The sequence below is a fragment of the Gossypium arboreum genome, chromosome 11 (genome assembly GCF_025698485.1).
Source record: "Gossypium arboreum isolate Shixiya-1 chromosome 11, ASM2569848v2, whole genome shotgun sequence".
In the NCBI taxonomy this organism is placed as follows: Eukaryota; Viridiplantae; Streptophyta; class Magnoliopsida; order Malvales; family Malvaceae; genus Gossypium; species Gossypium arboreum.
Window position 1 is genome coordinate 134,249,116 of NC_069080.1, and position 126,422 is coordinate 134,375,537.

General features: G+C 30.6%; 12 protein-coding genes and 1 long non-coding RNA gene across 17 annotated transcripts; 6 read left to right on the forward strand and 7 right to left on the reverse strand.

Annotated features, from left to right (window-relative positions):
• Window positions 1-1,439: 1,439 nt before the first annotated feature.
• Window positions 1,440-6,165, reverse strand: LOC108474127 (histone-lysine N-methyltransferase, H3 lysine-9 specific SUVH1-like). The gene is made up of 2 exons (XM_017776045.2): window positions 3,489-6,165; window positions 1,440-1,739 (listed from the first exon to the last, which is right to left on the reverse strand). The coding sequence occupies exon 1, from the start codon at window positions 5,625-5,627 to the stop codon at window positions 3,534-3,536; it is 2,094 nt and encodes a 697-aa protein (XP_017631534.1). The 5' UTR covers window positions 5,628-6,165; the 3' UTR covers window positions 1,440-1,739; window positions 3,489-3,533.
• On the forward strand, window positions 1,669-100,070 carry LOC108473734 (tubulin beta-5 chain). Of its 2 annotated transcripts, none has more exons than XM_053021592.1 (5): window positions 1,669-1,672; window positions 96,884-96,956; window positions 97,961-98,361; window positions 98,481-98,750; window positions 99,109-100,070. In XM_053021592.1, the coding sequence occupies exons 3-5, from the start codon at window positions 97,968-97,970 to the stop codon at window positions 99,786-99,788; spliced, it is 1,344 nt and encodes a 447-aa protein (XP_052877552.1). In that variant the 5' UTR covers window positions 1,669-1,672; window positions 96,884-96,956; window positions 97,961-97,967; the 3' UTR covers window positions 99,789-100,070. The 2 variants fall into 2 exon arrangements, with proteins under 2 accessions (XP_052877552.1, XP_017630951.1); XM_017775462.2 differs by lacking the exon at window positions 1,669-1,672 and adding an exon at window positions 13,830-13,833.
• On the forward strand, window positions 9,479-15,475 carry LOC108470726 (aladin). 2 transcript variants are annotated; one of them, XM_017772164.2, is made up of 15 exons: window positions 9,479-9,682; window positions 9,782-9,837; window positions 9,927-10,022; window positions 10,114-10,158; window positions 10,877-10,991; window positions 11,138-11,237; window positions 11,334-11,513; window positions 11,655-11,713; window positions 12,893-12,980; window positions 13,058-13,133; window positions 13,633-13,732; window positions 14,451-14,502; window positions 14,629-14,766; window positions 15,013-15,100; window positions 15,219-15,475. In XM_017772164.2, the coding sequence occupies exons 1-15, from the start codon at window positions 9,625-9,627 to the stop codon at window positions 15,267-15,269; spliced, it is 1,302 nt and encodes a 433-aa protein (XP_017627653.1). In that variant the 5' UTR covers window positions 9,479-9,624; the 3' UTR covers window positions 15,270-15,475. The 2 variants fall into 2 exon arrangements, with proteins under 2 accessions (XP_017627653.1, XP_017627654.1); XM_017772165.2 differs by having other exon boundaries at window positions 11,141-11,237.
• LOC108472586 (calmodulin-binding protein 25-like) lies at window positions 23,481-24,455 on the forward strand. The gene has a single exon (XM_017774129.2). The coding sequence runs from the start codon at window positions 23,815-23,817 to the stop codon at window positions 24,346-24,348; it is 534 nt and encodes a 177-aa protein (XP_017629618.1). The 5' UTR covers window positions 23,481-23,814; the 3' UTR covers window positions 24,349-24,455.
• On the forward strand, window positions 25,452-26,343 carry LOC108472500 (calmodulin-binding protein 25-like). The gene has a single exon (XM_017774039.2). It carries the CDS (start codon window positions 25,664-25,666, stop codon window positions 26,192-26,194), a length of 531 nt encoding a protein of 176 aa, XP_017629528.1. The 5' UTR covers window positions 25,452-25,663; the 3' UTR covers window positions 26,195-26,343.
• Window positions 30,941-35,444, forward strand: LOC108474104 (uncharacterized). The gene is made up of 5 exons (XM_017776010.2): window positions 30,941-31,561; window positions 32,900-33,012; window positions 33,098-33,469; window positions 33,613-34,357; window positions 35,106-35,444. Exons 1-5 carry the CDS (start codon window positions 31,315-31,317, stop codon window positions 35,165-35,167), a joined length of 1,539 nt encoding a protein of 512 aa, XP_017631499.1. The 5' UTR covers window positions 30,941-31,314; the 3' UTR covers window positions 35,168-35,444.
• LOC108470771 (uncharacterized) lies at window positions 38,529-44,946 on the forward strand. 2 transcript variants are annotated; one of them, XM_017772219.2, is made up of 13 exons: window positions 38,529-38,768; window positions 38,871-38,911; window positions 38,986-39,061; window positions 39,171-39,249; window positions 39,578-39,664; window positions 39,785-39,933; window positions 40,195-40,251; window positions 41,226-41,385; window positions 41,857-42,076; window positions 43,176-43,265; window positions 43,578-43,709; window positions 43,830-43,881; window positions 44,290-44,946. In XM_017772219.2, the coding sequence occupies exons 1-13, from the start codon at window positions 38,712-38,714 to the stop codon at window positions 44,440-44,442; spliced, it is 1,353 nt and encodes a 450-aa protein (XP_017627708.1). In that variant the 5' UTR covers window positions 38,529-38,711; the 3' UTR covers window positions 44,443-44,946. The 2 variants fall into 2 exon arrangements, with proteins under 2 accessions (XP_017627708.1, XP_017627709.1); XM_017772220.2 differs by lacking the exon at window positions 40,195-40,251.
• Window positions 45,904-47,954, reverse strand: LOC108471079 (transcription factor MYBC1). Its single transcript, XM_017772657.2, has 2 exons — window positions 47,847-47,954; window positions 45,904-47,744 (listed from the first exon to the last, which is right to left on the reverse strand). The coding sequence occupies exon 2, from the start codon at window positions 47,626-47,628 to the stop codon at window positions 46,753-46,755; it is 876 nt and encodes a 291-aa protein (XP_017628146.1). The 5' UTR covers window positions 47,629-47,744; window positions 47,847-47,954; the 3' UTR covers window positions 45,904-46,752.
• On the reverse strand, window positions 50,865-54,880 carry LOC108473409 (uncharacterized). Its single transcript, XM_017774948.2, has 4 exons — window positions 54,373-54,880; window positions 52,892-53,510; window positions 51,938-52,223; window positions 50,865-51,146 (listed from the first exon to the last, which is right to left on the reverse strand). Exons 1-4 carry the CDS (start codon window positions 54,497-54,499, stop codon window positions 51,093-51,095), a joined length of 1,086 nt encoding a protein of 361 aa, XP_017630437.1. The 5' UTR covers window positions 54,500-54,880; the 3' UTR covers window positions 50,865-51,092.
• Window positions 55,816-58,024, reverse strand: LOC108473408 (G2/mitotic-specific cyclin S13-7-like). Its single transcript, XM_017774947.2, has 5 exons — window positions 57,878-58,024; window positions 57,444-57,658; window positions 57,046-57,351; window positions 56,832-56,960; window positions 55,816-56,735 (listed from the first exon to the last, which is right to left on the reverse strand). Exons 1-5 carry the CDS (start codon window positions 57,912-57,914, stop codon window positions 55,995-55,997), a joined length of 1,428 nt encoding a protein of 475 aa, XP_017630436.1. The 5' UTR covers window positions 57,915-58,024; the 3' UTR covers window positions 55,816-55,994.
• On the reverse strand, window positions 61,357-69,169 carry LOC108473939 (stomatal closure-related actin-binding protein 3-like). 2 transcript variants are annotated; one of them, XM_017775770.2, is made up of 13 exons: window positions 68,713-69,169; window positions 67,570-67,871; window positions 67,337-67,465; window positions 66,930-67,022; window positions 66,639-66,782; window positions 66,278-66,346; window positions 65,720-65,803; window positions 64,703-64,883; window positions 63,750-63,866; window positions 63,535-63,593; window positions 62,832-62,966; window positions 62,386-62,535; window positions 61,357-61,702 (listed from the first exon to the last, which is right to left on the reverse strand). In XM_017775770.2, exons 2-13 carry the CDS (start codon window positions 67,852-67,854, stop codon window positions 61,670-61,672), a joined length of 1,479 nt encoding a protein of 492 aa, XP_017631259.1. In that variant the 5' UTR covers window positions 67,855-67,871; window positions 68,713-69,169; the 3' UTR covers window positions 61,357-61,669. The 2 variants fall into 2 exon arrangements, with proteins under 2 accessions (XP_017631259.1, XP_017631260.1); XM_017775771.2 differs by lacking the exon at window positions 68,713-69,169 and adding an exon at window positions 68,177-68,649.
• Window positions 100,071-104,750: 4,680 nt separating the features above from the next.
• Window positions 104,751-106,877, reverse strand: LOC128284069 (uncharacterized). Its single transcript, XR_008274385.1, has 2 exons — window positions 106,427-106,877; window positions 104,751-105,032 (listed from the first exon to the last, which is right to left on the reverse strand). It is a non-coding gene; the product is annotated as an uncharacterized LOC128284069 (long non-coding RNA).
• Window positions 106,878-112,166: 5,289 nt separating this feature from the next.
• LOC108474140 (probable mediator of RNA polymerase II transcription subunit 26b) lies at window positions 112,167-117,235 on the reverse strand. Its single transcript, XM_017776061.2, has 9 exons — window positions 115,750-117,235; window positions 114,414-114,482; window positions 114,240-114,322; window positions 113,818-113,870; window positions 113,596-113,723; window positions 113,457-113,484; window positions 113,063-113,370; window positions 112,894-112,984; window positions 112,167-112,802 (listed from the first exon to the last, which is right to left on the reverse strand). The coding sequence occupies exons 1-9, from the start codon at window positions 116,227-116,229 to the stop codon at window positions 112,678-112,680; spliced, it is 1,365 nt and encodes a 454-aa protein (XP_017631550.1). The 5' UTR covers window positions 116,230-117,235; the 3' UTR covers window positions 112,167-112,677.
• Window positions 117,236-126,422: the final 9,187 nt, after the last annotated feature.

The following is a 126,422-nucleotide window of genomic DNA, read 5'->3' on the forward strand; positions in this document are numbered from 1 at the left end:
GTTATTGTTTTAACTTAATGAATTATTTATTTTATTGTTTTCACATATAATTATTTTATTGGGTTATCTAAGTAATAAATTATATCTCATTAAAAGTATTTCACGTTATGAAATGTCACATCATCCCGTTAAATTTTTTAACGTACTTTTATCAAATCTGTTAAAAAAAGTAATTTGAAAAAAAAAATTGATAGCCAAAATAAATTTAAAAATATAATTAGACTCATTTTAACAAAACATGTAAACGTTAGTCGCCAAATTTATCATTAAACCCTAAAATTTCAACCAATTTTTGGTCAATGGCTTTCCAACAAATATGGATAACTTTGTTTTTGCATATAGGAAATCAGATAACATTACCAAACATGTATTTAGTTGTCATATTAAAAAAAATTTTGATGCCAAATAAAATAAACCATTAATAATTGGATCATCATAATAGAGTTGGTCAAACTAAACTGGTCAAACTCACAAGTAGGTGAGTTATGTTTGGTTGGGAATTTTGAAAATTTTCAAACAGGATATAATAATTTAGTTCGATTTAGTTTGATTTTCGTTTTTAAATATAAACTTTGGGATTTATATTTTAAATTTTTTGATAAAATGAATTTTGTTTTAAAATTTCGGACATTATTTTAAAATCTTTTTCATATTTCAAAAAATAAAATTTTAAATAAATAAAATATATCAATAAATCTTATATAATATTTTTTGATAAATTATTATACGAGGGTTTTAAGTCATATTCACTATTTTAGATATAATTTCTTTTACATTATAAAAAATATATTATAAATCAAATTTAAAAAATTAGTTTAAATCAAATAACTTTAAAATAACCATAATTTTTCTAACTTATATTTTAAAACGGTTCAAATACCATAATTCGATTCTACTTACAATTTCTCGATTATTTTCCACAAGCATTTTTCTAATTCGATTTATGAATTTAGATTATTTTAAATATAAGTTTAAAAGATAGATTTGGACAAAAAAATAAAACATGTTTTTCAAGCATTGAGTAAAATATTTTCAACTCAAGCCCGACCTAAACCAAATTTGCAAAAAGATATTTGATATTTTCTCACTATTTTGTTGTCATTTTACCATTTTATTGTTATTATTTGGTTATTAGATAACTCTTGTCTTATTATTAATTTTATTGTTGTTTTAAAGACATTTGTTTATTAAATTAAACCTATTTTAGTGTTATTTAAGTATAAATAATTTTTAAATTTATTTTCAATTTGTTGGAAACATTTATTTTAATGTTTTTAATGTTTTTAAGCTATTATATTTTTTACTTTTTATATAAAAAATAAGATAATTTTTTAATACGGGCTAGGCTGAACTTAGGAAAAAATTTAAGCCTAAGCCTATCAAACCACCCTGACCCAGCTTAACCCATAGACTGATCTAATCATAACATCAAATATACATTTTTTTTTCTACTGTAATAATTACTTTTACTTTCATGCAATGTCACAAAAACCCCCCTAAACGTAGAGAGAAACAAGCAGACATATAGAATGTTTACAGAAAAACTTAGCCTATACATACGTGATTTAATCAGCATTTCTGCTAATGTTTCCATGTTAGAAGTTCTAGAAAACTTCATTACAAAGTAATAGTATTTGGGGGGACCTGTAATGTTAAAAGCAGAAGAGGGGGGCAGAAAGGACCATTTTGTGCAAAGTTCAGCAGAGCCACAAACAGAAACATTCATATGCCTTCATATCCTGTAAAAATCATTTGCCCGAATCATACAGCAGAAATACATTCATGAATTACATCATGTAATATGAAAGTGAAGATTATAAAGGCAACTCATACTTTGACTAGTTGGAATAGTAAAGTTATTCATGGCCATCTAACCGAGGCAAGAAAGGGAAAGAAACGGATGCAAACACTTGAAAATGATGGGGAAAAAAGAGAGGAAAAGATAGAGGTGCTTCTACATGATAGCACACAAGGTGCAGTCGAGGCACTAGAATCCTTACATTGCCTTGGGCGTAGACAAGGAGGGGACAGACAGGGGTCTTCGCCCCCCAAAATGATAAATCTCCTATTTAGTCCCTTCGAATTTTGTTAAATTACATATTAGTATAATGGTAAAATTGCACTTTGCCCCCTTTAAAATTTATAATTCATCCCTGCCTCCCAAAGCAAATTTCTGGCTTGACCCCTCTAAGCGCCATGTATTTGTGTGAGTGACCTAGTTTATCTATAAAACATGCAAATTCTTATATTGCTTGATTGGCATGATTTCTTAATGGTCCATGTCTATTGTTGAATACTAAAATATTGGAAAGAGATTGATACTTCCCTCTCTTATTAGTAAAGGTCTAATGAGAAAAGCAAATAAAAGAAATCGAAGAGAATTTAAATCGGGCAGGCTTTTTTTCCTTTAATTTAAATATTTTTATGCCTATCTTGTTAGTAGAAAACCACACCAAGGAAATTAAAGAGAACTTTGGCACATCCGCATCATTGAGCACTTCTAATACTCCTAAATGGTTCAAGTGATCTTTCCTTAATCCCTGATCAGTTTAAACACACAAAAGCCTTTGAATCACAATGATAGCAATCTTCATCTAAATCTTAAGAAATAATATTTGATACATTGACTTTAGAGTTTTAATTCCGCAAAGGGATTTAAGAAACCGTCATGTGTCTTATTTATTTTTTAAATATCAATTAAGAACACTTGGCTGTTTTTTAACCCCACTTATGAAATTACACGGGTTATGTGACAACAAAAGCATTAGGTGCCAAGGGAATAGAGATTCTTAGTCAGCATTTGAACTGATTCAATATTCACAACGATAAAGTTCCAAGGAAATAAAGAAATTCTTCGGACAAAAAAAACAGGAGAGAAATAAAGAAATTCCAGTGCTGTTGGAACCAGACCAGGAACTGGCCGATATACTGGTCTGGACAAAGCGATTGAACTGCTCAAAACTGGTAAAAAGGAAATCGAGACAACAAACCGACGGTTGAACCGTCCGGTTCATAATTTTTTTAAATAAATTTTATGAACTTTTAATTGCTTATTTAATTATTGTTGGACCGGCAGTCAAACCAATCAAACCGGGAACCAGTGGTTTGACCAATTTGACCACCGGTCCGGTTTTTAAAACATTCAGGCCACAATTTGATATTGGAAGGAGTCAGGACTTTAGATGGGCTAAAATGGTTACGTAAAATCTTTATTTCATGTCTCATCAAGTTAGAAAGTTAGATTTAACCTTGGTTTGTCTACAATAAAAGCTTCGTTTAAGTTAGGTTTAAGATCGGTCTGTCACAAGTCTAATGCTAGCCAGCTTAACTATCAAATAATTTTCATGGAAGAAATACTACTCGAAAGCAAAAAGTTTAAAGGAAAAAGGGAAGCTAGCACTTTGTCCAACTGAAGATAATGACCCACTACTCTAATCTACAATACTTTGTCAAATCTAGGAAGATCAAGTGTATTTGAGATAACTAACCTTTTGAAAGACTACGCTGTTTTGAATTCACAAGTTGGTAGACCACTAGTAAAAGTAGCCTAAACACTTTGCTGATCCGCAAAGGCACTTTTTTCTCCTCTGGTCTGCTCTATCTGGTGGAACAATGCCGTAGCTATATGTCAACTCAGTCATTGGAGGTATGTGTCTGTAGGCATAAAACACGATATGGAGATCACACTCCTTGCTATTCTCGCGCAAAACTGGCTGCCAGAATACATTCGGAGAGCAGCTGTGGTTCATAAACCGAGCTACATTACCGGCATGTTTTGCATTTATAATTAGAGGAAACGGGATCTTCAGAGTCTCATTAGATGCATTCAAGAAACCTTCCCCCGACTGATTAGTACGGGTTGCATCAAAAATATAATCATCATCGTTTACGCATCTGAGCTCCTCTGCACTAGTAATATCAGTTACCTCCCCTCCATATTCACAAATAAAAGCCCCGGAGCGGATAGGATCCCATGACCTTAGACCCCAACCTTTATCTTTAGTTTTAAACACTTCTAAACGAATTTTCAGACCACTCTGACATACCCTATTCTTGCAATTAGGAGGGCATATGCATGAAGAACCACACTCATGTATCAACGGTTTTTGGCTGACAAGAACCCCATTTGTAGTATATGGAAGATTACCACCATTTTTTTGAATGCAAGGGCAGCTGGAGTTTCCAGCTAGACATCCACCATGGCAACCACAACCAGTTGAAGATTCATTTGAATTTACAGGTTTCGAGTACTTTAGACCAGGATAATATGTGAAATTTGATGGCCACTTTTCATCATCAACATCATTTACAAGAGAAACAGGTATACTTTCTGCCCCAGAAGTAAGATCATGCGATATAATCCCAACTCTAGCAGTACTGCCATCCTTCCATTGCTGAACAGATTTCCACACTGTGTATGCTTCAGGCTGCCCGGATAACCTAACTAATTTGTACTTAAATACATTGCAACCAGACTTCCCTTTGTCCACCCATGATTCCTGGATTTTATAAAGACCATCATAAACATAAATCTTTCCAGTTGGATTTGCTATATCTTTTACACCACGAATCACTCGAACCTCATTACCTCGGTGCAAGCTCTTCTCTAAAGCAAGATTGCCCCGTTCAAGCTTCTGATCAGTTATTTCCATGCCTTTATTATTAATATTGCCACCTTGACCACTATAAACCAACACATCAGCATCCTCCGAATTGTCCTCATATCCTCCAGATGAGACAATACTAACTGCTACTGGCTCTTCATCTTGAGAGACCTTGAGGCCCATGTAATCAATACCAGCCATAATTGGAGCATGTAACCCAACCAAACACATCTCCATCCTGAAAAAGAAAATATCTCCAACTTCCACACCAGGCACAACACCAATTCTCTTCTTCACATTGGTTCGAATCCCTTTGTTCATTAGGATAGTCCCTGCTCTTAAGTCAGGCCGTCTAGTTACTCCTGGAGTAGATTCCTTTGAATCCTCAATCTGAGAAAGCTTTCTTCGGAGCAAATCATAGATCATGCGTATATATCCTACCGAATCCTTGTCACCATCGGCTCGCTTGAATGTATCAAAATCCATGAGATTAAACGACTCAACAATTTTATCAACCATAGCATCTACATCCACATCGGAGGAAGCAACATTGATATCCTGGCCACTGCCAGCTCGCGCCCTCTTCGGAATCCTTTTCTTTTTGGTGGCAGCCTTGCTAGAATCTTCGCCATCATTTACATGAACCCAATCACTATAACCCTCTTCTTCTTCATACTGCGATGGACCGGGATTTCTCGAACTCCGTCCAGAAGACCCAGCATCTCCATTTGCTCCACTCCTGAATGAATTGATAGGAACCGCCGGAATGGAACCATTGAACCCAAAAGGCATAGGAGTTTGCATGTTGTGAGAATCCGGGTAACCCGAAAACGGGTAGAATGACGCAAAACCAGGGGGGAAATGACCAGCAGGAGGTGGGCACATAAAAGGGGAAGAAGCTTGGGGATGGGAAAATGAAGGGAAACTAGGCGTTGAAGGGAAAATAGGAGCCAAACATCGCAACGGCGGCACATTCAAAACCCTAGATTTATCTACATAGTCTTGCCCATCGTCGTCTTCCATATCACACAAATCAAATTGATCGACACTTCGATTCTCAACAATTTAGAGAACCCTAAACTAATTAAAGTTCCTAAAATCTAAATAAAGGCAACGCTAATAAATTCAAATCAAAACCCTAGGTTTATGCACCGAGTCTTCCCCACCGCCGTTTTTCATTTCATACAAATCAAATTGATTCGTGACTTCGTTTTCTCAACGATTTGGAGAAATCTAAGCTAATTAAGTTACTGGAAACTAAATAAAGGCACTGCCAATAGATTAAAAAAGGGGAAATTTTACCTCAAATTCAAAGCAAAAAGCATTGATCAGTGCGAATTCATCCCATTTTCATGAAAAAAAGTGAAAACCCATTACTGAGAAAAAAGTATATCTCCAAACCCACGACCAAATTTGACTGATTAGGTCCGAAGAGACTCGGTTTCGCGAAATGCAGTGAAAAATCCCTGAAAATATGCACAAAGAAAGTGAGCAGTGAGCAACGAGTGAGCTGGTGCAAAAGCTAAAGCACTCCCTCAATGCAAAATTTATTTTTTAAAAAAATGGGATAATATAATTTTTGCCCCCTAAACTTAGCAATTAGGTCTACTTTCATACTTATTTTTATCCAATTTAATATCTAAACTTAGTAACTATATTCATTTTGGTCCCTAAACTTTAAAAATACGAAAGTTTGATGATATTAAGATGATTACGTGATTTAATATTAGAGTGTCACATATAGTATTCTAATAATCAGACTATTGGTTTTCGATTCAATCAGTTTGATTGGTTTAACTACTAAATCAACAATAAATAAATAAATAATTAAAATTTTAAAGAATAAATTGATTCAACTTGTTCAACTACTGGTTTTTGTCCCAATATTTGAGTTTTACCAATTTTGAGCATTTTGTTTCAATTGGTTCAATCTTTTTGTTTGGACTAGTGTATTGGTCAACTTTCAATCCAGTTGGTCTAATTGATCAATCCAGATATGTTTTAAGAACATCGGTAACATCATCAAGTCTTGATGGAATTCAAGTTCAGGGACCAAAATGAATTTAATTGTCAAGTTCAAGTACAAAAATAAAAAAAAATACAAATACCATTGTGGACTTAGTTGTTAAGTTCAAAAGTCAAAAATTATATTATCTCTATTTTAAATAAATATATATATGTACGTGATATAAAGTATTTCGTTTTATCCTTTTACATTAAAAATTATTTAAAATAATATGAGATATTAAATTTATAAAGTAGAATGTAGATTTAGATAAATATAAATATCAAAGTAAAATAAAATTATTACATTACAAATAGATTAAAAATTTTGTAAGTCATGATGGATTTATTTTCCGGGTACGTGTATATAAATGTGACTTGTCTCTTTTTAGTTTTGGATCTATTTTGTAGGTACGTTTGCCATCTTCACAAATCATGATGGAAAGATAACGGTGTTTGTTGTCGCTGAAACTCCACCTGTCACTAGTAGTTTCTCTTGAAAAGTGGGTGGTTACTCGCCACTTTGGATTATTCGAGACTGATTTCCTTATCGTATTAAATATTTGTAATCGCTCCAGATACGTCATGCTTTAGTTGTGACATAGTCAATTGTTAATGTGCCATAATATTCTATTGATGCTGAAACTGAAGTATTTGTTGTGTTAATGGAACTTATACTTCATCACCTACGACAAATATTTGTTACTTTTTTCCTCTAGATTGTATGACCTCATTCACAGTTTGAATTAATGAATTTCCTTTAAAAAAAGTACAATAAAACTAAAATTTAAAAATTGAACTAAACAACCGCACATGACTAAACTCAAATACCAGTGCATAAAATTATGCATAGTGAATCTCAAGCCTGAGTATTTAGGAGAAGACTTCGTTGGCTTAGTACTTAATTTTAAAATTATCAAATATATATTCACCTTTTAACACAAATAAAATAAAATATAATTATTTAAAAAGTAAATTAAGTAAATAAAACAAATTTCTCTGTTGACACATTTCTATTAAATGTTTAAATTTTTTAAAAAACAATTTATTTGTTGGCATTATATGCTCATTTTAGTAAAAAAATAGATTTTTTTATTTAGGAAAATAGATCGCTTCATTATTTACGTGGTAAAAGTAAAAAAAACTCATAAATTTACAAATAAATATATATTTTACTAAAAATGACATACTTTCCTAAATAATAAAAATCGTTCTAAAATTTTTTTACTAAAATCAGCATATATATATATATATATATATATATATATATATGTAATTTTAACTTATTTGTTAGCGTAAAGTACAAATTCTTTAAAATTACCCAAAATCTTCTTTATTTTTATTCACATAGTTTTACCATACAACCCTCCAAAAATTGAACCATCTAATATTAATATATTATTGATATTTGAGTTTACTTTTAATATACAATTTGGTATTTAAGTTCGACTTTAATGTTCAAATTGACACTTAGAATAAATAATATCACGTGGCCCATTGAATATTTAACTCATGTGCTCTAATAAAAAGAACATAAAGTACTTAATTGGGACAAAAAATTAAGTATCAAATTAAATATTGAAGTCAAATATAAATATTAGGAAAAAGACTCAAGTATTAAATTGAATATTGAAGTTAAATACAAATATAAGATAATATATTAACTTTTTTATTAAAAATTATATATGTTTTAAATTTTATATTATTAAAATAATATTGATATATTTTTATAAATATGTTAATGCCCGTATTGCATGATTTTCATATATGTATGTTTTTTTAATATACTTAATTTTTAATATTTTATTTATCTTGTGAAATTTCAATAAAATTTTAATTATCCAAAAAATAATTAAAATATTAAAATTTTAAAATAATACATTTTAAAATATCTTGAAAGTTTTAAAATTGTTCATTCCCATTGAAATTTAATTAAATATCAACAACATTATAATAATATAAGAAATGAAAATTCCAATCTTTAAAAATAAAATTTGGAAACAAATTTCTAATACACACAAACTAAGTGTACTTCTAATCTTTTTATGAATTTTGAGATAGTTACAACTCTTTATGGGTCAGTTTGAAGTTCACTCGAAGAATGAGATGATTTGAATAAAAATATAGACCCAACAAATGGGTTTGAATAACAAAATAATGTTCATTTAGAAAATGGGCCAAGTTTCGAGTAAAGACTTTTTGGCTTGAGCTCAGCTCGTCTTGAATCTACAAAAATAAAAATAAAAATGTTGTTTTCTTGTTGTTTTTTATTGTTTTGCTGCTATATTATTGTTTTCTCACTATTTTGCTATCATTTTACTATTATGTTGTTACTATATTGTTGTTATTGTTTGGATATTATATAATTCTTATTTTATTGTTAATTTTGTTACTATTTTAAAGGTATTTGTTTGTAAAATTGCACTTATCTCAGTGTTATTTAAGCACATATATTTTTAAATTTATTTTCAAATTCTTTGGGAGACATTTATTTTAATGTTTTTAGTATTTTTGATGTATTATATTATTTTTATAAAATATTATATAAAAAATTGAATATGGTCCGGCCGAGCTCAAAATTTTAATATTTTTATTTACATCGGGCTTGACCAAAATATTAGATCAATTTTTAAGGTAAAGTCAAATCCAAACTTAACAAACATTCCTAAAATTTTAATTGAGCTAGAATTCAACCTAAACACCTCTACTTCTACTGCATGCTAATGAGATTTTGGCATTATTGTTAAACAACAAGGCATTAAGCTTTTCTTTTTGAAATAAAAATAAAAATTTTGAATAATTTAAATGATTATTTTAGAATTTTTTAAAGTTAAAGTAATCAAAATGTTAATTTACAGTAGTTTAATGACGTTAGGTGTAATTTACCCAAAGAAGAACCCTCTCTAAACTCTCCCTGGCTGAAGCTTTAAAAATGGTTCTTCTTACTTCACAAACTTCCTTTTTCTTTCATCTTTTTAGCCCAAAAATTAAAGGAAAAAAATAGAGGTAGAAGATTATGCCTTCATTTCCACAGCCTGGCTCTGTTACCATCTGCGAAATTAACAGAGATTTGGGTATCTCTTCTTTATGTTTCTTTTTACTTTGTTTTTATGGGTTTTTTCCCCTTTTGTTGCTTTGTTTCAATGGTTAACACCAGTAGTATTAATCTGCAGTTACAGCCGATGCCCTTTCCGATAGTGAAGCTAAGGATACTTATGGAAAGCTTCTTGTACGTCATTAATCGATTAACATTTTTTTTATTTAAAAATATATGAAAGAAAAAAAAGATTGGGGTATCAAACTTTGGGGATTTTACAGGGAATGGTGTTCAATCCAGTTCCGTTTCAATCCTTAGAGGATACCACGCAACCTCCACCAGCTTCAAATGCTGCCGTCTCTCAACCCAAAGGATTTGTATGATTTCATTTCACTTCCTTTTTTCTGTTAGTGTAATTTTTGGTTTTTTTTTAGTAGGTTTTCACTAAGCAAAGAGATCTTATTGCAGGGAATGATAACTTCCTCCCTCAAACACATTTTTCTACCCAATGATGTGAGTTTATCATTTCCTTGTTGATTTATATGTGTATGCATTTTCTCAGATATACATATAGTGTTGGTTTTAGCATTTTATTGGTTGTTAATTGGTGAGCCTGAATGACGGTTTAAGTTGCCCAGTATAATCTAATTTGTTATTTAAAGAAGAAAAAGAATCTTCCATAGTATGACTAATATGTCATTATGATATATATGCGCGCTCGTGTATTTGTCATATATTGCCACAGTATGTTACTCTTTATTGGACTGGCCTGTGTGTGTATCCATGGAAAATTCTGCTAGTGGCTTGTTTAGTCTCCATGAGCAAGGTTGAATAGGTAATACATACCCTTAAGGTGTAGTAAAATAATAATAAAAATAGGACATGTGGCAGTTTTTTTAACTCCTTTGTGGAATTAAAAGATTGTATTGCTGGTGTACCGAATTCGAACCCTATATATATGTGTGTGCGTGTATAGTGTGAAGCGATTTGGCAGTTTTTTTACTCCATTATGGAGTTAAAAAATTCCATTGGCAGTGTACCAAATTTGAACCCTATATGTGTCTGTGTGTGTATAGTATGAAGCAATTTGGTAACTATATTAGGGTACCTATTTATCTTAATCATAATATTTGTATTGGATACTCTAGAAAATGTATGCTTAAACATAGAATTAAAAGAGAAGATGGTTTTTAGTATTTAAGTCTGCAGTCTCATTTGATAAGTTGTATAGATTGATTTGTTACCAGAAGTTGCTCTCCAAGGTGTGAGCTGGCATCAGCACAAACATATACTGGCATTTATATCCGGTTCTAATCAGGTTACGGTTCGTGATTATGAAGATTCAGGTGAGCAACTTATTATATCATTCTATGCAGAGTTTTGTGTAACTTAGTTTTTTATTTTTTGTTTGTTTGTCTCCTAGTTCAGTTTGTTTTGTATTGCTTGAGTTTATCACTTTTTGATGCATACAAGTTTTGTATAATTTGAACAGCAGGGAAGGAGCCTTGCATTTTAACAAGTGAGTCACAAAGAGATGTTAAAGTTCTAGAGTGGAGGCCAAATGGTGGAAAGTCACTTTCTGTGGCATGCAAGCAAGTATCCTGATTTTACAAACTGTTAACCTTTTTTTTCTCCCCCATTTATGTCAAATATTTTTGATATTTTCTCAATTATTTATGGGACTTCAGGGGTGGAATTTGCATTTGGGCGGCATCTTATCCTGGGAATGCGGCATCAGTTAGATCTGGTTCTGCTTCATTCTTGGGGGCACTCTCTAGAGGTTCCGGGACTCGGTGGACTCTAGTGGATTTTTTTCGAAGTTCTCATGGTGAACAAATAAGTGCACTTTCTTGGAGTCCAGATGGAAGATATCCTTACTGATTACTCATGTGATATTAGTATTTTATTGCTTTAATTCATTGATGAGGTTGTGCTTGGGAGCCAGAACTAGGAGTGAGAAGCATTTATTAACTATTAAAAATGTATTGTATTCCATAACATTTTGATACATATTTGGCCTCTGCCTCGTATGAAAGCTCGTCATTCTCAATTTGGGATGTTGCTCAAGGTATATATATATATATATAACTTTGTTCTCCTGAGCTACTTTTAAGTTCAAGTTAATAAGATTAGTAACCTTTTGATGACCCTCCCTCTTATTTGGAGCATATTTGTTCATGAGAAAGAAACTTAGTTGGGAGTTTGGATAGGCTTGATTAGTTTTGCTTTTTAAGTCTTAAACTTATGATTGTAAGTTAAAAGCTATGGACTTTCTTTTTCCTCCAATATCTGCAAATATCAGGTGCTTTTTGGTTTATTTGGTTGAGATTGCAGGTTTGAAGTCTATTCTCTTATGCATGTTTTATATTTATGGTTTAGTTGTTTTTTTTAAAGTTTTGTGCTTATTTGGTTTCTTAAATAGCTTCATAATTGGAGAGACTAAATTTTCATTGAAGTTGTTGTATTTGGTGTGCTAGTTGTGATTGGATTACGAATGCTAGGATTTTGGTTTATATATACATATATAGTCTCTCGTGCATTTGCTTGTGATGTTAATGTACTGGATCTTACGCGTGGTAAAGGTGCAAGCAAGCTTAGACTGGCAGAGCTTATGGCAGTTTGTAGAAAAAGCAGAGAGTTATGGCTTCATGTACAGGCTAGTCATTGGATAAAAACAAAGGCTAAACCTTAGATGTGATTCCTAAGGAACCCCAGCATGAAGCATATGGGCATATGTATTCAATTTCCTCTCTTTCCTTTATAATTCAGAAAGCTGCCATAAATCCTAATGACCTATCTGTCGTAGATCATCCTTCCCTCAATTTGTTATTTGAACATACTCATTTTTAAATAGAGTTGTTGTTATTATTATAACAAGTGCAAACTTACCAATCCTCTAAGACTCCATGGTCAGTTCTCTTGAACTCAATCTTGTGTGCAAACTACTGTTCAAGGTGGTTGGAAAGTAACAATATATAGTAATATGGGGCATCTAGATACTTGCTTGTCAGATTTGAAAGATGATGTGCCATGCTGTAAAAGGATACCTTTTGCTTTTCTTCGTTGACATCCTTCAATGACCATCATCATATTCATACTGTAAAAATATATATGTAATATATTAATTCTTATCTCATACTGTAAGCAGGTTGCTTAAAATATAATTTATACTGTCATCTTAAATATACATTCATGTTGATGTTATTTCTTTAGAGATTTTAGTCACGATTTTGGATGGAATTTGCAGGTACTGGGACTCCCATTCGACGGGGATTAGGAGGAACATCAGTGATTAAATGGTCTCCAACTGGAGATTACTTCTTTTCTGGAAAATTGTATGTACCTGACAGGTCTCCGAAGTTTATGTCTAATTCTGATAAAAATGTCTGCTAATGCCTCTATCATGTTGCAGTGATGGAACCTTTTATCTTTGGGAGACAAACACATGGACTTCTGAACCGTGGTCTTCAGCTAGTGGTTTTGTCACTGTAAGTAATATTATTTTTTAAGTCATTGAACAATATTTATTAAGGTTAAAGTTTGCAAGGTGTAGAGATATTGTCAGATGGCTGCTTGCGTTATGACTACCCTTTTTTCATTTTATTTTATCTGTTCAAGTTTTCTTGGTTGTAAGTTTTAAGGTGATTTGCCAAAAGGATCGTATTTCCACTTTTTATTCTTCAAACTTAAGCTTTCTAGTATGGAATTGAAAACTGTAGGGTCAAATCATATGTTATGAGTTCATCTTTCCCTAGAATTTTTCCTCATCATTTGGAGTGTAAATGTTTGAACTTACCAACGGTTGACTTCTCTCTCGTTATTGTCCTGAAGGTTTTACGTCCTAACAGTTATTGATGCATCAATTTAATCAGCTTGTGTGGTTCTCATAATTTTATCATTTCAAAAAAAAATTCAGTGGATGATGCTGACATGACATTAGATTTTACCTATTTAAGGTTTAAGTGATCAATCACTTGTTGTTATCAGGTTGCAACCTGGGATCCTGATGGTCGTATGGTCCTGCTTGCTTTCTCCAAGTCTTCAAAATTGGGTTCTATACACTTTGCATCAAAACCTCCATCATTGGGTATGTTTGCTATCCATCAACTCGTTCTTTATAGTGGAATAAAAACTTGCTCTTGGTTATGTGGAATGAACAGAAATTGAAAAGGAAAAAGGAGGGGGGGGGGAGAAAATACAGTTTGTTACAATGGTTTTCTTTTTTCTCCTTTTAATTAAGGCCATTTCACTGCAAAGACAAGCTTACCTTATTCAATTTTAGATTTTAACTCGTGTGAAAATAAGATAATTGCATGACATGATAAATTGTCATTTCCTTCCCTTTCATTAGTTGAACAAGGCTGGTAATGTATGCCTCTTTTCTCTTTGCCTCTTGCCCATCTACCCCTTGAGGGACCGAAGGTATCCAAATAAGGTGAAATTCTTCCCACTTTTCGTCACCCTTCCCTCCTCTCCTTCCCTTCTCCTCAAGGTTCCCGAACATGGAGTTAACAAGCTTTTGAAACTTGGTCTTCTATGGGTGACATTGAGGATTTCCCATTCAATAGTTAACCTTTTTCTCTTGAAAACAGGAATAAGAAAATTCCTTTACTTACAACCTCTTTGTCCATGTCCCCTCTCACCTTGCAATGAGCATTCCCTTATGCATGATTTTATATTAAACCATGCTTTCATGTTTTAAATGAATTACCTGTTATCTTTTGGATGTTGTTTATTTAGTTGTTGACGGGTGCATTATTGTGAAAGTGGCGTAAATCTAATTTCTTGTCATTTATTCTCTTCAGATGCCCACTTATTACCAGTTGATTTGCCAGAGATAATATCATTGACAGGCAGGTATGTGAAGTCGGTTTTATGGTTGTGTTAATTTCATTGGGTCCTATGATCTCATGCATAATGTATTCTTCACCTTGCTTGAATTGTCATGCAAACTGTTCTGTTCTCAAATATTTTGTTATGCAGTCAGGGAATCGAGAAGATAGCCTGGGATGCTTCTGGAGAGCGATTAGCAGTGTCGTATAAAGGAGGGGATGATATTTACAAAGGTCTCATTGCAATATATGATACGAGGAGGAATCCCTTGATTTCTGCATCACTAATGTGAGTTTCTGCTTCTCTTATCATACACTTCTGTATACACAGCTTTCATGGAAGACAGAAAAAACCTAAACATACCATTCTCCTTTTCTGGTTTTAGTCATAGATATCACAAGACCATTCCTCGGGATCCATCAGGAGCCGAGTGAAATGATCTAAATCAGATCATTTTCTGTACCCTGCGCTCCCTTTTGATATTTATACTCTTAACAGCTAACCTATATATTTGTTACTGTAATGTGGATTCAGTGGTTTTATACGAGGTCCTGGTGACAATCCAAAGCCAATTGCATTTTCCTTTCATGACAAGTTTAAGCAAGGACCATTGCTTTCGGTGGTAAACTCTCATCATTTCCTCCGCTTTTCTGATTGTTAGATTGTCAATTTTTTGTGGTTATTTGAATCTGTATGATCGGTATGGAATTCAAATCGCGTTATGTATCTTTTTTGTGCAGTGCTGGAGCAGTGGATTTTGCTGTACTTACCCTCTACTATTTCGATCCTAAATTTCTTACGCGGTCAAGGTATTTTCAGGTCTGCCATGTTTATTGACTGCATGATAAATTTTAGGCATGATACATAAACAAACCCTTGAATTTCACCCAGATGAAAATCAAATCTCTTTTATTGCGTTATGAACCCTTAATTCTATTGTAATTATACCCATTAAATTTCAGAGTAAGTGACATTTTGGCTATTAAAAACAAGAGAATTTTGATATTTATTTGGAATGTCTGTCCTTGGATTTTTTGGTTGTTGCCCAGATTTAGTATATACTTATTTAGCTGTGAACATGTTGCTCAAACTTTTCGTTTTTCTTGAAGCACTTTTGTCTGATACACGGATACGAGGATTTGACGTCAAAGGACCCTCCATTTACATGGAAAAAACCTTGGAGAAGTCTCATATCCATATTGGATACATATCCATATCCAACACACTTAAACCCAAGTAACATAAGTTATGAAAGTATGTCACATTATTCGCATAAGATACGAGAATATGATCTCAAAGGACCCTTCATTTAATGAAAAGCCTTAGAAAAGTCTCGTATCTGTATCTGTATCGGATACATATCCATATCCAACACACTTAAGTTCGAGCAACATAAGTTATGAAGGCATGTTACATTATTCGCATATGATATGAGAATATTGTCTCAAAGGACCCATCATTTAATGAAAGGCTTTAGAATACTCTTGTATCGGATACATATTCATATTCAACATACACGTAAGTTTAAGTAACATAAGTTATGAAGGCACGTCACATTATTCACATTATTCGCATAAGATATGAGAATATGACTTCAAGTGACCCTTCTTTCACATGAAAAACCTTAAGAAAATCTCATATCCATATTCGGTACACACTCAATTTCGAGTAACATAAGTTATGCATAAAAAATGTTACTTTTACGAATGATTGCATGAACCAAAAGACAAATGTTTTCGACACATTAAATATTTTACTCTTGTTGCAGGCATTTAGAGGCCAACCTATGTATGGCATTTTTATGTGAAACTGTGTAGATGGGATTATTAGATCATTATACTTGAAAACACAATGGAATTATATTGAAGGGAATCCATATATTTTCCAAATTTTTGCATCACAATATTGATTTTTTTTTTAGTTATTATTTATTGCCTTATTATATTGTTGTTGAAAATTTAACTTTTTAGCTTCATTGTTGACCTTTTATTTTAATGATGGATGAACCTAGTCCGTGACTCCGTGAGTATCACATTTTATTTTATGCAAAAACAAAAGGATTCTAGAAACCTAATCTAAAACAGTTAGAGTGGATAATATCAAATTTATACATGATTTTTTATTTAATATGTAGCTTGATACATAATTTTTTTATATAATTATACATATGAAACTTGAATTGTGATTTATTTCTATACAATGACATTTGATTTTGATTTAATTATACACATTTAAACAAATTGTATCATTATACAAAATTTTAATAAATTGATATGAAAACAATGGTAAATTATTGTATTGTAATGTAATAAATTTAAAATGTTTGAATTCATTTTAAAATTGACCATAAACGTGTTCTTGCAATATTAATTTCAATTTGATTTTAAAACTCGTGATCAGTATTTACACCCTTGATGGGTTTATCGAATGCGAATGTTTAGTTATTGGATTCGCTTCACTAAATATTTTAGGAAACTAAAAAAAAAAAAAAATCATGTATAGAAATGATTCTTTCTTGATAGTATGTTGATTTGAGAAGGTACGTGAAATATTAAAAAGTTTTTAAATAGTGGGGATTAATGTTGTAAAAAAATAATACTTCATAATTAAAACTTGGTTTTTGATAATAATAAAAACTTTACGGAAGTTCTTTCTTGATAGTACTAATGGAAGTAGGGGTGTAAATGAGACATTAGTGCTCGCAAATAACTTAAGTTCGATTTGAAAAAATTTAAATTTAATTTGGTAATTCTGGAGTTGAGCTCGAGCTCGAGCTATCGATCGAGCCAAATTCAAGTTTAACAATGCTTGACTCAAACAGTTCACAAGCCTTGTCGAGCTTTCCATATTTTTATATTATTAAATTGGATTATTGCTTTTAATATATATTAACTCTAAAATTAATTATTGAGTAGAGCTTGAGTAAAAAAATTAATAAACAAATTTAATCGAGAGCTTGATTATGTTTTGAGCTAAGCTCGAGTTTAATAATATTTGGATTCAACTCAACTCGATTTCACCTTAAATGAGAGGAGGAATATGCATTCTAATTGTTTGGGTTTTTTCAAGAGGAATTGATTATACCATTTATGGTTTAAGAAAGATGTGGAAGAAAGTGGTTAGATTGATTTATAATTAATAAAAGTTAAAATGTTTTATCGGTAAATAAGAGGTCGGTGGTTAAAATTCGAAATAGAATCTGTAACATAATTTTAAAGTTATTTACCTAAATTTTTACCGGTGAATAAGAGGTCGGTGGTTAAAATTCAAAATAGAATCTGTAACATAATTTTAAAGTTATTTACCTAAATTTGTCTCTCTATAAAAAATTGAAACAATTTAATCTCAATCATTTTTTCGTACATGAGCGACGAAAAACTATTAATCACAACGTTAATATTTTTCTTTGTCAAATTTACATAAATTCGATTGGTATAGTAACAAATTTAGTCCGTACTATTTTTGTAAATATGTAAATATTGAGACTAAATTTATTCATTTTTTTAAAATTAAGACTGAATTAACAAAATATGTAAACATTGAGGACTAAATTTGTTATTAAACCAATCAAGATTACGCACAATTGACAAAAAAATATTAATGTCGTGATTAATTGTCATTAATTGTTCACTTTCAAAACCAACAGAGATAAAATTGCTTCGAAATTTTTTAAATGGAATAATTTTCTAAAATTTTAAATTGAGAAAAACCCAAAAAGTGTTTTTGCCTAGTTTGACTAATACCAATAATTTTGTTTGACCAAATATATATTACAATACAAATCATCATTCTAAACATTTTTCTAGTGTTATCCATAATTATCTCATTTACTTCAATTTTACGGTAATTACATTAAAATATAGTAGGGCCATGCATTATTGTATGAAATTTGGTCAAATTGCATTTAAATGCCTTTTTTTAATTATTTTCCATATTTGGTATTGGACTTTTTTGCATTAAAATCATTAGTTCAATCAAACAATTTCCATTTATATTTACAAGTCAATGATGTGATATATGCTTAGATGTCAATCAAATGTTGGTGAACTTGTTAAGTTTAGAACTCTTTAACTAAAAATGGGTAAAATACTATAAAGGCCCTCATATTAAAAATTATATTATATTTTACTCCTTTTACTCAAAAAAATAGTAAATTAGTCTCTGTACATAGATCAATGAGTAAATTAGTCATTTCTATTAACATTTTCATCCATTTCTACTATGAAAAACTAGTGTGGTTGACAGAATAACCAGACAGTTACATATAGTGTGCTATGTGTACCTCGTGTTTATATACAGAGATTAATTTTCAATAGTAAAAACGGATGGGATTTTTAACAGAAGGACTATTTTGCTCTTTGATCTTAGTACAATGATTAGTTTACTCATTTTTTTAACAGAGAAGACAAAATACAATTCAACTATTAATTCAATGACCTCCATATTACTTTTACCAAAAAAATGCTTAAGAACATACCTAAAGTATATATAGACACATTATCCATAAAAAATACAAATAATTAAAATTTAATAATTAATTAGAGAATTAATATCTTACCCAATATTGAGAATTAAGTTCTTTGATGATGTTATCAATTGAATTTAAAATTTTAAATCAAAAGAACAAAGTTATTAAATTATTGACATTAAAATAAAAGCAAATTCACAAAGAATACAAGGATAGAGAGAATAATTAAACCATAAATCTTTTGTTTCAATTTTAAAAGTTAATATATTCTTGATACCTAAGTTCTGCTTCAATATTCAAATTGGTACTTGAATTTTTTTCAATTTGATACTTAAGTTTTTTTTTTCAACTTTCATTGTTTAATTTAGTAGCTAAGTTTTTTTTTTTGCCTCAATTAAGTAATTATGCTTTTTGGCTTATATGTAAAAAAAAAACACTTAAGAAAATGTAAAAAAAAAAATCAATTAAGTCCCTCTATTAAATTCACACCTAATTAAGATCTGTCGTTAATGGTTTTCGTCATTGACCACGTTGTCATTTAAAATAAATTGGAGAACCAATAAAATGGTGACACTTGACAACTTATGATTTAATCTGTAACACCCCTAACCCTTATCCGTCACCAGAATAGGGTTACGGAGCATTACTGGAATTTACAGATCAAATACAAACATTTAATATGATTTAACATTCATATTAGAAACCAATCATAATCAATCATATTGTCCCTTATATGAGCCCTCAAGACCCAAAATACACATTAGAAACAGGTCGGGACTACATCGAGTATTCAGAAAATTTTTCAGAAAATATCAAAAATTTTAAAGGTACAGGGGACACATGCTCGTGTGGTCAGGCCGTGTGTCTCACACGGTCAAGAGACACGTCTGTGTCTTAGGCCGTGTGGACATTCGAAATAGGGATGCACAGCCGTGTCCCAGCCCGTGTCCAAAATTATGAGCTCATTGACTTGGGTCACACGGCCAAGCCACAAGGTCGTGTGTTAGGCCGTGTAAGCAGACTGACTTGCATAAATAAGGTGCAGGGGTCACACGGCCAAGCCACACACCCGTGTGTCAGGCTGTGTGAATAATTTGAGCATTCTGTTTTGTAATTTAAATGATGCAAAGGACACACGACCAAACCACATACCCATGTACTAGGTCGTACGTCACACACGGCTAAGACACATGCCCGTGTGGACAAAAATAGGCAGTTCCAAGCCACATTTTTCACCCAATTTGTCTTTCACCTACATTAACACTTAAACACTTCAACAAACTACAACAAATCATTCAAATCAAGCTAATATCAAGTTTGATATATGTCATAACACCCCATATGTCCAAGTATTCAATCTTACTTAATTGGCCATATAAACATATATGCTTATTTATAGCAAACTTACTATGTCAAACCAAGCATCAACATACCTATGTGATTTCCATCATTCAACCATTTCAAACATACATCAAACATGATATAGCCTCTTATATACACATCAAAACATGTCCATCACAAGTCATTCCAATGGCTAGTTATAACCAAAATATTTATATGCCAACATTAGCTAAATGACCAAAATTAATTTACTATTTATACCGAAATGAGCTGATGGATAATGTGAGATATCTCCGCCAAGCTTCCAACCCAACGAGCTTCCGAATTACTATAAAATAGAAAAAATAAATATAGTAACCTTTAAAGCTTAGTAAGTTCGTATAACATGGAATTTAACTTACCATTTAATCACATTAAAGGAAACATACAAAGCATACTTAAGCAAATTGACCAAAAGCCCTAGCACATATCCTCATTAATCGTGTTAGACATGTGTTTCATATAAATATCAAATAACATGTATGAACTCAACAATAATCATATTTCCATATACATATAATTTCCACATCAATTTTTCCATATAACATGTACAAATCATGTCCATATATTTTAAATATATTTCTGTAATAATTCATCTCAAACTTAGATTATCTCATATTAGAACTTTACTCGTTGAACCATTTAAAATATTGATGGATATACGGGTGGTACACACAAAGTGTACAATTCTGTAATCCGTCAATTCATATACAGGTATTTCAAGCGAGCATATATCCGGGAAGCTCTTTCGAGCCATATAACGGGAAGCTCAAGTGAGCCTTGTAACGGGAAGCTCATAAGAGCCATAATTGGGAAGCTCATGCGAGCCAATATTGGGTAGTTCCCGAGAATCATTAATCAGAAAGCTCATAAGAGCCATTTATTAGGAAGCTCCGGAGAGCTATTAATCGGGACGCTCATAAGAGCTGCGGTGTGTCCACAACACATGCAGGATCATAATCAATCAGGATGCTCATAAGAGCTATTAACGGGAAGCTTGTGAGAGCCATATATCAGGAAGATTAAGAGAGCCAATATCGGGATGCTCATGAGAACTAATAACAAGATGCTCTTGCGAGCTGTGGTGTGTTCGCAACACATGCAGGACCACAACCAATTCAGGAACCCTGTATCCATCAAATTTTCATTTATTCAAATGGGACTTAATACTTGTCGGTCATCGTCGGATATGTAATTAATTTCATATACATGGCAATGATACAATCACATACATACTATTCAATTTACACATATAAATTCTCAATTTAGTTACACGAACTTACCTCGACAATGTTCGTATACATGAAAGCTACTAATCCGTTACATTCTCTTTTTCACGATCTAACTGCATATTTGATCTTTCCGGATCTATACTAATGAATTTAACATCAATTTATATTAAATTCAATCCAATTCACATCTTTAGCAAAAATATCATTTTGCTCCTATACTTTTAATTAATTATAATTTTGTCCCTAGGTTCGGAAAATGAAATTCATGCAATTATCCTTATTCCAAGCCTAGCCGATTTTTTACATGTAACAATAACAGCCCATGCATTTCAAAAAATTCAAAATTTTTCCATGAATTTTTCATCTTTGCAATTAAATCCCTAAATCTCAATTTCATCAAAATTCACTTTACAAAAGTTGTTTATCTATTAACAACCTTTCATTTTCTACTATAAAACTTCATAATTCATACATACTCATCCATGGCAAAACTCTAGCACTTTAATAACTTTACAAATTAATCCTTGAGATAGCTAGATTAAGTTATTACGATCTCAGAAACATAAAAATCATTAAAAACGGGACTAAAATACTTACCTAATTAAGCCAAATAAGCTTGCTCAAAACTCAACACCAGAGATAGGGTTTCCATGCCTTTAATTTTAGGAAATATGATAAATATGATGATATTTTTATTATTTAATCATTTATCATCTTTTATTATTTCAACTTTCTAATTTAGTCCTTTTCTTTGATGAATTTTCCAACGATGACTAATCATACTTATCTACTAACTCCACTAATTGGTCTATTTGCAATATAAGGACCTCTAATTTTGAATTCCATAGCTATTTGATCCATTTAGCTACTAGAATTCAAATTTTACACTTTATGCAATTTGGTCCTTTACATCCAATTGGACATGTAACCGATAAATTTTATTTACGAAATTTTCATACGATATTTAAATCATAATGCAAACCATGAAATAATATTAAAATGATTTTTCTTTTAGACTCAAATTTGTAGTCCAAAACCATTGTTTCGATTTCATTTGAAACGAGTTGTTACATAATCTAATGTTTTCTCATGAGAAATTATTAAACATCAAAAAATTAACAAAATTAGAATAAAAAAAGAAAAATATTAAAATATTAAAATATTAAAAATATAAAACTTATAAATATTATAAAATATAAAAAATCTAATAATAAATTTTCATATATATCTTTTTTATATTTTTTATGATTTTAATATTTTATAGGAAAAATATCGATTAAACTAGAAGTTACCACATGTCATCATCTGGTTGGTCTATTAATTTATTTTAACAGTCAATGTGGTCAATGACGAAAACTGTTAATAGAGGGGATTAATTGATTATTTTAATTTAACAACGGGGGCTTAATTGTGTGTGAATTTAAAACACGAACTTAAATTTACTTATTTATTTATTTGTATTTTTTAAGAGTTTTTTTTACGTATAAGCCTTATGATTTTTATTAGAGTACATGTGTCAAACATTCTTCGAGACACATGATATCGTTTGATACGATTACCAATTTGAACATTGAAACTAAACTCAAGTATCAAATTGAGAAAAAAAATCAAAAAATAAATTGAACATTTAAACCAAACTAAGGTACAAAATGATATATTAACCACTAGATGGTTAAAATATGTCATTAGTCCTTATATTCTTCCTAAATTTGAAATTTAATCCCTATATTTTTATTTTCAAGAATTTACTCAATTTTTTATTTTCAAAATTCGAGTTCAATTGCTAAATTTTTCCCTACTTGAAAAAAAAAGATACTCGTTTAGTAACATGTAACTAAAAAATAACGTTGTGATGAACCTATATTGAACTAAATAGCTTAAACAATGTTAATAATTAGACCTAAATTTTAAATTTAGAAAGTAAAGATATTGAATTTCTAAAAATAAAAAAGTATAAGGATTAAATTTCGAATTTATTAAAAGTAAAGGACTTTAGTGCATATGTTAACTTTACTAGATTTCATGACGACAAGCTGACGCGTGTCCACTCGTCATCCCTACGCGGTTTCTTCGTCACCTTACCCCACACCACCACGTCTCATTTAAACGTCCCTTCACTTTCATCTGTTTGGTATTTGAGAAAATACCAGTAACTCAACAGTCCCATCAAAACAACTGTAAGATTCTTTTCTTACTACTATTTTCTTTCTTTCCTTTCATTTTCCCCAGAAAATATAATTATCTTTTCGAAACAAGATGTTGGCATCGTCAGAAAACCTAGCGACCATCGAAACGTCGACGTTTCGTTCCCTCTTCGACGATCCTTGGATCTCCGAATCCTTTTCTCGCGACACACAAACTCTGACGATAGCGTTACAAAAGTCAATATCCGATTCCTTCACCGGCTCCATCGCTTCGCCGGTGCCTGAAACGGCACCCAAACGGTACCAAACCGCCGGTCGACCGCCTACCGGGAAAGTTTCCAAACGCAAGCCTCGCGCCTCGAAGAAGTCTCGAACTACCTTTATAGCAGCAGATCCAGCCAATTTCAGGCAGATGGTACAACAGGTAACCGGAATTGGATTTGGTGACGGAAAGATGACGACGGTGAGTCCGATCCTTAAACCGGAGCCTCAAAGACCCGGCGACCGGTTACCTAACGGTACTGTGCCTGGATATTTACCTACGTTGGACACGTCGGCGTCGTTGTTGGATCATCACCAGCTGCATGAGCAGCCATCTTTTGACACTTTTCCGAATTTTCCCACATTAGAATCCTGGAAAGTTTAGGGTTTTCCTCCACCCCCCCCTTTTTTTTCTCGAGCTGTTTCAAATAACTTAGAATGTAAAAAAATGGTAATTTACTCTTTAGTTCATATAAGTTTTTCATAGTTAAATTCGCTCTCCTAATTATTAATTAACTAAGTCTAATTTTAACAAAGTACAATTACACTGCAATGAACCTTCTAATAATAATAATAATAGCCATAATTAAGTAGGTTGAAATTTTGAGATTTTAATGGTTAACTCGCTCGAAATTAAATATTAATTTGTTTATCCCAAATTCGACAGGAAAGAAAAATTAACAAAAATCAAAGTTATACCCATTTTCAACTTGATCCAATATGTCAATTTTAAATTAAGACAAGGATTTTCTTACACTGATATAAAATTAAAGTGCTTTTATAATTTTTTATAATTTTTATGATTAATATTTTAACTATTAAATTATCGGTATTGATATAATTATACTTTTATACACATAAATATTCAAATCGGTCTAATATTACTATTATATCAGTAAGCGCAAAGCCATAACAATTTTCTAGGAGGATAGAGTAAAATTTTAATATTTTAATATCTTTATAATTTTAAAGGATTAAATTTAATTTTTATAATTTTAGAGGACCAATGTGTAATTTTATATTTACTAATTTAAAATTTTAAATTTTTTTAAAGGGCCTAAGTAATAATTTTTTATTTTAAGGGGAGTCGAGCCCTTTTAAACCCCTAGATTCGCCTCCACATATCGATCTAAAAATGTATATATGACTATTTACTAAACGATTAGTATTTTTGTTACATAAAATAAATAGTTAAAATTTTTAATTTACGTTAAATTTAATATACATAATCTATATGAATAGAGTATAAAATATTAAGAATATAAAAATTATATTAATTTTATATTAATATAAGTGAATCATTCCTAAATATAATTACTATATTAATTTACATCTCGAATCTAATTTAACCGAATCAACTCTAATTATTACAATAACAATATCAATTGTCCTAAAAGATTTAATATAAATATATATATTTTTATTCATTATATTCGAGTTTATTAATTTTATTACAACTTTAAATATGGCTAGATTTAAGGATAAAAAGGTTGACGCGTGTCCCCCGTCATCACAACGCGGTTTCTTCGCCCCATTTAAGCTTTCCTTCAACTTTCTCTGTTTGATATCTGAGAAAATACAAGAAAAATTCCTTAACCTCCAACCCTTCAGAAACACCTACTTGATTCTCTTCTTCTGAACTTTTTTCTTTCATTTCCATTTTTTTTCCCGAGAAAATATAATTACGGTTTAAAAAAAAGATGGCAGCATCATCAGAAAACCTATCAACCTTTGAAACATCACCGTTTCATTGCCTCTTAACCGATCCCTGGATCGCCGAATCCTTTTCTCGCGACACACAAGTGTTAACGAGAGCGTTACAAAAATCAATCTCCGATTCCATCACCGATCCCATCGTTTTACCGGCGCCTGAACCGGCACCCAAACGATACCGTACCGCCGGTCCATCGCCCACTGGAAAAATCTCCAAACGGAAGCCCCGCGCCTCGAAGAGTTCTCGAACTACTTTTATAGCAGCAGATCCAGCTAATTTCAGGCAGATGGTACAACAAGTAACCGGAATCGGATTCGGCGAGGGAAAGACGACGACGACGACGACGGTGAGTCCGATCCTTAAACCGGAGCCTCAAAGACTCGGTAACCGGTTACATAACGGTGCCGGACCTGGATTTTTACCTACGTTAGACACGTCGGTGGCGTTATTGAATCATCAACAGCCATGTTTTGAAACTTTCCCGAGCTTTCCCACATTAGAATCATGGAAAGTTTAGGGTTTTTTTTTTTTTTTTGCATCCGACTGTACTTGTAGCAGAGAGTGCGGAGGAGCTGTTTCAAAAAACTTAGTATGTAAAAAAGGGGTAAATTACTGTTTTAGTCCATAAATTTTTAATTTCGTTAATTTGACTTTTATATTACTAAATTAAGTCGTAATTTAATAATTTAGAAAAAGAATCTATGTAGCATATCTAATCGGTTTACTTAAGCTTACTTAAATTCCAAATTCTAGAAAATTTGAACTTATCTATTAGAGTTTAATTAATTATTCCGTTAGTACTCCTTACTTTTAAATATTATAAATGAATTACATAAAAATATTATGCAAGTCCCTACCTTAGTAGCTAGACTATATTTTTCCTCTTTTAAGAATTGTAGTTATTTTTTATTAATGTCGTTTTTAATGTTCGAATTTGACTCTTTTTAAAATATAACGAGCTTCACTATTATACTTAGCACTTGTTGTAATGGAAGCTTTAATCGGTAATAAAATGGATGGTTAGATTAAAGGAAGGAAAAATGATTAATTTAAATAAAATTAATTAAAATTTTAATCGAATAAATTAATGGTAATTAAAATGGAGGAAAAGATTCAAGCAACTAAATAATGTTATATTATTATTTAACATAAAAATGAATAAAAATTATTATAACAGAATAATTTATTTATTTTATTATTTAATGTATATAAATTAATTTATTTATTTATTTAAATAAAAAGAGTAAAACGTAATTTAGCTTCTAACAAAATTCACTTAAAAAATACTACATATTTTGAAAAGTAAAAGATTAAAAATAATTAAATTATAAATATAAAGACATAAAGGACTAGTACATGAACCTTGACTAAAATTTTCCATTTGATTGTCACTATACTAATGATTGAACTCTCAATGGAGGGAAAAATAATTTGTACTGATTTAAAAATATGTATATCTAATATAAATTATTTAAAAATAATAAAAATTATTTTAGGTATGATGTTTAATTTACTGTAATAACCCCTATAACCCTCAAATTTATATTTTTTAGTCTGGAATTGGATCTGTTTCAACTATTATTTTAGTATATTTTACCTTAAAAATACCCACATTCAATAAGAATGTGCCACGGTCATGTTTTCCTTGCCATTTTTTTTTTAAATTGAGACAAAAACTAAAGTACAGTTACTAAAATCGGACAAAAAAGTTAGGTACCAAAATGAAAAGCAGGTATTGTTTAGGATAAAATATTAAATTAAGCCTTTTTTTCATTTTATCACCAAGATACTTTACTCTTGTTCGGTGCTCTTTTTTTGCGTCATTTTATTGTTTTCTGCCACGTGTTCAAAACCTATCCTTTGTTTCTAGAACAGCAAGAGTTAATTGAAGGGCACCGATAATTTTTATATTTTATTTTCATTTTTTATTAAAATAATTAATTTCATATTCACAATTTTTGAATAAGTTGATTGTGTCCTCTATAGTATTAAATCTATCAATTTAGTCCCTATATTATTAAAAGAATAAAAAAGTTCAATTTACAACCAAATTAACATTTACTGTATAAAATTGATATTTTTCAATTGCGTTTAATTTAAAACAAGAAAGATTTCATTTACGAACCATAAAAACTTTAAAAATATTAATTTTGTACCAATTTAGTCTTGTTTAATTATTTTAATAATACAATGTCTAAAATCATTTCATTTAATGGTATAGGGACTAATTTAATCAGCACCACTGTAATATATGGACCTCTTTAGTACATTCGCATATTTGAATATCATCTAAATGAAGCTTTGGTTTAGTAACGATGTTGTCAATTATATAACTTACGTATGAATTTTCAGTTAAAATTTTATTTTGATTTATATTTTATAATATATGAATTTTGTTTGGATATATTTTAATAATCAAATTAACAATATTTTATAATAATTATAATGATTATTATTCATATATATTATACTTCACACTTAAATAGGGCGTAACTATAAGGGTTGGCGGGCCTTAACCCTTAAAATGAAAAAAATTAATTTAGGTCTTTTTAAATTTTAAATTGATAAAGATACACTTTACTCCTTAATAATAATAATAATAATAATAATAATAATTGATTTAATCTTTTAAAATTATAAATATATAAACTATTAAATTTATGAAATTACATTTCTACGATACTATCGTAAAAATTACAATTTAATTTCACCATTAAAATAATTTTTTGAGTTCGAGTTTCGCTTAAAACAGTGAACAAACCAATTTCACTAAATAAAACCTTAGCATGAAAGGAAAAAGAATTCCATCTAACACATCAACCTAAGTTATATTTAACTTAATCGTTACATTAAATTACTGTTTTTTTTCCTTAACCATCAAGATAGAAACATTTTAATTTAGTGAAAATATTATTTATATTGTGTGATAGAAGTGTTTAGATTAAATTCTTAACAAATTCATCGGCAATCTCGATTATAAAAAATCGAGCTGCTAAATTGAAAATGGTATACAATAATAACCTTTTATCTTATAAAATTATAATGTGAAATTAAGCCAACACTCGTTGAGTTGTAAGCAGCTCAATGTCATTAAAATTTTGAATTTGAGCTTTATGGATGAACAAATAGTGTTAGGAGAATTTTATCCTTCATTTAGGAGTTTGGCATTGCTTAATTTCGTATTTAATTGCAGTTTAGCGTGGGACCGAGTCCAATTTAATTAGACCTGTTTGTGAATCAATTTGAATTAAGCCCGTAGAAGGTGTTTATATTCATTTCTTGACTCAGATTCAGTCTAGTGCAAAGGCAAATTTGAGGGGCGCAGGCAAGCTATAGAAATTAAAAAAAGTTTCAATTCAGTCCTCTTATAAATAGAGAAATAATAAGTTAATATATAGTAAAATTGTACTTTGGCCCCTCGAAATGAAAAGTTTTAAACTCAATCATCTTAAAAATAAAGAGATTATAAATTAATATATAAAAAATTGCACTTCAACCTCCTAAAAGCGATTTTTTATTTAATCCGTTGAAAATAATAAAATTATAAAATAATACATAACAAATTTATATTTTAATTCCTGAAAAATTATAATTATATTAACATAAAATTTAACATAATCTATTAAAATCAAACTTGAAATTCGTCCATATTTTTCCAATTTCACGTTAGATTTCATATAAATAATGATAAACCTGTTTAATTTCACAACTTAAGGTACTAATAAGTGTTCTTAATTGAAGACTAAAATATAAGGTAAACTACTCAATTGGTCATCTAATTTTTAGAGCTCTTTTTATTCTGGTCGTTAAAAAAAATTCATTGTAATTTCATCATTCAACTTTTAGGATATTTTTATTTTAGCCACCCAAGTGTTAAATCATCATTAGTAGCTGACTGTACATGTCAAATCATGTTTACATCATATTTATACTTTCATTTTAGTTATCGAAGAAATTTTATATTTTTAAGTTTTTATCCGAATAAAAAATTACACACTAAGACAATGCATTTAAAAAATTGTTATATTATTTAAAATATATAATAAATACAATTTTATTTAAAAAATTCTAGTAAATATATAAATTCGGGTTAGATTAGAGCTGCTGACTCGAATAAATTTTATTATATCAATTCAATCATACATTTGAGTAAATTTTTATTTTTAATATATTTTTATAATATTTTAAAATACATTCAAAATAATATCTCAATAAAAGCATGTATACATTTCATTTGAATCTAGACATCCTGTTAGTTTCTTGTTGATTCTAGTAGCTACGATAGTGTCTGTTAACGATCTGATTAATTAAAGACGGTTCCTATTAATAGAAGAGTCTAAAATTTTGTATCATTGAAGTTTATTTAGATATAATATATATATATATATATATATATATATATATATATATATCTTGAGGGCTTTTAAAACCTTTTTACCTAAAAAAATTCAAATATAAAAAGTATGATTTTGATTTTAGTGTATATTGTACTTAAGTTTGAGATTTAATATCTCTACTTTAATTCGGTATAATTTGATCATCTATTTCTATAACATTTTCAATATGTCCAAATCGATAATATTGTCAATTGCAGTTGTCAAAGTGATAGATGTTGATTTTTATATATATAAATCGACCACACAATTACAGTCACATAAAAATCCAAACAACAAAATTCAACCAATAAGAATATTGCATATTTGTTGAATAACAACTTTTTCTTATTCAGATTTACTAATAACATTATAAAAGCAAAGAATCTAAGTCAGACAAACTAAAAAAGTTTAAGTCCTTGGGAGATTCTTGTATTATAGGGATTTGATCAAATTAATCCCTCGATTATTAAATGAATCAATCGAGTCACTATACTATTAAAAATAATCAAACAAGTTCAAATTGTAAAGAGTTAATGTTTTCTATATAAAAATGACTTGAAAATTATTATTTTAATTACAATTTAATTCCTAACAAAAATTTCATTTATAGAACTATAAAAACTTTAAAAATATTAACCATGCTAAACATAAAATGATATGTTTTAAACATTTTTGATTCTTTTAATAGTATATGAGCCAAATTAAACCGTTTAATAGTAAAGGGATTAATTTTATCAGGTCCTTATAATAGAGGGATCTATGAAGAACATCCACCCAAATTAAAAGGGTTAAATTCAAAAGTTCAACATAGTAGAGGGACTAAAACTAAATTTACACCAAAAAATATTTATTTTATTTTTTAAAAAGAAACTCCACAAATTGATGTCCCATGCTTTAAAGTTTATCTTAAATAAAAAAAAAAAAAAAGCAGACATTTGAAGAGATAGAGATACTTGATTCCTTTTTTTTTTCCTTTCATCTTCAAAAACCCTACACATATTTTCTCATTGTCTTTAACTGTAAAAATTAAAAAATAAAATTAAAAAATAAAAAAATCCCAAAAAATATATAATTCTTAAAAACAATCACAAAGACGAGCTTTGTTTGTCCCCCTCCCCTAGAAATTAGAAAAAGAATGTGCAAAAATTCAGTGGTGAAGTGAAAAAGGGTTAAAAAAAAAATGAGAGCATCATCAATGGCTAAGGCAAAAGCAAATCGCCATGGAAATGGAGTATAAGAGCAAATGGTGAAGAAATGAACTATGGGTAAAACTGAAGAAGAGCAGAGATTAAGTTCAAACGTGAGTAGTGAAGTATCTGTGGTAGAATCTAGCTCAACAATTTCAACCAGATTCGTTGTTTGTGGATCTAAGAGCACTCTCTTTGGTCTTCGATGCTTCTTCGTTTTGTTGTTTTCTCTTGCAATCTTCCTTTCGGCTTTGTTTTGGTTACCCCCTTTTCTTCATTCTTCAGATCACTCGGATCTGGATCTTGATTCTAGGTTCAAAGGTAATTTTTCTAATTTTTCTTGATTTAATTGTATGTATATGCATGTATGTATGTATGGATCTGGGATTTTTGTTTTTAGTTATTGTTCCTTTTTTTTTTTAGCTGAGAATGTATGAATGAGAAAATTTTAGATTTTATTTATCGACTTGGGTTTTATTTAATTTTTGAATTTTTTAAAAATTCCATTAATGGAAACTGGGTTTAAGAGTGTTAAATGTTAGTTATATTCAGTGTTTGCTAAAGGAGTAAAAGGAAAGATTATGAACAATTTTAAATGATGATTCTTTTACCACAGATGTCATCAATCAATAAAATAAGATAAAATTTCCATAAAAAAAGATAAATAAATTTGGCAACTCCTTGTATATATATGTATGTATAAATTTTGGGCAGTTTATTATTATATATATTTCATTTGATGCATTAAGACTGTATAGAATATGATAATAAAGCTTCATTGGAAATGAAGTTATTTAAAATTACATTTAAAAAGTTTTGTCAATGTGTCATCATCTAGTTCATTGACCCTTTATAGAATTGCATACTTAGTGCATCAAAAATAGAAAATAAATCCATGTGACTTAGTAATTCATGTTTTACTTTTCCTATAATTTAGAGCAAAATTGGACCATGGAAATGAAAGGATATCCACCAAGGTATCTTCACGGTTGTTTTACGGTCCACGAAGACTAATCTTTTCCTGGTTAAGTTAGGCTTTAATGCTTCTTTTAGTTGGTTTCACCTTAATATTTTTGGTTCTTGACACATGAGTGATGAGCACAATCTTTATTTTCGAACACATTTGGTTAGATACTGCAGTTTTTTTTATTTCATAGTTCTGCTTATATGCTATATGCATATATACGTGCACATGTTTGTGTATACCATTGAATTTGTTAAACATTTCATAGATCATTAGCATTGGAAGTTATGTCACATAAGTTGTATATGAATACATGTTATCGGTGTTGGTTTCAGAATTATATTTGATGTATCAACTTGGTTATTGATCTCTACATTCATATAACCATTGTTGTTGTTTATACGGTTTTCTGACTGAATTGTTCAGCATTTCATAGATCAATTACTATTGGATGTTATGTCACGTATATTGCATATAAGTACTTGTCATCGGTATTGGTTTGAGAATTATTTTTGATGTATCAATTTGGTTATTAATCTCTGCATTCATATAATAATTGTTGTAGTTATTTATATACGGATTTCTGATCGAAGCTGGTCTGTAGGATTGGCAATTCGATATTTGCTGTGGGGTTGGACCAATATTGAATTTATAATTATGGAAGTGATCTAACATTTGGTTATTTTATTGTCCAGATCATGATATAGTAGCAAGTTTTAAAGTTGAGAAGCCGGTTTCTTTTCTAGGAGACAATATCTTGCAGCTTGAAAATGACATTTTTGATGAGATAGGCTTTCCTACGAGCAAAGTATAATATTTGATCCTTTTTTGTCATGATGTATGTACTTTGTATTACATTTTTGCCTAAATTGTGATTTACTTCTTTGAACCAGGTGGTTATCTTATCTCTCGAACCTTTAACTGAATCGAATGTAACAAACGTTGTGTTCGGGGTTGATCCTGATGCAAGGTATTCGAAGATATCTCCAACTTCTCTAAGTTTGATAAAGTCGTCGTTTGAGTATTTGGTTATACACCAATCATCTTTGAGCTTGACTAAATCCTTGTTCGGGGAATCATACTTCTTTGAGGTGTTAAAATTCCCGGGAGGGATTACTGTAATTCCCCCGCAAAGTGCTTTTCTTCTGCAGAAAGTGCAAATCCATTTCAACTTTACCTTGAACTTCTCTATTTATCAAATACAATTATATTTTGATGAATTAAGGAGCCAGCTCAAGTCCGGATTGCATTTAGCTCCATACGAGGTTAGGCAATCTGTCTTTTTTTTATTGATTATGCTTTGTTATTTTTCGTTTTTGCGTTTTTTGTACTTACCATTTGTAAGAGAGTTTATTGGCTTTAGCATCTCTTATGCCGAATCTGATGCGATTTACTTTGCGAGTTTCAGAACTTGTATATCATCTTATCGAATTCTAAAGGCTCCACTGTTGCTCCCCCCACTATCGTTCAGTCAAAAGTTCTGCTTGCTGTAGGGAATCCTCCATCAACGCCAAGATTAAAGCAACTAGCTCAAACCATCACGGGTTCTCATTCGAAAAACCTTGGCCTAAACCACACTGTATTTGGTAAAGTTAAGCAAGTTCGCCTTTCTTCCATTTTGCAACATTCTCTTCACGGAGGTGACGGCAGTTCAAACTCACCTGCTCCTTCACCTCATCCTGTCCACAGTAATCATCATCATCACCACCACCACCACCACCATCACCACCACCATCACCATCACCACCATAGTGCTGATCTAGCTCCTGCAGTTGCACCTGCACCTGCACCCGAAGCTCATTCACCTACCCCTGAAACAATTTCACCCGCATCTCAAAGGCATAACAAGGCAAACCCTCCTGGTTCCCAACATGGGAATAAAAGGATCAAGGGGAAGCCTCGAGAGGAACCTAATTTAGCCCCTGCTGCCACACCCAAAGTTTCCCCTCATCATTCGGCGGTCCCACCAAATGTACATCCATCAGCACTGGCACCCAAACCTAAACACAGACCAATTACCTATTTAGCTCCCACATCCAGTCCGCTGCCAAATGTAGCTTTTGCTCATGCCAAGCCTCCATCAAAGAGTGAACCAAATAAAGAGGATCCTGATAGGATACCTTCAGTTTCACCATCAGCATCGGCACCTTTCTGTGAGTAAATGACGTTTTCTGAATAATTAAACATATCATTGCATGCCAAACCGAATTTTATGATCATAAATTACCTGGACTATTCGTTTCATACAAATGGTGTCTAAAGTTGATTTTTTTGTGCAGTGATTTTAGTCATATTTAGAAATTTAAGAATCATTATAGCGATTGGTCGGTCTAATTCATTTATTTATCCATGCTCAGCTCTTCGGTAAAATTACCATGGAAGTCCTTATACTAGAAGCCAATTGCATTTTGTCCCTTCTACTAAAAAAATAGAAAATTAGTCCTTATAGGACCATAGGTTAGATTAAAGAGCAAACTGGTTCTTCTATTAAAAATTCTAGCCATTTTTACCGCTAAAAATTAGTCTCTGTATATTAGCATGAGGTACATGTAACTGTTTGCTTATTTTGTCAGGTACACAAGTTTTCAATAGTAGAAATAGATGAAATTTTTAATAGAAAAAACTAGTTTTCTCTTTAATCTAACTTTACATAGTAAAGAGGGTAAAATGCAAATTGACTCCTAGTATAGGGGCCTCCATGGTACTTATACCCAGCTTTTCTCATGTTGAACATTGAATGTACTTCTAGATGCTTAATAATCATTATATCGGTCATTGTAACAGATCCATGCTCTAAATTATCTTCTTGCATTAGTTTGTATCGCTAGGGATTATGCTTGGGATCCGATATAATGGACTCCTGCACGTATGCTAATACTATACTCTCTCTGCATTCTGCAGGTCTTCCAACTATGCGATGGCTGCTATCATTCCTATTAGCTATTATTATTTTACATTTATAACAACAGGGTATATCAACCTATTCTCTAGTTACAACCACTTCAAAACTGTATAATCCAAGAGTTTTGCGGACTAGAGCGAGAGCAATGCCGAAGGGTGTTGGTCTCGTGTTTCGAGTGGGGGGGATATATGCTGTTTTCTGTGCTGTAAATATGTTGATTAACATGGCAACCATTTTCAGGTCAAAAGTCACAATGGTGGCAGGGCCTATAGATTATGTGATTGCTGCTGTTTTGTTGTATTCTCTTTTGTTGAAATCAATGGAGGGAAAAAACCAAATCTATGTGCATTGCTCTCCTCTTCTTTCTAATATCATTTTTTTTTAATAATCTGCAATATTGGGTTAATTTTAGTATTATTCAAAGAGAGTTTGGCTAGGTGGATTAAATAAGGAGAGAGTTAAAATATCACTTTTAGCCCTAATAAATTTAATCTTTATACTTGAATTTCTACAATAAATTGGTCCAATGTTTTTTTAATATTTAGTTCAAATGGTTAATAAATTTTATACTTTTATTTTTTAAATAAAATATTATTCAAAAAAATTATTTGGGCATCATGAGTTGGAATAAGTCCCTTTTAAAAATTCACATCAATTATTAAAATTATTATTGGTGTTAATTATTTGAACTAACGACATGATTTTCTCCTTATTTAGTTATTTATTATAAAATAATTGTAAATTTATATAATTAATCTGCATATTTTATTTTGACATAATATGGTCCTTTGCTTTTACAATTGCATTAATTAGTCCAAATAATTTACATACTTATATGTGATAGTTATCTTATTATTTTACTATCATATCCTTTGTATGTTTGACAAGTGTTTAAGAATGAAAAATGTTATTTGTAGTTGAAAGGTTAAAGATGATTTTTTAACTATTTATAAACATATTGGTGAAAAAAATACTATGAACATGGCAAAGTAGCATGACATTGTATTTTTTTATAGATTATGTAATAATTGCCAAGTTTCAATTTTGGTCCCTATACTACCGCTTAAAATTAATATTTAATCTTTATACTTTAACTTCTTGACATTTTTTTGTACCTCAACTTTTTCAAATGTCAATGATTAGTCCAGATGCTTTATTTTGATTAAAACAATGATGTAATTTTTAAGAGTCCTTAACACCATTATAATTTTCTATTAAATTCACCTCCATTGCAATGTTTTTTTTGTTAAATGGTTATCATGTGAATATTTTAAAAAAAAAGAAGAATTAAAATGTCACTCTAGCGAATTTAATTGAAAATTTAATGGTGTTAACAATTGAGTTGAATTTTAATTTGAAAAATAGAGGAGCTAAATTCTTAAAAATAAAAGTATGAAGATTAAATTCTAATTGCACAAAGAGTATAATGACTTGAAGTATATTTTAATTTTCAAATTTTATTCTATAATTTAGTTAAAAAATAATTAATCTAACACGAAGCGTGATAAAAATTCATACTAATTATTTTATAAAATATAATTTAATTTAAATTAAATCATTCAATTCAATAATTATAATTATAATGATAATTTCATTCAAATTGTTAATACACCATTTTCTAATTAAATTTTATTTAAATATACTATTTTTTTTGGATAAAGTATAAAAATATCATTAAATTATTTTATTTTATTTTAGTTATTCAACTATATTTTTTATTAAAATAATCAAAATAAAATAAAATCAATAATTTAATGAATATTTTTGTATTTAATTTTTTCAAGCGGGTTCGTGTCAAAGGTTAGCTTCAAACTAAAAGCCTAATAAACATAATTTTCTCTTATATTTTCCTATTTATTTAAAAAATGTTTTTTAGGTGAAAGAAATATATAAATCCAAACCTGAGATGAAGTTTTTGGAATAGATAGCAACTTTTAGGCTTTTTTTTTTCTTTTAAGTAACCTAAATTTTTTAATTAATTGTGAAAATATTTAATTTGAAAATTATGTATGTAAATGATCTGATTTATGTAGTGTTTGTTGGTACTGCTTGACACACCGATGGCACCAACTTCCCATCATCGGCCAATGATTGCATTTAAAAAAACAGTATTTTAAAGGTGCCGCACGATAAATTGGCATGTGGCACCAGATTGAAACATGATAATATAAAATGTTCAAAGACCTGATGAAGCAATTACCCTTTTTAGATTGATTGAAAAAAAAGTATTGCGACACCAAATTAAATTAGAGGTGTTAATCTTTTAAAGGTATTATTTTAAAGGTATTTGTTAAATTTTTTTATTATTTTAGAGGCATTTGCTTGGTAAGTTGCATCTATCTTAGTGTTATTTAAGTTACATATTTTTAAAATTTATTTTTAATTTGTTGGAAAATATTTATTTTGATGTTTTTAGTATTTTTAATGTATTATATATATTTAAAAATAATATAAAAAATTAATATGGGTGGGTCGGGCCGGGACGGGCCCAGATTTTAGTATTTTTATCCGGGTCGGGTTTGGGCAAAAATTTTAAGCCTTTTTTTTGGGCCCGGCCTAGCCAGAGCCCAATAAATGAGCATGATTTTTAGTTGAGCCCAACCCAAACCCGCCCATGAACACCTCTAAATTAAATGCTTTTCAACTTTTAGTCTGTTTGCATATTAGGTCTGCCCCTTTTGAAATTAAATATAAATAGCCTTTAAAAATATAATAATAACAAAAATAAACTTTTCTCTCTTTTTGTTTTAAATAATAAACTTAAAAACTATATAAAATTATTATTTAAATCACCCAAATATATCCCTCAAAAAATTTCCTCAAGTTTGTATATTTAAAGATTAAATTTTGTTATTTGTCCCTTTACTTTGCAAAAATTATATATTTAGTTTTATAATTTAATTTGATAAATTTTAGTCATTAAACCTTTTGAATTATTCAAATTTAATATTTTTCAAAATTTTAAATTTTAGTCTTGACCCTAAACCATAGCAATTAAAACATGTTTGGTTAAATTCAATTAATAGTCATGTACTACGCGTACAGTTGTAGATTTTGTCTATATTTTCCAATCGGAACATTCTAAGTCTCTATATATTTTTGAATTTCGAAATTTTAGTCTTGACGTAAATGACAGTCATTAATCCATTAACTGGATTTTGAATATGTAAAAATAATAAGTTGACATGACATTACACGTATGATAATATTTTTGGTCCATCAGATTTTGGAAATAATAAAACTTAATGATTTTAACAAATATTGTTTGGGAAGGAGTAAAATTTTAAAATTTTAAAAGTAAAGGGACTAAAATGTTAAATTAATGTATAGAGATTAAATCCAGAACTGTTTCAAAGTACAGGGACTAGTAGAGGTATTTAACCTATATTCAATAGTGATATATACAGATGGGCACCGACCCGGTCTTTTCCACTTATAAAAACCCGACTCGCACCCGCCCACCTGATCTTATTATTTCTGAGAATTAAAAACTCGGAAAGAGTCGGGTTTTTAATCGCCGTCTCTAAAACAGGCACACGCAGGCAACGGCTGCAGCAACTATTATCTCTGTCAGACATAACAGAAAACACCTGGGGTGCAAAAATATGGAAGACCATTTTCGCAATGAAAATCCAGTACCTCATGTCCTTCTCCACGAACAAGTACCTGTCTCTCCTCCCCCTTTCTCTTTCTATCTTTTAATACTCCTTTTTTTCAAGTATTATGCTAATCTCTATATCATTTGCTAATGTTGGTGTTGCTAGGAAATCGCCACCCAGAAAATTATCCAGGCTCAGAGCCAGAGGTATTTGGTTTGGGATTCCCATTTTGTTTTTCTCTGTTTTCATCAATCTTTTGATTAAGCTAATTAATTTTCAGAGAGGCAGCGGCCGGACCTCCCTGCAAGGATGGTACGGACCTTTTCTTGGAACGGCCTGATCCCAATGCTTTGAAAGTGGGTAATTTCATTTGTTTTCGTGTTTGCTCTCTTTTTTGATTATCTGTATAATCCTTTTTAGTCATAGTATTTCATTGTTTTTTGGGTAATATGTATGTTCATACAGGAGCATCTACTGAAAATGGCTTCAGAGCATCGTGCCGAACTAGCTTCTAAGCGTGGCAAGCCTAACCCTCCTGAACAAGGTCATATTTCATAATAACCCTTTTTTCTTTATCTTCAAGTTCATGTGATTGTGTGTGAAGATAGAATTTTACTGCCCTACCAGCTAAAAGAGGAGTTTTTTTTCACCAAATGAAAGAAAATTATTGGGGAAAAAAAGCAACCCTTTGTTTGTATTGAAGTTGGAAGGTTTAGGACCATGTGCTTTTTGGGTGTTCAGTAGAACACGTGGAAAAAATGTTCTTGATTGACTTTAGTTTGATTAGTAAATTACTTTGTTTATTTACTTTTTCATTTTGAAAGAAAGAAAAGAAATTGCTGATTGAGGTTTATTTTCTACTTTGGATTTAGGTAACATAGACATTGGAAATGGGTATGGTGTACCAGGTGGAGGTGCTTATAGCTATGGTACTCCAGGTTCTAATATTGCTACACCAGGTTAGATTTACCATGAATGGACTCTCAAGACGTTGCTTGATTATTTGCAAAACCAAGTTGATATCTTTTTTTACATAAAAAAAGGAGCTAGTTGGGATTTCACGTCTTCTTATGTTTCAGGAAATTTGGGACATGTAAATAATGATACAAGTGAGAAAAATTCTGAGGCTGCATCTAAGGACTTGCCTGAGTACCTTAAGCAAAAGTTGAAAGCTAGGGGAATTCTAAAAGATGGTTCAACAAAACATGACCTATCAAGAACCGATAAGGCAAGTTTATGTTTTACATCCTTATGTCCCATTGTCCCTCATTTTTTATCTGTCCTTGTTTAATCATCATAGGTTGTGTTGAAATAAAAAGCACAGCTTCAGGACTTCATTATTTGATCTTTTCTGGAAATTTACCTATTCTAATTTGCCAATATTCTTTTCTGAAACTTTCTGTGACCTTCTTAATATGTAGACAAAATATGAGCACCATTTAGTTGCTAATAACTTTGCAACAACTTGCTTTTTCATTTTTTATTTCAGAATTTGGAGACTGATGCACCCCAGCTTATGGAAACTGCAAAGTTGCCTCCTGGATGGGTGTGTATCAATGGCCAGCTTTGTGCTTTTGCATTTAATCTGGTTTCTGTATGTTTTAATGCTTATTGGAATCTTTGTTTTTAAAAATTTAGATGGACCGAGGTTTAAGTCCTTAACATGTGATTAGGCATTGAGTTTATGGTTGCTTCAGTTTTATGTGGTTGTTCTATTAAATCTTTATGATGTCAAGTTTAAAAGGCTTGAAACCTTTATTGGAAATGATGGGAAAAGAACATATAGTTATTTGTAGGGTGGAGTAATAAGCTTCTATATTGAACTTGTATATGGGTTAACATGATTTTCGATTTCTCACCTTAAAAATATTAAATTCTTAAACTTTCTCTAGATAAGGATATCATAACAGTATGCAACTAAACTTTTCAATCAGTTCATATCTTCACTATCCCATCAACTAAGTTTTATCTTGTTCCGGTTGAACTAGAAGAATTGGAAATGTGAGAGCTGCTAGAATATGAACCCATAGGGGAAGTGAATTCAACCACATCAAAATGATGGAAACTTTCAAAAATTAAAGATGTTTGTTTTGGGAGTTTGTTGGAATTGGCAAAAAATTTCAGATTTTACTTTTGGGTCAATAAAATAGTTCGTACAGAATGGAAGGAAAATAAGGAAAGGGTTCCATTCAGTTTTTTGTGCTACAATGTTTAAGCATTTTTATTGTAATTATTATGGGTTTGGAATTGTACTATCTTGAACTCCAAACATATGAAGAATGCTACTTCTTTGCTAGAATTCTTTTCATGTGAGCTCTCTGCAATATGAATTAATTACTACTGAGGTTTCCTTTATTTTTGGTGTTCTATTTACAAATGGGTGTAACCTTATGCCAGAGAAAGAGAAGGGAAAAATGAAAACTTTCTTAACTGGATGTCAATTTTTTTATCTTATTTCTAGAAGATGTTTTTTCCTGCTTTCTGTTGCGACAATGTTGACTTCTATTAGTTCCTCTGTAGGTGGAAGCAAAAGATCCCTCCTCTGGTGCTTCATATTATTATAATGAAAGTAAAGGAAAGAGTCAGTGGGAAAGACCTGTAGAAACATCTTCGAGTACTCATTTCCCATTCGCTACAAGACACGTGGAAGATTGGGTGGAAGCAGTAGATGAAACAACAGGTATGCTGTATAAAGAAATTTGTATGATTTGTCTCATTTTGTTTTTATCACAATTTTTATTTTCTTTTTGAATGAATCATACGGATTATGAATTTGGAAATACATGAAACTAACTATAGGAAAATGACGTCATATCTTTTGGGGTAAAGCTGCAGATGTTAGAAAGAATGAAGTCTCACATTGCGTTTGGAAATATTGTTTCTATATTTTTTATTATTTCTTATTGGAGCTAAAAGTTTTTGTTGACCAAAAATCTGAAAGGCTCTAACAATTAAAAGGGTATGGTTGCTAATGCAGATGGAATTTTAGCACATCATATTATTCAGAAGATGCTTAAAAGATGGATTACTAAGTTGGTTGGTTTAGATGTAGAAACATCTAACAAAGTTTTTGTGTGTGCATGCATGCATCTTTTGACTCAGACAGAATTAAGGGTTTTTTTTGTTCCTTCTTTCTTTTGTAAATAAACAGGGCGCAAATATTATTACAATACAAAGACCAATATATCTCAATGGGAGTGCCCTGATGTATTAAAGCCGTTTGCATCACAGCATCCTGGAAGCATGGTTTCTGAAAGTACTGTTAATGAGAATTCGACTGTGTGGTCATCAAACTTGGACAAATGCTTTGGTTGTGGGGGTTGGGGAGTTAGCCTGGTGCAAGCTTGGGGTTACTGCAATCATTGCACACGGTATGTAATGTCTCCATATGCAGATTTTGCTTTATTATTATGGTGAATAGGCATGTTTTACCATCATTTTTAATGGTTCTAAAAGCAGAACATATTGACCTATTGACGTTAATTCACATGCTAAATTTTTCCTTAAAATTTGTAAGATCATCAAGATATTTTATATTCTATCGTTGTGGTATTAAACGATAGATCAAGTTTAAGTTGTTATTGTAGCATAAAATTATTTTATTAACATATTAAAGAACATAATTCCCTGATGATTGAATTGTGTGTGTTATTGTTAAAAAAAAAAAGAATAAATCATATATGTTAAAATTCATAAAATGACATGAAAATTTGTGGGTTGCATGCCAAGGTGCCACTGGTTCATTGAATTCTTTTTTATTTATTTTTATTTATCATAATATGATTTATGGAAAATGTGATGAGAAATGGGTGCATTTAAGATGCTGTTAGGAAACTCTTTCTTTTCTCCATTTTTTGATCTTGCCAGATCAGGGAATGAATAAAATGACATGGAGAACATCTAAAATTTTCATATCAACATAATGTTATCTTTTTTTAAAAAGGATATTGAGACTTGTGAGCATAGAATGTTCTTAACTTGGAGTGCTCTTAACTTCATCTCAAAGAGTAGTGCAGACACGAACACATACAACTTGTATCTACATACAAGTTTACATTTATTTATCTATACTTATCTATATCTATACTATTTATTATTAAGTGCCTGACTGAGTTTGGTGTCACTTGACTTGGTGACACCAACTCAGTATTGAAGTACATAAAAACCAAACTAGAATATTCAATACATATTATTAAAGTTATATTAGCAATTTAACTTTTCATTTAAATAACGTTAGTTTCCTTAATTATCCACTCCTATATTTGCTCCCATTTTCAACCCTTTATACCAAGTTATTTTACTTTTTTCATTATTTTAATTATCTTATTTCTTCATTTTTTTTTTCTTTTTTAATATATACTTTTTTTTCACTCACGGAGTGACTGTATGTAGGACTAGATTTTCATTATTATTCTGCATTTAGGAAAGCTAATTGAAACTGACAGTAGTGACAACTTGTATGGAACGCAGAGTTCTCAATCTGCCACAGGCCCAGAGTTTGCCAGCGACTTTGGATTACCAGCAGCATAATAGCAATGAGAATAAGGCTTCTAAGCCAAGGTACATACTCTAACTTTGTGCTTCTAGTTAGTTTAACTAACTCTAATTTGTTTATATCTGCGACTACTCTGTGATTATGAGGGTCATCTGGCCATGCACGTATTTCTCTTTAGAATTCGTGTGTTGTCTAGGTTTTGGAAAAAAATTGGTCCAGTATGAAGTTCTAGCATTTTGTGGAAACCTAAAACCTGTTATAGGAGTACCATTAATTGCATAATGAGACTTTATATAAATATGGAATTTTCAATTGTCAAGAACAGAAAGACTGATTTACACATTGGTATAACGGTGCTAAGGTGTTGGCCTTTGCAGATCCGGAGGGAGACCGCCTTCAGGAAAAGGAAACAGAAAAGACTTCGGGAAAAGGAAGCATTCCTACAACGATGATGATGAGCTGGACCCAATGGATCCAAGCTCATACTCCGATGCTCCTCGTGGTGGTTGGTATGTTGCCATTAATAGCTTTCCTATTGTCATGCCATCATGTTTAATACTAAGTCCGCAAACTCGAAAGACGGCATCCTTTAAAGTCTACTGATATCATCTGACATTGGCTTTTTACAGGATTGTTGGGCTGAAAGGAGTACAGCCACGAGCAGCTGATACCACTGCCACGGTACAATATTCTTATTCGAATCCAAGCTATATATATTTGGTTAAAATATGCCATAAGTCCCTGTACTTTAAAGAAAATTGGAATTTAGTTCTTGTACTTTTATTTCTAGGAATTTAGTCCCTCTACTTTTTTATATTTCAAAATTTAACAAAAAATATGACGTAACTTGAATTTAATAAAAAAGAATTAACTATCTTAATGGTTGGACTTGAATTTTGAAATATGAAAATTAAAGGGATTAAATTCCTGAAAATAAAAGTACAGGCCAAATTTGTGAAGAGTACAGGGACTTATGGCATGTTTTAACCTATATATTTCTGTATACTAAGAATTATATTACATTCATTGCCCCATCTGTCTTGTGAAAGACCTCACGTTTCAACTGCTGCTTATTTCTGTGAACTTTAGGGTCCTTTGTTTCAACAACGTCCATATCCATCACCTGGAGCTGTATTACGGAAGAACGCAGAAATAGCTTCACAAACAAAGAAATCAAGCTCACATTGGACACCCGTATCAAAGAAAGGGGATGGGAGTGATGGCCTTGGTGATGCAGACTAATATTATGACTACAAAAATGGAGCAAATTTCATCTTTACTATGCTCGTTTTAGACCGGTGATCAAAGTGAATTTCGATGTAGTCTCAGCTGTTTATACACACGGTGAAGATTCGAATCTTGCCAGTTTAAGCAGTCTTGCACATGCATTCAGCTATTTCTCCCATGATGCAAGGCATCAAAAAAATGATTTGATTATTAGCTACTAAAATCTATGAACCGTACATCCACTTGTATTGTATGGTAATTTAGGGTTGAACTTGGTCCTACTACTTTTAGCAGGTCATGGTCATCAAATATTTCAGTAGAGGCCATAACATTAGATGATTGAAGAGAATAGGGATGTACAGAAAATTTGACCTAAAAATTTCTTGTTGCTATTGTCGGATGACGGTTCACAAAGTTAAAAGAGTAGTTGGTTTCCTTTTAATGTGGAAATTTGAGGGGATTTTATCTTGCATTTGGATTGGTTGGATATATATATAGTTATTTAAGTTGGGCTTTAAATATGAGTTTTAAATTTTATATATGTATATACGTTTAATAAAATTTTAAACATAAATCAATATAAGATTTTTTGATATCTGTATTTAATTTTAATGTGTAATAAATCATATAATAGAAATAAAAACATTATAAATTCAAAAACAAGTTGAATTTAGAACTTAGACTTTGATTATTAAAAAGTTTAAAGTTATATTTTCTTTTTTCATTATCTGTATTTAATTTTAATGTGTAATAAATCATAAAATAGAAATAAAACATTATAAATTCAAAAACAAGTTGAATTTAGAACTTAGACTTTGATTATTAAAAAGTTTAAAGTTATATTTTCTTTTTTCATTTTTTTGTACATATTATATATTGGAGAAAGAGTTGAAACTATTGTTTTTTTGTGCAGTTAATGAATCAAATATTTATCCAAATATATTTTCGGTTTTATTATTTTATTCATATCTTTATTAATCAAATATTTGTCCAAATATATTTTTCGGCTTTATTATTTCATTCATGTCTTTTATAATATCGATTCTTTTGATTTAGACACAATTTGATCATTATACCTGTATTCATATATGTTTTTTATATGACTTTGAAAAGATAATCATTATTATTAGTATAAATTTATTTTAATACTATAATGCCTAATATAGTTAAACACATTTATATTTTAGCAAGGGCACAACTTAATAAAAATGGCTTATGTACTCTCAACCACAAACATGTTGCTCACTTTTGATTAGAATTTCATTAGCTGCCTTCATATTTTAGAAGTTCTATATTTTCATCCACAAATCACTGACAATGAAACTGAATATCATATGTTTCAACAATAAATTCTACGTCATGATTCTTCGAACATAAACGTTCTTTTCAGTATCCTACTTCACATTGCAGAATTTATGTCATTCAACAACACCATTAAAGTTACACATGCTTAGAAAATTGCAGAAAATATATAGCTTATGTTCATGGAGGGATTAACATTAGAAAATAAGAAAACAAAACAAGTGTTCTATGGAGTCCCACAATGTACAATTTACCTCTACATTACACTGAACTACGAAGAAATAGGGACTGTGAGCATTATTTCGGACTTGTCAATTCCGACTAGAGTTCAAACTTGACCTAATATATATTGATAATCAAAAGCTTAATTCACAATGACCTTGAACTGTACTTTTTTTTCCACTTTGGTATCTAAGCTTTTTTTTGGTCCCGTTGTGATACATGAACCATCATTTTCGTCCCATTTTACCTCAAAAATTACCAGTGTCTAATAAGAATGTGTTGTTGTCACATTCTCATTGGCTACTTTTATGTTGGGGTAAATTGAAACTAGAATGATAGTTCAAGTATCAAAGAGAGACAAAAAAAGGGTTTAGGTACTAGAGTGAGAAAAATGAGTGCAATATAGGACTAAATCATGACTTAAGGCATAATAAAAAGTCAACAATCCGACCCTGAATAACCCGGATAACCCAGACTTAAAACAATCCAAAGCCGACCCAATAAACGACTTGAATTTAAACCCTAGTTAACCCGACACAAAACCAACCCGATCAGCCCAATAAGTATATTTTCGTCTTCCAAGCTCAAAACTTAGTTACTTTTGCCTCAAAATCACCTTTTATGGCTGAAGAGAACTTCTTAGACAAGCAAACACCTAAATGTAAGTAAACATGAGCTGATTTCCCAAATATCCATGCATCAAAGACCCTATATATGATGAAAAACATAAACAAAAGGACTAATCACATAAAAGAAGAAAAGTTTCAATGACACTCAATAATTAGTTAATTTTTTTTTGAATCAGTCATCCCTTGGTGGAAATAAAGTTAATACCTTCATTCCACCATTGCCATTAGCAGATTCCAAATCTTCAACATAATTATTTGGTACTTGATTGTGTGAGGGTGTACCTCCCATTCTATGGATTGATGGTGGTGGTTGCTTGGCTAAGAAGGGATGCTCAAATTGACCATTTGGTGATGACCCAAAATGCCCTATCTGCTTATGATACTGAGTTAGCAAATGTGGATGCCCGACTGCGGCCGCCGCCGCTAGCTGGTGTTGCTGTTGTTGGTAATGATGGTGTTGTAGTCCTGGAACTGATACGAATGGGGAGAAAGGCTCTGAGCTACCTTTACTAGGATGAAGGAAGTGAGGAGGAACGGGTGAACTGGCAAACAAATGGTCAGTCGCCGGATCAGACGCAGCACCGCCGTTTGCACCGCCACCGCCGGATAACCCTTGCATTCTCTTCAAATAGAGACGATATTTCTGTAAATGACTAGCGACGTTTTCTCTGGTCAACCCATCAACACTCATCAACTGCATTATGGTCTTTGGGACGGCGTTTTTGATCCCTAAATGAGCCACGGCGTCAACGAATCGCTTGTGGAGCTGCGGGGTCCAGACGAGCCTAGGCCGTTTGAGTGTTCGCGCCGGCTCGTCACCGCCCGCTCCGGATCCCAAGTCCCCGGAATCACCGGCGAATTCGGCCGGGGGAGGCGGCGGCGGAGGCGGCGGGTGTTTCCGTTGACGGTGGTTTGGATTCGGGATGTCGAAAGCAAGGGCAAGGTGGGGGGTAATTAGGGTTTGTGAAAGAGGCATAAGCTCCTCCGGCGACGGCAGCTCTTCTTCCCATTTTCCAAACAAATTGGAGGAATCCTCAATTTCTCTCATAATTATTACTTATATTATTCACAAATTAAACAGTAACTATAACAATTAATTACAATTAAAAAAACAACAAATCGAAACCCTAAATTTTGGGGGGAGGGGGAACTGAATCTGCTCCACTGTAACAACCAAAATATTATGGAATTAATAAAAAAAAGCACGATTAACATAATTAATCAAAACAATTATTGAAGAAAAACAAGGCAATTAATAGAACTTACAGAGCACAGATGAAAATCCAAAGAGAAAGGTGGATCTTGTTTTTTTTTCCCTTCTTTCTTAAAGCTTTTTAGTTGCTTATGTATGTATGTATGCACATGTCCACCATTGTTATTGCCATTGAGGAAAAAAAGGTTAAATTCTGGTTTTAGTCCATTTACTATGCTTGATTTTGAGATATAGTCATCGTAGTTTAATTTGGTATAAACTTGTTTTTCGAAGTTACAAATAAAATTATAGTTACAAGTATAAATAATACATATTCAAATAATTATGACCGGGTTAACAAACCTAAATAATATCAAAATAAGACACACATATAATATAGCAGAACTCAAATCTGGGACATTAAAGGTCTTCAGAACCCTAAACTTATAAGAGTTTTTCAGAGGTAAAGTCAAGAATTTAGTATTAGAGGGGTCAAAATAAAATTTTAAAAGCTTAGGGAGGTAAAAGTAAAGAAATTGTTAAAAAAAACTTAAATTGAATACTTTAAATTAAAATAAACTAAAATTATATGACTTAATTAACGGGCAAGGCCATTGCATACCCCTTCTAATTACGCTCATAAAGTTTTTTATAAAAAAAATTCAATTTCTAATCTGTCATTTAAAAATATTTAAGTTAATATTTTAACAAAATTTATTATTTAATAAAATAAAATCAAGGCTTAATATCTTCTTTGACCCTTGTACTATAACTAGATTATTACTTTGGTACTTGAACTATTCTTTTATCAGTTTAGTCCTTTTACTTTATTCTTGTTCAATTTAGTCCATTTACTTTCATTCTATATAGCTTGTTATCCCAACCCAAATTTCAATTAAAAATTTAGACCAATCAATCACACCGTACCCATACCAAGTGCCAATAAAAGTAAAAATTAAAAATCACTTAAAAATAAAAAATAGAAAAAATCCCAAAAAAATATTAAAACTTAGATTTATTAAAAAAACTAAAAGAATCACAATCTAATTTTGAAATTATAAATAAATATTTTTAAATTTATAAATATGAGAAACTTCAAAAAAATCATTTGCTTGGAATTTTAGGTTCTTTGAAATGTTTTTAGAATTTTATGGTTTTTTTTGAAATTTTAGGGTTTTCTTGCATTTTTTATACTTTTAAGAAATTTTGAGTTTTTTAGTAAAAAATACCATAAATTGCTTAAATTTTTTCTTAAAATTCTAAATTTTGTGTTAAAAAATATAATTCCACACAAACAAAATTCTAAAATTTTATGAAAATTTTAAGTTATGACACTTATAATTTTAAAAATAGATCATAATTTTTAGTTTTTAATTTTATAATTTTCCTAGTTTAAAGATTTTATTGAATTTTTGAATTTTGAATGACTTTTAGTTTTTTATATTTTTAAAAATTTAAGTGAAATTTTATCGTTTTCTTGACACATGGCAGCGTGTCATTTGTGTTTTGAATTTTTTATTGGAATTTTGAGTTGGGATAACAGGATTGTAGAATGAAAAATAGGGGCCAAACTAATACAAAAACTAAAGTACAATAGTAAAATTGATAATAAAAAAATAGTACAAGTATTAAAGTGACAATTTAGCTATAGTACAATAGCCTAAGATTACATTATGCTAAATATTTAAAAATTTTAATTACAAGGACCAAATCATAATTTAACCTAAAATTTGTCTTCTTTGGGATTTGTGTTGCATAAATAAGTTGACAACGAATCATTGGATGAACCAATCGCAGCCTACACATAAATTAAAAAAGTTTGGACTAGATTGGATCCTAAACCATAATCACAATCATATTATTAATTAATTTAATTTAATATAATTTAGTTCTAATTTAATTCATTCAGCCAACCTGTTTTGACTTAGATGGATAATGAGTGAGATCTTGATCTTTTTAATTATTATTTTAAATTTCTTTTAAGATGGTAAGCTCTTTTAACATTATTTTATTCGTAATACGTTAAAAGGATTGTCGCAGTCCATACACATGTTCAGTTTTTATTGATTAATAAATAGATGTGTGAATAATGAGATTGTTCTGTTAAATGAGTTAATCATAAGGTTTCGGCTTGAGAAATTTAAAGATTTTATATTCGAGTTTCATTCTATGTAAATAATCATGTTCTATTCTTATTGAAGTCACACCACGGTGCCAATAACGTCTTAATTTAGGCTTTCTTTGGATGGTTGATAAAATTGAATTCACGAAGCTAAAAATAATTATAATAATAAAATTAAATATTGTAGTGATGAGATTAAAATTAGTGATAAAATGTATGTTTAAAGTCAAACACAAGAGATGAGAATTAAAAATAACTATTAAAATTTTTAAATTATTTTATTTTATAAAATCTTTAAAAATGTGTAAAATTGTAATATTATTTAATAAAAAACACAAATACATGTGATATTATTTAAGGGCATTTGATTGGAAAAAAGGGTCCAAAAGTATTGCAATTGTAGTGCATGTTCTTTTAACGAATTACTTTTGCCCAGATATATTGTGTTCATAATATAATTGTGATTATAATTCAATAATTATACTCTGTATGTAAACCTTAACCAAATTTATTTTAATCTAAATTCAAATTTATTTTTCAATTTTGAAGTTCATTTTATTTATATTTAGGAACAAAATTTATTACAATTTGTTCAGAATTGCTGATCTTTCAGATATAATATAATTAGCAATACATTCAATATAAATGTATCTAATATACATTCTCATGTAAGTAACATATCGATACGTATCAATACCAAAACAATTATTCGATACGGTACAGACACACGTGTTTAAACAAAGGAGGCAAGGCACAAAAGATTAAACCGAAAATCGAACAAGTTAGGTAAAAAATAAAACCAGTTAAATCTTTTAATTCTCGATTCAACCGATTGAACCAACCAATTCAACCATTAAAAATACAAAAATGGAGGAACATTTGGTTCCCAATTCAACCTTTGGACTAACGATTGAACCGGCCGGATCTTTAATCATCGAGGGAAGGGCAATGAATATATTTCCTCAGCAAGTTTTAATAAAAGAAAAAGTATATAACTAAGTTTTCAAACAACATTAAAGTTTTCAAACATCATTGTTACAGTCTCCTTACCTACCAATATGATCCATCAAAAATTAGAAACCAAGGAATGAATGGTCTAACCAAATGTCTTTCTTAAACAATGACCCTAGCAATTCACCCACACTAAGCCCTAACAGATTTTGATAATTTTTTGCAGAATTACAAATCTTACCGTTTTTTAACCATTCATTGAATAATCGTAGCTCAGAGGTGGTTGGTGGACAAACGGAGCCTGCAATCAGAAAAACAGACACACACATGCACAATTCAACCAAGTCATTAAGTGTAAACAATGATATAACCATTGAAACACTGGGGGAAGGAGTATATGAATATGCAGCAATGACTAAAAACTGAAATAACCGGACACAGGTATATGAATGGAAGCAGATACATATGGTTTCCTTTTATCTAACTCGACTGCGAAAATCATATTCACAAATCTTGACTACTAAATTAGTCGACCCTTTTTTTCAATGAAACATAGAGAGAAAAATTTTCCAAGGGAAACCCCTTGATTAAAAAGAAATCAGTATTGGCAATACTTACTAATAAATTATGAGTGAAAGTACCTAACAGGTCCCTATAAGGTCCCTCTATTATAGGAACCTGATAAAATTAGTCCCACTATTAAATGAATCAATTTAGTCCTTGTACGACTAAATAGAATCAAATAAGACTAAGTTTTAATAGAGTTAACATTTACTGGTTAAAAAATGACATGATTTTTTTTTTCATTTGTAGATAAGGTCCCTATAACAGAGGGCTTGCCAGGTACTTTCACCAACTATTATATGTATAAAGTAGATAAGAATGTTGAAGACAAAGACTATAAAACCAATGTACCAATGGGATTTCACGTGACCTTCAGCCAAAGTGCTGACAAATTGGCAAAGAGAAGCAGAGACAACACCATTGTTATGCAAGGGACAACACATCTAATACTTACTGAGGTAAAACTATAAGCATAACTCATTAACCATAATCCCGGAATACTACATAAGATAAGAAACAGTGGCCTACCTGAAATACAGCATGCATAAACTGATCATATGAATGGGAATACATCATATTAGCACTTGGCCACTGCATATAAGCACCATCCCTAGAAGTTGGATTCAATCCCAGCTCACAAAATGGACTCACAGCTGGCCTCGAAGGAACACCATAACCGAGGGGAGCTTGTGTAGTTGCAATCTGACCCAACTGAGGAAAAGCAGAATCATACTGCATGAATGGAAGCTGAATCTTCTGCATATTGTAAGGAGCCACACCGACACTCTGGTTACATGGAATGCTTCTGACGTACCTATATCAGTTCAGAAAAAGTTTGTTTAGATTTAAGTATACCCCAAACCAAATTATACTCCCTATTTCATGCCACCCATTATCATTCTTATTCCGTTACTAAAGTAGCATGTATTTTATCACTATGATCCTCACTGCGTAAAATTACCACGGAAACCCCTTATTAGGTGTTTATTGCATTTTTCCCCCTCTACTAAAAAAAATAGGCAAATTAGTCCCTGTATACTAGATCAAAGAGCAAACTAGTCATTTCTATTAAAAAATTCATCTATTTCTATTGTTAAAAACTAGCATGGTTAATAGAATAACCAAATAGTGGCATGTCGTTTGCCATGTGTACCTCATGCTGACTTTCAGGAACCAGTTAAAAATGGATGGAATTTTTAACAAATGACCAATTTGCTTTGATCTAATGTATAGGGACTAATTTTCCCATTTTTTAGTAGAGAGGGCATAATGCAATCTGACTCCTAGTACAAAGGTCTCTATGGTTCTTTTATCTCATTATTACTACTTTCACATTTGCAGCTTTACCTAGATTCTGTTTTCATGAGAAAATAGGGATAGGAGCATTGATTAAAGAATTTGTACACGCACTACATGACAGAAAAAGTGAACAGCCACCTGCCTAGTTTCAAATGCCTAAAGTAAAAGGAGTATTAATCCTACCTTTGATAATTCCTGTCATAATCCGGGTCAGTACGATCCTTCTCTCTGTCTCTGAAAATGGCTACTCGAGATGTACCATCTCTGACAGTCATATTTTTATCTGGATCAACCATGGAGCTCCGGTAATTTTCAAACTCATCTCTGATAAGAGATTCATTTTTTCCATCAACAGAGTTCTGAGGTGAAGAATCGTCAGAATCAGGAGTACTAGGGCTACTGAAAATACGTGCCCGTGCTCTGTCATACTCTTCCTTCCTCTCTTCAACACTTCTCACAGGACTTCTTTTGATGCCGATTTGATTAGCCTCATTTAGAGATCCATTATTTGGCCTGGGCTTAATAGCAATTTTAACCCGCTCTGGTTTATCATTTTCCGAGTTTTTGGCTGGAATTTCAGACAAACAAACAGCAGGCCATTTGATTTCCCCTGCTTTCTTCGCCACGATTCTGTTTCCTAGGCCATCTAAACCATTATCATAAACCATAGTTACCAGCCCATAATGTTGAGCAACACGATGTGCAGCAAGCCGAAGATAAGAAGTGGGAAAATGTTGGAACTCAAATTGCTGCTGCTCTGAATTTTGCACAAACCTCTGGATATCAAGTTCCATTCGCAAGACTAACTCCCAAAACAAGAACAAAAAAGAGAGAAAGACAGTAAATCTACCATGAGAAAAGAAAGAGGACAAACTATAGAACGATTAAATATGACCATGAACACCACTATAAAAGAAGTATATAACATAATACTCTAAAGAAAGCCTAAAACTCTCAAATTGAAAGTTCCCTGGGCCTTGAAATCCGAATCATGTAGTTTGCTCACTAGGGGAAAAAATGGTAAATACCAAAACAAGATGCCAAACACACACAACCAATATAAGGATTCCAGCACCTAGTGTGCGCCGTGCACCCATGATAACATGGCAGTATTTTATCAAACATCTGAGCATTCATTAACGTTAAGTAGGCTTTTTTCTTGCTAAAACCTACACCATGAAACTAAAAAACGAAAATCGAAACAGGATAAAAGCTCCATTATTACAATTACATAAGATTTCACCCAAAGAAATTATTTCAGAAACCAATTAATAAAATTTAAAAAAAAAAGTACTCACTTTGAGACAGATATGCTATGTTATGCATTAAGCTATCATAGTTAAACAAAAATTAGCAACAAATCTAATAAGTTCTTCTCCCCCTCAATTTCTCAACACCCACTTGAGAAAGTCAATGAAAAGAAAAATCCCAGATCTGATATTAATCTCTTCTGTTAAACAAATCCCTAACCTAATTAACCCCCAAGCAAACCAAATCCAATCTAGACCCATTCACATCATAGACCATAAAATCGAAACAAAAAAAATCAAAATCCTACGTATAACGAGATCTATGAAGTAAAATCGCAAATATATACAAAAATTAAAATCGATTGAAGATGCAAAATTGAGATAATTAACACGAAAAGGGGAAAAATAGGTTACTGGTGAGACGATGACGAGGATTTTGAAGAGCCTCAACCAAGAAAGGGTCGACAGCTAACTCTTTGTCGTTAACAGCTCCGGACACGGCGGCTATCGTCGTCGTCGTCGTTGTTGAAGTCAAATCCATGGGAATATTGTTGGGGTTTTTTTGCCTCTCAAAAAATAAAAGTAAAAAAAAAAATTATCCTCTCTTCTCTTCTCTCCTCTGTTTCTTCTTATTCTTCTTTTTAGCAGATTCTTCTTCTTGTTGATGAGATTATCAATGAAAAATCAATCAATCAAGAAGAAGAGATAATACCCTTTTTTTTTCGTTTGCCCCCAAAAGCATCTAAGAGAAAATAAGAAGACAGGGAGAGAAGGAGAGAATCTGAAAGGTGATTTTGGTCGTACGGAAACGACTTTCTCTCGAAAGAGGAAAAAGAGGAAGAGATAAGCGGCAATATCTATCGATTTTTATACCCTAAAAATCTAAATTTAATTCAACCCCCTCCTCCCCCAAAATTCCCCAATTTGACAACTGAGAGACAAAAGGAGCAATCTTTTTTGGGTAAAACTATCTTTCTAATCCTTCTTAATTTTAATATTGAGCAAATTGGTATTACTTAAAAAAACTAGAGCAAATTAGTTCATGTCAATTTTGAAAGTGAATAACTAAAGACAATTAATTACAACATTGATATTTACATTAATTATGCTTAATGTTGATTGGTATAATAACAAATTTAGCCTTTAATTTTTTATATTTTATGTAAATGTTGATGAAAAGTGAAAATTATTGAATTTTGACAAAAATAATAAAATATGTAAATACTGATAGCTAAATTTATTAATATATCAGTAAAAATATGTACAATTAACTAAAACATTAACATTGTAATTAATTGTCCTTAATTACTCACTTTTAAATTTGACAATGATTAAATTACTTTAATTTTTAGAGGGACTAATTTTCTCAATATCAAAATTGAGAATGTTGCACGTGTTGCATAAGATTTTAAAAATAGTATAACTTAAAGAATTTACTTAGCTCAGAGATGGAAATTAAAAAATTAGACATGTAAAAGGATTAAAAATTAGACCAAGATTATGATAGCTGGCTGGCCACAGCAAAGTTGTGAAATGGGCTCGGACCCATACAAAGTGGGTCAAATTAGGTTTCTGTCTTTAGGGAATGCAACCAAGCCCTTTTTTTATATTTTTTATATTTTGATTTTGTTATCCAAATTTAATTTTATTTAAATATTTTTGCTATGTTCATGTTAATTTTTTCAAGATCATAATACATGTATTTTCGTGGATCAATGCTGCAATGGGAGAATTTAACCTAAAACAAATATGTATTTTCATGGATCAATAATATCGAATTACCCCAAAACAAATTCATGGTTGTTCAAATGAATCCCCTCTTAATGGCATCAAATAAATGCTGCAATGGGAGAAGAATTACCCCAAAACAAATATGTATTTCATGGATCAATATTTTTGAAATACCCCAACACAAATTCATTGTTGTTCAAATGAATCCCTCATATCAATGCTGCAATGGGAGAATACAGCAAAGCAAATTCAAACTCCTAATAAAAACCTAAACATCAATATGTTTTTTTTCTTTTTTGTTCTTCCTAAGCTGAAGAAACAACACCGGATAATAGATTCTGGCATGCCGGAATCAACGCGACCGCTCCACGTAGCGAACTCGAGTACTTCCTATACACAACTTGAAGCCTACTATCAATAGCCTTTGAATGGAAACAAGCCAGCAACTTAGCACATTCCATCAGCTGCTGTTCGTTATACCCGGTGTGGAACTTGAGGGTGTCTGTCCAAGCTGGTGTCTTCTTCAAGGTGCACCGTGCGGCATACACAGCCGAAGCAGCCACCATCGACGGACAATACCTAATGGTCTCGTAATGCATTATCCCCAACTCAGCTAAGAAATACACCATGTTTTCCATCTTCGGGTCAGGGATCGATGCTTTGATGAACCGTGCTAAGAACACGTAATGTGTAGGCACCGTTAAAGTCCATTCCAATCGTCCCAATATCGTTTTCTCCATTATGAGGATCTGTTCATGTGTGTAAGCCCTGTCTGCAATGCATACAAGATCGTTGACCTCAGGTGGCCAAATTTCTTCATATTTGGTAGCAATAAGCATAGCACTCATGCCTAAAAGTTGTAGTTCTCTCCTCGGGACGACTTTCACTGAAAGGAAGCGATCGATCAAGTTGATCGTAAGATAAAGAGCTTCGGCTGAAAGCTCGAATTTTTGATGAACATCAATTAGCCAATCAATGAGAATAGCTCTCATTTTCTCATTGATATCAGTTTGCAAGTGCATATAATCATTTGGCATGCTCTCATGCTGCAAATTTTAACAACATTTTCATTAGTTTCAACACGAATCATTGCAAAATACACAAAATCGATGAAAAATTTGTAGCCTTTTTAATTTCCTAACCTCAGCTGATTTATAGAACTTGTAGATTTCATCAACATATTCAACACCAGCCAAATGATTATCAGTATCTGCTCCATCAATATCAACAATGTGTTCCTTTGGCTTTTTAGCTATTCCATGAGCAGCTGCCTGGTGGGATTTCAAAAAGGTTCTTAAGATCGAATACGATAAACCCTAAAACCCAAAACCCCGAGATTGATTTGTTGTTTTTTACCTTGCTTCTTGCAGTAAGGGCTGAAGAAAAAGTATGTTTTTTCTTGGGTGAACCCTCTTTTTGAGTTACTTTCTTATTGTTGTTAATCACTTCAGCCTTGTCTTTCTTCTCCTTTTTCTCCTTCACTTCCACAATTTCTTCGACATCGGGGCTGATTTCGATCACTTCCACCGACGGGGCGGCGGGTTTGGCGGTCGGTTTCTTTTGAACAGCCTTTGGTGGTGCAGCAGCAGGAGCAGCAACACTTCTTTTAGGCGGCACGGGCACGGCGGCCGGAGCTTTTTCCACATTAACACATACGTTTTTCTGAATTTAAAAAACAAACCCAGAAATCAAATTAGTAATTCTAAAAGAAAGATTACAGAGATCTGATATAAATTATATAAATATTATTAAACCTTGTTGTTCTCAGCCACGGCGGCGGCTTGTGCATTGGCGAGTAACTGTGCGCAAAAGGACCTAGTGAGGGGACGATGAGTCTGAATCTGAGCCGGTTTACCATCGGCCACTGCTCTTACGTTCACCACATTCCCGATATCCCCCAACGCACGGCGACTCTTTCCATCTCCGGCCGCCACGTTTTTCTTCGTCTGCTTGTGAACTACGGCCTCGCCTGCAAAGAAAAAAATTACCATTTCCTTAAAGGATCCGATAAATCCAAAAGAACCCATTTCTTTTTTGAGCCAAAACATTCAAGATAACCCATGAAATCGAAATCATTTCACAAAAATCAAAAGAAGAAGAAGAAGAAAATCCCAACATAAAATCAACGAAAAAAAACGAAACAAGTTTTTAAAAAAAAGCATAAACAAGAAGATAATGATGAAAATACCTCTGGGTTGTTGAGGAACAATAGGTCTTGAAGCCATTTTGGTGGTATTTTCACACTCTCTGTTCTTCTCTTTTGCTTTTCGCTGTATTTTGTTTAGGGATTTTGAGGGAATATGAGGGACATGGGGGAAGATTGCTTTCCTTTTTGAAGCTAATGTGGCCCAACGGTCATATTGAACTTTTCGAATTTTCACCGTTGGATTGTTTTTAATCCAACGGTAGGAATCGCGTCTCCAAATTATAGCCGTTAGCCTACCTGTCAGTTTAGAGGCTCCATTTCTCTCTGGGCTAAAGAAATTTACCCGTTTGGGTTTTTTAGGGTTTTGCCTTTTCGGCTAATTTTTTAATTAATTAATTAATTAAAATTACTTAAATTATACAACTCACTATGCAATTTAATTATTATAATAATGGCTCCCATACTTTGTATTTAGCTTCAAATTTTGGGTCTTGCATACAAGATTAGCATGAATCTATATTTGCCTAATTGGGATAAAAGCAACATTTAAGTCCCTAAAGATGGTAATTTTTTCAATTTAGTCCTTGAATTATTTTTCCACTTTAGTCTTGAAATTTGACAGTTTTTCTTTCAATTTGGTCCATAAACTTGAATTCCGTTAAGTTGTTGTTAAAGTGCCATGCCATCGCCTAAAAAATTTAAAATATATATAAAATCTAAAAATATTAATTTTATTAATTCAAGTAATGATATGGCATAATTTCATAGTATTATATTATTACGCTTTAATGAAAATCAAGTTTAAGGACCATATTGGAAAAAGCTATGAATTTGGTGACTAATATGGACCAAAAAAGTTCAAAGATAGAGAAAATTAAGGAAAATATATGTTGCTTTAACCCTTTCTAATTTTATGATCATATAATATTGTCTTATTAAAAATATAAATATAAATAGGGTTAATATACCATTGGGTACTTATATTTTGTTTTAATATTTAATTTGATACTTGAGTTATTTTATCCCAATTTAGCACCTAATTTTGGCTTCAATGGTCAATTTGGTACCCAAACTAAACCACATCATGTGACCCAATGAATATTTGACATGTGTGCACTACTAAAAAATATATAAGAGACATAATTAGGATAAAAGAAAAGCTCGGGTACCAAATTGATCATTGAAGTAAAACATAGATACTTGTGTGGGACAAAGAAAAACTTAAATATCAATTTGAAAAAACTTAGATACCAAACTGAACATTAAATCCAAATATAGGTACCACATAGTATATTAACCCATGTAAATATTAATAAATTTTTTAGCAAAGTATCATCACGAGGTTTAATGGGAGTATCTCTTTTTACCAAAAACGAACTTTCCATTAAATGTAAATAAAATAAGCTTCTTTTGTTTCATTTATGGTTAAAATGCGCTTCAAGTCCCTTTTTTTTTTCCAAGTTTAACATTTAATCCTTACTTTTATTTCAAGGAATTTTGTCATTTTATTTTTCAGATTTAAGAATGTAAGTTCAATTGTTAATGCTGTTAAAGTTCTTCTATTAAGTTCAAGTTCTTTTCATTTTTTATTACGTGACTATCAAGTAAATTTAATAAAAAATTAACAATGTTAATAATTACCCTAAAATTTGAAGGAAAAATTAAATTCTTAAAAATAAAAATAAAAATAAAATATAATGAGTTGAATTTATTTCTATTTTTCCTTAATCTATAACGCGAAGGGACTTCCACTTCTAAACTTCCTCTTTTAAATTAAAAAATAATTAGGTAATCACGTCAATGAATGTTTCTTATCACATCATTCATGGTTCCTTTTCAATTATTCAATGTCATTTCTTCCATGTCGTTGACACATAATTTTGATAATTTTTTATCCTAAACACAAAACCTTAAATCTTAAACCTTAAACTTTAAATCCCGAACCTTGAATTAAAAACTAATATTATAAAGAAATTGGGTTATTGATTTGTCACTTATAAAGAATAAAAATAAATAATATCAATTGAGAACGATGATATTGACTCGCTAATTATAAAGAATTAGAAACTAATATTATTAAGAAATCGAATTTACAAGAGATGTCGAATTTGAAAAATTAAAGTGACAACTATTTTGTTTGTGGATTTAAAATTTTATCTAAAATCATCCATTTAAAAATATATATTTATGTTATTTTTAATTTAATATTTTTTTCTCTTGTTAAAACTTATATATCGACCCATTAATTTTTTAATATTTATATCATGGTATTAAATATTGTTATAAATATAATTTTTGTGTTATAAATTACATGACATAATATATTATATACATTGAAAAGGGCCGGGCCAAACTAGGCTTTAGCCTTGAATGTTTGAGCTCAAGCTCAGCATATATTTTAAATAGGTCTAATTTATTTGTTCAAACCCATTTTTCAAGCTTAATATTTTTGTCTAAGGGTGTGTTTGGATGGACGATGTGTTTACCTGTGGTTAGTTAAAAAACAACAGTAGTGGTGAGATTAAATATTATAGCATAAGACAAAAAGTAAATTAAACACACTGCATCCCACTACCCATCCAAACCTATCCTAAATCATCCCCATTTTTAAACAAACCTTCGAACTAGGTTTAAACAACCCATGAAAAAAACTACTCAGTATACAACTTATTAGCAATTCAACACTAACATAATCAATTAAAGTTGAGAACCGATATTATCTAGAGAGTGGAATTCAAAATTTTAAAAAAGCCCAAACAATTCCGACCTCTCTATTTTTTTCGAAACTCTTTAAACCAATATCATAAATTAACTTTAATTTTGTACGATTTTATACTTGAAATTTTGATTTGATTCAATTTTAAAATCACAAACTACATTGTCAAATTAACACCATTTTATATTGATATATTACATACCCAAACTATTATATTAATCCAATATGAAAATAAATATACATGTATATATATTCCTTTCTTTAAAAATGTATAATTGAATTAAACTCAAGTTTTCAAATTTCGTGTGCATGTTGTACTAAATCAAAATTCAAATATAAAATTCCATATTAAAACAAAATTAACGTATAACTTTGATACGAGTTAAAATTACTTTTTGAGGCCTAAACTTAGCAACTATCCCCACATTGAGACCTTTTTTTTTTTTATCCAAGTTAAGCCTTGAACTTGATAATTATTTCTACATTTGTCCAAATTAGACCCTGAACTTAACAACTATTCCCACATTAAAACTTAAACTTTTCTTTTAGTCATTTCCATAAAACCCCTAAAATTCAAGCCCTAATACAAGAACAATTGTCAAATTCAGAGACTAATTCAAACAAAAAAATAATTCAAACCCTAATGTGAAAATAGTCGCCAAATTCAAGACCTAACTTAAACAAAAAAGAAAATTCAAACCCAATGTAAAAATAGTTACCAAGTTCAAGCCCCCAAAAGTAATTTATCCTATTTGATATTTATCACTTCGTTTAGTCCATATGAAGTCACTATAAACAAAGCAAATGAAACACAAATCAAGCTATCAAATAAAATCAATTAAGAAAAAGTAAAACAAAGGGGACAAATTTGTTACAACTGGTGATAATTAATATTAGGCAAACCAAAAAAACACTGCCTAAAACAATGCCACCATTACCAACCAAATTAGTGGAAAAAAAAAACCCAAATTTTTTTTCATATCCTTTCTTCTCTCCCTCACTGCAAACACACCATACAAAATATTAAAAATTTACTCACACAATTAAACTCTTGGCTTTTTTATCACAAGTTGTAGACACTCTCTTGAAGTTAGTATTTTTATTTTCATTTTTAGCTTCTACATTTCATCATCTGGTCCTCCAAGCATCACCTGCAATATCACACATTTCAGTAACTTCGTAAAAAGAAAAGGGTCAAATTATGGTTTTGGTCCCTGTACAATGCTCAAATCTGAGGTTTAGTTTATGCACTTGTATAAATTGATTTTTCTATCATTAGTTAGTCCAAATAATTAACAGCAAAGATGTAGACAATTAGGCAATGAGGAGCAGGTAGTGACCTTGGTCACCTGAAAAGGGTAAATTGGCCATGTAATCCCTTTAAAATTTATGAAATTACAAAATAATATAATGATAAAATTGCACTTTGCCTCCTCCCAACAAATTTATCATCCATTTTTGACTCTCCCTAAAGCAATTTTCTAGTTTCGCCCCTGGTTAACAGATAATTATTCTGACTAAAGAGCTGATGTGCATTTTTTTTTCCTTAAAAATGGTATAACTCATCATGCTGTCATGAATTTTTTTGTTCATGTTGGAAGGAGTGTGTTTTTAAGGTAAATCCACATCAACAACTTAATCGAAATAATTAATGGAGTTAACTATTTGAACTAACTAATGATATTGTTAAGAGTAAATAGGCCAAATTAATGTACATGGACTAAAACCCAAACTTGAGTATACCAGAGAGGCCAAACATGGCAAAAATGAAGTATCAAGATAATGCATGTAACTTGGATATCGGAATTATTTGAAAATAGAGTTAGAAACATACGCTACAGTCGAGAGCATGCTTTCGTGCAACCATGATAGCTGCATTTCTGTCTCTCTCTGATTCAAATGTTAATACGTAAGAGTGCCCTTTCCTTGGTTGCCAAAACAATGACTTGGCTGGAGCATTAGCATCGCCTCTAGCTCCGCATAGCTTTAATTAGGAAAAGCCAAAAAAAATTACGTGAGAACGGCTAATGGTAAAAAAGTACTTAGGGAATAATAATAATAGGTAAACTACACTAGAGGTCACCAACTATAAAAAGTTGTCTTTTTTTGGTCAGCAATTGGCTAACCTAAAAATGAAAACACCCAAAAATCCAAGATAGTTGGGTGACCAAAAGAGACAAAATTAAATAGTTGAATGACCAACAAAAAATACATAGTTGGTGACTACCAATGTCGTTTACCCAATAATAAATACTTGATAGAAAGAGTAAAAATAATCACCAGCATTGATGTGGAATAGTTTTCCCTAGACTTTGTGATCCATCCTCTACAAAGCTTGATCCTCATCTTTCCAACATTGAATGAGTGAGTCGAACGTAAAGAATGATCTTGTCCATTGATCCGAGAAATGACTACCTAGAGTACGACATTGTATGAAGAAACTTTGATTAGAAGTGGATGATATAAATATTCCTACCATGCCGAACGATTCTAGAATTTTACGATGAACCACTTAAGGCAAGGCTAAGGGGAAAATGCTCGAATTTTGTATCATCATCTGTCCCCAGCGATGAATATAAATTTAAATATAAGCTGTATGAACCCAATGGCTAATAGACCAAAACAATATCAATACATTGATTCACTAGCAAAAATTCATTTCTAAATGATGATCATAATATCACCAATGGACGAATTAATAGGAGTAATTCTATAACCGATTGCCTGGTCGTTGGCAGCAGGGATGAAGACAAAGGGGGAGGGCAGTGACCTTGGTCCCCCAAAAATGGTAGATTTTCCATTTAGTCCCTTAAATCTTTATAAAATTACATGTTAGTATAATGGGAAAATTGTACTTTGCACCCCCCCCCCAAAAAAAAAAATTATGATTCATCTCTGGCCCCCTATACCAATTTTCTGGTTTCGTCCCTGCTCAGTAGGAAGGCAAAGAGCAGAAGTAACTAACTGAAGAATCATTACATACATTAAATTCACTGCTGGATTTCCGCAACAGTGTCTCCACGTAGCTTGCCAAACCTGCCGCTGTAAAAGTAACTCCATCAGCATTTCTTGCTTTCATTTCTAAGCATCAAATACGCTAATTGCAAAAGCACAATCTGACATTTAGTCATAACACGCATGAATTTTAGTATGAAGAAAAAATCGGAAGTCAAATTGTACATCAGAGTATAAACTAACCAGAATCAATTGGATTGGCAGTTGTTACAGAGATTTTTTGGCCATTCGAGAGAATGTCGGCCTGCAAAATTCGACCAACATCAAGCGGTTCTGGGGCGTACATTGTTTTGTTGGCACCTGATAATGGTAGAAAATTGAATCAGCTGTTGGTAAAGGATACAATGATACAGGTTATCAAGCAACAATGCATTTTCTAACACATTGAAGAGAAAAATTATAACATTCAATATGTTCGATTCTTATGCTTCACCGGATGGAAGTACGATACTGAGAATCTGATCAACGCAGCTAGCTTAGATCTAAAGCACTACTTACAAGAAGGATAAATAGGCACCAGAACGGTAAAAGTACCATAGAGGCTCTTATACTAGGAACCAAATTGCATTTTGCCCCCTCTACTCAAAGAATGGGCAAATTAGTCTCTATACATTAGATCAAAGAGCAAATCACTCCTTCTGTTTAAAATTTCATCCATTTCTACTATTAAAAACTGGTCGTTGTACGTTAGAATGAGGTGCGCGTGACATGTCACATGCAACTATTTGGTTATTATGTTAGCTATGCCAGTTTTTAACCAGAAATGGATGAATTTCTTAACAGAAACGATCAGCTAGCTCTTTGATCTAACGTACAGAGACTAATTTGCCTATTTTTGAGTGAAGGGGGCAAAATGCAATCTTGCTCCTAATACAGGGCCCTCTATGATACTTTTACTGCACCTAAACTGATAAACAAGGTGGATTAGGACATTTGTGAAACTATATCAGGCTTGATGAGGGAAATAGAGGACATAGATTTTCAAAGTAGGAAAATTAGTACAACTGGCATTAGGGTGACTCTTCGGTAGTATGATAGAAAGTTCATCATACGGTATGTTCTATATGGCATAATTAAATAAAGCAACTTAGGCTAGGAGACTTCCGCGTAAAAAAGAACATTCATGGAATGGATACCTGAAATTACTTCCTTTCGATTTTCATCAGAAGATAGTCGATACCACTGAATCGAAGATTGTGAAAGCGATGGAGCATTATCAGAACGAGGCTTGAGTTGCAAGCATGAACCAAGAGTTTCAGAACCATGCAAAACAAGCATGCAGGATTTGTTCTCCTCTGCCCTCTTGTTAATTGCCAACTGTAATTAACTGGCATAGATTAGAACCTCAGATATTATCATCGACTAGTCTAGACCATCCTACTATCCAATATTGAAGGCTCTATCAGTACTAAGAAACAATATGCCAGGAAAATGATAGTCACAACAGAATATTAATAAGAAAATACAACTTAAAACTAACTGGAGACCGTTACGGAAGCAAGGAAATGAGGTAAAAGTACCGTGGAGGCCTTAGGAGTCAGATTGCGTTTTGCCCCCTTTACTAAAAAATGGGCAAATTAGTCCTTGTATGTTAGTTCAAATAGCAAACTGGTCATTTTTGTTAAAAATTTCATCCATTTCTACTATTAGAAACTGGCGTGGCTGACAAAATAACCAGATAATTACATGTGCCATGCCACATGTACCTCATTCTGACATACAGGGACCAAGTTTTAACAGTACAAATGGATGAAATTTTTAACAGAATGACCAGTTTGCTCTTTGATCTAATGTATAGGGACTAATTTGCCCATTTTTTAGTAAAGGGGCCAAAACACAATCTAACTCCTAGTACAATGGCCTCAATGGTACTTTTACCAAGAAATGATGGTCGAGATTTGGAACATTACTACCAACACGCATCAACAAGCTTGTATGGTTAATGGAATTTATCTTCCAACATTTTGAGTTATACAGTAATATTACCAAATATTCAACTTTCAGAGAAACCAACAAGTTCCGGTATGAAATACACCATTTCATTTTAGCTACATTTAGGTTTTGAATGAAGATTATTCAAGTTATTGAGATATTCAGTACCGAGATTACACTGCCAAGACATCTATATTTTATCATAAAAGTACTAAACAGACCTCTTTCTGAAGCTTTACTGAGAATATTGCTTTTTCTCGAATTTGAGCTCTGAGAGCGCGAAGTTCATGCTCCATATCCATCACCTGAAAACATGACATGAATTGCAATAATCCAAAGCTGCCATTATATCACAACCATATTTATTTAACAATAAAACCCACCTACTTAACCTTGCATGTAAGTGTAGCCAAGGTGCATAAATATGGTAATTGAAAACTTGAAATATACTGAAAACAGTTGACTGTAATCTTTGTAGCATAGCTAGTCTTAAATCATTAATGTGAGACTATATTATCAAAAACAGAAAATACAAGTAAATGAACGAATAGGTACCACAATGAAAGATACTTATTTAACAAGCCAAAACGGTGTCATCTCCAATGTCATATGACAAGAAAGACAACTCTATGTCATATCACCCCGCTGTGTAAGTCTTAGACAATATATGTGTTTGTATGGAGAGAGAGGTCTACAAGTAGCTGAGATAAGACAAAAGCACATCCGTATTTTCTACAACCGCATTTCAATGACAAGACCTACGGGACATACTAACGCACCTTACTAGGCTGATGCATGAATTTAATTCTTCTGGCCTCTTGAACTTCCTCTACTAGTTCCTCAACCTCCTGCAAGAGATAACATCAAAGGTGAATATAGTACCTACCATACAATACAAATATCAGTAGTTCTCACACTAGTCTCGATATTAGTTGGATGCAAGTACATAAAGAATAATAAAGAGTCTAGGTACGTAAAGTTACGGTCTAAAATAGCACCCAACTAGACACAGTGCCATAATAATTAAGAGCAACTTACAGTAGTTATGCTATGTCTAGTTGGACTATTTACTTGGCATCAAAAGTAAGACCAAAAAAAAATTTCAATGTCTGGAACCGGCAAACTAGGGAGGAAGTAAACCTGTGTCTTTTGAGAATTTTCTGGATTCTTTTCTTGCTCATCGAGGGCCTCTCCGAATCGTTGCACAACAGCCCTAGCACTTTCAATTTCAGCACAAGCAAAAGATTTTTCTTGATTGACCAACTTTTTAGCATCTTCAGAAGCCTGGAGATATAAAGGAACAAATTTGATTCGGTAAAACAATCCTTCAAAAAGAAAAGGCAAAACTGCAAGCTCCCGAAAAAGGCTGATCTTCATTTGAGACATCAAGAGAAAGAAACACAATTCAAAACTCGACCGCGGTGAACTGACCTGTTTGAGGAAGTTTGCTAGTTTTTTCACTTCAAACTTCTCTTGAATCAATTCACCTTCTTTTTGGGTCAATTTAACCGCCAATGCCTCGACCTACATGTTTCAAAAAGGATAGTTATAGCCAAAAAAAATCATGGTGTACAATGTCTTGAGCGATAAGAAATACCATCGAGGTCACAGCAGAAAGAAAACATGACAATTTGGCATGAATATGAAGAATCTTGATGTGGCTTTATGCGTTTTACATTATATCATAACAAGGGCTGCACAATTGGAACACTACACATTGACCTGCTCAAAATTGTGAATAAAATCATAGCTACTTATGATAAGTATATGATGCATTAAGCTTCAAACAAAGAAAAACTTTAGTGAAATATAAAAACGATAAGGTGAAACATGCTAACCATAGAGATAGCTTTCTCTACATCTTCTTTGTTTCTCCCGGCCATTCGACCTCTCAAAGATTCTAAGGCGTCTCTAAGTTTCTTCAAAAGAACATGCCCCTCCAAAGAAGCAACCTCTCTAAGCTTGGCCTAAATTACACAAAAACAAAGCGTTATTCACTATATCATCCATTGTCAAGGAGACAGATACGGATATCATTATTAGGAAAATGCATCGAAGAAAAGAGTTAAACCTCATCGGCAAATTTTGCAGCAGCGGTTAAGTTCTTGTCAAATTTACTAGCAAGGTCACGAACTGAGAGTCGCTTGTGCTGCTCGGACAATTGTGTTGTTTCCCTTTCAAGAACCTCCTTTAGCGACGGACCGTTGTTATCCCCTCTTGGCTCCTCCAAAATCTGATTATCAGGTCCTAATTTATACTTCGGAAAGTGGTCCGAAGCAAAACTCACATCAGCTGAAACAGCCACAATCGACTCTTTCAGCATTGTTTCGTCGATATCGGGACTTATCTTTGTCATCTTTAGGTCAATTAGCTCTGCTCATATAAATAAACACAAAGGAAGCAACCTTATGATCAGAGACCTCAAACAAGACACTAAAAGATCAGATCTTAAAGCATAATTAATCTTACAAAATACCATGAATAATACATACATACAAACATACATACATACATATATGAGCCTAAACATGGCTAGTTAACTCTTGCATTTAGTAACACCTTCAAGTACCAAAAAAAGCTCAAATCAAGCAAATGAGACACAACCAACTCAACCAAAAAGGAGATTATAAAAAAACAAATTAAAAAAAGAACATAATATTAGCAAAATAGAAACCTACATAAATCTAAATGGTTTTCTACAGATCCAAATAAGCAGCTACCAAGTACTAAAGTTCAGCTACAAACTCCAACATCTGTACATTTCACAACAAATAAAGCAAAAAAAAATCTAAAGAAAAAATGATGAATAACAAGGCTGATATCATATTTTTCCTTCTTTTGCCATAATAATAAAGGTATATATCTTATTTCCTTTATAGACTGCAACTATATCCTTCTTCTTCTTCATTTTCTTTTCTCTTTTACTTACAAAAAGCGGCTAACATACATACATATATATATATATATATATAATCTCAAACCACATTCCAATAAATTTCCAACCCACATTTTCATTTCTCCAAAAAAAAAAAACACCTCAACATATAAAAAAATGCAAAAAAAAAGCATAAAGCAGCAAAATCTCAGAAAGAAAAAAAATATGAAAATGGTAAAAAAACCAGCATAAACCAACAAGTTTTTTTTTTTGTAATATGAACAATAACAAAAATGAAAATGCAAAGAAAACCCAAATTAAAATTTTGATATGACATACAGGTTGTGCTGTGGTTTTAGAATAATGTAGCCTCAAAAAAATGTGTGTGAAGAGCAAAGCAGAGAAAAGGGACAGAGGAGTTGAAAGCTTTCTAATAACAAGTGAACATGGTGTTAAAAAAGAGAGAGAGAGAGAGAGAGAGAGATTATTGAGCTTCTGTTATTAGCTGAAGGAGCTGCAAATTTGTGGGTTAAACACAGAAAATGATGAAGAAGATGAAGAACAAAGAAGAAGAAGAGGAATCCGCAAACGGGGTTGTATTGGGGTTGATTTTTGGAGGTCTTGGAGAAATGCTTTTCCTTTCTTTCTTTCTTTTTTTTTCCTAAAAGGAAAAGACTCTGAAAAAGAAAATAATAATTATAATAATAAAGAAAAAAAAAGGGAAAGAGTGAAAGAGATAGAGTTAGAGAGAGAAAGCTTTTATTCCTTTCTCGATGTAATCGAATCGAATCGAGCCGAATTTAATTAATAATAGATAAATTATACCGGTAGTTATTCGATTATTAGATTTATCACAGAAGATACAAAAATTGAGTCAAGCCAAATTTAATTAATAATGGGTAAATTATACTTATAGTTATTCGGTTACTGATGATTTGTCACAAAAATACAAAAATAGAGTCGAGACGAATTTAATTAATTAGGGTAAATTATATTGATAGTTACACTCAGCTATTGGTAATTTTTCATAAAAGTTATAGAATGGTAATTGGGTAATTTGATTTTGTTTATTATTAAAAAAATTGGCATAATTTTTCATTGTGTATTTTCTTTGTGACTTTTTACTTAAAAGTTTAAAAATAAATTTATTAATTATTTTTATCAAAAATATATCAATAATAGAAACACCAAAGAAAAACCAAGTTTCCTCGTCTTTTTAGATTTAACATTTAATGTCACGAAGAAAAGTAAAATTGTAAAAAAAATATCAAGTTACATAATGTGTAAATGTTTAGGGTTCGTCTTTTTAGAATTAAAACAAAATTGATATAATATATAAATATTGACGGTTAAAGTTATTACTATGTCAAATTTAAAAAGCTCTCATCTCATCTTTTCGTTCGACATTTAACGATCGATGACCTAAGATGAAAAAATTGATTAATTTGGTAATTTTTCATAGTTGAGTGATCAAAAATATTTTTTTTTATTTCCCAATAATAAATATATAAAAGAAATTAGATATTTGACCGTTTTTTAACTCTACTTGTGAAATTGAAAAATGCAATATCAATATACCAAATACTAACCCATTTAATAAATAATATAAATAAAAATTCATAAACTAATAAAATAAAGTGTTAAAATGCTCAAAATTTATCGAATCAAACTCGAATAATTTATGAACATACACGTCCCAATTGCATCTTATTGAAATATTTAACGTATGCCACAAGTTTTGTACTTTTTATAAAGTTAAAATTTAGTCATTGTACTTTTATTTTTAACAATTGAATTTTTTATTTTTTTTACTTTTAAAATTTAGCTCAACTGTTGAGACTGTTAAAATTATTTTGTAAAATTTAAGTTTATTACAATGTTATTTTTAATTGTGTTGCTACAAATTATTTTTTTATTTTAAAATATTACACCAATAATTTAATAATATTAACTATAAGACCTATATTTTTAAATCTAAAAATTAAAGGACTAAATTTTAAATTTGTAATACTTAAAATATATTTTAACGATAATTTAAGAGCATAAATGTCCCAATTGCATCTCAGTGAAATAGATTGATTGAGTTTGTTTTTTTTTTTTTAATTATTAAAGTAAAATAAAGGTGAATAAAATATTATAATTATAATAGTTCTAAAAAAAAAAATGATGCCATGGCCACGCGCTGGTCCCATTTGGTTGTTTGACTCAGCTTTTGTCCGGCAGCAGACTCGGTCACTCGGACCACTCCTTTTGTACGTTTTTATTCGGACATTAGTTGTCACTTGTACTAATACTATGCCCTTCTCTTTTTTTATATATATATATATATATATATATAACTAGATTTAGTAGAATTTTAAATATTTTTAAAGTGTTTACTATTAAGAATATTTTATAACAGTCTATTGAGTTTTAACTCGATTGATATGAATATTATTATCAATGTAGAATGACACGGGTTCAAGTGCACTAAAGCACTTTATCCTCCTATTTATAGGTTGAATAAGGGATATAGGTAATTCTAGGCATTATGTCAAAAATAACATATATGATCAGAACTATATAATGAAATTATTCTAAAAAAATATATTTTATAACTATAACTATAGTTTGAAGTAATTAAAGAGTATAATAAAACTCATTTTATGATAAACGCATCTGTTAAGATTAGAGAGTTACACATCACAATTACGGATGGTGAAATCAAGGGCTCTATCAGCTTAAAATGAGAAATTATTATTTTAGTTTCTGGAAATTTATAAAACCTTAAGTTAATATATGATAAAATTATAGTTTAACCTTTTAAAAAATATATTAAATTTTCAGTTTAGTCTTTTTAAAATCCATAACTTAATCTCGGTCCCTCTTAGAAAAAAAATTTGCCTTTGCCTCTTAATGGAACTTAAACTTGAGTGCGCAAAGACAGAATGAGAATTTAAAATAATATCAATGATATTAAGATTAGATTGATTGAACAATATTATTGAAAAAATTGGTAAGAAGTTCGATTTTTTTAAATGAAATCTTAAATTCGAGTCTTGTAAATAATAATAATAAAAGAGTTTTATTTCCCAATTTAAGGATATGTTTAGTTAAAATTCAATGTCACATCATGAAATCTATACAAGGATTAGTTTAGTTGTACCACAAACGGCTCTCGATCGTTTTTGTTTGGATGATTATAAAATTAATTAGGGTTAATATATATAAAGGTACCTAAAAATACCACTTTTAATTTATAGCTTTCAAGTTAAATAGATATAAATTGTCAAATTCAAATACATTTATATATATTAACCCAGTTAATTACATTTAATTAAAAAAAAAGTAAGGATGGGTGAAAAAGGGAATTTCACCTCATTTGTACTTTACCATATCGCCTGTAAGGATAAAAATACAAGTTCATTTTTCATAAGTATATCTATTGATATGGTACAAGGGATGGTAAAATTCGAACTACCTTATTAATATTGAATTGATTCGTTCCAAATGAAGCGAGTAAATTTTTTTTTTAAAAAGTGGGTGAGGTGCGAGACAAGATGGGACTGATTTTTATTTTTTTTTTGAACTATAATACGAATTACGTTAGTTGCTCATCACACCTTGATACTTCCAATAAAGTTACCATCTTGTCCTTTTCTATATGATTATTAAAATGACAAAAGTTGTAAAAAAAAGCTATAAAAATCCTAATTTCTTTTTTTTATTTCTATTTTTTAAAAATTTTATGTTTAAATAGTTGTTTCTTAAAAATCAAAATTAAAGTGAGATAGATTAAGTAGAATTGGATGCATCAACTATCCGTAAAGGTGGACTATCATAATGGTACGAGAGACGAGTGATGGAACAAAACATACCACCCATGGAGTGGTAGTACTATCCCTAGATAGTAAAGTGTCGTGGGTATCATAATCAGAGATCAAAAGTTTATTTCGATTGCATGTAGGTTAAAATATCAGAATATCGCCGATCCCTTACAACAAATGCAATAGCTTCTTATAATCAAGCTCTCTGTTTTGCTCGAGATTTACATTTTGCACATTCTACGTGATGATGTAATTGCATTGTAACTCTATTTTCAGCATACAGTTGATACCTAATTTCGAGTTTAAATAATCTCTATTCTTTCCGCAAAAATAAACAAATAAAATAATAATTAGGTAGGTGGTCTTATTGTCATGTATTAAGCAACTAATTAAAATGCAACTATCATTATCAAAAAAATCATATTACATAAACGATAAACCCAACCAACTTTTTAATTGTTGGTGGTTACCGGTAAGTAACCAACCGTTTGTTCTTTGTCTTAAATCTTGAGTTTAACACAATCAATCTTTTTTTTTTAATCATATTTTTTTTCAATAATGAAAAATATAATTTATTTAATTAATCAATTTAGGTATTTAAATATTTTAAGAAAAATTGCATAAAAGTATATCAACTTTTATTTGGTTGGATTATAAACAAAGGTTTTGATTAATCTGAATTTCAACTTAACCTATCTATTCAATTAAATCAATGTCGATTAAATCAGTTATAATCTATGTTAAGTCTGTCAGTTATTAGTTATTAAAATTTTATAATTGACTCCGAATACGTAGTAGGTATGGCGGGTGGTGTAATTCGAGGTGCATTTGGCTCGTGGTGCTTGGGATTTGTAAGGAATATTAGGATGTGCAGTGCTTATAAGGCGGAACTTTGGGGTATCATTGATGGTCTTGAGCAAGTTTGGGAGCGCGGTTGTCGTGATATGTTATTAGAAATAATTTGTTTGGAAGTGCTGCATCATGTTAAGGGTACGCTAATGATAAATCAGTCGGATTCATATGACATTCATGCCATTCGAGACTTGTTGCGTCGAGATTGGGATATTGATATTAGGCATGTGTATCGAGAATGTAATAGGATGGTTGATGGCTTAGCAAAGGCTAGAGAATGAATCATTATTGGCTTTTACTTTTGGTCCCAACCACCTAATTTTGTTTTGCATGTGCTACATGAGAATGTTAACCGTCTATCTTTTCCTAGATTGATCGTTAGGTAATAACTTATACCGTCTTTTTTAATAAAAACAATTTATAACTAAGCTGACCAGCTTAACCAGTATACATTGTTTTTCATCAATTTTAAATATATTTTATAATAAATAAAAAGCAATCAAATTGGACAAATCAATTATGCTGTCAGTTAACATTGGATATTGTCGATTAAATCAATTAAGTTCAAAAAATCAAACAAGCTCATCAGAAAAATTGGAAGTTGGCCCTTAATCATACCTACCTCAAGTAATGTTTTCAAAACTGTATCAATGGTCAAATCAATCAGATTACCAGTTCTCGACTCGAACAGGTTGCTTGATTCAATTGAATACATTATTAAAAAATATAAAAAAATTAAAAACAAAGAAAACAATTCATCTATCGATTCAACCGATTCACGAGTCAACCAATCCAACCTCTTATTCCAAACCGATACCTCGACCAATTCTCAATCAAATTGATTGGTCCAATTTGCTTAATTCGAGTGCATTGAAGCGTATTATCCTCCTATTTATAAGTACGATAAATTTTATTGATTTTCAATATAATAAATAATTATATAAAGTACATTTATTTTGTAAACTTTTGAACTCCCATCTTCTACACTTTAGGAGATAAAAATATATTATTATAAAATTGACTAACATTTAATATCAACCCACCAACAAAAAGATTCCTCATTTTCGTTATATATTTGTTTAAATTTTATTTTTTGGGAGAAGGTAGGTGATTAGTTTGTATATATAAATGTTATAAAAGGATTTAAAATTATTATTTTATTAATTAAAAATATGTTTAATAATATAATTCATATTTAAAAATATCATTTTAGTCAATTGAGTGTTAGCTCGATTAGTATTGATATTATTGTCAATATAAAAATATGTGAATCTAAAACGTATTAAAATTTCTAATAAGATTATTAAAAAATTATTAAAAATACTATTTACTGAAAAATGTATCATTTGATTAACATTAATAATAATAATAATAATAATAATAATAATAATAATAATAAAGGAAGAGCGTGATAGCAAAGTAAGGATTAAATTATATAGTTGAAATGATGGGGGAGGGTTACGTTAAAGTTGAAAAATAAATTTAATTAAGCAAGGGTGGGACCTGTTTAGCAGGGAAGCAAAACTTTAATTGGATAAACTTAATTGTTCCTTTAGCTAATCATTGATAAACAGTTGTAAAAGCCATGGAATGGAAAGGCATGATTATCGCTAACCAAACATGGCCCTACTAATCCCTAAAGTTCCTTCCTAATCCTATACCCTATCACCTTTTTTCCCCACCAACCAGTCCATTCCTTTAGTCCTTATATTCTCTCCTTCTCATGTTTTTAAGTTTTTTTTTCGAAGTTTTTAAAATTAAATCGATGGTTGAATCAATCAAATTATTATTTTTTGATTTATTTAATTCAATTGAATTAATTATTAATAAATTAAAAATAGAGAAAATCAATTCAATCGATTCGTGGATCAATTGGTCCAACTCCTTATTTTGAATTGATATCCCTATTGGTTTCTAGTCTAACCGGTCTAGTTTGGTTCATAAAACATTGGAATTTTTTTATAGGTTAATATTTTATTTGGTATCTAACTTCTTTGGAGGGTCTAATTTAGTAACTGAGTTTGATTTCAATATTTAATTTGGTATTCATACCTAACATCACGTGGCCTAATGAATGTTTGACATGTGTGTGCTAGTAAAAAAAAAACATAGGTACGTAATTGAGGAAAAAACTAATATACCAATTTGAATATTGAAGTCAAATTAGGGTATTTAATTGGGGAGAAAAAATCTCAAGTATCAACACGGGAAGAACAACTTAGGTACCAAATTGAACATTAAAGTCAAACTTAAGTACTAAATTATATATATTAACCCTTTTTATAGGGACGAAACTAAAATTTTGGCTTAATATATTATTTAGTATTCAAGTTTGATTTTTCTATTATGGTATTTGCATTTTTTCTAATATTAAATAAAAGTGTGAAATTTGGGTACCCAATGATGTATTAAGTCTAAAAATTTTATATTAAAGAGCTTAAATTAAAAAAGTGAATAAATTTTAATTTTTTAATTAAATCATTTTTTGGTATTTTCATTTTCGTTTTACGGTTTATATTTGGAGTTTGTGATTGTCCTCTCAACACTATCGTTTTTAAAGTTGAAATTTACATTCTCTTATTGAGACGCAATATATTTTATCATTATATTCGATATTTTATTGATAAAAGAAAAATATTATTTAAAATAAAAATACAAATCAAGGAAAATGATTTTTTATAAAAAATTAACATTTTAATATACATTTAAGGAAACATTGAAATTAAACCAAAATTAACTTTATTTGTTAATAAAGGAATAAAAATCAAACTTGGAATTTTGTGAATAATTTACATTAAAATACTTTCTTTAGGAATCACGAAACATGGTGTAGATTTAGACATTTGTAGATATTTAATTTGTTTATTTTTTATTTTCGGATAATATTTGGATGCAGGTAGTGGCACATCCAGGGGTTGGTTGGGGCCCTAGTGTCACGGGTTGCGCATGGGAGCCCGCAACCATGACACATCTGTGTGAACTATCAAGAAGGAAGGAGGTTATTTGGCCCAATCGACACCGTGCCATTGCTTGAAGAGATTGAAGGCCCATCTACAAGTTAGACAAATATGGAAACATGATCTTACAAGATATTATTTTATAAGATTACATATCTTAGATAAGATATGTAATCTTAGAAGATATGATTTTATATTTGGTGGTAAGTGCCTTTTAATCTTAGCCATTGATGTACTTAATTTTGTACTGTTGGATTTGGAGAGCTCAACTATAAATAAGAGACCTCTTCCTCATTGTAAATCACTTGAGTTTTGAGCAATAAGAATTCTTGAGAGCATTCACTCAAATCTCTCTCTTGTGTTCTTATTTTCTTTGGCTTGTTCTTGTTTCGTTCTTCTTTCATCTTGTTTGGCTTTAAGGTGCTTTCGCTTAAGTTGTGTTTTGGGAAGAATTCATTGAATCCTTCTTTTGTAGAAGTTAATGACTTAGGCGTTTTGGAGTAAGAAAGCGCCTAAGGCCGCACGGATTGTGAGGCAAGAATCCTAAGTCCGTGACAGTTGGTATCAGAGCCGGTTCGAAAGCACTTTTGAGATATGTCGAAAGAAGTTGTTGATCAGAATGAGCCAATGGAGACCCGTGGGAGGGCTAGAAAGGCTAGTCGATCGAGGGATATGCTATCGAGCTTGGAGATTCGAGTGGTCAATCTCGAGGAGTCCGTTGGTGACATGAAGGAGACACTCAAGAGGTCCTAACCCGTATGGAGGCCGAGGGAAGATAGCAAGGAGTTTGTGTTGGACTCCTCGGATCCACTTGGACAAACCGACGGGGAGGGATGAAGCTCTTGAGGCCCTATTGATCGCCATGAAAGAAGAGATTGCTGAGCAAGGGGAGCTCGAAATCTGTAAAGGCCACAGGAAGTGGGATGTTGGCCGGGACCGAAGCAACGTCATGTGGATGTTCCAAAACACGAGAAGTTCAAGGAAGTTAGGTCCGCGAGAGAAGTGGATAACTTCTTGTGGGAATTGGAGCAATATTTTCGAGCAATTGGCATTGAGGATGATGCCACCAAGGTAAACACCGCTTCCATTTACTTTTCCGATGTTGCTCTCTTGTGGTGGAGACGTAGGTCCACGGATGAGAAACGTGAGGAACGACCATTGGAACTTGGGAGGAGTTCCAAAGAGAGTTGAAGAAGCGTTTATCCACAACATGCCGAAAAAGAGGCTCGTGCTAAGTTGCGTAAACTACGCAACAAGGCACTGCTCGAGATTATGTTCGAAATTGATGAGTTGATGCTTGGATCTCGACTTGAATGAGAAAGAAGCATTCTATTGGTTCGAGGATGGTTTAAAATGTGGGCAAAGCAAGAGTTGCGTCGTCTAGATATCACCGAATTGACCGAAGCTATGGCAAAGGCGTAAAATTTCTATGATGTTGGGGAAGAAAGTTTGATAATAACGATTCTTCCAAACCCAAGTCGGGACCAAAAGACAATGGTGGAAACAAGGATCAAAGGGAAAAGAGCGACGAAGGCCCAAAGTCTAGTCAAGGTAAGCCTTGGGATAGAAAAGGACCAATGAAGTGCTTTCTCGCCAAGGCCCACATAGAATAAGTGTCATCCAAAGAGCCGCTTTTCATGCCATGGAGGCACGCAGGAGGCAAGATGACACCAAAAGCCTCAATTCGATATTAGGAGGTGTCAAGAGAAGTTAAGCAATGGGTTGATGTTTGTGGACATCATCGTGGTGGCAAAAGATTGAATGCACTTGTTGATCTTGGTGCATCCGATTTATTCATGTCTAAAGAAATGGCAAAGGAACTGGCCTTAGAATCGAGGAAGATTCGGACGAATCAAAGCGGTGAATTCGAAAGCATTCCCATAACGGGGTGGCAAAAGGGTGGAACTCAAACTTGGCGAGTGGATCGCAAAGCGACCATTAAGGTAATCCCACTTGATGATTACGATTTTGTAGTTGGATTAAGTTTACTTGATAGGCTTAATGCGGATATTCACCCTTCCGAGAACTACATGACAATCTCCGATGCAAATCAACGATATATGGTGAGAATGAAAAGGAAGGAAGCATGGAGGAAAAACCTTATCGGCAATCCATTTGCCAAAGGAGTCCGTCGAAATGAAGTCTCCTACCTAGCTACCTTGAGAGACAATATGGATGATAAATTTGAGGGGAAATTCCAAAGGAAGTGGAGCAGTTGCTAAAGTCATTTCAAGATGTAATGCCCATGGAGTTGCCCAAAAGATTGCCACCAAAGAGGAGGTGGACCACAAGATTGAGTTGTTGCCCAATCTTGAACCGCCAAAGAAGGGCACCATATCGAATGGCTCCACCGAACTAGAGGAATTGCAGAGGCGATTGATAGAGCTTTTAGATGCGGGTTCATTAGACCATCTAAAGCCCCATTTGGTGCACTGTGTTATTTCAAAAGAAGCATGATGGATCTTTGAGAATGTGCATCGACTACTGGGCCCTAAACAAAATCACTATAAAAAACAGTATCCCATTCCTCTTATTGCAGATTTGTTCGATCAACTTGGTAGCGAGATGGTTTACTAAGTTGGATTTGCGATCGGGTACCACCAAGTGAGAATAGCCGAAGGGGATGAGCCCAAGACAGCCTGTGTAACTAGATATGGGTCCTTTGAGTTCTTGGTGATGCCGTTTGGGTTGACAAATGCTCCGGCCACATTCTGTACCCTAATGAATAAGGTATTACAACCTTTTTGGATCGTTTATGGTTGTTTATCTTGACGATATTGTGGTGTATAGTAAGGCGCTCGAAGAACATGTGGGACACTTGGGAAAGTGTTCCAAACTCTACGAGAAAATGAGCTATATGTCAAAAGGAGAAATGTTCCTTTGCCCAACGAGAGGTGCCATTTCTAGGCCATATTGTGGGAGGTGGCACGATTGAATGGATGAAAGTAAAGTTCAAGCAATTGCCGATTGGGAGCCACCAACCAAGGTGACGGAGTTGCGGTCTTTCCTTGGATTAGCAAATTACTACCGTCGCTTCATTGAAGGCTATTCCAAGATCATTGCACCTTGACGGACTGTTGAAAAAGGGCAAAGTGTGGGATTGGGACCTCGGTGTAAGAAAGCCTTCAACCAAGTGAAGCAAGCGATGACGAGTGAGCTTGTACTCGCGTTGCCAAATTTTTCAAAGGCGTATGAGGTACGCATGGATGCTTCAGAGTATGCGATTGGAGGGTGTTGATGCAAGATGGGCATCCGATTGCTTTCGAGAGTCGAAAGCTTAACGAGACGAACGAAGATACACGGTCCAAGAAAAGAGATGACGGCGGTGGTGCATTGTTTACGCATATGGAACACTATTTGCCGGGTTCGTGTTTGTGGTATTCATCGATAATGTTGCAAATAGCTATTTCTTAACCCGAAAAAGTTGTCCCCAAGCGGGCTCGTTGGCGTGTTTTCCTAGCGAGTTTGATTTTACCATGGAATACAAGCCGGAGTGCCAACATTGTGGCCGATGCACTTAGCGAAAAATGGAATTTGCAACGATAAGCCAACCCGAGAGTCCCTTATTAGAGCGCATTCAAGAAGGATCGTCCCATGATCCCACGACCAAAAATCGATGGAGCTTGCTAGAGATGGAAAGACAAGGCGATTTTGGCTCGAGGAGAATTACTATACACTCATGGGCGACGTCTATATGTGCCTCAACATGGAATTTACGAAAAGAAGTCATGAAGGAATGTCATGATTCAAAATGGGCAGCCATCCCGGAGTACACCGCACCTTGGCTCTATTGGAGGATCGATTTTATTGGCCTCACATGGGTGATGATGTGGAGACCTATGTGAAAACTTGTTTAATATGCCAACAAGATAAGGTTGAGTTGAAAGCCCCTGCTGGTTTGTTACAACCGTTGCCCATTCCGGGCGCCCATGGGAGAGTTTGTCCATGGATTTTATCACGAGCTTGCCTAAATCGATGGATTTGCGAGTATTTTTGTTGTGGTGGATAGGTTTTTGAAGTATGCAACTTTCATCCCCAACCAAGGAGTGTCTGCGAGGAGGCAGCTCGCTTATTCCTTAAACATGTGGTGAAGTATTGGGAGTACCACAATCTATCATCGATGATCGAGATGGGCGATTCACGGTCGATTTTGGACAGAGTTGTTCAAGTTAATGGGCTCAGACCTAAACTTTTCCACTAGCATGCATCCACAAACCGATGGGCAAACCGAACGAGTGAATGCATTGTTGGAGCGTATCTTCGACACTATGTAAGTGCAACACAAAAGGATTGGCCAAAGTTGTTGGATGTGGCCCGTTTTCATACAATTTACAACGAAGTGGGCAACGAACCGAGTCCGTTTGAGATAGTGACGGGCAATGACCGCTTACACCCAATGCACGATTGCAACTCGTTATGCGGGACCGAATCCAAAGACTTATCGATTTGTAAGGGATTGGCAAGAGCAAAACGATCTAGCTAGAGCTTGTCTACATAAGGCAAGTAAGCGCAACAAGAAATGGGTGACCAAAATCGAAGGGACGTGCAATTTCGGGTTGGTGACCCGTTCTTGCCAAACTACACCGATTCTGCGACATGATGGGTTACACAAAGGACTCGTTCGGTATGAGGGCCATTTCGAATTGTGAAGAAGGTAGGCAAGGTGGCCTACAAGCTTGAGTTGCTGAAAAGCTCAAAGTTCATCCAAGATTCCATGTGAGTATGCTTAAGCCATTCCATGAAGATGGAGGAGACCCAAATCGAAGCAAGTCTGAACGAGCACCAATGGGGGTAAAAGTCGCCTATGATCGAGAGGTCGAGAACATTGAAGCGGATCGTGTGGTCAGACGTAAGTACTACCGGCCGCGGCGCGAATACTTAGTCCGATGGAAGGGATTCCCGGATAGTGAGATGAGTTGGGAACCTGCTGAAGCCTTGTGGCAATTCCAAGACAAGATAGATCGATACCATGCGGAAGACGCGACGAGGGCGTCGCTAGATTTGGTGGGGGAGAATGTCACGGGTTGCGCATGGGAGCCCGCAACCATGACACATCTGTGTGAACTATCAAGAAGGAAGGAGGTTATTTGGCCCAATCAGACCGGGCCATTGCTTGAAGAGATTGAAGGCCCATCTACAAGTTAGACAAATATGGAAACATGATCTTACAAGATATTATTTTATAAGATTACATATCTTAGATAAGATATGTAATCTTAGAAGATATGATTTTATATTTGGTGGTAAGTGCCTTTTAATCTTAGCCATTGATGTACTTAATTTTGTACCGTTGGATTTGGAGAGGCTCAACTATAAATAAGAGACCTCTTCCCTCATTGTAAATCACTTGAGTTTTGAGCAATAAGAATTCTTGAGAGCATTCACTCAAATCTCTCTCTGTGTTCTTATTTTCTTTGGCTTGTTCTTGTTTCGTTCTTCTTTCATCTTGTTTGGCTTTAAGGTGCTTTCGCTTAAGTTGTGTTTTGGGAAGAATTCATTGAATCCTTCTTTTGTAGAAGTTAATGACTTAGGCGTTTTGGAGTAAGAAATTGCCTAAGGCCGCACGGATTGTGAGGCAAGAATCCTAAGTCCGTGACACTAGTTGGTCCTAGAATGGAAAAAAATTCTATTTAGGTACTTTTATAGTTTATGAAATTTTAATTAGTAATTATAAAATTATATTTTGACCCTAAAATTATATAAATTTAATTTAATTTTTAAAAATTATAAAGATATAGGTTATTAAAATGATAAAATTGTATTTTTACTATCATAGAAATATATAATTTAATTCGATCTCTCCAAAAAAATTTCTAGCTTTATCCTTGGATGTATGTAGAGATTCTAATTACTATGTGTCATAGATTCAAACGAATGCAAATATTAAGCTTTTAATATTTATTATCCAAATTTAGTATATGTTTTACTTTTATAAAATTTTGGGAGTTACTAACTTTAATTATTTAATGAATTTGGATATTCGACAAATAATTTATTTGATTCGTTAACATTTAAATATTGAATTTTATAAAAAATAGATATATTTTTAAAAAAATCAAATATTTAATGATTTGAATACTTGACAAATAATTTAATTTCGACACTACTTACACAATAATACTTGAATTTGATGTGAATAATAAATGGATTCATGTTTTAAAGCGATTTATATATTCAAATTTAAAAAAAACAAAAATATATATTAAATCCGTTATTGTCGAAGTAAAGTTAGAAATTTTTATTGAGGGCTCGAAATTAAATTGTATATTTTACGATAAAAATGTAATTTTACCATTTTAATAACCTATATCTTTATAATTTTCAAAGCATTAAATTATTTTTTATTATTTTTACGGCATAAAATATAATTTTACTATAACTAATTTAAAATTTTATAAACTATAAAGGGACCTAAATAGAAAGCTTCTTATTTTAGAGGAGGTTGGGCCCTGCCAATCCCCGAATTCGTCACTATTTTGAGAACCAAACCGATCAGTTGGACAAACAATTGACTAGAATATTGATTTTGAAAAATAGATTAAACCGATTTAATTTAGTTGATTCAAGTTAAAAATTATCTAAAACATATTTTTCTATTTTCTAATATACACTTTTAACAATTTATTTATTTGAGTAAAATAAAATTAATTATCTGATCGATTCAACCATAAATACCTAATTATAATCTCTAAATTTCCCTATAAACCTAGTAAGCAAAACCCATCCATCAGTACATCCGATAATGACCTTAGAAACGTTGTGATAGTGAGTCACATCGAAAGCAATTGCCAAAAACATGGGGTGGGTTTCCTTTTATATTTTAGCTTACGGATCTGACATAAATTAAAAGCTAGGTTTAGATGGTCATGACATGATGGGTCATACATATCATGGTTGTAAATATCTTCTTTTTCCTTTTTTTCCCTCTTTTTTTCACAATTTTTTTTTTTAAAGTTTTGAAAGCAATTATTATGAATGTTGAAAGGTGGTAACCCTAGTGCCATGCATTAGAGATAGTGTTATACATGTTTATATATTAAGAGTCGGATGTGTTGTATTTATTTTTCTTTAAAAATAGATAAATTAATTTTTGTATATTAGATAAAAGAGTAAATTAGTTATTTCTTTTAAAATTTTATTTATTTGTATTGTGAAAAACTGACGTGCTTAACGAAATAATCAAAAAGTGACAAGTAGTGTACCATGTATATGTCATGTTAACATACATAGACCAAATTTTATCAGTAGAAATAGATTAAAATTTTAATAGAATGACCGTTTTACTCTTTGAATTAATGTATAAGGACAATTTCTCTCGTTTTTTAAGTAGAAGGGACAAAATGCAATATGAGGGCCATCATGGTACTTTTACTTGCATTAATATTATCTTAATTTGCCCTAAAGGGTACCAAAAATAATTTTTTAATGTTTAGAATTAGAAATAAATTAACAAATTTTGTAAATATTGAGGGTTAAATTTTTATAATTAGAATTAAAATGATAAATCTTATAAACATTGAGGCCTAAATTTGTTAAAATTTTTAAGTTTATAATCAAATTAATAGAATATACTGAGTTAAATTTGTTATTGAGCTAATAAAAATGTTTACGTTATTTTTCTCTCACTCGTTTAACAACAACTAATAAAAAATAATTAAAATATTTAATTTAAAAAATTAAATAGCCAAATTAGAAGAAAAACATAATAATTATTTTTATAATTTACAATTTTTATACACTTTTTTTGGGTTTTAAAGCAATTATTATGAATGTTGAAAAGTGGAGTTTGAGGTACTGTAATCTTCCCTTTCTCTAGAGGAATTTTTGCTTTCCCCAAAGGCAAATTTGCCCTAAAGGGGTACCCCAGTTGCATGCATTAATATTATTTTACATTGTTGAACACACTCACATGCATTGTCAGATATTAAGTTGAAGTCGAGTTGAATTGAGTTTGTATACGAAGAAATCTAATTTAAATTAGTCAAATTTTATTATAGGTTATTGTATTTTACGTAAGTAGTAGATTTAGTTCTTATACTTTTTAAATTGATTAATTTATTTAAAATATTCTCTAAATCCCTATACTCTTTATAGATTTGGAACTTAATCCTTTGTTTTCCGGATTTAAAAATATAAGTCTGATTGTTAACATTATTAAAAGTTTTTTGTTAAATCCATGTTTATTATAAACGCCATTTTATTGGTTACATGGTTATCAAGTGAGTTTTTTTTTTCATTGTTTTAAAAATGTCACTCCAACAAATTTAACAAAATAATTTTAAGGGTGTCACTAATTGGACTTAAATTTTTAAATTCGAAAAGTAGAGGGACTAAATTCTAAATATTCGAATAGTATAGGGACTTGTAGCATATTTTTTATCAGCTAATTTTAGTCATCGTACTTTTTGAATTTTAAAATTTTAGTCTTAACCTAAAACAATAGTTGTTAAATCCGTTTGGTTAAACTCTACTGTTTATATTGTATTATGATAGATTTAGCCCATATTTTCCAAATTAATTTTTCTTGGTCCTTATACTTTTCGAATTTAAAAGTTTTAGCATTAATGCAAAACGACAACCGTTAAATTTATTGATTAGCTTATTGTGAATAATATATAGAAACGACAAGCGAGCATAGCATTGTATATGTGATAACATATTTGCAGTATAATATTTTGAAAATGGTAGAACTTGATTTGATGAATTTAACAAGTACGGTTTGGTCAGTGCTAAAATTACAAAATTAAAAAAGTGACAGACAAAAAAGGGTCAAATTAAACTATAAGGATTAAATCTATAACTTACACATAGTATAGGGACTAATAATAAAATTTAACCATTGAATTTTGATAGAATTAATATACATAGTGTTACGAAGATAATTAAAATGCAATATTTTGGGTTTAATTTTGTTTTTAGGTATTGTACTTTTTCAAAATTTGAAATTTAGTCTTGCTTTTATTTCTACGAAATAAAGTCCAACTAACAACACTATCAATGGATTTCCATTAAATTTAAATACGTGGAATTAAGTATTTGAAGTTATTATTTAAAAATTAGAGTCTAGTTGATAAAACAGTGATATTCAAATTTAACGTAAATTAGCTAATCGTGTTAAGAGAATAAATTCTTATAATTAAAAGTAGAGGGAAATTTTAAATTTTCAAAGAGTACAAGGGCTATGGGGCATAAATAGACCTTTTTATATTATTTTTATGTTATCATCTATGAATATATCCATTCAATTTAGTCCACAAAGTTTAAATCAATAACAATAAAAAACACTAATTTTACGGATTATTATTTATTGGGTATACTTTTTGTTAAAAGATTTCACAAGAAAAGTTAAAAATATGAATTTTCATATTAAGCAAATTGGTCCTTATAAAAAATTGGAGTAATTTAATCTCTCTCAATTTTGAAAGTGAGCAACTAATGATAATTAAGCGCAATATAAATGTTTTTCGTCAATTGTATATCATTTTGATTGTTATAATAACAAATTTAAATATTTTATGCAAATGTTATAGGTTAAAATTGTTAAATAAGGACCAAATTGACAAAGTGATAAATTTGTTAATATATCAGTAAAATAATATGTACAATTGATTAAATATTTTCACCAATTTTCTCAATATTGAAATTGAGAGGGACCAAACAAATATTTTCACCATTTTTTTTAACCATTTTATGTCTAAAAATCCAAATAAGCAGGGGAGTAGTGAAGGGCGGAAGAAGAAGGCTTGGGTTCCTTGGTTAAATGAAATAATAACATTTTCAGTCCCTCGTAATTGTCAACAATTTAACTAAAGCTATTTTAAAATGAAAAGTTTAGTTTTAGTCCCTAAATTTTATATATTGAACACCAAATTCCGAACTTTGGCCCCACAAATAATTTCCCTAGTTCATTCATACGTGTACAGAATCTTTTCACAATTTCTACACAAGCATTGATGACTTTGAGGAAAACAAAGTCTATAGATCACAAGATAATAGTACCATTCGTAGTAAATAATAAATTGATTAGGACTTGTATTAAATTTTACATTTTTATAATGACTGTGTATTTTTTTATTGCTTATTGAGAAGCTTTCAAAGTATTATTTACTGAAAGTGGAGGGATCTTTTAACATGTCTGATATTATTTCTGACGGGAGGTTTTGTCTCTCTACTTTTCTGTTCTTAAAGAATTGACAGGTCTACAAAATGAGAGCATCTCGTTTGATATCTAAGAAAGCAAATCATACGTTCAAACAAATTTTTTATAGCATATAGGCAGGGATGAAGTTGGTTGGGTTCGACTGGATTTTTCAAACCATCCATCATAATTCGATTCAATCCTTAAATTTTTGTACTAAATTTTGATTTTTAGATTTATTTTGACAAAATAAGTTTCAAAGATTTTTTAATCTAAATAAAAATAAAGTAAATAATAAATAATAAATACTTTTATATAATATTTTTAAAATATATATTTTGTATATAGAATTTTAAGTTATTTTAGTATTTTAAATAAAAATATTTTTTACATTATAAAAATTAAAATCAATTATATATTAAATAAAAAGACATTTGGTTTGAGTGAACAATTTTAACTTATATCTCAAAAATTGTCCAAAATACATCGTTTGTAATATATTTTCGATTTTATGACAATGTTACTCGTCTTAGTGGTACTCAACTTGTACTCGTGCCTCGTTTAAGACATAGGTACAAATTTCACCAATTGCAAGCTCTTAAATTTTTTCAATAGTTCGCTTGTTCAGGTACCTTGTAGTGTGCTCTCACTCTATAAATCAAGGTTTGCAAAAATCGGATTAGTGGTCGAACTGCTCAGGTCATCGATTTGTCAGTCCAACCAATTTGATCGGTCCATCCAATTTAATTAAATAAACATTAAAAATTCGATTGAATTGGTTTGTATCAATTCCCAAGTTAATCAATTCTCAGTCTTTCTCCGAATTAATTTTCAGTCTAACCGATCTGACCGACCAAATCTATCTGATTGAAACAACCATGTTGCAAATTTGTTACCTCTTCAAGTGCGGTAGTCGAGAGACGAAACCCTCGTATAGAATAATACCAGACTTATTGAAAAGTCTATCAACTCTGAGTGAATGACAATTCGTAAATTTGACTTTTCCCAAAATAATTGAAAATCCCTCAACATTAATAAAAAAAAATGATATTAAAAAAAAAAATCTTAGCCCGTGGGTCTCTAAGCACATGGTAGGGTCAAAAAAACAAGAGCTTTTATTGTGTGCCCCAACGTAATAAATAATGCGCCTTTTGCCCCCTTGTTATTGTCCAAACCGTGATTTTAGATGCGGCCAATATAAAATAAATATATAATAAATGCATAAATCCGGTAAAAATACTGTAAAATTTTATATATTAAAAGTCAGATTGTGTTTTATTTTTTATTAAAAATTAAAAAATTAATTCTTATAAATTAAATCGAATAGTTTATTGGTTATTCTATTAAAAATTCTATTTTTTTATTGTTAAAAATTGATCTCTGTACTCTGGTATGCCACGTGTTTTCTGTTTGGTTATTTCGCCAACCACAACAGTCAAATTTTTAATAGAAATAACCAATTTACTATTTAATTTAACATACATTAATTAATTTATCTTTTTTAATAAAAGACTAAAATACAACTTAACTTCTATAACAAGGACCTCAATGATACTTTCACCTTAAAATTAATACAATACAAATTATTTTAATATATTGAAATAAAGAACACGATAAAATACTGCAAGTTAGGTTTGTTTCACATACTTTTGAATTTTTTTTATTTTTTATTTAATAATCTCATTATAGTTTCCGATCATATCTGTTTTTTTTACACAATACTTAAAACTACCCATAATCCCTCGTCAACCCATAAATAAGAAAATAATGTATTTCAGCACACTCAAATCTATATTCTCCTGTATTGATAATAATATCCGTGTTTTAACTTAATCCGCATATACTTTTAAATTTTAATATTTAATATTTGGCATTTATATTATTATTTTATTAAAATATTAAAATAAAACTATGTTAATATATTTAAAAGTAGAAATAAATAAAATAATATTTATTGTAGAAAACTAGACTGAAAATCTGTACCTAAATTTTTGGCATTGGTCAATTTTCGCAAGCTGGTGGATGGCCGTCTAACACACAAAACGTGCAAAAAAGTATTAATCAACCTAATAAGAAAAAACATAGTGGGCGAAATTTCCAGCAAATATACATAAAATAAACAGATAAATCAAAGTTGACATTATATAATTGACCAAATAAAAATTATTTATTTATTTATTTTGAAATAAATTATTAAATAAAAGTTGACATGCATTATTATTTTATATATTGAATTTTTTCTAGATAACTAAACGCATCAAGTACGTAAAATTTTGAATTGATTTTATATTTTAATATATTAATTGAGAATATTATTTTTATATGTATTTAACAATAAAATTTTATAAATAAAACAAAGAGACTCAAATCACGCATAGATAATGAAAGTTGAATTGTTAAAATATTAATTATATAAAATTAATTTATTTTAATATTAACTCAAATAGGTTTCTAGTCAAAATTTATATTGACTTAGAATATTATTTTCAAATTTGGATCATCTAATCGGATCAAAAATCGTCGAGGTATTGATAAAAAAAAAAAAGAGGGTGGATCGGTTGAAATAGATTTCACTATTTTTTAAATGGTTTAATATTTTTAGTAATTCATTCAATTAAACTTGATAAAACTTATCAAATCAGGGACCAATGATCTGATCGATTTAATTATCGATCTGGTTTCTAAAAACCGGGATGTAATTTGAATTATTTATTTGCCCTTTCTTAAACCTAAGTATTTGTAATTTGGGCTCATTGGAGGGCAGCTAGCCCAATTATGACAATGAATACTAAAAATGAGTTGCAAGGGTCGCCTTTCTTGGGCTGTTTTTTTTTTTTTTTACCAATTTATTGGGATTTTTAGTTTTTTTATTTTTATTTATTTTTTAATTCAATTTGGCTAAGATAAATGTTAAAAACATGCAAGAGTTTCTTAATTTACTTTAAAGCTGTCCAAGGGTTTAACAGTTTGATTCGATTTAAATAATTAAAAATATTTTAATTTAAATTTAATTATAAAATTAATATGAAAATATCTAAAACAAAAAATAAATATGAAAAAACTGAATCGAACTACGATTAGTGGTTCAAAAATTCAACCTATAAGCTCATTTAAGTTCGGTTTTCAGTTTTTCATATTAATTTTTGGTTTTAGATGTTTTAACTTATTTTGACAAAAATGAACTTTATTTTACGGTATTTGAGTATTATTTGATAAAATTTCAAAAGTCTTTTATTATAAATATTTCTAAAATAAAATTTTTTATATAAATAAAAAATAATTAATAAAATTTATATTCTTTATTAAAAAATGTTTTATATAGAACTTCTAAATTATTTTGATACTTTTAAATATAAAATATTTTTATATCATAAAAATAATATTAATTATAAATAAAATAAAATTAGAAATATGCTCGGTTCGCGTAAACACATTTTTTTAAATTGCATTCTATGAATTGTCAAAGCACCTCGGTTTGGGTTGATTTTCGATTTTTCTTACTTAACTCTAGGTACAAGCAATCTATTCAAAATTGGACCAATTGGTCGAACTGAGAACCAGCTAATGTACTGATATGGAATTAGAGATTGAATTAGTTGATGTAACAGCCTAATTTTCAGTGGTGTCGGAACAGTGATTCGAGATCACTAAATCCGACAAATGAGTAGGAAATATTATTAATTTAGTGAGTATAAATTAAATGTGAAGTTAGGAAAAATTTTGAAATAGTGAATAGCTAAAAATAAATATTAAAATAATTAAAATCGAAAACGAGGTATCGAGACCTCGATAATTTTAAATCGAGCCATAAATATTTTTATAAATATTTATGAAGTGTTAATATGTTAGTCTTAAAGTTTCATCAAGAATTTTAAAGTTCTGATAGTTAATTGAACAAAAAGGATTAAATTGTATCAAATGCAAAATTGTGGGAAATGATTAAATAGCTTAATTGATAAAAGAAAGAGGGTTTAAAAGGAAAATAGACCCAAATTCTATTTGGAATGGACGGCAAGGGCATGAAATCAGCAAGAAAATAAAGAGAATAAAGAGAAAAATTGCAAAATTTACTTAATAAAGCTAGGACTAAAGTGGAATTATCTCGATTTCTCTTTATTTTTCTGCATTCTCATCAGAAAAACGCCATGGAAGAGTTCTATTAAGCTGTTTTTTCATATTTTTACTTCAATTAAGTTCAATTCTTGATTATTTCTTGAAATTTTTGTGTTTTTGTGACTTTTACAACTAGATCCTATTGTTGAATTCATTAGTTTTTGATTCTATGAAAGAAATTGAAAGTTTCTATACATATTTTCTGGAAGTATATGATGATTTGGCATGGAATTAGAGCTTTAAATTGTTTATATGTTGATTTTATTGTAAGAATTGAATAGAAAGTGAATGTTTGGGACCTAATTGTGAAAGAGTTTGAAGTTAGAGTTTTATGTGGAAATTTTTAAATTCAATAGTTATGAAAGAACTTATAATGTTTAGGAAAGTATTAATTGAGAAAATTATCTTAATTGAGGGGTTAATTGAGCAAGGACTGAATTGTATGAATTGTGAAATTTGGGGCAAAATGGAAATCAACATTTTGCACTAAAACTGTTTTGGACAGCAGCAGTAGTCTAACTTTGAAAAATCACCAAAAATTTTAGAAATGGAATTAGTGGATGAATAAAATATGAAATTAAAGATTATTGAGTCTAGTTTCTTATAGAAGAAATAATGTAAGCAATGGAATTGTAAATCATGAGATATGATAAATTTTGTGAGACAAGGTCAGAATGATTTTGGGTTCCCCTATTCTGACTTTGTAAAATCATAAAAAATTGGATAAAAAATAATTAGGGGCTTAAATTTATATGTTTAAAATTCTAAATGAGTCTATTTTCAAGAGAAATAAACGGGAACATCATTCGAATCCTGTACAAGGAGATAATTAATTTTTAGTGAAGAAGGGTCGGAATTGTCAGACAACAGAACAGGGGAACTTCAATGAATAAATTGTATTAATTGGCCCAACAAAAAATTATGAAAATTTTAAGGTAAGAAGATATGTGAATCTAGTTTCTGGGAAAATTTATGGATATTAATTTGGAGTTCTGTATCTCAATATAAAAATAATTTAGTGACTATGACACAGATGAACAGCTTGAATATTCACATAAGTAGATAGTGAATTTATAGATAACGTTACTTACAAGTGTGTTGTTTATACTAAGGATGGGGATGGAGAGGAGGAGAAGGAAAATATACAAAAATATATGAATGACTCGTGTATAAATTGATTACATGCCCGATTATAATCGATAAGTGTTGAATTAGAAACGGTATAATGTTTTATTTGGAATATTTATTATGAAATTATGATTATCGCTATAATACAAAAATCGAACTTGTGAGTTTATATAACTAAATTTAGTGACCATTTGTTAATATTATTAAATTTCAATATTATTTTATGAATGGTGATTAATATTTAAGTATGTTAATTGTTGAAAATAAGTAAATTATGTACAAAAGTTATGAAATTAAACTGAGAATTTCGGAGGAACGGAACGCAGGAAATGAGTACAATCTTTCAGTGAAAAAGATGAATTGACGTTAAATTACCCAAGTAAACCGAGATTCAGCATTTGTTGCGAATTCTCGTGTTTGCTTTCCATTTAGCTCTTACGAGCTTCCGTTAACTTATATGAGTTTCAGTTAACCCTTTTGGGGTTTCAGTTCAGCTCTGATGAGCTTCAGTTAGCCTTTGGGCTTCCGTTTAGACTTATGTGCTTCAGCTAGATTTCGGGCTTCAGATCACGATGTACTCAAATCCGTAAGCTGTTCCTTTGATGGACAAGTTGGTAAGTCGTAAATGTAACATGTGGAAAAAGAAATGTAAGTAATGTTATCATTATTATTATTGAGCTCAATTATGTGATTTTATCATTCAGAGATTGTGTTTGACAGGATATATTAGTAAATTATGAGTATGTGAATCAAAGTGACAGAATTTAAACACCTAATGAGGTTAAGCTGATTCACACAATTTGTCATTTGAAATTGTGATTGATGGGAAGAAACAATGAATTACATGCTTATCAATGGTTACACATAATTATCGAAAAACAAGAAAAATGACGGTTATTGATATATGGAAATGTAAGACATTGATATATGAATGTGGAATATGTTTGATAAATGTGTTCATTCTTAACTATGGAATTATGTACCTTATGTGTGCTATTTGTATAAAGATGATATTTCAAATACTTTGGTGAGTAAAGCTTAAATATGAAATAGTATGAAATCGAGACAAATTGTTATGAAAATATATTTAAATTATTTGTAAGTGTTTTGTACTCCTCGGTAATGCCTCGTACTCTGTTCCGGCGACGAATACGGGTAGGGGGTGTTACAGTTGATCTAGGAACCAGTATGAACCCATGGTTGAACTAGATGAATAAGACTAAAAAACCGGCTGAATCTACCTTTTTATATGGTTTTAATATATTTTTTTAATTTTATGACTTTCTAATAATCTATTCAATGAATCAAATGAAATCTATTGGACCAGTCAGATTGAGAATCGGTAGTTTGATTGGTTCGACCACCGGTCTAGTTTTGAAAACCTTTGGTATAAATACAACAATACTAATTGATGTTTCAATAGTTTATAAATTGCAATCCATAAATTGTCTAAAGTTCAAGTCAGTTTTCGAAATTTCAGTTTTTCTTGCTCATCTCTAGGTACAAGCATTATTTTCAAATACGGACTGAACCGGCTGGCTAGATCAAGAACTAATAGGGATATCAATTTGAAATAATGGGTTGAACTGGTTGATCCGGGAACTAGTACAAACCAAACTAAGAAATTGTTTCAATTGGTTTTCTATGTTTATTTAATATATATTTTAAATAATTTATTCAATTGAACCGAATAAACATGTTGAACAGATCAAAGCGATGATTAGATAGGTTCAATTATATAATCTGATTCTGAAAACCTTCACGACAACTAGTAGGGTGAGTAAAATTTGATTCGATTCAAAAAAATCGAAAAAATTAGAATTTCAAGTTATTCGAATTATTTGAGTCAACTCAAATAAGAACTCAAATAAGAAATTTTGGATTTTGAGTTTGAGTCGAGTTGAATTTTTACAAATTGAATAATTCGAAAAATAACAAATTAGTCTAAATACACTTTTGGTTCCTGTCAATTTTAAAAACGAGCAAATTGATCTCTCTCTAACAAAAATTACAAAAAAATCAAAATTAAAAAAATTAAAAATTAAAAATATTTATAAAAATTCTAAAATTTGTGTTTTAAAAATTATAAATTTTTAAAAAATATAAAATTTACAAATTTTATAAAATAATAATTTTAGAATCTAAATAAGTTTATGATACTAAAATATCTTATTATAATTATTTTACTTTTAAAAGGTTTCAAATATATATGGTTTTAAATTTATGTGCTCTAACATGGAAATAGTTATCTTTGTAACAAGATTTTAATTGAACATTATTAAATTTTCTAATTTAACTCGAACAATTTTACTCGATTCGATCGGACGCTCACCCTTAATCGTGTTATCCAAAAATCCAAAAAAAAAAAATGCAAAACTACACCGTTTTGATAAATGTTTACTTTTTTTAAAGTTAAAAGGTAAAATTACGTTGTTTTGATAAATGTTTACCCAGTAGTCTTACTTTCCTCCTCGAAACGCCCCCACATTCCCTTTTTCCTTTCGTCAAAATTAATCTAAAAACTTGTATTTCGTTTACTAGTTAAATAACCGATTTATGTAAATGCAACATTAAGTAAGTTTTTTGATTCAAAATTTTTTGACTCGATTTGACTTAATTTAAGAAAATTAAAATTGAGTTCTATTGTTAAAATAAGATTCGTTAACTTAACTAACTCGAAATTTTTTAACTTAATCGAATACTTACCCTTAACGACAAGTGGAACAATACCGATTCACGACTATAGAGTTTATACGTCCAAATTACAGCCAGACCACAAGTAGAATCAAACATTACATGACCCACACATATGATTTACGTATAATAAAACTCCAACCCGAACCTTTTATGTATGTATGACGTGGATTCTAACTTAAGCAAGCAGCAAACAAATGGCATCAAATAAGAAAGAAAGGGCTTAATCAGTTGTTAATGTAACTCAAACGTTATAAGATGGGGCCATTTGGTAAAATACCAATAAAAATAATAATAAGGGGTGGTTCATATGTCTTATCTCTCAACACTCACCTTCTACCCTTTTTTGTTTGTTTGTGTACTACACGCGCCCCTCTCACGATAGGCTGAATTTCCTATCTCTCTTTTCTCGTGTATTACACGCGCTGTACGTTTGATGGTGCAATGAAATGTTGGAAATTTATGAATATGGAAAACTAAAGACCAGCCGGCCCAAATATCCTTTTCCAACACTCCAAGAATATCTTTGAACCAAAAGAAGCTACTCTACTAGAATATCCATTTTTATATGACCATTTTACCCCCTTAAGGTTATTTTGTTGCTCTTGGTAATGAAATTTTGGTCGGACGAAAATACCCTTAGGTTTCCCCCTTATTGTTTTGTGTATTGTTCAACTGTTGGGTTTAGACCTGTTAATGAATCGAGCAATTCGTTCAGATTCGAAGGGTCACTTGAAATTTAAGAGGGCCTAAATAAAAATATTAGGTTTAAAAAATAGGTTTGGGTAAAAAATTAGATCCATTTAAAATATGAATCGAGCTAGGCTTAAATATTCAAGGCCTAAACCCAGCTTGACCCGATCCATTTTCAAGTTTATAATTTTATATATTATATTATTTTATATATTTTGTAATTTAGAACACGATAAAAAATAAACTAAATATATAATACTACTCTAATGTAGACATTAAAATAATATTAAAATGACTAAATAAAAATTCCAATAAATAAAAACTGTATAAAACTATTAAATATTAAAATAAAATAAAATAAATATTTTTTAAAAATAATATGGGTGAGCCTAAAATGAGTTTGGGTTAATTTTTTTTGCAAATATGGACAAGTTTGAGCAAAATTTTAAATTCATATTTCAGGTTGAATCGAGCTTAAACAAATATAAAGTATGTTAATATCATGTTTAGACTCGACCCATGAGCACCTCTAGTTGGGTTATCCGTCTATATCAATCTGTTTGCCTAAAAATTAGGAGATTTAGATGAAAATATTAACCTTGTAAAATGGGGTTAAGCTTAAAAATTAGGCATGCTTAAAATATTAAATAAAAATTGCCTAGTTGTGTTGTGTTTATACTGTACATGTTTATTTATAAGTAGGATTGTTTATGGGTCGGATTTGATTTGGTCCATGCTTATATATGATATTAATGTATTTTATGTTTACTCAAACGTGGCCTGATCTAAAATGTAAGCATCAAATTTTGTCAAAACTCACCCATATTTATAAATAATTAACTTAATATTATTATTATGTTGTTGTTGTTTCTTTTATTGAAATTTTAAACTTAAACAATTTAACATATTTTTAATATTTATGTTATAATAATAAATTTATTTTATTTAATATAAATTACATAATATATAAAATAAAAATATATATCATAAAGTAAAAACAAGTTGAATTGGCCATTGACTGTTAAATTTGAGTTCAATCTATATTTTAAACTATCCATTTTTTTTTGTTTGGGGTCTAATTTTTTATTCAAAATCTCTTATATTTTGAGTAAACCTTAAAATTCAAGCAGATAGCTTACCTTTTAAACGTGTCGATTTTTATATATATATATATATATATATATATATATATAAAAGTTTTCAATACATTAAAACACACCATCAAAATGTACAACCCAAATTAAAAATAGTAGGTCCATATGATAACGTTAAGTTTAGACCAATATGGTTAAGGTGTAAGGTGTGAGATGATATAAATTTGGTAATGGTACAAGTCAAACAATTATTAGGGCGGGTGAGATATTTTCATTTACAATTGATGATGTTGAAAAAATTGTAAAAAGATTTCATACGATAAAACTCAAATTTGGAGTTGCAGAATTTTATTGACCTTGACATGTTTCATTTTCATTTTGGGATAAATTAATTTAGTCCCCAAATTTAGTAACTTTTTCAATTTAATTTTTATTTTTTTTTAGTCCACATTAGTTTTGAAAGAATTCCATTAAAGTTTGATGATTTGGCACTCCGTGATTGTACTATATCATCACTTAAAATTATTTATTTTACAAAATTCAAAAAATTCAAAAAATATATACAAATTTTATTTTAAAAGAAGGTGATAGGTGGTACAATCTAAGCGTGTCACATTATCATACTTTAACGAAATCCAAGTTTAGAGACTAAATTAGGAAAAGCTTCCAAGTTCTGAGACTAATATAGATCAAAGAAAACTTCAAGGACCAAGGTGAAAAAATATGCTAAATTCAGGGACCAAATGTTACTTTATCCCTTTTACTTTTTAGACAGAGGGAATGCTCAAAATCAAAGGACAACCTAGTCATTTCACCAAAGGGTATATTCGTCTAAAAACTTCCAACAGATATTTAAAACAAAACTAACAAACAATCAGGACCGTTCATAATTTCCATCGAACGGCTTTCACACACACACACACAAAAAAGGAGGGAAACAGACAACCACTCAACTCACTCACTCACTCACTCATTCACTCGCTCGCTCGCTCACTTCCATTGATATATAAAACACTCTAATCCTTTCCTTTCTTCACCAATCGCAGATCTTTCTCTACAAATACTTTGCTGCAAATTCTCCTAATTTTTTCAGAAAATCTAACACAAGGTAAAACGTTCTCCATTACTTCTTATATTTAACTACAGATCTTCAATTAATGTATATTTTTCTTGACATTTTCTATATATATATATATGTGATTTTATTTTTTTTAGAGCTTCGGTTTTCAATTTTTATATTCGGATTCCATTTTTTGTTAGATAGATTTCCTTTTAGAATTTGCTTGGATCTTAATTTCCACATGTTTTTTCTTTTTGTTTTCACTGAAATTATGTGTCGTCTTTCTTCTTTTTCGGTTAGATTGCTTTTGGAAACTAAGTTTTGTTGAAATCTGCATTGCCGCCTCTCTGTCAATACTTGAATTGCTTGGTTATTGAGATCTTAAATCTATTGGATATGTTTAGTCTTTAGATATAAAGCATCGCAATTTCATACAACGTTTTCTTTGTTTTTTTTTTTGTTGGATTTGTTTTTGAAGCTTTCGGAAATTAAGTTCTGTTGAAAATCTGCATTGCCTCTATGCCAATATTTGAATGCCTTGGATGTTAGATCGCTTAGTATTTAGATCTGAAGCATCGCATTTTCACTCGACGTTTCCTTTATCGTCGTCATCATCATCATCAACATCATCATCTTTTTGTTGGATTTCTTTTGGTAGCTTTCGGAAACTAAGTTCTGTTGAAATCTGCATTGCTCTCTGTTAATATTTGAATACCTTGTATATTAGATCGCAAATATGTGGATATGTTTAGTATTTCGATCTGAAGCATCGCATATTCACTCGATGTTTTCTTTATCATCATCTTTTTGTTGGATTTCTTTTGGTGGCTTTCGGAAATTAAGTTTTGTTGAAATCTGCAATTCTTCATTGCCTCTGTTAAATTTGAATGCCTTGGATATTAGATCGCAAATCTCTGTATATATTTAGTATTTAGATCTGAATCATTGCATTTTCACTTTACTTTTTTTTGTTTTAATTCCTAAAAAATGCATCATTTTATCATAGATTAAAGAATTTAGGACTTACTTTTAGTTCATTTGTTATCAAATAGGGAAAAAATGAGAGAGATCCTTCATGTTCAAGGTGGACAATGTGGGAACCAAATCGGTTCCAAGTTTTGGGAGGTTGTTTGCGATGAGCACGGCATAGATCCAACTGGAAGGTACATTGGTTCCTCGGATCTGCAGTTGGAGCGTGTTAATGTTTACTATAACGAGGCTTCATGTGGTCGCTTTGTTCCTCGTGCTGTGCTCATGGACTTGGAGCCTGGTACGATGGACAGTGTCCGAACTGGTCCTTACGGCCAGATTTTCAGGCCAGACAACTTTGTTTTTGGACAATCCGGTGCTGGAAACAATTGGGCCAAGGGCCATTACACCGAAGGAGCCGAGCTTATCGATGCCGTTCTTGATGTTGTGAGGAAAGAAGCTGAGAACTGTGACTGCCTGCAAGGTGAAGACATTGTTTCTTTAGGTTCCGGATGTTATAAATCGATATGTTCCGTTTAATTTTAGCCACTGAACATCTTCGCTATCATTAGTGACAATTGTGGATCTGATCTGCCATTGCAGGTTTCCAGGTATGCCACTCATTGGGTGGGGGAACTGGTTCCGGTATGGGTACATTGCTTATCTCGAAGATCAGAGAGGAGTACCCCGATAGGATGATGCTTACGTTCTCCGTGTTCCCCTCGCCAAAGGTTTCCGATACGGTTGTCGAGCCATACAATGCTACTCTTTCGGTTCATCAGCTTGTTGAGAATGCTGATGAGTGCATGGTTCTTGATAATGAGGCTTTATATGATATCTGCTTCAGGACTCTTAAATTGACTACTCCTAGCTGTAAGCAAATACTTTCTATGTTTCAAATCTTTGTTTTGTATCGATTCCTTTTACTGCATTTAAATTCTTGATAGTGGTGGCTAAACCATAACATGATTGCCACCAGCTCAGTTTCGGTGTCTCGAAATCCTGAGGTTTAATCATTAGGCCAACAATCAGGTTAAAAAGGTTTAATCACTGTTCTTAATCTTCCCAAAGATGTGCATAGACTGTGAACAGAATTTCAAAAGTTGCAACCCTATGATTCATTCTGAAATTTTCGTTTAGATATAGTTTGTTCGAATAGGGTTAGAACGAGTAATCGATATAATTGGTTTGATGTTCAGATCATGTACTTATATATTGATATGCATTGCAGTTGGTGATTTGAACCATTTGATCTCTGCAACCATGAGTGGAGTTACTTGCTGTCTAAGATTCCCCGGCCAACTCAACTCCGACCTCCGAAAGCTTGCTGTGAACTTGATTCCCTTCCCCCGTCTTCACTTTTTCATGGTCGGATTTGCTCCACTGACCTCCCGCGGTTCTCAGCAGTACCGAGCTCTAACTGTCCCTGAGTTGACACAACAAATGTGGGATGCAAAGAACATGATGTGTGCTGCTGACCCGAGGCACGGTCGATACCTCACAGCATCAGCCATGTTCCGAGGCAAGATGAGCACCAAAGAAGTGGATGAACAAATGATCAATGTCCAAAACAAGAACTCTTCCTACTTCGTCGAATGGATCCCGAACAACGTGAAATCCAGTGTCTGCGACATCCCACCTAGAGGGCTATCAATGGCATCAACCTTCGTAGGAAACTCGACCTCGATCCAGGAAATGTTCAGGCGAGTTAGTGAACAATTTACCGCTATGTTCAGGAGGAAAGCTTTCTTGCATTGGTACACCGGTGAAGGTATGGACGAGATGGAGTTCACCGAGGCTGAGAGCAACATGAACGATCTCGTGTCCGAATATCAACAATACCAGGACGCTACCGCTGACGAGGAAGGCGAATATGAGGATGAGGAAGATTTGGATGAAGAACACATGTGATGAAAGCGAAAACCAAACGAAGTTGTCGGTAATGCAGCATATACAGGTATGTGATTCGAGCTTTGTGTTTTGGATTTGTATGTAATGAGTAATGAAAGTGTCTTTTCCCTATTTTTCCCTTTCACGAGTTTGCTTTTTTTGGTTTCTATTTGAGAGAGTAATGTATAATATATTCGAAAATAGTAATGTAATACCTATGGCTATGTTTGTATTAATTTGGTTTTTGTGTATTATATGATCAATGCCTTATTTCTTCTCTTATTGAAGTATTTAGGGGAAAAATATGCTCTTTTGTGCTTTTAGTTGGGGGTTGTGTTAATTATATTTAAAAATTTTTATGTTATTTTGTTAATAAAGTCTTGACATAGTTGATAAAGCGGTAAAGGTGATTTTGGGATCTTTATCATCAATGTTCAAGTCTTACTACGTGTGAATGTCATGTATGGGTTTAAATCAATTGGTTTAAATTTATTTTTAGGTTAAACCATTTCGTGTTCAACTTATTTTAGGTTTGTCAGCTAGATTTTTTAGTTTAACTATTTTAACTTCAAGTTATTTTGAATTACTTTTAATTTATTTTGAAATTTTAATTGTTTTTAATTTATTTAAATATTTTATATTGTAATTTAAATGCATGTTAAATACCTTAATATTTATATTTAACTTAATTATATATTTACTTCGGAGGAATGCAATAATTAATTTTATCAAAACATATCGGTTATTATAACTTAAAAATGTTTAGTGATAAAAATTGATTTAAACAAAATAAAATCATTCATTTAATATCTTATTTTGTACTTAAAAAACTTGAACAAAAGAATTAAGGATTATTATCCTACCCATCTTTAATGAAGTAAAGAAAATTATAAGTGGATTCTCGGATAATACCATAAGCCTTTCAAATACAATAAGATAATAAAAAAATATAATGATTTATTTAGCTTTTCAACTTTATGAAAAAGTTATTTTAGTCTTTTATTTATTTTTAAAATTTTTTAAACCTTTAAACATGTGTTTTTGTCAAATCATCTAAAATGAATGAAAAAGTTAATTTTTAACTTTGCTAATGTTGCATACACGTGGATTGCCACATGGATTACACAAAGTTAATCTTTTAAATTTAAAATTTAAAAAATATAAAAATTATTTTAAAAATTAAAATCATTAAAATTATTATAAAGTTATAAATATTAAAAATTAATTAAATGTTGACGTGTCATCTACATGGCAATCCATGTATATGCCACGTCATCAAAGTTAATAACTATTTATTTTGAGGTAATTTAACAAAAATATAATTTAAAGGATTAAATAATGTGAAAAATTAAATGGATAGCTAAAATAATTTTTTCTAAAGTTGAAGGATAAAAACTCATTATATCTAAAAAAACTCAACAATATTTTAGATTCAATTATATAGTTGTTTTTACTCAATTGAGAGTAAATGAAACAATTTATCCAAATGAAAAAAAAATCTCTCTGAATCTAAGGCTTTGTTTGGTACAATAGAAAGAAAATTTAAAAAAAATTTTGGTGGGGTGGAAAATTAAAAATTAAAAAAATATAATTTTTCTTTTCTTTTGACAGAGTTGAGGATGCAAGCGTTATCCGGAATGATTGGGCGTAAAGCGTCAGAGGTGGCTTTTAAGTCCGCCGTCAAATCCTGAGGCTCAACCCTAGACAGTGGTGAAAACTACCAAGTCTGGAGTACAGAGAGGCGGAGGGAATTTCGGTGGAGCGGTGAAATGCTTAGAGATCGGAAAGAACACCAGCGCGAAAGCACTCTGCTAGGCCGACACTGACAGAAATATAGAAGGAAATAAAATAAAACATTTTAAAAATGTATAAATTTGAAATAACATACACAACTCTCTCATTTTCTTTCCTTTGATCATTCTAATTTGGAATAATTGATTTTTATACAGAATGATAGAAAATGGTCATCTCTCCTATTTTCTTCCCTCTTACTTTTCTTCCCGATCAAACACATTCAAAATTTATTTTCTTTCTACTTTTTCACTCAACCAAACACACTCAAAATCTTAAAATAAGATAATCTAGACCCAACTTAATATATATATATATATATATATATATATATATATATATAATAAATCTAGACCCTATCTAAATAATAAAAAGGTATTAATCCCGAATTACGTGTGTTGGCTTGAAAGTTAAGTTATTCACCGCTCTAAATGCGACTTGATTTCGAGTCACACTGATCACATTGCTGTCAAGATTTTACTCTTTTATTGTAATTCAAAAAAAGAAAAGGTTGTTAATCCTGTGGGTCGGGTGGGGTTCCTTTAAAATCGGGTCTTATTGCAAATTCTAATGGTAATGATCAATTCTCCATGCATGGAATGGGCTTATAGATTATTCTTTATTTATTCTCATTAATAGATTTAAAAAATATCCATAACTTAGGGAGTATCCCCTTTTAACTAGAGGTGTTAATGGATAGGTTAGGCCTGATCTAAGTCCGATTCTAAAAAGATATTTAAAGCCGACTAAATTTAACCCATTCAAATGATCTATTTATTATTTAAATATAAAATAAAATAAAATTAATTATACATATATATTAATATAAAGTTACTTTTATATAATTAAGTGTGAACCGAAAATTCAAGTTTTATAGTTGTTTGAAGATTCTCCTGTTTAGGTACAAAATTTATTGTTTGTTGATTGTAATGTGTCGATGCTGAGTTAATTTTAATCTGTTGATGTATTCGCTTTGTGATGTTCTTTTCTACCGAAAATTGTTTCTTTTATATATTTTGATGATTATATCATAATAAATAATTGTAGTGCATTTAATATTGATAACTCTGATGTATATATGTTGTTAATTTCATGTATTATTATATTTAATTAGTTTTAAAACATACGTTGTATGTTTTTTTAACACATATTTTTTATTCTAAAACCGTAATTTCCACACGCATATGAATGTAATATGATTTCTAGTATATATTATTTTTTAATAGTGAAACAAGCTGGTCAAAATAGTTCAAAGTTGAAAAAAGCTAAATCCAAACCTGATTCAAACTGAGCTGGGTCGATTGCTCAGCCTATAAACATCTTTGCCCTAAATTTGTGATGTTTGAACTGAATTAAATCAATCGGGGTAACGATTTAGAGAAAGGTATCAGATTGATTGACTCGCGAATCAATATAAACCTGTTGAACTACACTAAAAAAATCAATCAAACATAATTTTTTATTATAAATTTTTAATAATTTATTTAATCGAACCAATTAAACTGATTAAACCAGTAACTTGTATTCCAAAAACCTTACCTTTTAACATACCATATACTTTTCATTTAAAAATAATACTTAAGAATAGGGATAGATTCCTTTTAGTGAGATATCAATCCCTTTTAGTTGGATTCTTGATATCCTTTTGTAATTCTCTTAAAAAAAAAAGATTGACCTCTCTTTCAATGGATCAATCTTTTATATATATATATATATATATATATATATAATATTCTTGAAGTGACATAAAAATAAAAAAAAGTCATTACTCCTATAATTTGTGTTAAGTAGTAAATTTAATATTTAATTTTTCTAATTATTATTATTTTTGAAATTTAAAATTTTATTTTTAGTTAAACATAATTGTTAAATTTATTTGCGAAAATGATATAATTTTTTTAATTATAAATAAATAAGTGAACGTAACATTACACATGTGATCGTATAATGTTCGATAACATGATTTTAAATTTTGAATTTTGATTTTATTTGTTATATAAATTGTACAATCCCAAAAATATATAATCATAATTTTTAGAAAAAATATAATCTATCATACGGTTAAAGTATGACCGCTACGCTACCATTGTTAAAAAATTGAAAGGTTTTTTTTATTTCTAATTAAACTTAAATTTCATTTAAGGAAATGGCGAAATTAATTAAAATAATAAAAATAAAGAATAATTTGGTCCAAAATTTTAAATTGTACCCGTAATCTAAGAAAACTTAGGAAACGAATTGTATTAAGATTACACTTTATATTAGGGCATTTTAACCCTGTTTAAGAATACGAGATAACAAGATAACTGAAATGTTAAGAATCCAAATAATGTACATTTACTGCATGATAACTAATAATATCAGTATACACCCACTGCCTGATCTGATAACGAATCCAGATAAATTTATACGAAATTGAATTTCAAAGATTAAAATTGAGTATAATAACAAATTCCATACTTAATATTTCTATTATTTATTTTTATATATAATTATTTATTAAATATTTCATGGAATCAAGTATATAATTATTACGTCAATTTTATAACTAAATGTTTTAGGATTGACAAAACAATCTCTATTCTTCAAATTTTACAGTTTTTACAAAACAGTCACAAAAATTTTAATTTTATAATTTCTACGATTTAGTCCCTAAAATCTGAATTTTCATTGTTCTACAATTTAATTCCTTAAAAAACAGATTTTATTATTCTGCAGTTCATCCTTAAATCCCATTTTGTACAGTCTCGAAAAACAATCCATTTTCTTAAATTTCTAGATTTTACATTTTAGTCCCTGATTTTTGAACTATTAAACTTTCATATTCTGTTTTTCATGATTGTAAATTCTCAAATCATATAAATTAGCCCTAAAACTCGTGTTTTGAAATTCTTACAATTTAGCTCCTATGGTTTCAGGCTTTACTATTTTATGCTCAACTTTCCAAATTGTAACACCCCATTACTCGACCCAATCGCCAAGTCCGAGTAATGGGATATCACATTCTTTTCCGGAGCAATTGACATCATTCATTCCATAATAAATTCAAATCATACATTTAGACCCATAGTCATGTCATGATTAATATACCGATATCTCAACTATTAACCTATTTATTCATAAGTAGTTTAATATGTTAAATTATATTATAAGAACATAATTATTTCATATTGCATTTGTAGTCATATCGACTGGTTGTCACATATGCATCTTCAAATTCCTGACTTGTAAACTCCAAAATTCAATTAAACATTGAATAATCGCTTACATTCACATAAATCAAGTTTTGCAAACAAAATCGGGCTTAAAATTTAGATTATGAAAGCTCCGAAAATAAACAAGGATTAAATTGTAACATTTTCAAAAGAATAAGGTAATTATGCAAAAAATGGGTCACATGGTCGTGTGTTCAGGCAATGTAACTCACAGTGACAGTGTCACCAGCTCATGAGTGACACGCGGCCGTGTGCTAACCTGTATAGTGCATGATTGAGCCAATAAATGTCAAATTTCATGCCTTAATTGGCACCAAGATGCACCTCTAAAATCTAATTACACAAGCAATTCTATCAAGCATTACTAGCTTCTCAATCAACTATCATCCTTAAATTTAATTCTTCCTAAAATTACTCATAATTATTTCACCAAGCACCTCAACCCGTAACAATAAACCAGATTCGAACGTCATAAAAATACACATTTTAGCATTAAGAAAACAACTAAGCATATAATTCGATTAACAATTTAATGCATTAATTCAGTAGTTTCTTAGCTACGCACTTCCGAACAACAACTTGATATTTATTCTTAGACAATAGTAGATTTAATATTTATTTTCAGACAATAATTAAACATGTAAATTTCGGACAACATTTTAATACATTTATTCGGACAATTCCATTATGCACAAAATAAATTGTCCTGTTTATACACACTAAACAATATTATGTATAACATCAAATTCTACAGCTTAATATGCTCCCACCGAACAGCATCATATCTTCAAAAATAAAACAACATTAACACTACATATAACATTAACATCAAAATTGGATAGTTGTTTAAAGCATGAAATGGATAGAATTTGTACCAATTTGGCCAGTACTTAACATTCATGTTCAGTCAGAACTTCGAATCATGTAATAGATATTTTTATTACCAAATTGGTCAACAATTCACAATCACAATTGGACCTGATCTTGAAACATGAATGGACACAACTAATGCCATTTTTGGACAGCATTGCTACATGTTTGGGTTAGCCTTAATCTTTATTATTACAAGTACTTACGTTAAACAAGAAAAATATAACGAAGCTGTCCTGGTTTGGACAGCAAAATCCTCATTCTCACAGCAACAATTAACCATTTAAACATAATTAATGTGTCCTAATTCGGACAACCAGTGTTACATATTTTACAGCAGTATTTTAACACCTCATAAACTGATTTTAAACACCCCATGTAATCTTCTTAGAGATTATTTGACCCGAATCCCGTTACTTGTTAAAGAAATAAATACGGTCTATATCGTATAAGTTAAATCCGTATAGAACTATACTTTTTCTATTTAACTTTAATTAGAACAAAGTTCTTCGATCATTAAATATTAGATGTGTTCTTTTTTTTTTTTTTTATTGCTTTGCAATTGTTTTATCGCTATTATCGGCATTTATTATAACAAATACAAACCGAAAAGCATGCAAGTAAATGTTTAGATCTCAATCTATAATGTACCATGGCAACAGCCGAATATCCAAATGTAAGCTTAAGTCAACCAAATATCCCTAAGTATAATTTCAGCCGAAAACAACAATAATAAAACATCATAAAATATAAAAATTTAAAGTTTGGAGTTGAAGAACTCACAGGAAATTTTCTCCCAAAGCCGAACCTAGCTTCCAACTTTTCCCTTCTTTTTTGCTACTGTCCTCTTCACCTCCTTTAGCGAAATGCTTCCAAATCGAGGATTTCTTCCCCCATGCAGCCGCTATTCACAACCTTTCCTCCCTATTCCAGTGGCTAAACTAAACAAGAAGAAGATGAAGCTCTCACCCCTCTTTCCTTTTTTTTTTTTTATTTTCTTTCTCACCGTCCCATCCCTTTTTCCCAAGAAAAACCATTTTTAATTAAAATTAGATGATAACAGTGGGAACAATCATTGACCAGTTTCCCATGTTTGCAACTGGCCACCCAGCCAAAAGCCATGCACACCCTAAACCCATTAGTTAGCATACAAAATATTAAGCATAATGATTAACATTAGGTTCCGCATTCGATCAAATCAAATTGAATCGAGTTGAAAAAATTTTAAGGTAATCAAGTTAATGAATCATATTTTAACAATAGAACTTAAATTAAAATTTTTTCGAATCAAATCGAGTCGAGTTAACGAACCTTATTATTTATACTCAATGTTGCGTTTATATGGACCGATTATTTAACTAGTAAATGAAGTATAAGATTATTTAACTATATAAACAATATAATTGTTTTGCCTTTTAACTTAATCGGTAAACATATATCAAAACGACGTAGTTTTGCCTTTTAACTTAATAGTTTTGACTTTTAAATTTAGAAAAGCTAAACATTTATCAAAATGACGTTGTTTTGTTTTTTCTTATTCGGATTTTCGGATAACTCGAATTGTGTAATTTATATTCGAGTTAAACCGAAAAATTTAATTTTTTATTCAAGTTGATTTAAATTAGTCGAACTATTTAACTCAAACATTAAATTTTTTATCAAATTTTTCGAATCGAAAAAGATTTTGCAAAAATTTACAAATGTCACAATTTGATCCTTACTTCAATTTTTATCAAATTAATCACTTAACAATTCATTTTTCAACTTACTCACCCAATTAATATTCAAAATAAATATTTAACACTTTCAACATAATAAACTCATAAATCCATCATTCAAGATAATTAATTCAAAATTAAAATATTCTTAATAAAAACACTCGCACTTTCTTGCTTTCTGTTATTCACTTAAAATCATTTGCCAAATTATTCATAAAATAATTCATTATTCACATCATACATAAACACAATATTTCCATAAGTTTAAGTATAGAAAATAATTATTTACGCCAAATTCTTGCAATTTCACAACAAATTATACAATTAAATAAATACAACATAATAATTTAAACAATTTACCGCCGTTTTCTCGCACTTCCATCTTCATCTTCAAGCCTCCATGATTGGTTTCATATGAGAAAACACTCTCAAATTAGACTTTGGTGTGAAATTCCACTTTAATTTCATAAAAATTTTAAAGATTTTAGGTTAAAGATGAAAAAAAAAAAGGCCAATTTGAATAAAATAGAAAACTTCTTTTTATTTTGAAGAAAACCATGACAAAACCTCCCAAAATTTAGCCAAAGGACCTATTTATAATGATGGGAGAATCCTTTTTTTAGATATTTCCTTTCTTTTATTTCCTTTATTTATTTATTTTGCTGCTTCTTATTGCTGTCATTTGCCTTGTAATATATAGAAAAATCATCTGCATATTTCCTTTTTTCAATTTAATCCTTTATTATCAACTAATCAAATTTTAACACATTTCTTCTTTAATCCATATTATTTTAAAATAATTACCTTCTTTTTAGAAAAAAATTAATTAGTTTAAATTTTTTATATTTTTTCACAAATGTGTCATAATCCAACTATATATTTTTGAACTTTATTATAAAAGAGAAAAAACAAGAAAATGTGCAAAGAAACAGACCCACGAAATACACGTTTACACAAGGAGCAAACTGCAAAAATAATAATGATATTGAGATTTAATTTTTTTAAAATCAAAACTAAATTAACACGATATATAAATATTGATGGTTAAAATTAACTGCCGAATTATTTTTTCATTAATAATTTAACTTTTGGTGGCAAAAAAAACCGTCGAATAATTGAATGACATTTTATAACTTTTTATAATTAAATGATAAAAACAAATACTAATAATTACATGACCACTAGTGTAATTTACCTTTTTTTTTTTTTTAAGACAAGGCCCACTGTTTTCTAAAACGCAAAATAACCTTCAATCACCAGTTTTAAAAATAATAAACGAGGCCCATGGTTTCCATCCCTTGGATCCTTTTTTCTAAAAGGTATAACTTCGTATTTGATCTTTCATAATTTTCAGATTATGCTATTTAGTCCCTAATTGTAATTATATTCATTCAATTTGATCTTTTTTCCATTTATTTTAGTTACTTGTATCATATTTAAGACTTATAAATCATTCGTGATATTTATTTATCATCTAGATTTATCAAAAAAATGAATGTATATAAAAATAAATTTAATTTGAGTTAGAAGTGACAAAATCGAAAGGTAATTCCATTACTAAAATCATTAATTTAACCATTAAATGAGATGTTAGATCTTACGAGGCATAATTTAAAATGAAATATTTAAAGAAAAATAAATATTGTAAAAATGGAGGTTGAAAATCTTGATTTTGAAGTTTTAAAGCTTTTACAAAAGTTTTTCGTTTACTCTCTATTTTCTCGATTTTACTTTTTTTTCATTTTTAAATTATGTCGATAAGATTTATCGTATCATTTAGTGATTAAATTAATGATTTTAATAATAAAAGGATTTCATTGATATAACATTAACAGTTTAAGGATGAAAGTAGAATGTTTTGAAATTTAAAGACAAATTTAGAAAATGATCATAGTTTGAGAATATTCGATGCAATTAGCTCTTTTACTTATCTTTTGAATTTTTTAAACAACTACCCTTATTTGTAGAAAAAAACATTTAAAAATATTTTTCTATTTTTTTAACAAGTGTGTCATCATCTAATCATAATAATAATAAAAATAAAATTTAGGGTAAATTATGGTAGAGACCACCCAACTATGATTTTCTTTTTCTTTCTTTGTCACTAAACTATGAAAAGTTATAAAATAGTTACCTAACTATTAGTAATTTTCTTTTTTAATCACTGAACTGTTCAATTTTATCTTTTTCGGTCACTAGCATGGAAACACCCAAAAACAGTGGCGGAGTTAGAAAATTTTTTGAAGGAACCGAAATTAAATTGTATATTTTACAATAGTAAAAATATAATTTTATCATTTTAATAGTTTATATTTTTATAATTTTAAGGGTTAAATCAAATTTTATCATTTTTAGGAGGCCAAAATATAATTTTACCATTACTAATTTAAAATTTTATAAATTATAAAAGGCTAAATTGAAAATTTACCATTAGTGGCCTCGCCACTGCCCAAAAATCCAAGATAATTTAGTGACAAAAAAGACAATTAAATCGTTAAGTGACTATTTTGTAACTTTTATTAGTTAAGTAACAATAAATCATAATAGGGTGATTACTAATGTAATTTACCCTAAAATTTATCACAAAAGAGAAAAAAATGAAAAATGTGCAAAGAAAAAAAAAAGAAAACACGAAATACACGTTTACATGACAATTGTAACTCTTCTCCTACTATTATATTATGGAGGCGGAACGCGTGGGGCCCACACGCCAATATCACGAATGGATAAGTGTGAACGGTCATAGTGGTTACATTTTTATGACGTCATGTATTACGTCAGTCTCACATGTACAATCTAAACAGTCGACAGAAAATGTCACGCGGCAAAATTAAGTAGGCAATGAAGGCAATTAGGTAATTTTGCAAATTTCTTTTTATTATTATTATTAAAGTATTTGAAATAAAATTTTCTTTAAAAAGGAATTTAAATAATTTAAATCAGTAATTGTTTTGAATAAAATTATATGTAAAATATATATAATTTAAATTAATAATATTTTTCTGTTTTTGTTTAAAGGTCTTTTTGAAAAAAATATTATGTATTTATTCTCAAATTTAAATTAAAAATTCTAGAAAAAATAAAGTATACATATGTTTCCATGCATTTATTCTCAAATTTAAAAAATAAAACGTTAAAAACACCTTCCCAATCCTCTCAATATTGATATTAGCAAACCGGTACCTCTAAAAAAATCAAAGTAATTTAATTCTTGTTAATTTCAAAATCAAATAATTAAGGACAATTAATCACGACGTTAATGTTTCTCATTGATACATATTTTTAATTAGTATAATAACAAATTAGCCCTTGAATTTTACACATTTCATCAAATTAACAAATTTAGCCCATAACATTTGAGTAAATGTGTAAATGTTGTCGTTATACTGATCAAAATTATGTACAATTGAGGGAGACATTAACACTATGATTAATTGTCATTAGTTGCTCACTTTCAATATTAACAAAGATTAAATTGCTTTACTTTTTTTCTTTTCTTGAAAGGGATCAATTTGCTCAATATCAAAATTAAGAGGGATTGGAAATGCAATTTTACCATAAAAATTCACAAAAGCAATTTAAACCTTAAACCCATATTTTTTTCCAAATTTTAAATAAAAAATTTATATTTTATCTTAAATTTTCATTTTGGAACTTTTATATATTACAAAATTGCAAACCCCTATGAGGAATATTCTAATATAATGAAATACTTTTTTTTATTGGGAATATTTTATAGATAAGAATAAAATAAATTCAATACACAATACAATGCATTGGTTCATATAATTTTGATTTTCAAGTGTTACCGACATACCAAGATTTGGCATCATTCTATTTATTTTATTTTATTTTATTTATTTTTAAATTTTATTTAATTTTTCATTGTCACAAAATTTAAGCATCTATTAGATTCTTGTTCTTGGAGTGCTAATGACGTAAAAAAATAATTAAATTAAGATGCTTTTGATATCCAGAAATTAGTATTTAATTTATATTTTTTAATGAAATTTTGATGTATTGTATTTAATTTATATTTTTATTAAAATGCGATGTTGGTTTTATGTTTTGAGAATATTTTAAAATTAATTTTTTTAAAGTTGGAAAATAAAATTTAATTATTTTAATTTAAAATTTTAATCTGATCATTAATATTTTTATTAAAATTTATCAATATAGTAGGTTGATTTAGTTACTTCTATATGACACGCGGAAAAATAAATGTATCGAATTAAAATTTTAATAAAGAAATACCAATGCTAATAATTTGATCAAAATTTTAAATTAAAAATTGTCATTTTAAATATATTTGGAAAATTTTAAATTGGAGTTCTTCATTCTACCTAAATTGTTCAACGCATTTGAAAATTTTTAGTCGTAACTTTTGCCTTTTAGTCCACTAACTACCAAATTTAAATTAAATATCTTTTTAATTGTAATCAAAATATTTATTCGGGACTAATCTCCTTATTGCGGATGACTAATCCTTGCCATAATCGATAAGGTTGTAAAAATCTATACCCTAGATGACTAAATTACCCTTAACCTAAATTTCAATTCCGATGAATACAAAACCGAACACTATAAAACCGAACCCTACAAAACACTCAACTCATGCAAGAACTAGGAGCATCTTGTAACCACCTCTCCCATCTCGACCATAGCCAAAAAAACCCTAAAAACCTTAAAACCCAAATTGAACTATCGAACCAAGAAAAGCCGAGATACCAAATAGAAAATAAACATCAACCTGATAGTCTGATCAGTTCAATAATCGATCAGCGTCTGTATAAAAGTCATTGTACTTTTTTTTTCATCATTAATTATTTTTATTATTTTTTATTACATGTAAATTCAAGTAAGGTTAAATGAGAGTGAAAAAGAAAGATAAGTTGACAAGTCAATCAAAAAGATGGGTAAAAAAATTAGGGTTCTTGTTCTGTACATGGATTCCAATGGACTTTTTAGCAGTCCCCAAATGCATATACCATTTTTACCCATAATTCTTTTAGTAGCCCTATCTAAAACATAACAGTAAAAAAAATGTCCCTATACCTCAAAAGTTTCGAAAATGTACGACGAGACTCGATCAGAAAACCCGTTTCCTTATCGGAAATGTCCCTTTCTGTAGCTGTGTTGAACTTTGACCATCGGAAAAAAAATTGTTTTTTTTTCTCTTCTTATTTGATAGCTGAAATGTGGGGTTTCAGGTCATTTGTGTGCTTCCCATTTGTGTTATTGGTATATTCTTACACCCGAACACAGAAGAGACCCGGAAAGGCTATCTACACCGCTCGAGAGAGAGAGAGAAACAGACTATCTCCTTCCATTTGCCCATTGCCGGTTATGGTTACCGTATTTGAAATGTGGATTTTTGTGGCCAGAACCTTGCTTTGGGAGATCATGCAACTCCATTACTTGTATCGTCCGTTTTCTCTTGGCTGTTAACACGAGAGATGTTAAGTTATAGACAGTTTTTGAGTTGAATAACAGAGGATTCGTAATGGGATTTTAGAGGGGAAATAGACGAACCGTTCTCGACTTGTTGATATCGCTCTTGTAGCTTCCTTTTTGTTGCCTCAAGCTTTCGTTGGACAGCAGCTTCATCCGAAGGCTTGAGTTTCTGATAGAAGAAAAGACGGTGGTCAGAAAAACAGTTTGAACATGCATGATCAAAGTATGTAGAGATAATTTTACTTACGTCTTGTTGGCTACGGAGGGGCTTTTTCGGGAAAGCCATTTTATCCGGTTTCTGCAGCGAGTTTGATTCGTTTGAGGCCTTTGGTTCGATATTATGTTTTGGAGGTTTCCCGGACCCAACATTTGTGCTTGATGGCTTGTTATTAGGCTTTGTAACGGGTTCTTTTCTCTTCATTTGTTGACTCTTATCATCCTTCAGGGCCAGATTTGCTTCACTTGATGTTTGCGGTTTCCGCTTTGATAAATTCCGGTTCTCCTCTGATGGTTTTCTTCCATTATTCCGGACAAAGTCCCCACTGCTTCCAGGATCTGAAACAACATTCCCCAGATCAAAATCGAGAATCTAAAGGCTCACAATCTATCTAAGCATTAGAAAGGAAAAAAAATCAACTCACTTCCATCATCATCCATGCCATCGAAAAACTTCACATAACACCGGACCGGCAACAAAGGGGAAAAAATAATTCCAATCAGTCCACAAGCATAATATTAAAAGAAAAAACACGAACACGTAAAGGTTAAAAAAGTAAAGACCTGCGAGAGCTCCATTGCTGTCGGTTGAGCAAAGAGAGCTTCCATGTCTAAAGGAGGAGACGGAAGCCCTTCTTCTTCCTCGTCTACTACTTCATCAACGGATGGATTCATAGATTCGGGAGTAACCCCTTCATTCACAAATTTCACGAATAAATACAAAACCAAAACACGAAGCAATGTCGGATTCCATGAATTACTGAATGCCAGTAAACTATTTCTTACCAGCAACAGCCTTTGTGGCACTAACCCACTCATCCACCAATTCCTTCCATCCACTGCAATACGTAAAAACCGGGTAAAATTTTACTTCTATACGTGTTCCGGGACAATATTAAATTAGTCAAGAAGAGCAAAACGGTCGAGATTAAAGCACCAGAAACAGAGGCATACATATAAATAACCAAGAGGAAATTAAAGTAAGTTGTTAAACCAGTGAAGTTCTCCGATTATCCCAACGGAAAAGACAGAGTGAGCAAAAGTCAATGTGCCATTTAGTCAGAGCTAACAGTTTAACACTAAAAACCCAAACAATGATTGTCATTTATGAAGCCGACCACATTGAATGTATGCATTAAACATCATGTTCATCGCAGATCACAATCAATCGTTCAACATCGTTGAAGGAAAGGGAAATAAATCCGTACTCGATGAGAGTTTGTGCAAGATGACGGATCTGCTTCGACGAATGCTTTCTGACCCGGTTAACAGCCTTACCAATCCCAGTTGCCTGAAAACGAAAAAAAATGAATAAATTACCCTGTTTTTTGAGCAATACAATGGAAAAACGAAAAGAGAGAAAAAGGTTCCAATTGAAGTACCTCCAAAATATCCACTGTCAAAGCCATTAACTGAAGTTTCCTCAATGATTCTAACAGTACAGAATCGGGCTGCAACGAACATTAAAAACAAAAGAAACCATTATCCATAAATTATCATAACAAACCCGAAAAAAAGCAATACATTGAAATTTATGTTGCTCCAACATGTGGATGTTGGGATACATATCCCATATCCGACGCTCATACTCGAGTTCAAGTAACATCAACAACCAACAAAACTATACATTGAAACAAATTCTAGAAAGACAATAAGTTAAAAATCTATGTTGCTCGAACTCTTCATTCTTCTTGAACTAATATTGAACATTCGCATCTAACATTTACGAGGATATGAACTTCCATGATCCTACAAATATAAGGAAAAACCTAGAAAACTCTATCATACACGTGTCAGATAGAAGCCGGTTTCGAACTCCAACACCTAATATATAGTTAAAAATCCTCCAAAACATTAATGATAAAAGAAACAATCAATCAAAAATTATCATTGAAATGAACCCCAAAACGGCAATTCGTTAAAAACCGGTATTTAACACTCACACTCGAATCCAAATAATATAGTTAGTATCATTGACACAAACCCCCAAAACGGCAATATGTTAAAAAACCGATTTAACGCTCACACCCAAATCTGAATAGCATAGTTAAAGTAGTTAAAAAACCATTTTAGCGCTCATACTCAAATCCGAATAACTTAGTTAAGAATCCTCCAAAAAGAACTATCATTGAAACAAACTCCAAAAAGGCAATTCGTTAAAAACCAGTATTCAACACTCACATTCGAATCTGAATAACATTTTTTAGAATCCTCCAAAGAAACTATCATTGAAACAAACCCCCAAAGGCAATTCGTTAAAAACCGGTATTTAACGCTCACACTCGAATCCAAGTGAATCCCCCAAACAATCTATCATTTAAACAAAACCCGAAAGAGGCAATTCGTTAAATGAACACTCACACTCAAATCCAAATAACCTAGTTAAAAGAATCCTACAAAGAAACTATCAATAAAAAACTATCATGCAATATGTTTAAAACTGATATTCATCCCTCACACTCGAATCCGAATAATTCAGTCAAAAGAATCCTCCAAAGAAACTATAAATCAAAATCTATCACCCAATGAGTTAAAAACCGATATTCAACTCCGAATAAGTAGTTAAAATGAACCCTAAAAATCCTACAATGAAACTATCATGCAATACACTCACACTTGAATCCGAAAAACATAGTTAAGAATCCAAGCAATCAAAAACTATAATTGAAACAAAACCCAGAAAAGCAAATATATTGAAAATCATCAAAAAAAACAAACCTCATCCTGACAATTGTGTAGGATCTCTTTGATCCTAAACACTTCCCCAACGATCATAGATTCTTCTTCGATTTCGTCCGTTAGAGCTTCAGCTTCACCGTAGCTATAGTTGCTTGCAATCTGGTTCATTAAAGGATCATCTCTACTACTGTTGGCTTTACTTTCTTTGCTACCTCCAGCTTCAAAAAACCCGCAACCATCTTCTTCCTCATCTTCTCTTTTAAAGCTCCCATGGCAGCCTGTAGGGTTATCATCATCCTCATATTCGGGTAGAACCAACTCGACCCGGTCACAACCCGAACAACGAGTTAATTTGCAAGTAAAGAGCTTCTCAGCGATTCGATCTCTGCGTAATCTGAACTCTTTGGGACAATCTAAAGCCGCTACCATGATAGCATGATCGATTATATCGAATATATCAGAGTTTGTTGTACGGAAATAGCTCCTCCATTGTTCTATTGCCCTACCTTTCATCGCCATGGATTTTTTCGACGAAATTGAAATTTAAAAAGAAAACAAGGGTCAATCCAATTCAGATCAAAAGAATCGGATTCCAATTGAATTCATTTTCTTTCCCATACAAGATCAAAAATCAATTCGATATTGTCCTTTTGGGTGTGTGTTTTCTTTTCAAAGTTTTAGTAATCTGATGAAGAAAATGGATGATCGAAATGAAAACAAAATCTGGGTTCTTTGTTTTTCTTTTTCCAGATTCTCGTAGTAGAAAAAGAAGAAAACAAACTTTCCCGGAAAATAATCTTCTCGAGAAAAAAAAGCTAAACTATAAAGAAATCTAACAAAAACCCCTCCCAACTAAAACAAACAATAACTGAACACTTCAGGGATGATTATTTCCCAGAATCATAAACAAAACCTAAAATCAAAATTTAAAAAAAAAAACAGAAAACAAAAAATCAAAATCACCTGTAACCCCAACAATAAAATGAACTAGAAAAAAAAATCTTAAAAGAGAGAGAAAAAAACAACAACCCTTAACCCAAAAAAGAGAACTGGAAAACAACTGTAGCAAATATATATATATAAAAGAAAAAATTTTGAAGGAAAGAAGAAGAAGAAACGAGACCAGATGAAGGCAAATATAAGCTGTCAGCCTCAACAGATCACCAAATTGTATATAATCTTCTCTGGATTTGTTGTTGATATACCTATATGGGTCAATCCATGTTTCGACCCGAATCCATGGGTGTTCCTTCCATCACTAAAAAAACAAATTTTATTTATTTTTATTAAAAATAATCTTTTAAGAAAAGGGAAAAGAAAACCTCAATTGGGATTTTGGATATGGATTGAGGGGATTGGTTTTTCTCTTGCAATTATGATTATGATTATTTTTTTTGGTGGGTTTTTTATTTTATTTTATTTTTTATTTTTTTGGAATGGGGTGCTTTGGGGCGATGTTTGACTTGATCGATAAAGGAAAATCTTATAGAGAGAAAATTGAATAAAATGAATTACGTTACTTCATGGAAAGGGAGATTATAGAAATTTTCTTTGGGTCTACTAAGCTTTTTCTCTCTCTCTCTAACTTTTTTTTGTCTTTTTTTGATAAAAGAATTTTTAGTTTTATCTAACGATTATTGAATCAAGGGATAATGGGTAGGATTAGATTAGATTCGATTTGATTCAATTTAGATCGATTTGATTTTATAAATTTTGTGGATCAATTTGTTATAATTAGATTCGATCTGATTTCTTATTTCTATTTTAGTAACTTTGAATTTTGAGAGTTTTTTTTTTTAATTTGTGACTAGTGGTTAAACCGACTAAGTCATTGATTCTCCGATTCATCTGGTTCTATTAAATAAATCATTAAAATTTTATTAAAAATAAAATAAAAAATCTAGTTCAATTGGGGGTTTTTTTTTTTGCCCAGTTCAATCAAATCCATATTAATTCATATGTCAATCGGTTCAAAACCTCTTTTAGGATTGATACCCGACTGATTCTAAACCCAACTAGTCTGACCAGCTAATTCGGTTTAGTTCAAACAACTTTTCCAAAAATCAATGGTTCAGATTGGTTTTCGATTTTGATTTTGTGTAACTTTAGCATAGGGTTTGATATCTTTTAAATAAGGTTTCGATTTAATAAGTCTAAAAGAGCTTACCTTCTCAACTAAAGACTCAGTCGAGAGACTCTTGTGGTTACCGAACATCAAGGGTATTAACTAAGAAATTATAAAGAAAAAATAAAATGTACATGTACTTATTAGTTGAGTCAAATGAGTTTGAATTGGATCGATCGATAACCTATTTTATCATTAATAAAAGATTATAATTGAACCCTAAACTCTAAACTTCTTCGAATCACATGTCACATTTTAATTTAATCTTTAAATTAAATGTATCTTTCGAAACAGGTTTTTCCATTAGTTTAATAATTATTTAACTTCAGCGTTAAAGGTCAATCCATATATTATACGACTCCTTTTTTTAAAAAGTAAAACCCAAGCTAATATTTGATGTAAAAGTTGACTATTAGATCAATAAAAGGATCTAATTGAAAAAACACTTTAGTTTAAGGATTCAATCGATATAAATTTAAAGTTTAAAAACCAATTTAAAATTTTACTCACATAAGAATACCTTTTGCAATTAACCCATAAAATCAAATCCAATTTTATTGCACTTGTGGTAGTAAATTAATTGATTCTTCACTAGAAAATGGATAGTTGGATAATTGTATTTAATTAATTTTAATTTTTGAATAATTAATTTATTTTAAATAATAATAAAAAGGTAAATTATCTATTTGGCAGCATGTATTTTATCAACCTGAATATATTGCTAAAAATAACTATTTTTTCTTATATTATTTTAATTTATGACAATTTTAGTAATAAAAACAATATTCAATGTACCATGGCAAATGGGGTAAGTTACTAAGTTACATACCATTAAATTACTAAAGTGGTGTCCTATATATTTAATTCAATATTTTCTTTTTTATATATATACATAGAAAAACTATAATTTTAAATTTTCTTACCATTTAAAGAGAATATCCACTTTTTAAGGGTTTTTCTTTATATATATAAGAACCCTAAATCCTTTTCCATTAATGAACTATAAAATATATATAATAAGAGGCCGATTGAGTTTTAGCTCCATTTGTATGGGCATTGTTATCAATATAAAAAGACGTGGGTTCAAGTGCACTGAAACGTATTATCCTCCTATTCATGGGTTGAGAAGGGGCTATGGATAGTTCTAAACATTGTGTCAAAATGAGCAGATATTATCAAAACCTATAATGAGATTGGTTAATATATATATATATATATAAGGGATAAATCTCAAAACTATATATGAATTTTGGTTTTGTGCAATTTTACACATGAAATTTTGATTTGATCAAATTCTCACAAATTATTAACACAATTATTGATATAGCATCATTTTATGTTCGGTAAACTACCGAAATAGTTACTTTTATTTGCCTCAGATTATATTTTAGTCACTTGTATTTGAAATATTATTGTGTTGTAACATTTTAATCATTGAGCCGTTAATGGTGTAACATTAAGCTGATGTGGCACGTTAAATCATCATTTCAAACAAAAATTTTAGGTTAAATTATATAATCAGTCCCTATTTTTTTTGAGCAATTTTTTTTATGTTCTTTGAACTTTTCATTTTTTCTTTATTTTTCATTCTCTTCTTCTTCTCCTTTTGTTTTCTACCATCTCCGTTTCTCTTAATGTAGTTTTCTATATTTTCCATTTGTTAAAATATCCTAGCATATAGGTTAAGCTCTTTTAGTTTGACATTTTTTGTTTATTGCTATTGGGAATCACAAGAAGTAAGGGAGTTCAAAGGGCAGAATTGAGTCCGATTCTTAACCAGATGCAGAAAAGGTAAGAATTGTGGTTGATATGACAAGGGGTTGGAATATTTGCATGAGAAGGTTCAACCTTCGATTATCCACAGAGATATCAGATCTAGCAATGTCCTTCTTTTTGAAGACTTCAACGCAGAGATTACATATTTTAACCTTTCAAACCAGGCTCTCGACATGGTTGTTCGTCTTCATTCTATTCGTGTTTTAGGAACCTTCGGTTATAATGCACCTAAGTAAGCTATCTTAAGTTGCTTTATATCACTGTTCATTTTCTGTTTCGAACCAATCAGTCATTGCCAATTGCTGACATAAATAATTGAAGGGAGGAAAACAAAAGGAGAAGTGAAAGAGAAAGGAAAATCAATAAAAAAAAAGAAAGTTAAAATAACATAAAAGAAAAAAAATAAATTGCTTAAGACGAAAAAATATAGGGACCAATTGTATAATTTAACCTAAATTTTGCATTTGAAATGATTATTTGACGTACCACATCAGCTTACCATTACATCGTTAACGAAAATTAACGGCTCAGTGACTAAAATGTTACAACACGATAACGTAAGTGACTAAAATGTAATTTAAGGCAAACAAAAGTGACTATTTTGGTAGTTTACCCTTTTGTTTTTATATATTGCATACAAAAATAACCGTATTTATCCAATATAAAAATAAATTAAAGTAATTATTTCTTTCAATGTGTATGATTGAATCAAAATTAAAGTTCCATGCATACATTTGAACCGCAATAAAAGTTTCACTTATATAACTGTACTAAATTAATGTTCATGTATACAACTACACATTAAACCAAAGTTTATGTATAATTTTGAGATTTATCCCAATATATAATTGAACCCACTTAAACATTATAACTAATATGGTATAATTATGCTCTCCGTCCTTGTATTGTTTGCGTATTTAGATTTTAGTCCCTTTACTCTTTTGATTTGATAATTGAAATCCAATTGATAACACCAATAAAGGCTTTCATTAAATTAGATTATGTGATGATTTTAAAATAGAAAAATAGTTAAATCAATTTTTGGAGCCTGAACCTGGTAATTGCTCCTACGTTAGGGCCTTAAATTCTTCTTTTTTGTCAAAGTTAGTTGTTAAACTTTTTTCAGTCAAAGTTAGTCCTTGGACTTAACAAATCTTTCCACATTGGGGCCTAAACTTTGTTTAGTCCAAGTTAGCCCTTAATATTTCCTTAAAAACACTAAAATTCGAACCCCAATATGGGAACAATTACCAAATTTTGGGACTATTTTGAACAAAAAAAAGTTCAAACCCTTCTTTAACACTATTTCAGAAAACTAGAGCGAAAGTAATACCTTTTATGTTTTATTTTTTGCTTGCATGATTTACATATTTTAACATAAAAATGTTAATCTAATCATTATTGTTGTTGGTAGTTCCGGTTAAAATTTTACAATTTTACATGTTTCTTTTACATCAATCATATACCATGCCATACGAAAGTAACTTAATTAATATGCCAAGTTGACAAATCTTGATAGAAAAATACTAATAATGTTAATGATCGAACTATAATTTTGTATTTATAAAAGTAGGACAACCCAATTTTGAACTTTTTAAGTAGAAGGACTAAATATCAAATCTTATCAAAGTACAAGGACTAACACCATATTTTAACTATGTTTCCTCCACCATATTCCACGTGTAGGTGTAATATCGTAGAGAATTTTATATTGTTATGAAAATATCCAAATTTCATAATTACAACAACCACTTGTTTAAAATTAGTTGGATGACATTTATTCCTATTTTATATTTTAAAAATAAAATAAATATATATTCTCATAATTTTGGTTGTAAGGTTAAAAGAAAAAGAAGAAATTGATAATGGGTAAATTTTCAGTAAATAAAAATTACCGTCGGTAATTTTTAATAGGAAAAATATATTTACTTTTAAATTTTGGGATATGAAAATTTACTTTAAAATCTGAATATTTTATTTGAATTTAAATTAATTAAATTATTTACAGTATATTTAAATTTGTTAAAATTCAAAATAATAAAATAAAATGGATAGTAATTTGAAAATCAATCCGAACTTATTAATCAAAACAGATTTGGATAATGAATATCAACTACTGAATAAATAATAAAAATATTAAAATCCAAAGAAAAATTCTCATTTTGCAATGCCATCCCTATTTAAAATTAGATCTGTCTAGTTTAAGCAAAGATTTTTAATTTCGAGTTGATTTGGCCAAGTCTAAAATTTTTAAAAATTGAATTATAGTTCGATCTGTAGATACTTGTACTTAAAAATTATATAAATATTAATATAATTTTTTTCAATTTTTAATAATTTCATTAACTAAATATAAAATAAGATCTAAATTTTCATTCATTCAAATAAGCAATACGAATTCGAATAATGGAAATCCGGAGTATGGTAAATGTACTATAGAGGGTATTTGTACTAAGATGCAGATAACATTAATCAATTTATTCAAAAAAAATAACAAATTAATCTCTATACGTTAAATTAAAGAGCAAACTAGTCATTCCGTTAAAAAATTCATCCATTTCGATTTTCTATTGTTAAAAACAGGCGTGGTTTACGGAATAATCAAACACGCCATGTGTACCCTATGCTTATGTACAATGACCATTTTCAATAGTAGAAATGAATGAAACTTTTAACAAAAGAATTAATTTGCTCTTTAATATAACATTCAGGGACTAATTTGTTAATTTTTTTAATACAAAGAAGCGAAATACAATTTAACCCTTAACACAAAAACTTCATGAAACTTTTTCCTTCAAAATATCTATCTATAATTAGTTTCAAGCCCGCACCAAATAATAATTTAAAAGTTCGAGTCTATAATAATAGAGTTCGTAAAATATTATATCGAAAATATATGAATCCGTAATCCGAATTTTTAATCGGATATATTATTATTTAATTGATTGAAATTTTATTTCGTTTTCTATTTAAATACGGCTTAAAATGTCGTGTTATTAGTAGAATCTAAAAGATTAAATTAATAATGAGAACCGATAAAACTTTAGGAAGAGATGAGTTATGACTCAGCGTTGAGCGAGTTAGGTACGTATCGAGTTAGGTGCCCATTGTATTTCCGTTTGGGGTTGGGATTGGCGAGTCAATGACTCAAACAAAGGAATTTACTGTAGAATGTAACACTCACACGGCTGTCATGAAACACGTGGTGACACCCAATTGGTGTTGGGCTACTCGTGGCCATACACGTGCTGCTTTGCAGAACACATGAAGGAAAATATGTTTAATTAAGAATGTAAATGAGATATTGTAAGTAATTTATTGGAGGTCTAGTCGAAATTTTTTTTATTTTGATTCGGTAATTATCGAGTTATATTTGAGTTTTAGTAGCTTAAGTTATTTGTATTGTAAACTCGATTAAATCGGTTTGCGAGCTTTATTAAATTTTCTATTTTAATATATTATTATATTATGATATTTTTATCATTATTATAAAAAAGAAAATTGAAAAATAAACTTAATCAAGCTCGATAAAGTCTTGAACCGAGCTCAAGATTAGAACTTGATGGTTGATTGCTCAAATTTGCTATTATTTGAGCGTAACTTAACTCGATCACACTTCTAGGTTTAATCGAGCATTTCATCTCTCTATGTTATGTAAATCGAGAAGTTAATTTCTCTAATTTATTAAAATTTGGTCATCGTATAAAATTTAGTCCATCATTGGTAAATACATGAAAGTGAACGGTTAGTTTTTATTAATTCATTTGCATGTAAAATGCTTAATCGCTGATATTTATTAATTTCTTGTATATAAATTGTTGAAGTAATAATTTTCAAACTCGCGATTTAGTGGTAAAATTTTCAAAAAGTTATCCACTCGGACTAACTTTACAGTTTTTGTATAGTAAGATAAATAAATTCTGATAAATTAAAATAACAAAACAAATTTTTTAATTTTTGTAAAATAGAGTGTTATAAAATCAAATCGAATAACAAATAAAGATAAAGTAACATTCAATACCTGAACTAAGCAAGTTTTCCCACATTAGTTCGTGAATTTAGGTTTTGTTAAAATGTGATGATGTGACATTTTAAGTTTATGTCACATTATACCAGTGGCGTATCTAGGGGACTGGTAGGGGCCCATCACTCTTAAAATGAAAAATTATTCATTTAGCCCATTTACAAATTTACAAATTTCAAATTAGTAAAACTGAAATTGCACTTTGACCCCTTTTAAAAAAAAAATTTAACTTCGTCGCTGCATTATAACTAAAGTTTTATATATATTATATCTAAAAAAACATAAAAAAAAAACTATAATTTTTTTTTTTAAATTAGTTGATGACATGGTATAATATCCAAGTACCACATCATCACACCTTAACGTAATTCAAGGTTAGAGACTAAATTGAGAAAAAGTTTCCAAATTCCTTGACTAATGTAGGATCACAAAAACTCGAGGATAAAAATGGAAAAATTGTCAAGTTTAGGGACCAAATGCTAATTTTATCCAAAAATAAAATAATAAAAAAGGCACATGCTCGTAAAGTGACAGCAGTGTGATGTTAGATATACTCTCCCAATTAGAATTTAGTCAATTCACAACAACTTTTATTTATTTATTTATAAATTCCCTTACCTAATGGGAAGCACCGATTAAAAGAAACGTTTTTGACATTTTGACCACTCAGGATAAGGCTTTCTCAGCTTTTTTGTTAACTTCAAGGGGAATGACTTTTTTGACATTTTCATTCAACGTTGAAATTTTGTAAATATTATTTTATTTAGATCGATTGAGTCTTAACTCGATTGACGTTAATATTGTTGTAGTATAGAAAGATATGAGTTTAAGTGTACTAAAACGTATTATACTCCTATTTAAGAGTTGGTAAGGGGTTATGGGTAATTTTAGACATTGTATAATAAAATTAATGTTAAAAAAATTTATGCAATTTAGACTCTGGATTCTGAATAATCAGATTTGGGTCTTTGAGTCTCATCAATGATTGTTGACATGTATGAGTTTTAACCCGATTAATTAGTTATAATCTAGATTATTTCGGTTCATAGTCTGTTTGTGTTGTAATAGCTTGATTATATATATCTATCTATATATATATATTGGTAAACAAAACAATCGATTACATAAAATGATTCATGAAAGAGTTATCAACAGAAATATCATCCTGCAAAATATCTTTAATCCCGGAAGGAGGAGACTCGAAGATACGCAGGGAGGAACCACTTGACTGGGATATTTTAGCCAAAGCATCAGCAGCTCGATTAGTTTCTCTGGGGACATAAGTCAAGTCCCAATTATCTTCCGAGGCTAAAATTTACTGAATCCTCTTAATAAGTGCATTATTAGAACCACCGGCCTTGCTTTCACTAAGCAAGATCACGTTTTCAAGATTATTTGAACAAATGATGACCTCGTTATAGCCTTGTTTCTGTTATATATTATTACTGTTCCTAGTTTAATTGTGCTTAATGGTAGATCTTAAGACTAAGCTTTAGAGGAGGTAACCAAAATTTTCAAAAAAATTAAGAATTTAATGAGATTGCTTTTAAAAAAAAAGGGTTTAATTACAATTTTTTAATATATTGTGACATTAATGAGAGTTTTGAAAAAATTAGAAGAGAATAACTAAATTTTTTTCAAGAGAATTTTAGTGTCATATGGAAATATTTAAAATTTGGGGTCACATTAAAATTTTGAAGGAAAAATGAATTTTCCAGTTCTGATTGTACTGTAATAATTTGAGATATATTTGTGATTATTGAAATATATATTTCTTCTTTGATTCTACTGTGTTTATAAATTAAAATGGGGATTGAAGTATTAAAAATATAAAATAACAAATTCACCTTTTGTTTTAAAAAATCATTTCAAGAGGTCAAACTTTTGACTTTTTAATTTGAGTTGAACATATTTTTCAAAAATAAATTTACAAGTAGAATTATTAATATTTAAATTATAAATTTATAGTGGGTTGAAAATTTAAAATATATTTAATTTTAGGCCAAAATAATTAATGATAGAATTCAGATATTATGAGACTTAAACTTAAAATAATGAGGAAATTTCATATAATGTTACGTGTAATGAGACTCAAATCTAAACACTTATGATCCTAAAGTCTCGACTTCTATAAATACTAACAAGATCACATTGCCAATAAAAAGACATATATATTATAGAATTTTCGAAAATTAAAATAATATAGAAGATATAAGATCTCTTTTGTGCTTAAAAAACTTGGTCATTTTTTCAAATAAATTAAGATTCTTTTTGTTAAAATATATCTAAGTTTAAATCCATCATAACTCTTTCTTAAATCTTAAATAGGAGAATAATGCACTTCAACGTATTTGAGCCTATATTTTTCTGCAGTAATAACAATACCAATATCAATCGAGCTAAGACTCAATCAGCATTATCTATTAAATTTTAATTTATAATTAATACCCACTAAGTCAAACTCAATTAAAACTTTTTAAAGCTAATATAGATATAGATATTTCTTCTTTTTTCTTTTTGTTTGTTGTAATTAATGAAGTTAATTACAATTGAACCCTTGAATTCCATTTCAAAGATGGTAGCATTAGTCAAAAGAATTCTTTTTTTAATTATCAACTACATTTGGTATTTATTTTAGGGTAAATTAATGCTTAAACACACACAAAAAAAAAAGTCTTACACTATTAATCACGGAATTATAAGTAAACTTTTATTTTAATAACTTAACTAGAAAAATACAATTTATCGATTAAACTATTCACTTTCTTTTTTACATTGATTGCACAG

Coding starts and splice junctions, on each gene's coding strand:
- LOC108472586 (XM_017774129.2), top strand. CDS start 23,815: ATGTTGGCATCGTCAGAAAACCTAGCGACCATCGAAACGTCGACGTTT.
- LOC108473734 (XM_053021592.1), top strand. CDS start 97,968: ATGAGAGAGATCCTTCATGTTCAAGGTGGACAATGTGGGAACCAAATC. Junction 98,362..98,480: donor GAACTGTGACTGCCTGCAAG/GTGAAGACATTG, acceptor CTGCCATTGCAG/GTTTCCAGGTATGCCACTCA. Junction 98,751..99,108: donor TAAATTGACTACTCCTAGCT/GTAAGCAAATAC, acceptor TATGCATTGCAG/TTGGTGATTTGAACCATTTG.
- LOC108470726 (XM_017772164.2), top strand. CDS start 9,625: ATGCCTTCATTTCCACAGCCTGGCTCTGTTACCATCTGCGAAATTAAC. Junction 9,683..9,781: donor CGAAATTAACAGAGATTTGG/GTATCTCTTCTT, acceptor ATTAATCTGCAG/TTACAGCCGATGCCCTTTCC. Junction 11,714..12,892: donor AATTTGGGATGTTGCTCAAG/GTATATATATAT, acceptor TGGAATTTGCAG/GTACTGGGACTCCCATTCGA.
- LOC108472500 (XM_017774039.2), top strand. CDS start 25,664: ATGGCAGCATCATCAGAAAACCTATCAACCTTTGAAACATCACCGTTT.
- LOC108473408 (XM_017774947.2), bottom strand. CDS start 57,914: ATGGCTTCAAGACCTATTGTTCCTCAACAACCCAGAG. Junction 57,659..57,877: donor TGTTCCTCAACAACCCAGAG/GTATTTTCATCA, acceptor TTTTCTTTGCAG/GCGAGGCCGTAGTTCACAAG. Junction 57,352..57,443: donor CCGTGGCTGAGAACAACAAG/GTTTAATAATAT, acceptor TTTTAAATTCAG/AAAAACGTATGTGTTAATGT.
- LOC108471079 (XM_017772657.2), bottom strand. CDS start 47,628: ATGAGAGAAATTGAGGATTCCTCCAATTTGTTTGGAAAATGGGAAGAA.
- LOC108473409 (XM_017774948.2), bottom strand. CDS start 54,499: ATGGATTTGACTTCAACAACGACGACGACGACGATAGCCGCCGTGTCC. Junction 53,511..54,372: donor TCCTCGTCATCGTCTCACCA/GTAACCTATTTT, acceptor TTTGGGAGTTAG/TCTTGCGAATGGAACTTGAT. Junction 51,147..51,937: donor TTATGCATGCTGTATTTCAG/GTAGGCCACTGT, acceptor TTCTGATTGCAG/GCTCCGTTTGTCCACCAACC.
- LOC108474127 (XM_017776045.2), bottom strand. CDS start 5,627: ATGGAAGACGACGATGGGCAAGACTATGTAGATAAATCTAGGGTTTTG.
- LOC108474104 (XM_017776010.2), top strand. CDS start 31,315: ATGGGTAAAACTGAAGAAGAGCAGAGATTAAGTTCAAACGTGAGTAGT. Junction 31,562..32,899: donor TCTTGATTCTAGGTTCAAAG/GTAATTTTTCTA, acceptor TTTATTGTCCAG/ATCATGATATAGTAGCAAGT. Junction 34,358..35,105: donor ATCAGCATCGGCACCTTTCT/GTGAGTAAATGA, acceptor TGCATTCTGCAG/GTCTTCCAACTATGCGATGG.
- LOC108474140 (XM_017776061.2), bottom strand. CDS start 116,229: ATGGCGATGAAAGGTAGGGCAATAGAACAATGGAGGAGCTATTTCCGT. Junction 114,323..114,413: donor TGACAGTGGATATTTTGGAG/GTACTTCAATTG, acceptor TTTCGTTTTCAG/GCAACTGGGATTGGTAAGGC. Junction 112,803..112,893: donor ATATCAACAAGTCGAGAACG/GTTCGTCTATTT, acceptor TCGTGTTAACAG/CCAAGAGAAAACGGACGATA.
- LOC108473939 (XM_017775770.2), bottom strand. CDS start 67,854: ATGACAAAGATAAGTCCCGATATCGACGAAACAATGCTGAAAGAGTCG. Junction 67,466..67,569: donor CTGCAAAATTTGCCGATGAG/GTTTAACTCTTT, acceptor TGTGTAATTTAG/GCCAAGCTTAGAGAGGTTGC. Junction 62,967..63,534: donor AATCCAGCAGTGAATTTAAT/GTATGTAATGAT, acceptor GTCGTACTCTAG/GTAGTCATTTCTCGGATCAA.
- LOC108470771 (XM_017772219.2), top strand. CDS start 38,712: ATGGAAGACCATTTTCGCAATGAAAATCCAGTACCTCATGTCCTTCTC. Junction 39,934..40,194: donor ACCTATCAAGAACCGATAAG/GCAAGTTTATGT, acceptor TTTTTATTTCAG/AATTTGGAGACTGATGCACC. Junction 43,882..44,289: donor CAGCTGATACCACTGCCACG/GTACAATATTCT, acceptor TGTGAACTTTAG/GGTCCTTTGTTTCAACAACG.